The sequence below is a fragment of the Arachis stenosperma genome, chromosome 6 (assembly GCF_014773155.1).
Source record: "Arachis stenosperma cultivar V10309 chromosome 6, arast.V10309.gnm1.PFL2, whole genome shotgun sequence".
NCBI lineage: Eukaryota > Viridiplantae > Streptophyta > Magnoliopsida > Fabales > Fabaceae > Arachis > Arachis stenosperma.
The window spans coordinates 418,252-562,430 of NC_080382.1; the positions used below are offsets into that span (position 1 = coordinate 418,252).

The 144,179-nt window shown below is 29.9% G+C and overlaps 7 protein-coding genes across 17 annotated transcripts; 1 reads left to right on the forward strand and 6 right to left on the reverse strand.

Annotated features, from left to right (window-relative positions):
* Positions 1-6,741: 6,741 nt before the first annotated feature.
* LOC130936567 (two-component response regulator 24-like) lies at positions 6,742-8,040 on the reverse strand. The gene is made up of 2 exons (XM_057866658.1): positions 7,828-8,040; positions 6,742-6,918 (listed from the first exon to the last, which is right to left on the reverse strand). The coding sequence occupies exons 1-2, from the start codon at positions 8,038-8,040 to the stop codon at positions 6,742-6,744; spliced, it is 390 nt and encodes a 129-aa protein (XP_057722641.1).
* A 2,494-nt stretch (positions 8,041-10,534) lies between these two features.
* LOC130933191 (CLIP-associated protein-like) lies at positions 10,535-23,255 on the reverse strand. Of its 2 annotated transcripts, XM_057862744.1 has the most exons (23): positions 23,076-23,255; positions 22,569-22,936; positions 21,132-21,287; positions 20,981-21,043; positions 20,302-20,370; positions 19,988-20,147; positions 19,027-19,188; positions 18,403-18,500; positions 18,114-18,188; positions 17,953-18,021; positions 17,785-17,870; positions 17,590-17,707; positions 17,243-17,341; positions 16,807-17,161; positions 15,220-16,671; positions 14,870-15,129; positions 14,222-14,323; positions 13,604-13,708; positions 13,357-13,431; positions 13,208-13,276; positions 13,006-13,074; positions 11,922-12,023; positions 10,535-11,109 (listed from the first exon to the last, which is right to left on the reverse strand). In XM_057862744.1, the coding sequence occupies exons 2-23, from the start codon at positions 22,899-22,901 to the stop codon at positions 10,948-10,950; spliced, it is 4,239 nt and encodes a 1,412-aa protein (XP_057718727.1). In that variant the 5' UTR covers positions 22,902-22,936; positions 23,076-23,255; the 3' UTR covers positions 10,535-10,947. The 2 variants fall into 2 exon arrangements, with proteins under 2 accessions (XP_057718727.1, XP_057718726.1); XM_057862743.1 differs by having other exon boundaries at positions 10,536-11,109; positions 14,870-16,671; positions 23,076-23,254.
* A 13,735-nt stretch (positions 23,256-36,990) lies between these two features.
* Positions 36,991-44,365, reverse strand: LOC130935953 (uncharacterized). Of its 5 annotated transcripts, none has more exons than XM_057865896.1 (17): positions 44,145-44,365; positions 43,886-44,024; positions 42,958-43,026; positions 42,751-42,867; positions 42,571-42,644; positions 41,916-42,018; positions 41,528-41,570; positions 41,104-41,166; positions 40,383-40,612; positions 39,801-39,921; positions 39,621-39,724; positions 39,248-39,361; positions 38,999-39,169; positions 38,744-38,887; positions 38,512-38,657; positions 38,052-38,137; positions 36,991-37,962 (listed from the first exon to the last, which is right to left on the reverse strand). In XM_057865896.1, the coding sequence occupies exons 1-16, from the start codon at positions 44,206-44,208 to the stop codon at positions 38,079-38,081; spliced, it is 1,761 nt and encodes a 586-aa protein (XP_057721879.1). In that variant the 5' UTR covers positions 44,209-44,365; the 3' UTR covers positions 36,991-37,962; positions 38,052-38,078. The 5 variants fall into 5 exon arrangements, 4 of the variants coding, with proteins under 4 accessions (XP_057721879.1, XP_057721878.1, XP_057721877.1 ...); XM_057865895.1 differs by lacking the exon at positions 38,052-38,137 and having other exon boundaries at positions 37,464-37,962; positions 40,383-40,494; positions 40,579-40,612; XM_057865894.1 differs by lacking the exon at positions 38,052-38,137 and having other exon boundaries at positions 37,468-37,689; positions 37,774-37,962.
* A 2,228-nt stretch (positions 44,366-46,593) lies between these two features.
* LOC130936086 (GDSL esterase/lipase At4g28780-like) lies at positions 46,594-48,620 on the reverse strand. The gene is made up of 5 exons (XM_057866071.1): positions 48,332-48,620; positions 48,136-48,263; positions 47,788-48,030; positions 47,228-47,480; positions 46,594-47,147 (listed from the first exon to the last, which is right to left on the reverse strand). The coding sequence occupies exons 1-5, from the start codon at positions 48,579-48,581 to the stop codon at positions 46,915-46,917; spliced, it is 1,107 nt and encodes a 368-aa protein (XP_057722054.1). The 5' UTR covers positions 48,582-48,620; the 3' UTR covers positions 46,594-46,914.
* A 7,846-nt stretch (positions 48,621-56,466) lies between these two features.
* Positions 56,467-75,233, reverse strand: LOC130933399 (uncharacterized). Of its 6 annotated transcripts, none has more exons than XM_057863002.1 (7): positions 74,856-75,233; positions 74,094-74,150; positions 60,864-61,010; positions 60,266-60,345; positions 58,263-60,101; positions 57,474-57,600; positions 56,467-57,351 (listed from the first exon to the last, which is right to left on the reverse strand). In XM_057863002.1, exons 3-7 carry the CDS (start codon positions 61,000-61,002, stop codon positions 56,624-56,626), a joined length of 2,913 nt encoding a protein of 970 aa, XP_057718985.1. In that variant the 5' UTR covers positions 61,003-61,010; positions 74,094-74,150; positions 74,856-75,233; the 3' UTR covers positions 56,467-56,623. The 6 variants fall into 6 exon arrangements, with proteins under 6 accessions (XP_057718985.1, XP_057718983.1, XP_057718984.1 ...); XM_057863000.1 differs by having other exon boundaries at positions 60,864-61,059; XM_057863001.1 differs by having other exon boundaries at positions 74,094-74,240.
* A 14,502-nt stretch (positions 75,234-89,735) lies between these two features.
* LOC130932948 (photosystem I reaction center subunit IV, chloroplastic-like) lies at positions 89,736-91,361 on the forward strand. Its single transcript, XM_057862418.1, has 3 exons — positions 89,736-90,099; positions 90,959-91,024; positions 91,098-91,361. Exons 1-3 carry the CDS (start codon positions 89,845-89,847, stop codon positions 91,200-91,202), a joined length of 426 nt encoding a protein of 141 aa, XP_057718401.1. The 5' UTR covers positions 89,736-89,844; the 3' UTR covers positions 91,203-91,361.
* Positions 91,362-118,821: 27,460 nt separating this feature from the next.
* Positions 118,822-120,502, reverse strand: LOC130936361 (probable indole-3-pyruvate monooxygenase YUCCA5). Its single transcript, XM_057866425.1, has 3 exons — positions 119,825-120,502; positions 119,366-119,740; positions 118,822-119,270 (listed from the first exon to the last, which is right to left on the reverse strand). Exons 1-3 carry the CDS (start codon positions 120,470-120,472, stop codon positions 119,043-119,045), a joined length of 1,251 nt encoding a protein of 416 aa, XP_057722408.1. The 5' UTR covers positions 120,473-120,502; the 3' UTR covers positions 118,822-119,042.
* Positions 120,503-144,179: the final 23,677 nt, after the last annotated feature.

Sequence of the window (144,179 nt, forward strand, 5' to 3'; positions counted from 1 at the left end):
TTATTTCACTTTTCAATATTTTTCTACTTAAATTTTAGATTTTTATTGTTTTTAATTTTGGATATTTTTATATTCATTTCTTTCGAATTAATTAGCTGAATTAATATTAGTTCCTTAGAATTTTTTGAAAAAGAGCCCAGACAACAAAAGTTCATGCACATGGGAACATCATCCAAACATATACACACATTAGGCAGATGTTTATATTGTTGACCAAAAAGAAAAAAATGGATAGATGCTAATATTCTTTTGAACTACTACTTATTGCGACTTCAAATAAATTCCTTTGAACTTAGGATCTTCCTCTATTTCGTGACCCTCTATGTATACATTCATTCATCAATATAATAAGAGATCTCTCTTTAGTTTTTCGTTTTTTCCCCCCTTATTTTGGATAACATTAACATTAACATTAACATTAACATTAACATGTTGGCTAGCATCTACTCTTTTTTTTCCCTTATATGTATAGATAGACACTTATTCATTGTGTGTTTATAATACATTTAAGAAATACATACAAATGTTATCCTTTTTGTGTGTTAAAAAAAAAAAAGAAAAAAAAAAGAAAGAAGAAGAAGAAGTATATAGGAGACGCTAATAAGAATAGCTACTTACAAAGCTGATGTGACAATTGACGAAGAGTAAATAGATATTAAGGGACATGCATATCCATTGATAGGATAGTAGAAGTAACAAGATAAGAATAATAATATTGATCGGAAAGAAAAGAAAATATAAATTATGAAAAATTTGACGATGGTATGGCTTGATTTTTTTTGTTCTTTCAATTGCTATTGTAATATTTGTTCCAATATTCGTTTCTAATTGAGACTTACTCAATTATAAAAAAAATATATCCCATGAGAATCCAATTTTTCTACACGGAAGAGGGGACAAATTTCATTTTTGGAATCACGTCTCAAAGTTGCTTTGCTTTTGAGTTTTTTCTTTTAGGAAGGTGTCCGGGAATTACCTAAAACTGGCGATTTGAATCTGAATGTAAGGTTTAGATTTTTTAAGGTATTGGGTTAGATATCTCCTCTGGTGTAGTAAGGTCATCTAACGTCTTTGAGTGAAGATGGAAAATGATATCTGTAAGAGACTTCGATATTTAAGTTAGCAAATATTTAATGCAGGTTTATGAGCTATGGGTTGAGAAATACCTGAGTTCTGTGGGGGTATTTATATAGTTGAAATGGTGACTTAGTGACCACTCTCATAATTTTCCATCCTCTTCTGGTGGGTAGTTATCTTTCCTTTTTATTTAGGAGTTGTTAAGATCTCATATTTAAATATATGGGCACATTTGTAGGAGTATTTAAGATTCTGCACAAAGGTCGGTAGAACAAGTTGGGCATGACAATGAGATGGGTGTGGACCTTAGTAGATTTGGATTTCTGTTTTTTGGCCTGGCTGAGTTGCGGGTCAGGGTATGAACAGTGCTCTTACTCGATGTCGGATTTTGAAAACTCGGATCTCGAGCAAGAATCTTATCGTTTAAGCCAACAAGTCGTCATTTCACTGAGTCGAATAGTTGTTCGAGTATCTATCCTGAGTCATTTTGATTTATACAAGTCGGTTGGTTGAAGTTGGAGCCTTCAAGGTTGAAGTCGTATTCTCAACGTGATTTGTAGCTCCAAGAAGTTGAAAACTTTGACGTGATTGATATGTGTGTTGCTTTAGTTGTTCGTGCGCTTTTTTAGTTGCTTTGGTAATTGTGTCCATCCTTCAAATCAAAGTGAGATGAATTTTTTGCCCCTACTAGCTATTTATTTATAGCCTGTTTCTTCTCACTCTTCTTCTTCTTTGCCTTTTTGAAAAACTTTTGATATTATTTACTCCTTCATCTTCATTATCACTGCTTCGGATTTCATCAAGCATTTTTCACTTCATCCTCTATTTTCCAGGTTAGTCTCGCATCCTTTTCGTTACTACTTGTTATTTCTGTCTGATTGATGTTGATATGATGCCAATGCTTTGAAGATGAATGGACGTTGGAAAAAATAATTCCTTATAGGAAAAATGATTTCTATCCTTTTCTCTTTTAGATTTTCTCTGGTTGTGGCTAGTTGTGTTGTGGGGTTCCTACCCCGTCAGAGATGGTGGTGCCGCCTTTGGTACAGTGACGTCGTTGTTGTCATCGTCGTAAGTGTTGCTATGTCATCATCTTTGGTTGAACGAGAAGTTCGAGTACACGTTCCATCTTTATTGGAACTCTAAACTTGAGATCATTCGTTATGACTTGTAGGATTTTATTGGAGAAAAGGTGACAATGGTTGATATGTTTTAAGAATTTCGAGGTTGAGCTCCCAATTATCTTCCTACTAAAGCATTGCTTCTTAAAAAATCCAATTTTTGTCTGAATTGAACTAGGTAGACTTTTATAGATTGTGGTTTGTTTCTTTTATATATATGCATTCTGAAATGGCGAGGCCCGAGATGATAAATTCGAGACTCGAAAGAAAGTTGAATGGGAGAAAGTATGACTTTACGATGAAGACATGAATTTGAAGACTTGGAGAGGATGAGAGAGGATTATGAGCAACTTGAGTAGGCTTTGAAAAGGGATTGGATTACAATAGAAAATTTGAAGGCTCAGGTTTGAGTGTTGGTGCCTGACTTGGTCATTTCTTTGATCGACACAGACAAGGTCGTGGTGGATGGCCAAATCGTGGATCCTCATACCTCTGATGCTACTGAAGAAGGTGCTCTTGAGTCTGAAGACAGAATTCCCGAGGTTTTTTCGAATGTTGCGACTATCGACCTTTCATTCGAGGTCGTTCCTTCTGATGTTTTTGTTGCTTTTCCTTTATTTTTTCCTTTTGTGTATGTTCCCCGAGTTGTGGACTTTTGAATAAAGATTGTAATATTTTGAATATTTGTGCCCTTTATTGGGAGATTTTGACTTTAATTGTACTAAGTCACATTGCTTTTCTTAGCATGCTTTTGTTTGCACTCTTCTATGTTACATCCATTGTTGAATAGCTTTGTTAGCTTTAATTTTGCTAAGTGTTGTGCATCCTTTTGAAACCCGCACGCTTCTGACTTCTAGTGTAGTTTGTGGAGGACCTCATAACTTGTTTCTTTTTACTGCATACTTTTTAATTTGTCCTTTTTGACTTCATTATCTTTATTGATACAAGGTATTTTAATTAGAGGATTGTTTTTATGTTTCGATTTTGTTTAAATCATTTTTACAATTCTTTCTTTCCTTTCTAACTCATTTTTGTATGAGTTGTTTAGCTTGATGATTATTTTTCTTGTTGTGTTTTCTTTTACCCATTTTAGGGCTTTATCATCTTACAATACATGCTTCAACTTTTGATTTGTCATTTTTGATTTCTTCTTAACTCGTTTTTTGACAAATTGTGGATTATAGGATTGTTTTTACGATTTAGATTTCTCTTTAATTCATTTATACAATTTATCCTTGAACTCAAACCTCGTCGCTTCATAGCCTCGACTGTCAAAGTTGGTGTAGCTATTTTCGCACTTTTTCGAGCACGAATTCAAGTCATGTAAGTCAGATTCAATGAAAACTTGTAGAAATGTAGGTGACTTGATTTATTAATCTTTGAAAGTAATTACAATAGATGGTCAGTTGATACTAGGAGCTTTTTACAAGTGAAACTCCTAGTTCTTATTTTGATGCCTCGTTAAAAATCTTTTAGTAAAGCCTTGAAGTCGGGAAAAGAGTGCATCAAGGAGTACGGTTCGCTTTCTAGCTGTCGTATTTCTTTAGTTGTAGACATGGTACGATCTAGGTAGATTGTTTTCGAGCAAGTTAGATATTTTGTGGTAGTTCTTTCCCAAGTAACTTTGTTGGGATCCTTCCATTTTGTTGCTAGTTTTCCTTCGCCTGATTTTGGCCAGATGTCATTTCAAATCAAGGCGAGGTCGCCATTTTAGAAGCTTCATCGTATGACCTTATTATTGTATATCATGGACACGTTTTTCTTGGAATCTTCTTTTTAAAGTTGTATCTTAGAGACGGGGTCGGATTTTCTCTGTAAGCTTGGAGGTTTCAACGTCATTATAGAGTCTGATCCTTAGGCTTTCTTCATTTGTCCATGTTAGGGTTATTGATTCAATGTCGTGGATATGTGGAAAGATGGTTCCCCATTTGTAGGTTGGGAAATTGTCTGATGTGCCTGTGGCCTCTATTCGAGCTCTAACGTGTTGACTTTTTTCCCTGTGAGGCTGTTTCTGAAGTTAATACTTTTATCGTAACATTTATGCTCCAACTATTGATCTCCATGAATGGTAGCTATTCCCTCCTTTGTTAGAAACTTCATGCATAGAAGAGAAGGGGACATTACTACAGCTAGTCGGTTTAATATTGTCCGACCTATTGATGGATTGTAAGTAGATAGGGTGTCTACCACGATGTAGTCAACACTGACGGTATGGGCTCTAAAACTTTTACCGAAGATGGTATAAAGGCTCATGTACCCAAGCGGTTGGATTGGTGTTTCTTCTAATCTGAATAGAGTGTTCAGGTACGTCTTTAAGCCATTTTCTTCTTGTTGAAGGCAAATTTGAAGATGTCTGTAGAACTTCCTTAGTCTACCAATATCTTTTTTGGAGTTTGACATTGGTTAATAATATTATTATCACCAATGAATCATCATAGCTAATAGCGATAACTTTGATATCTTCTAATGAAAAAATTTTAGTGGGAAGATTGAGTTCATTACAGCCTTTTTCGACCTGGTAGACTTTTTTGAGATGTCTTTTCCAAAATGACTTAGTTGTTCTACCTTCAACAGGTCCTTTTATGATAATGTGAACATGTCGATTTAGGGTGCTTTATGGGATTTGATTGTGTTTCCCAATCTTCGCACTCCCATTTTCTTTTGTGGTCTTTTTATTTGTGCTTGAGTTAGTAGTTATTTTGACGATCTTGCTGAGGCTTCATAATCTGAATAGCTTCTTCCAGATTGATGTATTTTTCAACTCGTTCTTGAATATTGTATAAAGAAGTCGGGTGTCTTTTTGATATGACTATAAGAAAGGACCTTCTCTGAGGACATTAACGAGCCCTATGATAGTTGCTTCAGTGGGTAAGTTCTGAATCTCCAAACATTCTTTATTGAACCTTTTTCATGTAGGACCTAAAGGACTCTTCGACCTCTTGTTTGACACCCAAGAGGCTTGGAGCATGCTTAGATTTATCTTTTTGAATGGAGAATTGAGTGAGGAAGTTCTTGGCCAAGTTGTCAAAACAAGTGACCGACCTTGGTGGGAGGCTATCAAACCACTTTATCGTCGTTTTGGCCAATGTGGTCGGAAAGGCTTTACACAGAGTTGCGTCAAAGGCATCAGCCAGATACATGCAAGTTTTGAAATTGTTTAAGTAGTGTCGTGGGTCGGTCGTTCTATCATAGAGGTCCATGTCTGAGCTCTTAAAGTTTTTAAGGACTTTAGCCCACATGATTTTTTCTAAGAATTGATCTTCACTTTCCAAAGTTGTGGTTTTTCAATCAGCTCAAGATCTCCTACCCTTGAGATCGGATTCCAATTTCTCTAATTTTTCTTCTAACTCCCTACATTGTCATACCTCTCTTCGTAGAGCTCGTTCAGACTTGCGTTGTCGCTCCAACTCGATCTCGAACTACTCCAGTCGACCTTGTTGTCCATGTGGAACAAACCTATTAATTTTGTTGCTTCTTTGTCTCTTAACATTCCAAGTCTATGGATCTCAAATCCTAATCTCCATTCCCTGGATTGTTTCATCTCTTCCTTCATCAGTTTCTCTATCTCTTGATGGGAGAGGGATGACAATTGCTGATCATTCTTAATTTGTTCATCTTGGATTTTCGATTCTGATGTTGTGTGTCCATCTTCTAGGTAATTATCAGCCATAGTTGGGTGTTAAACTCTAGGTCCCCAGCAACGGTGCCAATGTTCTGGGGATTATCTGAAAATGACGATTTGGGGCTGAACGTGAGATCCAAACTCCTTAAGGTGTTGGGTCCGACATCTCCTCTGGTGTGGCAAGGCCATCCGATGTCTTTGAGTGAGGATGGGGGATGGTACCTGCAAGGGACTCTGATACTTAAATTAGCAAAGGTTTAATGCATATTTATGAGCTATGGGTTGAGAAATACCTGATTTCTGAAGGCGTATTTTTATAGTTGGAATGTGGCTTAGTGACCACTCTTATAACCTTCCTTCCTTTTTTGGTAGGTAGTTATCTCTTCTTTTTATCTAGAGGTTGTTAAGATTTTATATTTAAATATATGAAAACATTTGTAGAAGCAGTTAAAATTTTGCATAGAGGTCGATTTGAACAAGTCAGGTATAACAATGAGATAGGTATGAACCTTAATAGATTGGACTTTCTGTTTTTGGGCCTGACTAAGTTGCAAACCAGAGTATGAACAGAAGGTATTCTCTTCAATAGTTTATGATAGTCTTTTTTTCTTTTTTTATGTTTTGGACATTTTTTATGTAATATTGTGCTCATTGAGAGTTTTTGACGCATTTTTTTAATCTTTGAGAATTATTCAGTATTTAACTATTTAAAGAATGTCAAAAATATAAGTGATATCAAATATAATACATTGTACTGCTGTAAGAAAAGTTATCAAATAAAAGGATCATTTAAGAACTTTCCAAAAATAAAATGATCATTGTAACTATAGAAGACCAATAATGGAACGGACAAATTTTTTGCATATGACATAGGATACATATGCCTGAAATTATTCACATTTCAAGTAAAATATATATAATTTATTTGGTGTTGATGATATGATGAATAATGGAAGCAAGCTTAGCAGTTGTCAATGGTTTCTCATGGTAATCATTTAAGCCAGCTTCCATAAATTCTCTTATTTCCACTTCCATTGAACGTGATGACACACCAACAATCATGCTGCAAATGCCCATTGACCGAAGCTTTTTTGTTGCCTATAAATGTAAAAGCAACGTGACAATCTCATTACACAACATGCTAGAAAAAATTATGTTATGGTGAAAAATTAAATTAGGTAAAAAGTAAAGATTGTAATTTTTACAATAGAATAAAAAAAATAAAAATATCATATGCAATGCGTATTTAATAAAAAAAAAATAACTACAATTTTCACTCTTCATTCAATTTTATTCTTTACTTCAGAAATTTTCTTTTAGAAATTACTTCTCTAACATTATATTGAACCTTATCCTTAGTCTTTTCATAAATAGTAAACCTATCCTAGGAAACTAGCTAGTCATCTCATCAACTTGGCTTAAATAAATAAGGTTCTTGTTTCTACCAAAAAAAAAAAATTTATTTTAGTCCAATAAAGTTTAAAAAGTTTTAGTTTTAAGACTTTAGTTTTAGTTTCTGTTGCTACTGCTTTGTTAATCAATATAAAAATACATAACATACCAGTATTTAAACTATTATGTTAACACTTCACAGTAACTAAAATAATTTTTAAAAAAAAATTACTAGACCAAAACAAAAAATTAAACTGAAATTTTATAGGAACCAAAAATTTAGTAGTCTCTCAACTCTATCTCTTCTTGCGTTGAACAACCTTTGAAGGAGCATAAATTAAAGATCTTTTGAGCAAGATTTTGTTTTTCTCATTTCCATTATTTAAATTGTCCTAGACCTATAGTTAAGAGACTAATGCTACTTATGGTATGAACTTCATAATTAACCTACTGTATAAATAAATTTAAACCAATGCACTAGTTAATGCATCAAAAGCTTAAGCTTTTTTATTATTCTTTCAATAAAAACATTTTATTTTAATTTTCTAAATATTATGAACATATATACAGTCTAAATTTAAAATATGAGCTTATAATAATAGCTTAGCTTATTACCTCAATGCCATTCATGATGGGCATATCCTTGTCCATAAGAATGAGGTCAAAGCTTTGACCATAACAATGAACATCTACAGCTTCTTTTCCATTTGCTACTCCCATGCATTCCACTCCCAAACCATTCAACATCTTTTGATGAATCTTTCGGTTGATCATGTTGTCATCTACGACAAGAGCTCTTAATTGGGTCGATAAATTTCGACTTGTCATTAGATTTCTCTCCTTGTGACTTAGTCAACCACAAACCTAACTTGAAAGAATTATTTAACAAAGAGATTCATCAAATGAAATTCCATATCTACTATATCTCGTTAGATATGTCTTGATGAAAATGTCGAAGGAATCAATAGAGAAAAGGGGCTTTATTCTAAGGGTTGATTTTTGAATTACCTTTAGATTTCTTTTTGGAACAAAAAATGGTCAACAATATTATTATATACATCTAATCAAGAGTAAATTAAAACTACTACACAACTAAAAATATTTATAACATGACATTTTTTTTTAGCAAAATACAAACATATATGTAGTTTATTGGATAGAATGATTTGTTATAACGACCCATTATTTATTCATCTAACAATAATAGTCAATAATGCATGTTAATTAAATTTCACACTAACCTGGAAGAATAAATTTTCTCCTTATTCTAGAGTAATAACACTAATTTTGTAATACGTGGAGAAATGAGGAAGATGAATGAAATTGGCTTTATGCTTGGGTGCTATATATATATATACAAAGATATATCATATATTCCAATGTGGTTAATTGACTAAGCATACCACAAGAACATGCAAGATGGAAAGAAAGACGAAGAAAAAGTAGAAACTGTAAAATTAAATTAGGTGTGCACACTGAGTTTGTAGAAGTATCATTTGATTTCGTTCAAATCTCAAAAGTCTAAGGGAGAGTGATTTGTTTTCCAAAAATGGGGGTGATTCCTGATACACTGGGTAAATGTGTAGACCAATCTTTTTTCTATTTTTCACTAAACAAGAAGACAATAATATTACAATTAGATTTTTTTTGGGTACTCTTGGTTATTTGCCTCTCATTTGTTTTTTTTTTTTTTTTTTTCTCTTTGGCAAACGAGTTTGACCCACAAAACTTGCGGCACTAGTACACTATACTTCATTCATTTCTTCTTCTTGAAAGTGCAAATCTTACATTGCATGGAAAATAAATAGATAATAAATTAGAGGCAAGCAATGTGTCCACATAACATAACTTTATTTACCAGGACGAGAATAATAGATCACGTGGAACTATAGAATGTTACTAGCTACACTATTCTCTGATCTATTCTCCTCGTTAATGGATTAGATTCTATTTTATCTTCTCCATGAACTTCTTTTTAGTTTATATATAAACACAATTTGCATCTTATATATCAATATAGGTATGCTTATATATAGTAATTAGTAAAGGTAAATTCCATTAACTTTATTCACCACATATTTGACTATTTTTCCTCTAATTATTTTGTATATAGTATGTTTCTTTAAAGTGGGTTGTTTCCTTGTTTTTTGTTTCGAACATTTAAACACCTAGTTCCTCGTATATTTAGAAATTTTTGTGTTGTTTCTATTCTAACATATGAATTTCATTATTATTATTTTTTTAGATTGAGTTAGATGTTAGACAGGTATTTATTGGTATATAAAAGAGAATAACACTATTTATCTAATTATATCCAATCAGATCCCACAATTTTTCTGTATATCTTCTCTTACATTCATTGTTCTCTCTCTCGTTTTGACCATTATAACCAAGGTTAGTTATTTGCAGCATATTCACATGCGTTTGTTGTATAATTTATTTTTTATTTTTATATAAATATTTTGTTATACTAAAAAGTTGAATTCAGTCTTCTCATTTAGCCATTTAGGCACTTCTGCTTTCTGCTAATATTTGTGTAGGTGTGGCTTACTAGAGAAATAGATTTGATCGAAAATGACATTCACTTGGATTCCAGCTGTGGTTATTCTTTTACCTAAAAGGCAAGTACAGCGAGATTATCAGATTATCCATTAACTCATATATAGCTTAAGGGTAATTCCATAATTTAATTATATTTGTTTATTTGGCAAACCCTAAATCCAAATATCTCCTGGTGCGTGAAAAAAAGTGAGATCGCTCGTTTTAAGAGTGGAGCGTAAATTGTTTGTTATTGAGAGAAGTAAAAGGGTCAACATTTTTTTTTCTTATGAGGATAAAATACGTACAAGCTGCTTCATTAATAGTTTAGAAATATTGTATTGATTTCCGAAAGCCCCCGGAAATGGAAATGGAAATGTAGTGCTTGCCTTAGCATTAGTAGTTTTTGTATGTGCTGTAATTTTGGTATATAGTGATATCGACATTAACAGAATTTTTTGCGGTGTCTCATTGGGATAATGCTAGTAGCTTTATCAGTTGGAATTTATGGCTAGTGTTATGGTTAACAATTTGGATGGAATCCGTGATGCATTTGCATTTGAGAGTTGCAAGTATAGGATGGACATTTCCATTACACAAATAATTTTTCCTATATATTCTCAATACAACAATTTCATTTGATCATTTATTAGAAGCCGGGTTAACTTCGTAGAAAACACTAACCGTAAAAGAAACGCTAAATAATCTACAATAGATGAGGATCTAAATCATGAATTTTCCTCATTACGAATAAAACAAACAACATTGAAGCAAAGCGCCTTTTGCGAATACTTTGGTGTTATTCTGGCACGTTAGGGTCCCCTAAAATAATGATGATAATAGTATAAAAATGGATAGATGATTTTCTTGGGATGACAATAATTGTAGCTTGAAAATACGTTTCAAGAAACTTATACCTAAATCCAATATAAAGTAAATGAACCACTAAAAGAATGTAGTACAATCAAATCAATAATGTTTACTCAATATACATTACATGTGTCACTGCATTCCACCAGATCACCACCAGCACCTCTAAATTCGAATAAACATTGGCATAGAAAAAGTAAAGACCAAAACTATATTTTATAAAACAAGAGGAAACGGACCTCTAAAATTCATGCACGCAAATATACAAAATACACAACAAAGAATAATAACACCCAAAAATCACAAATTTACTTCTGAATGAGCATTCTAATCATGAGAGGCATCAATGGCTTTGCCTGTCCTCGCTTGTGAGATTCTATTCGCATAAATAGTGACCAACTTCAACTGTGTGCTGTTAAGCCCTTGCAAATATGGCAAGAATGCTTTCCCAAGCATGATATAGATGTCCACAAGACAGAAAACAACGGTCTGTAACCATCCACCACACAAACGGATGGAGAAAAATGAGGAAGTGTAGAAAAGGGGGAAAAAGGAACAAGCATAAAACCAGCCTACAATTTTTAGCAATAGAAACAATACACCAATCTTCTCATTCAAAGAAAATATTTTGATTCAGTCAATCAATTTCATAATCCTTTTAGTGGTGTATATTATGATATTATTGGTTAAAAGAACAAAATCATATTCAGTATCTGAACTGAAGCGTGTTTATGAAACTGATTAAAGAGGGTAATGAGTGCCAATGGTAAGGAAGGAGCAAAGCAAGTTTAAGTGACACAAACATCAAACATCAACATCACTAGACAAGGAGTTTAAACATGAAAAAGGGGCTAATTACTAGCAATTGATTCCCTTGAATGGTTTTGTTTATGCAAGTATGCTTGGAAGTAAGAACAAATTTCTTTCCCTAAGAGGAAAGAAAGAACAATTTAATTTATGAGGATACGCCAATACCATCCGTGGCATTGGTGACGGGTTTGTGGTCAAGGCCAAGAGTGGCATTGCACTGATGATGAGAGGCACATAAAGGAGTAACTAGTGAAGGTACTTCTATCACTTAAAAGTAGATACATTGTATACTGGCATCATTGCTTTTTACCCAAAAATACTTTTCTACTAATGATGGAATATAACTATTTTAAGGTGCTAATGATGGAACATAGCTGCATTCATCTGTTACACTGATCTCAGACTGATCGACAAGGAATTTTTTACAGCCTGAATTTTTTGTATATTTAGTAGAGCACAATAAATTATTTCAGGCAAAAGACCCTACATACCTTGCGAACATCTGCACTCTGGTTTCCAAAAGCTTCAAAAAGAGCAGGTAGAAATGAAGGTAACTGAGCCATCAGTTCCTCTTGAGACAGCCGGCCAACAAGCTGAAGAAAGAAATCAAATTACGTTAGAATGATCATAAAGCATATTTGAATCTTGTATAAAAAACGCTCCTAAGAATGAAGGGGTCAGAGTTTAAAATATTGGATGTCATAAACAAATCATAAGACAATAAAAAAGCATGATCCATTAGCATGTGGTTATCATTATCATTAACTGATTGTGCTCCTACTTTTTAAGAATCAATACAGAATTCAACCATGCAAAGTATGTATGATAATTCTGAATTCTCATTCAAGGGGTAAAAAAGGAATGGAGAAAAGTGTCTCTGTTAAGGGCCATTTCTGAACAACAATGAAAACTAAGGAAACAACCAAAGAACAAAGGAAATGGCATATTGGCTGAGTGATCGAGGTAACCAAGATGTAAACATGAAAGAATATAATAAATAACTAAACACGGAAATGCAAGGATAAGTTTTATAATCTAATTTAGAATATGACACAATAATATGCGGCATTTGTTAAATAGGTCAGGTGACTTGCTAGGGGTCTGTAGCCTAGCCAGTAGAAAATAAGTTCAGCCTTAGGCCTTTTAAAAGCGTTTGTTAGTTAATAGGTCAGATCCAGGCTCATTCATAATCCTATTTGGCCTGTGACTGTTTTATATATATATATATATATATATATAGTGGTACAATTAAAAAGTACAATGAGTGGGGTTTTAACTTTTGAACATCAAGAAGCATAAGGAAACAACGGCTATAATTTAAGTGATTTTTTATTGTTTTTTGGAATCTTTTTTCATTTTTAAATTTCAAGCCTCCTTCAAACAGGTTTCAAACCAGGGTAGAGTTAGACTTAACAACTGGTCAAACTTAATACTTATAAAATAGTCTATAACAGGTTACAAGCCAAGTTGATGACATTGCAGATCTGGCCCATCTCCACCCCTAAATATGCCCCCACACTTTGAAATATTGTTGACTTAATAGGGCACTTTTCCAAAACAAAAGAAAAAACAAACCTTTGTCAAGCAATTTATGCAAGTGACAAGAGTTTTCTCATCCTCTGTAACCAGAAGAGGGACTATAACCTGCAAAAATTTAAATTTAGAGCATCAGCTTAAACAAAGCAAAATCCAACAAATCCGCTTTCTCTCAAAGATAATCACAGGAAGTAAGGACAACCACAAAGCTGGGAGAGAGAAAAAATCAAGAAATACATACACTTAAACATCTGAATGGATCATACTGGGACAAAACAATGTTCAGGCAGTGCTCTGATTCACTTGAGACCTAAATGCAGGATGTAAGGCTGAGCCAAGGAAAAGAAAGGAACTATCGAAAGACAAACTAAGACAGGATAAAGTGTTTACCTTCGGAATTATATCTTTTGTGACATGAAGCAGCTTCTCAATTACAATCTCAACTGAGTTCTCCATTGCATCTTTCTGCAGAAAACAATTTTCATTTAAAAATAAAAACAAAAAAAAAATCATAATGATATAAGTGAATGTCCCAGAAACACCTATACAGGTATCTATAGTTGCAAACACTGATAATATGAGATGATAAAAGAATTATTTGAACAAGAAATTGAAGAAATGAAGTGTAGAAGAAAACCTGATTTTTAAGCATCTCAACTATCAGTGAGAGAGAAAGCTCTCTGATTGAGGAATCTGAATCATCCAGCACCTCAAGAACAACTGTCAAAATCTGATTGAAGTACTGCAAGCACAACACAATTATTATCACATAAAAGACAAATCCAAAGATAAATTCGTTGTTGATTAACAGAATTGAATAAATTACAGTTCTTTTGGACATAGAACTTATCTATTCAACAAGATAATGGTTAACTGTTAATATCACACAAGAAACCAGTAAAACTTCACCAGCCAATACGGATGCATTACAAAGCTTTTATTTATGCAATGGGTTGGGTGGGTACAAAGGCCTAAATTAACCAATATAGAAGAAGTACTTAAAAATTTTCAAACAAATCATAAGAGTTAGCTGCATTAAAAACATTTTTACAGTTTAACCCTTTTTTTTTTCCGAGAGGTTGTCTGAATTATTACAATAGGAAGATAAACACATAATATTAATACTAACTACTAAATGAAAACATCAGTATCACTGTAAAACAACTTCTATATATGGTTATTGAATTACGGAATTTAATGGACTACTACTTTTCTTTTCAAACTACTATAGAGACACTCATGAAACCAAACATACCTTAGTCCAAACAGAATGATCATTTGTTATAGAAGCGTCAACTAACTGTTGAAGTGCTGTCCGTTTACTTGAAATAGGGCTGCCATCACCCTCACTGCATATCTACACAAGAGAACAGCTATATATTTTCAATTTTCAGATAATCCAAGAACACAAGCAACAATTAAGCCTTGTCATGTGACATAACCTAAGATATAACTTCAAAAATAAACCAAGAGAAAAAATCAGTCCCAAGCCACATTAAGTTGTCTCCACTTTACTTGAAAACACTAATACCATCTGTTGACTAATTATAACTGCCACTTTCAACAGCTGTCTCAGAAGTCATTATCAAAGTTGACAGATGTATAATTAAGTATGTAATGATTTTTAATGAATATTGTGTTACTATCTCTAGAATAATGCTATAATTTTACTACATCAAGTTATTGGACTCCCAGTGGGTTAATCATCATGTCTTAAGGGTTTTCTGCATATATTTTACAAACGTATCACAGGAATCTTTTAAGTTAATTTCCTATTTCTTATGTGCATTTTGCTGCTCTTGGAGAATATCTTATAAGTCTCTCAGTCTCAATATATATATACACACATTTCAAATAGTAACATTATAAAGGATATTGATTCTCTAGTAGTTTCAAAACTCACCATATGAAGAATTTGAGGAATGCTGGGTCCTGTGTCGGTCATGGAATTAACCTTTACAGCTTCAGCTAAGTGATGGTTCAGTTCCAATTCAGAAGAATGTTCTTTGTCATGTACATATGCTTCAGCACCATTTAATTGCTCTAATGACACCAGACCATTATCATCAAGATGAGGAATTGAAAGACCCTCATAATTCAAGCTATTGTCCACATGTCCAAGTTGGCTAGTTTGAGAACCAAAGTTTTGTCCCACTGGATTAACTGCATATGCAAGATCATTAGTTTTTGCACCAACACTCCCACTAGTGGAATCTGTCTCAAGATTCTGACACAAATGTTCCTGAATTTCACCTGAAGCTGTCTGGCCAAGACTGGCTTTAATCAGGGTTGAATCTTGAGAACTCCACTTTCTGCCACTATCACCATCTAAGGAACCAGCAGAATACCTTCCAAGGTATTGAGCTTTTCTAGAGAAACCAACATATCCATCTTCTGAGGATGACCCCACAACATCAGACGGATCAAAGGAAGACTTAGAACGCCGATCTTTCTTGCTTTGCAGATAATTCATTAGGTCTACTTCAATGCGAGGAGTGTATTGTTTAAGTGCTCGTCTCAAAGAATTTTGTTCTTCAACTGACAAACTAAGTATGAAGTTAAGAACTGCAGTTGAATCAAAGTGGGAGTACACTGATATAATGCATGTAATGGCATTTTCTTTAAGTTTTGTATTTTTATCATAAACCAATGGGGCTAACTTGGCAAGCCATAATTTTAGGATGCCAATATTAGCAGCACCTTCTGGATTCATTGCATGCTTCTTAAAAGAACTGATGGCAAATTCGATAACAGCCAACTTAGCCTTGGGAGACCTTTGTTCATCTAGTGAGCGTAACAATGCAGGTAAGAGTGAATCTATACTGTAAGTTTTGCTAACAACTTCCAAGGTGGTTGAACAAGGCTGTCTAACAAGCTCTTTAGGGTCTATTAAACGTGAAAAGACATGTGGCAATATTCTTTCCATGTAACCCTCAAAAGGCTTTCGGCATGCTGCAACTATATCCGCAAGAGTAGAAAGAGCAGCCTGTGCAACCTTATGATGGGGATCATCCAAATGCTGGAAAAACAACTTCATTACCTTCTCAAAATTTTGGACAACTTCTTGAACCCCCTTTGGACCTAGCTGCAACAAAGAGTGAAGATAATTGAAGGCAGCAACCCTGGCAGACCAGTCAGACCCTGAAGTAAGTCCTTCACTCAAAGCTTCATGAAGAGATGCTGGACCATCTGAATAATTTGACACCTCTCCAAGAGAAAGCTGGTTATCATCAAAACTCCTCCTCCTGCCAGCAGACATACGCCCAGTAACATTCTTTCTCAACAGCGGCCTCTGGAAATTAGGCACATTACTATTATGTGAATCCCTTAAGTTTACATCTCTATATGGAGCATCCAAATAATGCTTATCAGTGTTGGCCTTCATAAATCTCCTAGCCTCTCGAATGTCACTATTATCATCAAAAGAACGTCTTTCCTGTAATCTTTCAGAAGTCCTTTTACTTGAATATAAAGATAATGATGATAAAGTCTCAGCACTGACATTACTATGATATGAAAACTTGGCAGAATCTTTCGAAGCTTGAATTTGAGTGATTATGTCAGATAAACCAAGACCACCATTTCGATTACTACTTTTATTGACGCCAGAAGTAGTTGATTCTGTTGTTGAAGAGCTTGTCAGATGATTAGACGCAGGAACAGCAGCTGGGAATGGTGGATCACGAGATGATGGAGGGTCAACTCCTGCACTAGGGGCAATAAGAGAAAAATTTATCCACTCATAAATAATTTATAGAACCATCATCAACCGATGAATGGCAAAAAATCCTGAAAACTAAGGTAGAAATAAAAGATTCAACAGGTAAACTTATTTGGTACCTAGATCCAAACTTGATGACCGGAGAGATGAATTATGCTTATCAGACAAATCCAAGCCTCTAAGCATGCTTTCAATAGCAGTGACCTTCTGTTTGCTAGCATGCAATACACTTTCCAAACTGCGTTCATTACCCTTACCAAGTGACTTAGCTTGTGAAAGAAGTATGCCAGAAGAAACAGATGTCCCTGATGATACACTTGAACTTCTATCCATTGCGACAATAGCAGAAGTTCCATAACCAGGTACATTAGAGGAAGCAGAGGCTTGACTTGGTAAAGTCATCAGTGCGCCTTTATCACGAATGGAAGGGGAAGCATGTCGCCTATGTATTCCTCCATCCTCTTCATTTATTAACTGTAATTTTTGTCATTTTAAAGGTTACTTAAACAACAAAATATAGGAACCAGTAACACCATCGAAATCTTAACTACATACCCTCTGGATTACAGGGTCAAAGGATGAGAATAAACGTCGAGAACGTTCTGGCCAAGTTTTTGCAAACATTCTGTAACATATCCTTGCTGTAGATCGTACCTATCAAGCCTCACCGAAATCATTCTCAAATACACATAAATTGACATGAATAAAGAGGTCACGTAACAATGTCCTGTAATGAATATGCAAGTAATCTACTGTCTAAAACCAATAAAGTTTGATAAACAAATATAAAATGGTTTAACGCATATTTGCAAGACATTTATCAAACATGCTACCGACTACCGAGCATGAACTATGACACAACTATTTACCAAAAATCAAATAACCTGGAACTATAAAGCTACCTCACTCATTGCATCTGAAACACAACACTTTATCATATCCTCATATAAATCAGCTGATCGATGTATTTCTGGTGCATCAGGCCAATGTTCTAGGACCAAAAGGGCATATTCACAACACCTGAAATACAAAATATACTGATTGGGGGGGGGAACTAAACTCTCATACACGTCTTTCAAATAGTTTATAATTCATACCTAGCACGAAGAACTGCATTTCGATCATTCTTTGCGCAATCAGCTATACGAGGAAGCACACGAGCAACTTTGCAGTTGCGCAGCATCTATCAAAGAGAAGACAAGCATGAAAATGGCATATAGCTCGGAGGTAAGAATATGCATACACAATTAGATATATAACATTACCGTTTTTATGCAATTATCTGCTGACTCTGCAATTACAAGCACAGTAATCACAACCAGCTTGAAAAGGACCTGATTATTATTAGATCAAGAATTAATAAAGATTCTGAAAGTATCAAATTGTGATAAACTACTGATAATTAAAGAAAACAGGTAGAACTTACTGGTATAAACATTTCAGCACAAGCTTCAAAATCCCCCAAGAGTTCCTTGGATAAAAAGCAAAGTAGATGACAAGCCTAGAACAAAGCAAATAGCAAAAAACTAAAATCAGGAATGTGGCAAGAACCTGACCGATATACAACGTCCTTGAATGCCAACAAACATATTAAGACAGGATATAAACTTGTCAAAGTAATGAAGGTTAAGCATAATACATAGAAAGCAGGACCACTTTATAAGAGATAGAATTCACCAATCTCTCAAGTTTTATTATAGAAAAAGTTAGTGCACCTGCTTCACAATGCTAGACCTTCTGTCGGACAACTGTGTGCTCAAAGGTCCAACAAGTTGCTTCAAGAGTCCCCGGAAACTTGGATAATCAGCAACACCTGATAAGAAATTGAGTACAAAGATATACTCAACAATCATGATATAGAAAACACAAAATAAAATTGTAGTAGGCTTCATATGTCTGCGAAAATTACAAATGAATAAAACATAAAACCACTATACTAAAATAATAGTAAAATGTAAGTGAAAAAGCCAATGAAAAACAAAGCAGAGAATTTAAATAAATAATAGCTGTCTAGTTCAATAAAAATCTTGGCTATAATCAATTTAGTTTGAAAGTGCACCCCAATCCCACCAAGAATTTTTGCCTAAGAGTCTAAGACCCTCAAGATTCGGCCTCTATAAGACTAGTACAGCAGTTGTAGTTTAACTCCCTACTAGACTCAGCAAGTTTTTGATAATGTTTACCAAATATATATTGAAGTTCCGGTAGATACTTCTCATAATCTCATAATGAATATATATGCTGCAATGGAAAATATATATGTATACACTATAACAGCAAATGTTCTTAACATTCATAATTCTGTGAATAATCCTGAAAAGGAGTTAAGAAGCACCAACCTCCTAGAACAAGACCTTCAACTCTCTGCATAGCAGCAATACGAATTGACCAATCTTTTTCTGGTACAAGAGTAGATGCAATCTTCTCAATTTCCCTGGTTAACTCCTTCTCTGAATATACCTTGATAGGGTCTAAAGGCTTCTCAGTAACATCACCTTCCCCTGGTCATAATCAAATAAAGAACGCCAATTGAAGAATAATAAAGAACGGAAATTGAAGAATTCATGTATTAAATAAAACAAATTTGGCTAACAAAAAGGAACAATAAGTTTATATAGCATGCTTGCAAGACTATACACAAATATGAACAATATACAATGTAGACCGCATGTACACTATTTCATTGACAAAATGAAGAGGAAAATATTTACTATTTAGTAAAAACCAGTCAGATCCCAAGACTAACATCTAACTAGAGGTCAAAGCTGATCATGCTAACTAAATATGTTGAATTGCCGACTGCCCAATGAGACACGCTAAACATCCAAATTTGTATTAACTGATCAATGCACAAAAGGAAAAAATAATTACCTTACCACACCACAGCTAATGCCATTTGGAATAGCACCCTTTATAACCACAAGCTGACAATTTTAACAATCCAATTACGATATGGAAGCTTGTTTTGGTATCAGGATAGAAGGAGATCAAATGACTTTTGAATATGAACTACCATGTGATACCAATAAACATGTTCATAGTAGACATATTACTTAGACATTTTAAAAAAGATTATCCAGCACTGTCACCATTATGCAGCACATCTCTAAATGAATAAACGGGAAACAAAATATAATTGAAGATAAAATTAAAAGGCAAAGTGGCCAAGTGAAATTGATAGTGCTGGTGCAAGTCTGGAAGAACAGAATTTATTATAAGCCATAATCCCATATATAAAATTTCATCAAGACTAAATTAGAATAGAAGAGTTTATGATCCAATAACTGCAAATGTTCTAACCTCCAAATAGAGAGGTCTCCCTTGATGAACTTTTAGCCTTTGGACTACTTTTCTTGGTATTTAAAGGCTTAATTTCCCCAGTGATATAACCACTCGGAACACCATCTGAAGAGCGGACTTTCGGTTGAATTCCCTCTAGCCTGGCATTAATATCTTTTACCTGAAACCACCATGATGCAATGAGTAAGAAAAAGTAAACTTTGAATGTAGTTGACACTAAATCTAAAATGGCCTTCAAACTTCAGAGGTCTAAATTCTTGAGCTTGAGTGTACGTAAAATATTAAATGACATTATGCGATTCTTTCATAATTACCAAAGATGACGGAAGATTGTGGCGTTGAAGTTCATCACGAAATTGAGGGCCAGCTTGAGCATACATCTCCTGTAAAGCAGATAATAATAATAATAATATTCATATAAATCACTATCTTCATACATGAATTTATCAACAAATTAACCTTGGTTTATTTCAAAATAATATCAATTAAATAAAACAATGAACCAACAATTGAAACAAATATAATTCATTTATTTATTCATATTCATAACTGATAAACAACAGAAAAAATAAAAATACATAAAACACTGTAAAAACTAAAAGGATTTCAAACATTGAATCAGATCAATTCTTAATATTATCCATATGAAAACCACAAGTTTCAGGCTTTGAAAAAATAGTATAACTTTCTTTCATATATATAATATCAAATTTTGATATTGCAATACAGCCAACAGTACACACAGCATAATTCCAATATCAAAAATACCGAATCACATCACTAATTAATCCCACTTCCATTCTCTCATTGTTTATGCTAAAAACAGCAGTGTTTTTGAAATACTTCTTTATTTATGGCTAAGCTAATGATTTAAATTAATCACTGATAAGCAACCTTTATCAGTACCTAAGATAAACTTAATATCCTAATGCCATAACCTAATCCTTTAGCCAATATATACAATATCGTTATTTCAAGATAAGTTATACCTACCTCAATGCACAAAATAGCTGCATCACGAACGGCAGGGTTTGGATCATTGAGCAAATGCAAAACCTGACAATTGATAGTTGTGAAAGGAGTTAGTATTTTAACGATAAAAACGTACAAGAACTGCCTATCTAAAAAAGTTCAATCAATATACAGGAGGAAGAATGGCCCGTTGAAGTGGAAGCTCAGTAGATGAAAATAGATTAATTGCTGATGTAACAGTTCGTGTGAACTCCTCTCTGACTCTCCAACTTCTGTGGGCCCACGCAGAGGATCCTGCTCGTTCAACGATTATTGTAGGAGAAGAAACCTACAGGTGATAAAACTATTTCAATTTCAAAATGCATGCAAAACATAACTACTTAGAAGTATCATTTTCAAAATGGAGTTCAGAATAGATCCAAGAACATTTTGCATATTAGTGCAGTGTAAGGAAATCACCCAAATGTCACTCCAATATAAACACTCAAGCTACAATAAATTCATATAGAAATAAAGCCTGACTCCAACAGATTTTCAATGTGAAACTCCCTCTATTTGGTGATATATCACTATCCAGATTTTGCAATTAAACAATAACAATCTGGAAAAAATAGTCACTAGTCCTCTAAAAATATCTCCAGCCTTACTTGTTAATAGGCCTACTCTTATCCATGGACCATTTTAGAAAGGAAAGACAGTTAGCCTAGAACTTTCTATGGTACACAATTATTATTGAATGCATACTCATAAGTTTCAGCAGGTATAGAAACATCCTTATCTCTCATCATGGAGAATAGCATCAGCAGGTCTTTTGAAATACAATCACAACTGCCAGAAGACTTGTCATGAATTGTGGTTTAGGGATGTAGACGCTATGATTGCAGGCTCTAAAAATTATACTTTAAAGGATATTAAGATTTAATTAGCTTGTTCACTGGCAGATGATAATTGCAGGAAGAGTGCATCATATGCTTCCTCTCCTCTAGAATAAAAGCTTGAATGGCGCAGAGAGTCAATTTGTTGGATTTAGAGGCACCACAATTTAAAATGTGAAATATTAAGACATCAGAAGAATAAAATAGAAGGGGAATTAAACCTAAAAACAGAAAGGTTTTTGACACCATGATGATGCCCATGCTCATGCTCTCATGATGACTGCATTGCTTTGCACTGACATTACAACATAATACTCTACATCCGCAATACAAATCCCGAAGAGATCTATCTTAAGGCCAAGCAGCAAAGGTCACAACCACGATAAAAAGAATAAGTAAAATAAATTGTGTTGCATAATATAGAATAAGGAAAAACCTAGACAATAAATTGAACCCTAAAGTCTTAACATTCTCCAGACAAAATTCAAAAGACGTTAAAAATCATCATCCTTAAACAACTACCTATTCTAAATTAACACCTTAACAATCCAAGCAGTTCAGCTCACACTTCACTCTCTCACCACTGGCAATCCAAATTAAATTCTACACTAATTTCTGCAACTAAAGTGGACATGCAAAAATATAAATAGAAACAGGAGAGAGAGAGTGTGTGTGTGTGTGTGTGTGTGTGTGTGTGTCTGTGAGAGAGAGAGAGAGAGAGAGAGAGAGAGAACCTCCATGAGAGTGAGCAGGAGCCTGCGGGCGGCATCACGAACAGGTTGCTTGGCGTCACCGAGACGATCGACGACGGCCGGGAGTAGGGCGTTAAAATGGAGCTTGAAGTGGTCGCCGGAGAGGACTGCGGCGGAGGCTAGGGACTGAAGAGCGCCCTGTGAGACCCTGAAGTTGTTGTCCTTAAGCAGATCCATGCACGAGTCCACAAGCGACGTAACCTCCGATGACGTCAGCGCCTTCCTTGAAGATTCTAAAACCTGGTGTAGTCTCTCCACTCCCGCCATCCGCTCCTTCGTGTCCTTCGCCCTCGCCAGTTCCAGCGCCTCCTCCATCTCTGTGCTCCGATCTGGTGCAGCACGATGCAGATCTGGTGCACCGATTCAACAAACGAATGTGGAAAAAGAGGCGCAAAGTGAAGTGAATTGCTAAGGCTTAAGTGAGAGAAAATGTAGAGAGAGGAAGATAGATAGTGCAGCGAGCGATTGAGATTGAGATGAGAATTTTACCGCTAAATGTAGCGGAGCCGTCAAATTCAGAGAGGCTTTTGGTGTTTTGTTGCTTTAGAGAGAGAAAAATGATAGCGACGGAGAGAGAGAGAGATTGACGGAGAAGAAGCAGACGACGACGATGAGTGAATTTGAAAACTCTGTTTTGTGGTTGCGGGACGTTGAAATTCTGACCACAGTTTGACTCTTATTTACCATTTATGCCACTGTTATTTTGTTTGCTTTTATACGCTGTCTCACTCTCATTTTCTTCACTGCCCTTTCCCATTTTTTATGCCATGGTGTCTCTCTCTCTCTCCGGAAGAGAGAGGAGGGAGGGGGTGGGGTAAATGGAAGGGCGTGGTGAATGAATTATTCTAAGGAAAAGTCTAGACCAATAATTTTATTAAATTTTAGCTAATATATAATTAATAAAAAAAATAAATAATTTTATATTATTAAAAATATTATTAATAATTATTTAATAATTATAAATTACAAAAATTACAAACCACTAACATTTTTCTTATTTCAAAACTATGGAGTAAATCCTAAGATATTTCATTATTTTAAGTTTTCAGTCCATGAAAACAAAAAAAAAAACTATTTCAAGTTTAATAATTATAGCCAATTCTACTGTGCCAATTATTTAGGGTCAAATTTGGTCGAAGTTATTTTTTTATAACAAATTTTAAAATTTTAAAATTTATTAGTTTTTATATTTTTAAATAAAATATTCATTATTTATTATTTTTTTAATTATACATTAAATTTTTAGGGACTATAACAAACATCAATAATTATTTATCTAGATTAGTTTGATATATAAAATAAATCATCTTTTATATTTATATTGTTCGTTAGTGAAAGTAATAGTTGTATAATAATAATAATAATAATGTCTTCATCACATAAGTAATAAGTGATGATGGTAAGTAGAGGCAAGAGTAATGTTTGGACGAGGTTAAACTTGAGATTTAAAAAAAATTAAATGATAAATTACTATTTTTATCTACGAATATTTAAAATTTTAAAAAATTTATTAGAAAAATAAAAATAACTTTGCACTCATTAATAATGAATTTTAATTGACAATAATATTTGTACTCTAAAAAATTATCTAAAATTTTTAAATTATTTTCTGTAATCTAATATATTCTATTTATAATTTCAATCCTTTCCATTATTATCACCTAAATCTTTCTTCATCCAATTCTTATTTCAATTATCACTATTGTTATTATCACTATCATTAACGTTGTCACCAAATATTTTAATTACAAATTACAATCTTTTTTGTTGACCATTTTTCTATGCACACAAATTTATAACTACAAATCATGTTTTCTCTCTTGAGAACAAAAAATCTATTAATTAAGAAGGTAAAGATGGTTACTTCTTCTTGTATTTCATTTCATCGATCATAATAATAGGAAATTACATATCATGCATCTCCATAGATTTTTTGGTGAAGAATGGTGCCAAGATAAGGAAGGTAATATTTCACAAGGTTGGAGCCATTGTCATCAGGGGGTAGTTATAGTAGGTCGATAAAGTTTGTGTTAGAGAGTTGCAGTAGCGGTGGTGATAGTGGTAGTGGTGAGAGTAGCCAGAATAAGAGTTAGACGAGGAAGAATTTGAGTGGGGATAGTGGGAAGGTTGAAGATTATTGATAGAATATGTTAGGTTAAGTGATGTAGTTTAGAAATTTTGAATAATTTTTTTTAGGATTCAGTTATTTTTGTTAATTGAAATCCATTTTTTACTAGTACAAAATTATTTTCATTTTTTTGATATATTTATAAATGTTCTGAAGATTCATAGATAAAAAAGAAAAAGTAGATAATCCAAAAATTAATGTATTATTTTTTTATTTTTTAAAAATTTAAAATTAAAATAAGACTTAGTTTCGAATGCAAATAAAAAACTAAATTTATTTTCTTTTTTTATTTTAATCCATTTAATTATTGTTCTTAATTTAGTTTTTACTATTTAAATTTAATATTAATTTGTAAAAATATATGTAATTAAAGAAAATTAAAAATGTTTATCAAGTCAAAAAAATGTGTGTAATTTTGTATAAGAATTACTAACCACATTACCACAACCACACTGCATTATTGCATGCATTATTGGTATGTATCACTTTGGAGGAAAAAATATAAAGTTCAAATATTATTGCATGATTATTATACATCAAATAATTATTTTAATAATGGAGTAAGTGGCTAAAAAAATAAAGTGGTACATGTTGTACATTAAATGAATAAGAAAGGGAAATAAATATAAAATAAAGAAATATAATTAGATAACTATAGTAATAATATTTACTACGATTATTATCTCAATATAATAGAGATGATTAATATATTTATTAATATTATATGTTATAGTATATGAAGAGAAAAGAGAAAAAAGAACTTTATGTATTGCATGTAGAGAGAAGAAATATTTTTATATTTTATTGTGTGTCAAATGCCTCAACTTATATTCCTATTTATATATGTGCAAGGTTTCATTTTTTTAAATATTGAAAAACATGCCCTGTTTATTCTTTAATGTTTGTACTTCCCAAAAGTACTTGATTAGAAGAATAGATTATGCTGAGTAGACATTGAATGGACATCCATATTGTAACACTCTTCTTTAAATGTCTATTTAGGATTATACCTCATTAAAATTTTACTAAAGAAAAATCCAATGGGAAAAAAATTTTAGTGAAAGAAAAAAATACAAAATCTTTTGTGATAGAGACTGCCTTATTAAAAACCTTGTCAAGAAAAACAATAGAAAAAAACCTGACTAAGGAAAAAAGAATACAGTCTCCCCCTCTTGTCGATATTATTTAATATATCGAAATTGGCCCATCCCAACATGATGTACCAATCTTTTAAAAGAGAATTTTTGGAGTGACTTTGTAAATAAATTTGCCAGATTATTGCTTGAGTGGATTTGTTGGACATCAATTGTCCCTTCATTTTAAAGATCATGAGTGAAGAAGAATTTGGGTGAAATATGCTTTGTTCTATGACCTTTGATGTATCCACCCTTAAGTTGAGCAATGCATGCTGTGTTATCTTCAAACAGGACAGTTGGAGCTATCTTCTGATCAATCAGTCCACATGATGACAGAATATATTGGATCAAACTCCTAAGCCAAAAACACTCGCGACTTGCTTCATGTATCGCTAGTATTTCAGCATGATTAGAGGAAGATGCTGCTATCGTCTGTTTTGTGGACCACCATGATATAGCTGTACCACCATATGTGAATAGGTATCCTATTTGAGATCTTCCTTTGTTAGGATCAGACAAATATCTTGCATCTGCATGGCCAACTAGTTGTGACTTGGATCCATAGGGATAAAATAATCTCATATCAACCATTCCATGGAGATGTCAAAAAATTTATTTGATTCTATTCCAATGTCTTCTGGTTGGAGAGGAACTATACCTTATTAGTAAATTTACAGCAAATGATATGTCGGGTCATGTATTATTAGCAAGGTACATCAATGACACTAAGATATGGTATTTCAGGACCAAAAATATCTTCATTTTCTTCTTTAAGACGAAATTGATCCTTTTCCACATTCAAAGATCTTACGATCATTGGGGTACAAGTTTTAAATTTGAATTATTAATATAAATATAATAAACAAAAGATTAAAACTTATTTAATTAATACGAATTACTACAACAGAGGCAGAGAATTGCGGCAGCCATTTAGCGTCGGTTTACATAACCACCGCCAAATTAAAAGATTGCGGCAGCTTGGTCGGCAGTTTTTTTGGGCGCAACAATTTAGTGGGTGTCCATTAATTTTCTTTCTCTACCTATTCGAACCTCTCTCAAACACCCTAATTCATGTTCTCGTCTCTCTCTCACAAATCCTTCTTTCTCACATCACAACACAACACCACACGTTTTCGGATCCGAATTTAAATTGAAATTGCAGCTCAAAGATCCTATCTTTAGGTTCCCAATTCCCCCAATTTCATTTTCAAGTAATCACTCAAATTCCATTCTATAAACCCCTGAATGCCAGTGCCGTGATCGGACCCATCTTCTGCTGACGACGATGCCAGCTCCGCGGAATATCATGGCAGGTCAATACTGGTAGGCTGCTCCTCAGGGACCTCAAAAACAATGGCGAGGATGACTCCCCTACCGCCAAGAAGCCAAAATCGGAGAAGTTCCCTCTCAACAGATGCCAATTTGTCGCCACCGTTGCCATATTCTTCTTTTTCGCCACCGGCCTTCTATATCTACCTCACCATGCCTGCCTTCGAGTTTGGCTGCATCAAGCTCCGTTGCACCCTTTCCAATCTTCGTCACCTCAAGTAAATAAAGATTTCCCTTTTCTTTATTATGTTATTATCTTCATGGATTTATTTGAATCAAATTAGCATTAGATGAATTTTATTAGATTTATCTCGACCTATATTAGTTGGAACATTATATTAGACAGGTGAAAAAAAAGCCTCTTTTTTGGGTAAAAAAAGAATTCTACGTACTTGTATATCTCTCTTTTTTCAGTAAAATTTCATGGCTATTAAAAGCCTACAACTTAGAAAACAAAATCAGCTCAAATATTATTTGTGCAAAAATTGAGTATGCCTTTAGAATTATGTTATTAGTTAAAGGTTTTACAAAGGGCTACCGGTTTACAACATGGAGGAGAGGTATGGAACTTGCCTCTGTGTGTTAGTTTTAGGATCATATTGCATAGCATATTTGAATCCTATTTCTTTTTAGATATCCATTTTTCTATTAATCTCTATTTGATTTGTTCTATTGATCAAAAGAAGTAAGTAACTATAGGATTCATCTTAAGTTTTGAAGTTGTAGCATCTTTAATATACTATTCTCATTTATTATTGTTGTTTCTGTTGCTGGTGGAATTTTCTTGTATATGCTTCAGCCAAATAATACATGATTTTCTCCTTAATATTGTTTATTTAGTGTTATTTAATATGACGGTTCAAAACTTTGTAAAGAGAATAAGTTATAGTAAAGAAAAATGGCATAAACTATTGTAATTATTCAGTTTTTTTAATAAGTCCATGTATGAAATTACGACGGTTTAAAACTATCCATTTAAAAAAAACTACATAGATTTGCGGCGATTTTAAAACCGCCGCAAATTTTTTTACAATCCATTGAGCAAATAGCGGCAGTTTGCAACCGCCGCAAAATCAATTATTTTGATTTGTTGCGGTTGTGCCGGCTGTTCACTAGAACCGCCACAAAATCAAATTTCCTCCTCTAAATTACAACATTTATAAAACTGTTGGTATATTGTTTTGTGGCGGTTAAAAACTGCCACAAATTTCTATGAAAACTACTGCTATTTCGTGTGTTTCTTGTAGTGAATTATAACACTACTTATTTAATAGAAAGCTTCAAAAAATGAGTCCGAATTAATAGATTTTAAGAGACCATTAATGTAATGCATAACATTAGTTGAAATTGACGCGCTATAATATTTGAGGTCTATAATCATGATATTATGACTAGAAATTTTTTATGATACTGATTTTTTGACCAAAAAATTTATAATCATAATTTTTAGCAATGACTATAGGTTTTTTTTTTTTTTTTTTTTGTAGAGACGTAAAATCTTATTGTCTTAGTTTTGAATTCATTACGATTTATGAAACAAAATGAATGAATATATTAACTTGGTGTGAGTTATTAGAACCCATTCAATGAAACATGGAAACTTCAATAACGTTAAATGCTTTATTACAATTTCTTTTGTCAACCTAAAAGTAAAACAATACTGTCAGTGGTAGCCATATATCATAAATATGAACTTCATGCTTATATTAAATCTCGGTTTACTCCTTTTTATTTAAATTATCTACTTTTATTATATATGAAAAAAATAGAAGAAATTTGATTTGCAAATTTTCTTGTTTGAAACACTTTTCTTATATATATTAAACAAAAATCATTAAGAGAATAAAGTATTTACCATCTTAATTATTTTCATTTTTATTATCATCGTATAATTTAATTTTAAAAAATTTAGTTTTTTTTTGTGACTTTTTTAAAAAAAGTTTAGTTTAATATACATGTTAATATTTATTAATCACTAATATTATGTAATAAGATGGATACGTAATACTAATTTTCTCATATTGTTTGAATAGGATAGCTTTAAGATTTTTTTTTTTTTTGGGTTGACTATATAGCTTTAAAGTTTAGTTTAATAAAATTTAAACTCACAGAGCTGAGATTAATTTACTCACAAAGTACTCAGCACTATCATTTATAACTATGGAAATGTAACAATAATTGACGAGCTTATAATAATATTTTTAAATGCACAATGATATTTCACCTATTAAAATTAATCATATTCAATATTTTGCGATAGTTATTTAATCATATTCATTTTATCATATCTTATATATAAATTTCTGAAAGAAAAATAGAAAAAAAAAAGAACAACAACTAAAAAAATAGAAAAATAAAGAAAAAAAAAAGACAGATGAAAGAAAAAAAATATGCAGTGAAAAAGTATAGTAGATAAAAAAAGTGACCATGATAAAGATATAATTGACAAAGAATGAGAATGAGACTGTAAAAACAGGAAAGATGATGGATAGTTAAAAAAGGAGAAAAAAAAAAAAAAGAAGAGGAGGAGATTAAAATTTAAAAGGGAGAGAGCAAAAGAAAGGAGGGCACCGTAGCCCAGATTGAAGTGGTGGCGAAAAGGTTCGTGGTTGTTTTTCTTCATGGGAGAGAGATGTTTATCCCATAGCACAGTTTAATATATCAAAGTTAGGCCACATTTGAGACTAGACAAAATTAGTTAATAACATCATACATTATTGCATTACCATTACTTATTTCCGAAAATAAGCATAAATGTATTAGTTTTGCTACGTATCCAATTATTTTTATTAAATAAATCTACTTAAGTTGGCTCAGACCCATTAAAATCACTCACAATGTGCGCGTGAATTACGTATTTCTTTTTTTGCATTCTTTTTTTTTTCTTTACACATATTTTCTTCTTGTTCTTTTATTGTTATTATTGTTGTTATATTTTTTTATTTTTCCTCATCCTTTTACAGGTGGTTATTGCAGTATTTTTTTTATTTTTCGTTCTGTTTAATTTTTCTTCTATTTTTCTTTTTTTATATATTTATGTTAAAAGGGTGAAACAAAAAAAATTATGAGAAAGTAAAATAATAAAAAAGAAAAAAAATAATGATAAAGAAAAAGAAGAGAAAGAAGAGAGTTTTAAATTTATAAAATTTATCAAAAAATATCATCGTAATTTTTTAAATATGACATAGAAAATTTCTTAATTTTGGTACTAAAATTTCTCAATCGCGACACAAGTTTTTGTAAGCGGGTGAAATAAGAGGAATTATAAAAATGTGAAACAAGAAGTAGATGATGATAAAGAAAAAGAAAAGGAGGAGGAGAAAAAAGTCTTGTTTTGTGTAGAATTTATTAGAAAAATAGTAACAACATTTTTTAACCGTGACATAGAAAGTTTCTTAATTTTCACATCAAAATTTTTTAAACGTAACATAGGTTCTTGTTAAAAAAGTGAAAACAAAAAAAAATTATGAATATAAAATAAGAAGAAGAAATTTCTTAACCTTGACACATGTTTTTATTAAGAGAGTGAAATAAGAATTATGAAAATGTAAAAGAAGAAGAGTAGGAGGAGAAAAAAAAATTTTGAATTGTGTAAAATTTATTAAAAAATAACACCAAAATTTTTTAATTATGACATAGAAAATTTTCTAATTTTAATACTAAATTTTTTAAAGATTTTTTATGTTATTTATAAAAAAATTATATATCATTTTTAATGGATTTTTTGTATTATTAACTAAAATTTTTTATGTTATTTTTGTTATTATTAATTATATGATATTAATTAAGAAAAAAATAATAGTGATAGTGATTATGATGGTGATAAAGATAAAGAAGGAAAAAAAAAATAAAAAAAGAGAAAAAATCAAATAAAAAAATAACAAAATAGAAAAAAAGGAAAAAAATAATAATAATAAAAGGTGGAGTTGAGAAAGAAAAAGAACAAAAATAAAAACAAAAACATAAAACGCATACGTAATTTGATTTGATTGGATATAGTTAAAAAAATTATTTATCTAATATTTTTATAAATTTATTTTATTTAGAAAATGTAATGTGACTAAACTCACTTTGCTTTCCCGAGGGCTTTAATTTATTTCAATATTATCACAGAACCAAAATAACAATTAAGTATGAATTGTCGTGATAAACGGATAATAATTAATATACTAATTGACATCAATTTATCAATAGTAGTGTGAAACTAAGCAACATTACCTAATTCTCGAACTGATTAGTTTGGATTAATTAAGTTATTAGTTCTTCAATTATTTTAAATAAGTATGGTTGAATTTTATTTTATTTAATTTATACAATAATTTATTAATAAATAATAAATTTTTAAATAAAATTCAAATTTATAATAAATTCATCCTTGAAATTAATTTTTCTTTGGATACATTATTATTGAACTTAATAAGGTTTTTTAAGTTAATAATGAAATTTATTCTAAAAAAATCACTCATTTTTTAAATATTTTTCCAAAAATTAAATTAGTCATATTAGTCTCTAAAAAATAACTCGTAAGTTAAATTAATTTTTCTGTCAGTTAGATAAAAATGTGTCATATTAAGTGTCACACAACATGATGATGTCCAATACTAATATCAGGTATCATAAGATAATTGGTTGTTGTGTCAGATTAGTAACACATAACATACTACATGTCATTTGACATATTATAAATTTATTTAGAGTCAAATTATTCTCTGAAAGTACACATATAAATTGTTCTTATTTTTTTCATAATGTTAAATTATTTATTTTTTAATATTACTAATTTTAATATTATTTTTTAGACCTTAATAAATAAAATTTCCTTTACATAAAATAATAAAAATAATTAAATTATTACAAAATTATATTTGTCATTTGTTTTAAAATTTTACATTTAAAAATTTTATTTTTTTAGTGAAAAAATTTATTTTGCATGATTTTATCAAACTATTATTAATTGAATACTTAAAAATTTAATTTTTTGAATTTTGCTAAATAAATATAGTTATTATTTTAAAGTTTAAAATGTTTAGATTTTTAAATTTATTTTTTATTATTGTTTAATTTATGTAGTAGAACTCAATAATTGAAAAATTGATTTATGAAAACACTCGCTGAATTTTAATATTTTAATGTAGTTTTTTTAATATTATTACTACTCAATTTTCGTTATTTATTTATGTCTTCTTAATTGTTAGATTTTTTTTAAAAGTTAATTTGTTAAAATGAATTTTGAACTAAAATAAATATAGAAAGACAAATGTAGACAATTAGTGATAGAATGGACTAAATTTTGAGTAAAATTCAAAAGATTAAAATTTTAAAATAATAATTATATTTATTTAGCGAGAATCAAAAGATTAAAATTTTTAGTATATAATTAATAATAGTTTAATAATATTATTTATATAAAGAATTTCACTAAAAAAACTAAAATTTGAAAATGTAAAATCTAAAAATACAAATAAAAAATAACTTTGTAATAATTTAATTATTTTTATTATTTTATCTGAAAAAATTTTGTTTATTAATATGTAAAAAATGAGATTAAAATTCGTAGGATTAAGTAATATTAAAAATTTAATATTATAAAAAAATAAGAAAAATTTGTATAAAGATTAATTTAATCAATTTTTAAAATTTTATGAATAAAAATGATTTATTTGTGTATTTTTAAAAACTAATTTGGCTCTAGATAAATTTATAACATGTCAAATAATACATGATATACATGTCACTACTTTAACACATCAACTAATTATTTTGTGAAATATGTCGTTAACCTATTACGTCATTATATTACCTACATTTAGTGTAATACATTATCATCTAACTAAAGAATCAATTTAATTTACGTTTTTTTTCAAAAATTAATATGACTAATTTAATTTTTTTAAAATCAATTTAAAATATATATATTTTAGTAACAAATTTAATTATTAACCCATGGGATATATATATATATATAAAGCCGTGATATGAAATTGAATTACTATAATGTTACTAAATTAATTAATTTTCATCATAAATTGAGGTATTCCCTCTTTAAAGAAACATCGATGTTCTTTTGAAGAGGGGATACCTCAATTTATGATGAAAATTATCTTAAGTTCCAAATGAGCAACAGATAACATTAAAATGGACACATATTTTGACCAACTTCGACATCTTAGAAAGCAATTCATTACAAACAACTATAATAACATAACTAAAGTCGAAATCATATATCCTAATGTATTATGCACCAGTATGATAAGGAGCAATGCAAAAAGTCAAAAACTACTATACAGAAACAGAACCTTTCAGAATAATCGATTTCAATTCCCTCGCTTCAATGATGGAATAAATAAAGCTAGGCTTGAAATTAAGGTATTGGAACAATATAATGACCCTAGTTCTCACACTTTGTTGATGTTTGAAAATTCACGTATTAATTATGGTGTCATTATTAAGTCAGTTCATATCTATCTATATCAAAGATAATGTTAAAAAAAAGTCCATAACGTTACTAAAAATGAAAAATATGAATGGTCCACTTTGGATAAGAGTTAATATTTAAAATGATTCTTAAAATTTGCTTTCGACATTAATTTGACCTTCAAAATTTTAGTTAACTCAAATTGAATTTCCAAATTTCAAAAATTTACTCACATTAGTCTTTGTGCTTATCTCTATTAACGGCATATCTAACTAAAACGTTAAGTGATATGCTGGCAGTTACTTAATGACATCGTTTTAGCCTTGACGCCTAATTCTCTTTAAAATGATGCAGTTTGAGATAACAAGGGATTAAAACACAAATTTATCTAAGTTTTGATTATCAAAACACTGAAATAGGGCTATTCTTCTTTTACTTTATTCTCCCGCATGCTCAATAATGAAGAAGATCAATATCGCTACTGTAGATCTTCAACGAAGCTCAATTTATTGTTCCCTCATAAATTACAAACGAAAAGTATAAGAGGCATGAATTATGCAAGAAAATAATTTATGAGAGAACAACTAAATCGAATTTCGTTGAAAAACTACAGTAGTAGCATTGATCTTCCTCATTACTATGTATGCGAGAGAATGAAGTAGAGTTTCCGTGTTTTGATTATTAAAATTGAGGTGAATTTGTGTTTTAATTCCTTGTTGTTTTAAAAGGCATCGTTTCAGAAAGGATTAGACGTTAACACTAAAACGATGTCATTTAGTAACTGCCAGCGTGTCACTTAATGTTTCAGCTAAGTATGTCATTAACGAAGATAAACGGAAAGACTAACGTGAGTAGACTTTTAAAATTTGGAGGTTCAATTTGAGTCAATTAAAACTTCAAGAGTCAAATTAAAGTCGAAACCAAATTTTAGGGTCATTTTAAATATTAACTTCCTTCATTCGTAATCTTATTAAAAAAATAAAATTATACTCTTACTAATATAATTCTGACTCAATAAAGAGGAAGGTTGGTTAATAGAAAAATATAGGTAGTGTTTTTTTTCCTCTCGTTCTCTTTTTTTATTTTTTTTATTTTTTGAAATGTTAGGTAACTAATTAATATCTTTTATTAATATTAATTAATATTTTAGACTAACATTTTTTATATTATAAAATTTAAAATTTATAAATTAATATAAAATATTTTTATTGACTAAATATTAATTAAAAATAATAAATTTTATTGTTCATGTATGTGGTCTTAATTTTTTTTTTTGGGGTTGGAGTAGCTGGGCGCAAAATAGACATTTAAACTGGTCCCATGATTACCTTGCATTTCCAAAATTTAATCATGTAATGAAGGCTAAAACTAATGCACATATTCAAGCAGATAAGAAGTTCCACCAGATATGATAACAACTTCAAATTAAAGCGTTTGTTCGCGCGTCTTTCTTTCAATTCTATTATTAATTTTCTATTGTATATATGCATGGTTTGTTAAATGGATTTTTGAGAAGGGATAAAGCTTAGAGATTAGATTAGTGATGTTAACAGGCACAAAGAAATTATTCTTTATAAACAAAGGATAATTTGATGACAAAGCCTAATCAACAACCCCTTTTGGACACATTTCAAGATATATATTATATATAAATAAACAAACAATAAATTAAATGGAATTCTCTATTTTCTTTTGCATGCACCTTTACAGGCTGGTGGAAACTGAAATTAGGTACACTAAGTCACTTTAGATGCCTACTATTATCATGATGTTTATTTTACATTCTAATTTTGTATTAAATTAAAACTTTATTTAATATATAAAAGACAAATTAATTATATTTATGTCCTATTAAATTTTGTAAAAGAGCATTATTACATAACCAAAAAATTTATTATTTTTGGCTAATATTTGGCCAATACTCTATATCTTAAATACTAAATTTCAAATCTTAAATATTAAACTCTAATTTCTAGTAGTATAAAAAATAAATTGTTAGCTAAAAATATTAGTTAATATTGATAAAAAAAATTTCCTTTATTTGTCTGTATCATATTTGAGTATTTGACCACCTAAATTCTTCATTCAATTGAGACAAGTGCTATATTTAAAACATATAAGATTATTTAATGTACTGTTATCCAAATTTAGGGGGTCACTAACGGAAAATAATTATTAAATTTAAAATCTCAAACCAAAATAAAATATTATTATTAATTATCATATTTTATGTGGTAAATTTTATTTTGTATAAAGTTTAACTTATATCCCTAAGCTAAGTTTGGAATTCTAACTCAATAAAAAAGAAAAAAAAAAAACAAAGAAGAATCGACACGCCATAAAATATCATAATTGATAATAAGGACTTATTTCAATTGAGATTTTAACTATAATTTGAGAAGATTAAATATTTTATAAGTCAAATAGAAGCCATGTTTATATGCTATTACGCCAAAAATAATAATTTATTCTTTATATTATTAGAAATTCCAAACAATTACTTAATAAAAATATATTAGATGAGTCAAGTTAATGTTTTATATTAGAACAGATACAATAGCAGTTATGTGTTTTTTTTTTTTCCGAAAATAAGGAGACTCGAACCCACAACCTCTTAGAGTATATATATATATATATATATATATATATATATATATATATATATATATATATACCAGCATCAGATATATTTTGTAGACTTTTATAGTCAATAAAGTTTCAAAAGAATACTCATAAATATTTACTACAAAAAGATGTTATTACAATAAAAAAAGAATTTTTAAATTCATACCAGTATCAGATATATTTTGAACTTTTACCACATGAACTGAGTCACTTTCTCATTAAAAAGTTATGAACTTTTTAGGGTGAATCCTAGTACCGTGGTTGAGTATTGCATGATAAGAAGGTGACCCAACAGACAAGGTTGTTGATGTCCTCATGGTCACCGGTGGGATGTCTTTTTCATTTTCTATTTCACCATCATTACTACCACACTTACTTTTCCTCTGCCACTGTGATCATGCAGCTCCGACAATAGTAGAACTGGAGAAGCTTAATTAGTTAATTACGACTCTATTATTATTCTTTTATTATATTTTGGTTTTGGTCACAGCATCACCACCTTGGTCTATTACTATTATTTGGCCGAAAGCTTTTTTTTTTTTTAGATGAATTAGACAATCTTTAATTACTCACACTACATATTCACACATACAACACTTAAGAGTTCTCATCCACTAAATTTTTGAACTCGAATGTAGCATACTAAGAGGCACTCTGGTTTATCACTTGAACTACGACTTCAGCTGCAATGAAGTTAAGAGCTGCAGTGAAGTTAAGGAAAATTAAGCTTGACTCGAGTCTAGCAGTATCAAAAGTAGTCCAGAAAATTAAAAAAGCCTCCAAAGTCCAAGCTTCAAAATCTTCCTGATACCACACCAGACTTCATCCTAGCATTACCAAAAGTTAAAACCCCACCAAAGTCCAAGCCCCAAGAAATATGCATTGTCCAGGGGACTTTCAAGATGCAGTTGAGACTTGTGTATATCCATTTGGAAATTTCAAATTTGACAGATAACCAAGTTAACATGAAAGAATGTGTAGGGATTTACTCATTAAATGATTCACTCAAAAAGGCAATGCAGCATGGCCACATGGGCACTTACATTCCAGTGCAACATCCTAGACCTGACATCAATGCGACTTTTTCCCATTCCAGGTTATGGATTTAATTTGCTATCCAAATGAGGATAAATAGCAACTTCAGTGGACCATAAAACAGTTACATACTTGGGAACAAAACTTTGGCAATGAGGGTAATAAGCTGAAAATCAATCAAAACAATAAAATTCCAGTGACCAAACCAGTTAAGGAAAGAGAAGTTTTCCAATTATGTGATCTGATAGAAGAAATAAAAATGCATTAAAAGGATTAATCCGAAATTCCAAACCACTATGAAAACCAAGTGTTTATTCTGTGTCTTACTACAACAGATTAATAGATTACAACATATTAAATATGTCCTGCTTCAAAGCATCTAATGAAATGTGCTACTCCCTCTGCCCCCTTCATCAATTTGGGCATGAGTAATAACTGCATTACAATCAAGGCGTTTTACATGAAACGGGTTTGACATTCACAATGGTAAAGAAAGAAACAACTACTACTAGCTTTTACCGTGCAATGTCAATTGAAATGATACTATATACATTTGCTAAGGATCATCGTCATAGGGTACAATAGAGGCTGATGGTAACGGAAGAATCAGCCTAGGTTTGCCATTATGTACAAATTCAGTGTCGATGGAAACACGATCCTGCTGGTAGTCCCATATATGTCCCGACAAGTCCAAGTGCTCAAGATTACCTAAAGCATCATAACTTTACATGGTTAAATCTGAAGGTGGCAAGAATCTTTTAGAGTGTGATCAAAATTTTCAATAGCATATTTTGTACCCTGCCTATGTTTTTCTCTATCATAATTTATGCCAAGAAACTTCCGAGCATTAGGCATGTACGATTTGCAAAGGTATGAAGATATACTGTCCACATTTCTGCAAGTTAGCATCATGGCATTTTCCTCATAACAGTTTTATTATGTTGCAGCATGTATCAACAGAAAACGCACAAAGTAACAACATTATAATCAAATATAAGTCGACAATGGTATACAAAATAGTAGCTGTCCTAGTTTCAAACAAAAATTATTCAGTTTCAAACTTCAAGGCATATATATGTTATCTATATAAAATATGGTTCTAGATCTCCCATTCTGGAAGAAATACATGTCAGGTATTCTCATTTAGTAGAAAGCAGAAATTCAGGCTGTAAAAGGGGTATTCTTATAGCTAAAGTTAGTTATATATTGTGAGTTACTCAACTGGAAGCATCTAAGAGGCATTAGAAGAGATAATACCTTTATAAGATTTTAATGTAGAAAAGATGATGGCCAATGATTCTATCGGCAAAAGATTGCTTGCTGCATTCACATAAACTAGTCGCGGAGCATGTGACAGCAATTTTGACAAAAACTTCAAAGTCTCCATGCCACCACGGTTTTTGCTGTGCAAATTTAAAAGCATGTCAAGTGATTGTATGTGAAACATCAAATAAGAGTGACAGAAGAACTCTTAAGTATTAATCAGAACCTTATATTAATTTTCACCAGCTTAACCTCCTCCTTTATTAGATCTTGAAGCTCCGAAAAACCAGATGAACCCAATCCAATGCCTGCAACATCAAGCACTTCGATAGGGGTGCTCATAAATTTTCCCAAAGCTCCAGCCACTTGACTGTATAGATTATAGCAAAATGCATTCAAAGCAAAATCAACAGATAAATAGTATGGGTGTGTGTGTGTGAGAGACAGAGAGAGAGTGATATTTGATAGTCTATACTCAGACCTCCCAAGGTAATTGTCAGCAATAGACAGAGATTTCAATGGTCCTTTGAAGGTAGAAAGGGCATCTAGAAGATTATTCACCCCATCATGGGACAGCTCACAATTCTCAAATTTCAAATGTGACAAGTGAGAGCAAGTCTCAGCTGCTCCAACAAAATAGGGAACTAAACTCCTGTAAGTTTGATGATGGGCAATCAGAAACTAATTTTACATCTTCAAAATATACCTAGAAAATGGAAACAAAATTGACCTGATCCCATCATCCTCAATGGAATTGTCACTTATATCCAGTTCCTCCAAGTTAGGCATGTGACCAAGAGCATATCTAAGATTTTCCACGTCATCTTTCTGTAAATTGTTCCCCCTGTAAGACAAAAACCAGATTAGAATATCTTTTTCATCAAACACCAGTCACAATTTATATTTAAATACAACAAGGTCAACCCTTTGTCTTACTGCAGCTCACATTATGTGACCAAAACAAAAAGCAATCAAACATAGAGCACTCTAGTATTAATTTTCCATACACATGTAATTATATTCATCACAGCCAAAAAGAAGTCAATTATACAAGAATCTCATATCACACAGAAAGTACTCAATCATACTTATTATCATGCTACCTCAGGTTGAGTACACGCAACATTTGCAAGGACTTTCCATTTCCTGGACACAGATTCGAACGGCTTGCAAAAATCCTGTTAACGTCATAAAGCCATCCTCCTATCTTGAAGAGTGCCGGGAACTATATGTTAGCCATCAAATAACACTAATAAAACAAAATATGCAGATTAAAATCTCACCCTATTATCAGAAAGGTCAAGGACAGATATTCTAGGCAAATGGTTCAGAATAGTCACAAGAAGAGATTTTGCAAAACTCCGTCCAAGGTGGCTGTCAGAAAATTTTAATGAGCACAGGGACCTAGCAACAGCACAAAATAAGGTTAAAAGAGAGAGAATCTTTTACCTATATATTTATCCAAGTAAAAGACAGTTATGCAAACAGCAAACTGAGCAAAAGATTAAATTAGTTGATGATACAATTGTCATGTGAAACATAGTAGGAGATCTCATTAAAACACATTGAATGTAGTCTACCATAAGATCAATGCTTCTTAACAATTTGGTTAATTCTTCCCTGTCTATCAAATCAATTCCAAATCAAAACTAGCATTGTACAATACTACACGTTGATGGAAAAAGAAAAAACTAGAGAAACAACTCATTGCTCCTTAAGAAATTTAGAACTTCAAGTCTTATTAAGTCTTTCAAGTGGTCCTGATTACTTGGACCACATTCCAAACTCAATGAAATCACAAGGTATAAACAGAGGTGCTAAAAATATAATAAGGAAAATACAGAACTAAACTTATGCTCATATACCTTCCTGAAGACAAAAATGACACAAGTCCACTAGGTAAAGATACTGCACATGGTTCCAGAAAATTTGAGGCAATAATTGAGAAGTTTTGTATCCCATGTCTTTGTACACTCTCTGTGACCATAGAACCACATAATCCATTAATAAAATCGGCTGAAATTGTGCAGTGAACAAATTCCAGGGACGTTAATGTTTTACTATGTTGAGCGAGAAGTTTGCATAATCCATCAATCTGTGAAACATTGCAAGTGAAACCATCAACACCAAGGTCATAATTTTGAGCAAATAAAGAAATACTTCAAGTTATTATCACGATTGTTGGTCATCCAGAGATGATTAGACTTGACCGGCTCTGACTGGACCAACCAGACTACAGTTAAATCTTGGTGTGATTTCTCATTTTATGGTTGTAGTTGTCATGACATGAATAAGCAGCTTCAACTAAATTGAATCAGACAGAACATCAGACTAACAAACTATAAGATTGGAGTAGAGCATAGCAGACCAGCTTAATTTTAGGGTTAAAAAAGAGAGTTTTATTAGCTATGTATTGTGTCTATTCTATCCACAGCTAGTTTTAGTTCAGTTTGGCACAATTACTGGACAAGCAAATCCAGGAAATAAAGCTAACCAAAGATATGGAACAGATACATCATATTCATGCAAACTCAAGTACAGATACGTTACAGATCACTCAAATCTATTGGATGAATGAAAGCTTACTTGTTCCTTGGATCTAATACATCTTAGCACCAGAATCTGCAGCTTGCATTCCCTTAATAAATCCTGCAAGTCAGAGCATATAAGATGACATACTGTATCACCTGTTTTAAAGGGATAAAGGAGTTGAAACCTAGGAAGAACAACAGCTACATGAATTTTACTGTAAATTTGTAAATTTAATATTTTGTAGATACTAATTATAGTTTGTGAGTGAAATAAGAAATTTCTTTTCATAACTATTTTTTAGAAAAAAAAATGCTATTACATAATACATACAATTGACAATGTATGCACAAATCGAAATTAGATATCGCCATTTGATAAGATGAAAATATAATGATTGTCATTCCAAAAGGATAAATATCAAATAGTCTCTGGATTTAATAAAGGATTTCTTCAGGATATTCTAGAAAGCACAACTTACACTAGTTTCTGCAGTACACAGAACATTTTGCAGCCTCAGACGACTGCATGAACACAAAACATAAATGAATAAAAGAACTAGTCAAGACAACATGAGGTGATATACAGTATTACTAATTCATCAGCATGATTATCATTGTAAACAAAGGCCGTAAAGTCGTAAACCACAGAAAACCAATTTTAACTAGTCAACTGGATCCACTAGACCACTACTGATGAACAAAGCAAGGTTAATCAACAAGCAAGCTTCATCAACAGAAAAAAGGAAGTATTTTATCCAAGAATATAAATTAAAAATCCAGCGGACCCTCCCTCGTTCGATATCTAAAGTCAATCTTAACTGATCGTTTCCATATAAATTATGACACAACAATACTATAATGTCTTACCTCGCATGACTGCCAAATCGAAGGCAATGGTAAGATAATTTACAATGGTCACAAGTTGAATGATTTGTTCGTTCCCCAAAACCAATATGTTTCAATATTGTATCTGAAATGAAGATAGTGAAACCAGAATAATTTATGTTTATAAATTAAAGGGATAGAAACAGTGGATGAGGGGGGTTGTGCATCCACAAAAAGATTATTTGTGCACAAAATCAAGATGGAGGGGACCTTAAATATACAGATAGTACAAATGGCATTGATGCAAACACAAACTTTTAAAAACTTTACTTCATCAGAAGGTATAGGGAGGTGGGATTGAGAATACTAAAAGCATCAATTGGCGCTTCAAAGGGTTTCGCAAAAAGGATAGTCAAACAGTTCTAGAAACTTTCAATCACCAATAGCTCATTCATTCTTTATCTTTGGTCAAACCAAGATGGCCTTTGTCTGTTTAAAAAACTTATATGCTTAGAAGTAGAAGTGATATTAACATTGAAACTCAAATATCTTCATGGACACAAAGCAATATTAAGAGCAAAATTAAATGTTTCCATAAACGCTTTAAAAATCAGACGTGAGCAGATTTTTTCCTAAGCTAGAACTAGAAGAAAACTTCACACACAAATTTTCCAGAGGGAGAGAATTATCATTATACCTGGAATCTGTATGTTGCCAAGATACCCATTAAAAGACGGGACTAGTGCTATTTCTGCTGCTTCATCTAAACAGCTGTTATGTCACAAGGTTTTATAAAAGATTAAACTATGAGCAAAGACAATAGTAAATATTAAATAATAAAAATATATTATGAAACTGATAGTATGTGTTAGCATACTTCTGTAAATGGTTTTCCCAATAAGCTTGCAGCCAGTCTGCTGGTTGCATCTGGTCAATGAGATGAGGCCACCGTAGTTTAAAAAAATTCCGCCAAATTGTATTTAGATTCCAATCCCTGTATCAGCAAGAAAACACAAGTCACAACAAATAAGAATTTACTTGCACAAAAAGGTAAACTATCTACAAGTACAATGTTCTTTGCAACCTTCCACGTTTCCTCTTGTTGGTTAATTCATCATGAGAAAATCCTTCCTCAATCTGGTCTTGAAATGGCCTGTTACATTAACAACAAGAAGTGTGTCCAACCAATGTAAGATAGAAATCCAGAGGTAAAAATAAAAAGAAAGAGATGTAAAAAAAAGGCAGCTTGTAAGAGCCAAATAAAGCATTGATGCATTACTCACCCTACTACAAAATCATGCTGTTATCAGTAATAAAAACCATATGCTCACATGCAACATCAAGATTATAACATTTTAAGCATATTTAGACGACTGTTGCTTAAAATTTACAAAACCTTCCACCAATCAATCAATAATTCATAATTACTTGTTTAGACAATTCTTAGTTATACTATTACTAGCTACTTGCCAGGAACACATTTTAATGTATTTTTAAATGTACCAGCTATATGTTTTTTATATGATAGAAGAATTGAAAATCAATTATAGTTTAATGGTTAAGAATCATGTGCAAGGTTCATAACTTGGCAGAATCTTTATAAATTTATATTATATATCTAGAATTTAATTTTGATGCACTATCCGTATAAAACTGTTTTATAAGTGCATCCAATTACATCACGTGGTGTCAACAAAAACAATTATCTTTTACTTTGATCACGTGAATAGTCATCTAAAAAAACGAATGTGATTGAACAAAATTGTAAAATGTTTTACAATGTAAGAGCATCAAAATTAAATTCATATATCTAGATATGTATATGTATGTATAAATCTATAGTATAGAAAAGTAAATTAAAAAGGGAAATGGCGGTTACAAGAGTGTATACCCATTATATATCAAATTATCTATAGAGATCGGATATAGATAGATTATGCGAAAATGAAAGCAACAAACATTGGAGCAAAATGTGATAATAGTAATAGCTGGTAAAAAAGAAAGAAAAATACATGTGAAGGTGGAACTTTAGCAATGCGAATGGAGGCAAACGAGTGATTAAGGTGTTGACCAAATCGAAAGGAAGGTCGTATATAACAGAAATAACAGCACCATCGTCGTCGTCGTCGTCGTCGTCATGGTCGTTATCCCCTGCAACCATTGCACATTCAACACTCATCTATAAGCACTCTAGAATCTCCAATCCTATGCAAATTAATTAATTCCAGAACAATAAACGATTAATTGAAAAGAAAAAGGGGGAAATTTTACGGAGGAAGAGTTGGCGAGCGAGTGTGTCGATGCAGAGAGAAACTAAAGAAGGGACCTCCGGCATTTGGGACCGAACTGTGCCACCGATTGGGATGGCGGCGCCGGGAGGGAGAGGAAGACGAAGGCCGAGTTACAACGACGCCGTTTCGTACCAGTGTCTTACGGTCTCACCACTTACTTCCCAGCTTAGTAGATTCTAGATAGAGTTGAGTAACGCCAGCTCTTGTGTTAGCGACTTGGATTTTTTAAATTTCGAATTTTATTTTAGGGGATAAAGTGTGATTTTATATTATTTATTTTAAAAATAAAATTAAAAATAAATATAAAAAAATATTTAATAATAAAAAATTATATTTTTTTTTAAATAAAAATTTTAAATTTAGAAGATCAAATTGTTTGGTTACAGACTTATAGTTAGTAACGTTTGTAAAAATTTAAAATATAATTTAAATACATGTGATTTATTTAATGACCCAATTAATGCATGTCACTATTCTATTCTGAACTCCTAAGACCCACCGCGACAGCTCGTTATATGACTCATCCCAATCACCGTAAATATGGGCGACGGCCTTCTGCTTCGCCAACCAGACCCTCCTATAAGTCGGCCTAAACCCAAAGTGTGCCTCCGTCGCATTCGGCGGTAACTTGATGCAGACGGATGCATCAGCTCTAACCATTGGCATGATGAAGGCCGAGATCACATGATAATCGAGACTTCTGTGGTCGCTCGAGATCGACGTCGCGAGACATGTATGATGTCCGTTGTACCGTTTTACCTCTCAAATACCCTTGCGCTGCCGGACACTTAGCCTAATCAACCATGTGCACCCGTTCCCAAACTCAGAACACTTCCCTACATACCGGCGATAGTCGAACTCTACCACTTTGTACTGTATCCCGCGTCGGATGCTATACGTCTTCACCCTTAACACAGCCTCTTCTTTATCCTGAAACTCTGTAAGACCCCAGTCCCCTGGGCATCTCTAGCACCAAATCCAGTGGGTTCCCTATGAACCCCCTCCTGTCTCATGGCATTCAAGTCCAAAGATAAAAAGTGTGGAGGGTACTACGGTGTCCTAGAGCTAGAACCACCGCCAGCCCCAGCTAGATTACTCGCTACAATGTCATCGCCACTGTCATCAGCAATGATGAGGTCCGGCTCCACATCATCATCGACATCATCATCCAGCAATGCATCACCCATACGCCGGTGCCTTACACTGTAAAGAAGTCGGCACCCTATCCATGATACCAACCTCTCTGCCTCCACTATAGTTGAGATCAACAGCGAACGATAGGGAGGCAACAGTCTCGTTCCGAGGTGCATTCACAGGCACGGACGAAGATGCACCAACAGGTCTCGAGTTAGAATTGGCTACCGTGCCTACAGTGTGGGTAATCCGGTTCGAATCCCCGAGCTAGATACCACATTAACCATTGGCTACCGTGCCTACAGTGTGGGTAATCCGGTTCGAATCCCCGAGCTAGATACCACATTAACCAATTTTGTCAACTACTCAGATGTCCTGACCTCGGAAAACTGCCGACGACAATGGAAGAGGACCTGCAAATCCTCATCACTCCCTATGGTGAAACAATCGTACTTCACGTCTTCTCGCAGCACTGAGATTGGAATGCGATAAAATAACTTCTGAACTCGTTTCATGCCTTGCAGCCCTAGTTTCTGTAGTATAGAATTCATGAAGTCATCGAATCTGGTCGAATGTCTCAAAAATACTGAGAGGATCCTTATAAGTGAACTTCACACCAGATCATGTTTGTCTCTTAATTGATCCTTTGTAATGCACCAACACTATAAAACTCTCCTCACTAGCCATTTTGTCACTCTAATAAGAGGAATTCACGTTCACACCATATTTATACACGTCTGCTCCTTCATAATTCGAAACAGCATATTTCAAATTATTCTCATAGTAATTCGAACCAGCATGATTCGAATTAGTGTGAATTTGTGTGTGTAATTCTAATCACCTTGATTCGAATTAGTGTGTAATTCGAATCAGGTTGATTCAAATTAATGCTTGAGTGCGTACATGCCTAATTTAAATTAGTGTGATTCGAATTACTATGAATATTTAATTCGAATTGTACCAATTTAAACTACACAGAAATATCTTTTTGATGAAACTTTATAATGTTTTTTTCTTTGGTGGAATCATGTAAATTTTTTCAAACCATGGTTTATATATATATATATATATATATATATATATATATATATATAAAAGATCATGCAACGCAGCTTACACCTCTACGAGGATTTACCTCTTTGAATATCCTTAGTCCTATACACAATTACGAATGAATATTTATTAATCTATCTATGTATTTGAAATGATGAGGACAATTAATTAGTAATTATCATTGTAGCAACTACAATTTGGAAAAGTCTAGGAAGACAGCAATTTTATTGCATTTTGCCCAGCATGTAACCAGCAGAGAAATGTGAGCCATTGGATGAAATCTCACACCAATCTCACACCATCAAATCATCATTGATAGCTAGTTGATGGCTACCAATCACAAATGTTGCTGGCCCTAGCATTGCTTCTAAAATTTTATTAAAAAATATAAAAAATTTGATTAAAAATTAAAAAAAAATAATATTAAAAATCGCTTAAGATAATGTATCATCCCTAATAAATATAGAAGCACAAAAAATTTACAATTACAATCAATAAAATTGAAGCCTTTATTTGCATGTTTGGCCCCCTAAACCAATATAAATAAACTAGATTATTGTAGATTAAATGTTGGAGTCCAAGGCCATGACGGTGGTAAGGTTCATGGGGCTCATAACGTCGTTAGTTCCACTAAAGATTGCATCGACGATGAAACCAAGAGCACGTTGTGTTGGGTGGAAAGCATCCCAAAAAGCATAGATATCACGGTTTGGACAAAGGTTCGACAATGAAGTGCACGTTCCAATCCCATTGTATCGACCTTGTCCACAACATGCTACCTTTGATGTAACAAAACCTGCATAATAATGATAATAATAATAATAAGCTATGTATTTGCTACCATGTATAAGAATAACAATATTCGGTTATATATACCAAATGTTTGAGGTTTGGTGATGAAATCCATGTTCATAATGAAGGCATTGACAGCGACAAAAACGTCAGAACCAACTTGGGAGTTGAGATCTCTAGTCATCTGAACAAGGAGAGGGTTGTAAATCTGGGCAGCTTCTTGTAACTCGGGCACACAGTCACCATTGGTGCTCTTTGAGGCAAGCTGTGACGGAACACACCCCAATGGACCTGTTCCTGACACCAACACCCTCCGAGCCCCCAACTCATACAACCTCTGCATTTATTAATTCTTAATTTTATATTCATACACCACACCGGTACATGTAATGTAATGATATGAAATGAGGAACTATATGGAGCCAATGGAATATCTATAAAATGTGTACAATGAGAGTATAGAGATGTTCAATTCAATAAGATCTGGTACCGGATGGTTAGTCTGGATAGTATGGATGTATTGTGTTTGAAAAATTAGTAGTATTTTACGTTGAATGTTTATTTTTTAACTCATATTAGGCTAAATAATCTATTGTACACATTATACAAATACCTCTATAGCCGGATCCGATAAAAATGATTACCTGGAGAATTTTAGTGTACTCAGAGATAAGGTAGCGAGAGAATTGGGAAATGGTGAATTGGCGAGACCTAGGGGAAAATGGAGTGACAAAATAGTTGTTAACGAAGTCGTTACCACCAAGTGTTATCAGCACCAATGCTCCATTCACAATTTTCTTTGCCCTTTCTGACCCCACTTCTGCACTTAAACGTTCTTGGTATTCTTCAAACAACTCAAACTGCTCATACATTCTTAAGATCCTCACCTGCTTATTCACAAATTCGTCATAAAGTAAAAATAAATTAAATTGATTTTTGTCTGTGCATGTATTAAGTAACACAATTTTGACTTGGAGAGAGTATATGATTACAAATTGGACGCCAGTGTCATTGAGGATTCCAATCCCAGCAGAAGCAAAGTTGGCCCCAACTAAGAGCTTTGGCCCATTTAACTCTGGGCTCAGATACGGTAATGTGGGCTCAGACCCAATTCTCTGGCCTACATAACAAAATATCAACCACCATGAATTGAAATTTTATAATTAGATCTTTATAACCCTTACGTACTTATAATGTCAGGTAGGTTGAAGCCATTGGAGAAGCGACCGGTAGGACGATGAGTGGGATAATCGATGCCATAGGGCCGAGAATCGGCGCGTGCCGTGGTTGGCAAGTAATTGTTATTGCCACTATCAACGAGAGAGTCTCCAAACACAAAGAAAGCTCTGGGAGCAGCTCCCTCACCTCTCTTTGGACCAAAAACAACAATACTCACCACCATTGTGGCCATCACCACCTGCTCCACTCTCATAATCATCTTTTAACAATGTCAATTGTCAAATCTGTAAGACTTCCCTGCAATGCAATGGCCTTATATAATCCCTTATTTCCTGTTCAAAGAAAACGACACTAAAGACTCATGAGATACGTTTTCAGCAAGTTTTGAGTTGTAATGTACTTACAATTTTGGAATTTACTAATAACAAATTTTTAATTATATATACAAAACATTTAACTATATTGTGTCTTAATAACACAATTTGAGATTATAATAATAATTTTTTATCTATTTAATACATTATAAATGTAATCATTTTTAATAAGATATTTCTTTGATAGTAAGATAAAGAATTATTTTAGTCTTTAATGTTAGGCTAAATTTTAATTTGGTTCTTAACGTTTTAAACATTCTATTTTAGTCTTAGATAATTTTAAACAGATTCAATGTTATTTCACTATTAAATTTGACACGAACAACTAATATATTGAAGAAGTAATAAGGTTCAATTTCAGTATGTATGTTAAACTAATTTTCTAACTATCAACAATATAAATGACTTACCTTTAATTTTAATTTGAAATGATTATTAGAATTTGAAGTTTTATACAAAAAGAAGAATAAAAACATGGAATGTATAAGAAGGTTTTGGTTATGTATAAAAAGATATGACTTAACTAAAAATGTTGTTAACCTTTACATCACTCACTCTATTAATTATTTATATAAAATTTAAAGATGAGACAATATTAAATTTGTTTACAATTTTTTAGAATTAAAATAAAACCTTTAAAACGTTGCTAATCAAATTAGAATTTAGTATATATATATTGGAGATTAAAATAATATTGTATCCTTGATAGTATTATTAAAATGTGCCTTTAAGATATATATATTCAAATTTTATTACCCTAAAATATATGGTAATAAAGTATCTAAAAAGATTAATGGTTGGAAAAAAATAGATATTTATTTTTGTAATTGTTGAAGAGGCAAAGAGACATCAATTTCGTGTGGGTAGGCATCCAATGTGTTAGAGTCCTTTTTGCAATATTAATGGAAAAATGTGGTGATTGTCACGTATGTTGCATTGATACCTTTTAACCTTTTTTGTTGTAGTGTATGACCAATTACACGCTCTAATTTATTAGGTTGGTAAATGAAGTTGAGCACTCATGTGAATTCAATAAATATACATAGTCATCGGCTAAGTTAAATTTAGATCATTCTTAACCTCTTCTTTTTTCTTCCACGGATGGTTTCTTATTACAAAATACATAATAAAAAAAAAATGCATCCAACATCATGGAAACTCTAACTCTCACTTAAATAGGGTCCTTCCACTCTGTAAATTTCCAAAATTTGATATCAACCAGAAAATATATATATATATTAAAAGAAAATTCTAAAATAACTTAGTTTAGCAAAAGTGAGTTATTTTATGAACGAATTTTATTTATAAGGTCCATAATGGCATAATTTTAACTTTTTAAAATTCTTTTTAAAAAATGTTATTATCATTTATCATTTTAGATTTTGATGATTTAAAATTTTTTACTTATGATTAACAAAAAATTTAATATTATCATGGATGAAAGTATTTTTTTTTTAAACAAAGAAGATCAACACAATAAAATTTAAAACATAAAATCTGTTATAAATTCTTACGTCATTTTTGGCATTATTATTAACAACTGTTGAAATTGATATTCTTTCATTTTTTGTAGTTCTTATCTGATGTAGCAACCACTTCTGCAACATTTGATACTTTTTTTTTTAAAACACCCTTTAATGGAAATGTCTTGGTTATCCATTAATGGTGGCTCAAAGAAAGAGTTAGTTTTCTTATTAATGTTATTGTTACGAAAAAAACCTCCAAAATAGAGAATAGGGCCTAAACACATTTATCATTGGCATCTATCTACCTTCTGCAATGCCAAATGTTTCGATTGAGACCTCTAATAATCGAATATAGTTGTTCTTCATCAAATTCAGAGCTTGTAATTAATAATGAAGTAAATAGTGAAAGATTCGAGCGCTATAAAATTGATTACGAAAGAATTAAATGAATTTTATATTCATGAAAGATGAATGATATTTGACAGAAATATTTAATTATTAAATTTTTTTAATTCTATTTAAAAAATACGTTAAATTCTAAAATTAATTCTACGACAATTCATCTCCAACCTTTAATCTCCTACTATGCTTCCTTCCTCATTTCATCTTTCTCTTCTTCTATTACATAAATAAAATGGGAAACAAAAGAATCCTAAGTCCAAATTTGTATCCTTTCCAAATGTGTCCATAATTATCACACTTGCGCCTCCGCCGCGAGCTGTGCGGCACGTGCCTCCAGTTCGGCGTTCCGCCATGTGAGCTTTTCAACTGTGGGTTCTTTTTCGAGAATTAGTATCTAAAAATTAAATGATAATGTTATGTGATGAGTTAGAAAAAGTGGGAGGTGGACAAATTTAGAAAGGAGATAAATTTAAATTTAGGGTTTTTTTTGTTTCTGTCATGAAAGAAGAGAAAAAAAAAAGAAATGAAGACGACTAATTTGTTGCGGTATTGAATTCTATTTAAGGTTTTGTTATTGGCTAGTAGATTATTGCATTCACACGATAGAATTCAAACATCTAACACTTATATAAATAAACTAGTAATTAACTATTAGACTAACTAAACTTGATTTGGTCAAAAATAACTATTTACTCTTAACTAGAAGATGAAGTTTGGTTTATTTTGTCCAATTAAAAAATAGCAATTGTGAATAACATTTTTTCTTTTGGTATTAAAAAATAGGTGGAGAATAAGGCCCAAATGTCTGCAAACCACAGATATGCAATATGTTGGAGCCCATATAGGCCCAGAAAATAGAAAGATATAAAGATTTGTTATTTTTGGTTAACCAAAAATAATTTATAATAAGAAATAGAATAATAAAACACAATAAAATGTATCTCTTTTGTTTTATCATATGAATTAGACAGTCTCTAATATTAGATATTAGAATATTACAAACTCACACACACTACACACTCATATATGTAACATTTAAAGATTTACATTCATTATTTAGTTTCAACTAAGTTTTGAATTTGGGTACAGTACCGTAAGAAGTACCAAGATTTACGACTAAGTAAAAATCTCAGCTGCAAATATATCTCTTTATCAACCTTATTTCATTGACTAGACTAGTTCATACATAAGTTCAATTATGTCATAATCATTACTTAGTTTAGCTGCTTCTAATTTCAGCTTGATCGGCAGCTATGAAAAGCTTATATAAATAACATTAAAACCCAACAATTCTGTGAGAAATGTTGGTCAAGGTAATGGCAAGTGACGGGGAAAAGCAGGGGCGGAGCTAGATGAAATATTAGAGAATGGTCAAAAAATATTTACACAATAAAATAAGACTAAAATAAAAATTTTAAAGAGGATTAAACTGAAATTTACATATAATTTATATATAAAAAATTAAAATTAGGAGACCATTACCCCCTTTCCTCGTATCTGATTCTGCCCCTAAGAAAAAGGAAAAAAGTAAAAAGTATAATATTTCTTACAAAAAAATGATGACCAGATTGGAGATACTAAACAAATTAATAAGTTTTAATTTTTATTTTTTTTATAAACTTACAAAAAATTAATTAACTTGATTAGTATGCTATTTTTAACTGTTAATATATGTTTGCACTTTGGAATACGGATGAAAGCAACAGTGATATTGATATCTAATATCTTGGTACATATGTGGATATTTTGTTCTTATGTTGCTTCTATTTTTAACATCACAATTGGAATTGATATAAAATGTGGAATACTAGGGCCAACACTTTTAAATGTGAAAAAAAGGAGATAGTTGATTATTGATGATTCATATAAGTTCAACATTTTTTTAATCTACTAAACTCAAAATTAGGCTTATACTTAAAGGAACTAAAATATATCATTTTCACTATTTTGTGTTGGTATGCAAGTTTAGTTTTTGTTTTGAGTATATTATTAAATTTGAGTGTTCCAATTGAATAAATGACCATTTATACCCATGAGAGATGAAAACGCTGACATTTGTACCCATGAAAGCTCGAAACTAATCTTGTACCCATAATAGATGCTGTCCGTGTGACAAAAGTGTCCTGACTTGGATCTGAGCTTGGTTCGTGGGTTTCTGAACCTACGTGGCACTCCCAACCTCCCCCCCTCCCAAAATCTGAGCTAACCGTTCACCATCTTCATCTTCATCTTCTTCACCATCACCATCACCATAACCTCCATTACCATCACCTCAGCACCGCCACAGCCACCTCCCTTCACCACAACCTTCGGCGACAAAAACACATGACATACACACTAACAGAGGAAATAAGAGAGCAAGGAGGTTATCGCGCCGTCACCAGCCACCATCGCGCACCACCACCGTCGCGAGCCAGAGACGCCGCAAGGGGGAAGAGGAGCCGTCGTGCTCCGCCACTGTCCAGCCACCATCGAGCTAGGGCCGCCATCGCGCCTCACTATGCGTCACTGTCGAGCTTCGAAAAGGGAGAGAAAATGCGCGAAGATGAGAGAGAGGGAAAGCCGATCCTGTCACCACCGCCACACCCAGTCGCCGTCATCATCACGGGAGCTCGTTGCCGTCACTAGCGGAAGTCGCCGCCGCTGTTGCCGAAACCACTGTCTCCGTTTGTTGCTCAGCATTGTCTCTGTTTCTGATTCCTCTCTTGTGTGCTGAAATCACTGCTGCCGTGGTGGTGGCTGTGGGGTTGTTTGTGCTTAAACGAAGCTAATACTGCTACCGCTCCATTCCTCTGTTCTTTTCAAGTTTTAGTAAGTTGTCCTTGTTCCAAAACCCTCATTGTTACCGTTCTATTTTCATGGTTGATTGACAATTTTGAGACATTATTGCATTAGGGTTATGTCAATACCTTTGCAAGTTGTTCGATGGCATTGCTGTTGCGGGAAGCTGTTGGTGCGGCTAATGCCGCTACTGCTGCTGACTCGATATAAAGTCGTTGTCGCCGGAGGTTGTGGTGAAGGGAGGTGGCTGTGGCGGTGCTGAGGTGATGGTGATGGAGGTTATGGAGGTTATGGTGATGGTGATGGTGAAGAAGATGAAGATGAAGATGATGATGGTGAATGGTTGGTTCAGATTTGGGGGGGGGGAGGTTGGGAGTGCCACGTAGGTTTGGAAACCCACGAACCAAGCTCAGATCCAAGTCAGGGCACTTTTGTCACACGGACAGCATCTATCATGGGTACAAGATTAGTTTCGAGCTTTCATGGGTGCAAATGTCAGCGTTTTTATCTCTCATGGGTACAAATGGTCATTTATTCGTTACAATTTGTAGAGTCTGTTTAAGCGCTATTTTTTTAAAAAAAAAATTTTGAATGATATTTTTTTAGAAGATCTTTTATAGAAGAAAGAATGATTTTATGTTTGGATATCTCATGTAAAAAAGATTTTTTTATCTATCAATTATGTTTGGATAAAATAAGATAAAAATATTTTTTTGTTTATTTATTATGTGAAAAACATCTTTTTTTTAATCTTTAAAAAAAGATGTAAATTGTAACTTTTTAAAAAAGATATTTTTTTTAATTTTTCTAATGTTTTTACTTTTATTATTAGAAAATTGCTAGACATACAAAAAATAAAAAAAATTATTAATTTAATGGCACCCAAACAAATTCATAAAGTGATTTGATATTCATAAAAATTTAGATTAGTTTGACAAAATAATTTAAAATAAGTAATTCGTTGGATAATTCATAATTTTGTTAAATTGACTAAATATTTAATGGGTATTAAATTAGTTTATATGTTTTATGGTTAAAATGATTGACGTTATATTTAGAAATTCAAACAAGACAATTTTCCACTACGATCCATTGTTTAGATTGCTGTAACAAATTATAAAGGCATGCAAGGAAATATAACATGCAAAAGCAAAAGCAGAAAGCTTCTTGTATTCTATCCAAATCACTCTGTCTCTTTTTTGACAGAGAAGTGACAAGTGATGAAAGAAAATAGCAGTCCCTTTCAAGAATCATTCATGCTTAGCCTGTGGTTTAGGATCTCAAGGATGCTCTCAACTTAATTATTCTCCATGCATAAACTAAACCACCTTATCATCTTATTATTCAAAGTCTTAGCAGCAGCTGTCACGGGATTTTTGGGCTATGCTTTCAGTTATTATTATTATTGAGTGATTTTGGATTCTAGCATAGTTAGAAATTGCCATTTGCTATTAACAAATAACAACTGCCACCACTCAGGAATATTCTCCAACTTTTTTTTTTTCTCATTTTGACAAATGCTTTTTTGTCATTACCCTTTCAAATTTTGGGGAAAAAAAGGTTTGTCTCCTTTGATTCAGGTTTTCAGACTTTTATTATTGGCAGCCTCGTAAGTCATATATGATGTAAGAATCTTTATTCTCTAATTTTTTTTGTTAATAATATTTGATTATGTTCCAGGAGTTGGTGTGCTATGTGGATATAACTATGACAAGTGAACCAACTCTATAACCTGATTGATTATTAATCAGACTTTGATTAATTAATTGTTTTATTGTAATTATTTTTCATGGAGTGTTTTATGCAGTATTAGCTAGCTTGCCAACCAGAACTCTGCACATGTTGAGTCATGAGTGTGTCATGCATATAGTATTCAATTCAGTTGTTGAGCTTGCATATGCATATTTTATAGGATTTGATTTCTATCTATTGTTAGTATAAGAAGAAAAAATGTTATTCAATGTTACGCATTGCCATATACTTATATGATTATATCCACAAAAACGTGGGTTTTGTTTTTTTGAGAAGGCTTTCGTTCTGGCTCATGTAAAACTGAACAATCCCTTTATTGAAAAATAAAAGTATTTAGTTTTGAACTTTAGCATAGTTGTTGGACCACAGCTTTTTTCTTAGTATACGTGACACTCCATGTGTGTAGTAGGAGAATATTATTACATTGAATGTACAATAATACAGTTGAGTAAAAGTATAGTTACCATATGTTGAATTGCGCAATCATTAGTCTTATTTTATAAGAAATGCTTCTACTAAGATTTGGAACAACAAAGTTTCTTGTGATATTTGTTAGGAAGAAAATACAAAATTTAGAGAACAAGTATATGCTATGGCTTTTTTTTATCTAAAAAACTACATTGAAACTTTGTTGTGTAGTTCAAGTTAGAATGAAGAACATGAAACCGTTATTGTTGATGGCTATTAGCAATCCATTGCTAAAGGGAAGAGACAAAAGGAAACAAGGAAAAGGGATTTGAACTGTGATTCTCTTTTGGGGGATGTGGTGGGGGGTCCATTTTCCATGCAGAGTAGTAATGTTGATGCAGCCTAAAAGCTACACAACTATGGCTACATTTGGACCTGCTGTGACAGGTTGATCATTCATGATGATTGAATTGAGTGCTCAAATACAAGCATGTATTGTTGCCATCTTTAACTGTCACAAACTTTAATTAGAAAATTCACACTTATTGCAATGTATGTGTAGCTTTGTATCAATACATACTTACAGAAGCTCTATTGAGTTTGATTCTTTACTAGGGTTGCCATTTCCAAAACCTGGATTTCCTTTTCTGGGTGGAGCTTTAAGTGTTGATGGAATTTCTCCATTGTCACAATCACAATAACAAACTTCTGACCTATTGAAATTTTAGCTACTCACTTTTAGAAATTCATGTAGTAGATGTTATTCTCACTTTCCCAAAAAAAGAAGAGGGAGGACATAAATGTTCAACAGTCACATAAAAACAAGCACCTAACACTTCAAAGAGAAAATCACTCTACACTGGAAAGTAATAAGTTTGTTATAAACCATTAATCACTGTTATACCTTGTATTCTCTATCTGGCAAACGCATAGGTAAAGCTATTTATTAGAGTCACTGATATAACATAACTACAAATTGAAACAATTTTAGGTAGCATTTAATAGATTAGGTAAGTAGGGTCATTGGTTGATAATCAAATACAGCAATAATAGTGTTACAATATTTGAAGGAAAAAAAGAAGAAAAAAAAAGAGAGAACAAGCCAACCAAGAAGCCATTCAAGCCCTGCCTGTCAAATCAAGCACAGCATCCTCCACAAGTTCTTCCAGCAACTTCCCCTCTACCACCTTAACCAAAATATCCATCTCCAGACCCATAAGCTCAACCCACTCATTCCCCACAACCTCTTTTCTGACAACACTCTCCACAACCAGGCTGTTACTGTCCCCACAGTCACCCCAAAGAGACCTCATCCCACCAGATATTAAATCCTTCATCTGGGCCACAATGAGGTCCACCAATGGAGGAGTTGCACCCTCCAGGACTGGGAACATGCAGTGACTATTCCCACCCCACAACCTTACGTACTTCTCCGATCCATAACCGGTAATCTCCATTAGGGCTACATTAACACAATCAAATACTAGCTTCTGGTTGGATCTCCTCTGCCTTCGCCGGGCTTCAGGGAGAGGCTGAGGCTCCTTGTCATCCGGATTGGCGTAGTTATCCCTCAATGATGGATCCAAAGCACTGTCAAGGGAATGCCATCTTGGGTAAAATGAGTCGGACTGCACTTGATTGTCAAGTCCAGCTGCCAATAGTAGTTTATCAACGAGAACAAACCAATCTTGTTCCTCCACCTTGGTGTCTAGGGAGACCAATGATGGTTTTAACGGATAGGGACTTGCTACCTCTGCACAAGAGTCATCCCATGACAGGGTCCGAGCTATTGATTCTATGGGTGGTGATTTATCAATTAAATTAGACTTCATAAGCAGCCGTGATCCTATACAAGTAATACAAGAAATGACAGTCAGTAAATGAACCAATAACGATGACAAAGATTATCAAATAAGAACTTCCTGAAACAGCAAGATAGCAGCAGCCAGAGAAAGGTCTAAGCCTTACCCAGCTGACCACCCTTCATACAGTCTAAGGATCCATGAGCTGCATTCTCATCTTCAAAAGGAGGTTCTAAAACTGAGATTGGACTAGGCTGATCCTGGTTTTCTGTTGATGTCCCAGCCACTGTGGACTTTGATACAAACAAAACAGTATTCAGAATCTTGCACTATATTGCATTACCAATTTCCAGTACAGATAAAAAGGGATTTCACTGATATGAACCCAAAACATTTGGCATTCAGTTTAATATTTAATAAACTGGATATCAAAAAACCAAAGTGATTGTGCTTTGCTGTACTAGTTCTAGGCTCATTTATATAATCAAGTATCCAATAATGTTCACACCAACTATAATTCCTAATTCAATTCTTTCATTATTCAAAGTATTACAGAAAATCCCAAACTGTAGTCAAGTACAATGGGTTGGCTTAATACTTGCCAGGCTGCTTATCATATCATCTAACTTTCTTAACTGTATAGCATGCAACCTACAACTTTGTAAATGCAAGCATATCTACAGTAGCAGAACTTTTCAGGGTTTCCATTACAAATTAATCATTAAGGAACACACATAAGAAACCAAACTTTAAGGACTTGTTGTGGTCTTGCAAACCAAGAACCTCGTACTGGTTTTTATATAATTAAAAAGATAAAACACATTTTTTTTTAAAATCTAGCATTAAAATCCAACATCCTTGAGTTTAGATTGAGCAATATGTAAACTTAAGCAGAAATTGCATAATGTGTCACAAGAGATGTAGATTTCAAATGCAGAATAACAGTATTTATTACCTCGAGAGATATTACGCCTTGTCCATCAGAGTCTGAATGTGATTTTCCAGATGATTCATATACAGCTGGAAGAGAACACTCGGCAAAGGCACCGCTGTTGAAGCTTTGAGACTCACCATCTCTAACTCCACGTGAATTTACTGGAGATACTGACGTATCAGTTAGAGTTGACTGAGATTCCTCTTTGGATTGAGATAGAAAAGACTTCTCCTTGGTTGATCTCTTATTTCTTGACAAAAAGAAATTTGTAACTTTCCCTTTAAATGATGATTTCATACTCTTTGACTTTGTCAACTCCTTGGAGACATGTGCTTTTCTAGTATCATGATCACAAACTTCAGTGCTGGGCCCAGTTTCATAGACAGTGGAAGATACAGGGACAGATTTTGACCTAGGAAGATTCTTAGGAGATCCATCCATGCATATTTCTTCACTAATATTACGACTGCAAGAAACGGAGTTGCTAGGTCCTTGGTCTCTGTTAATATCCTCAACCTCAGATATTATAACTTTCTTCATATCTGAAAGTGCGAGCATCTCACCTAATGTAGAGCTTCTCCGAAGATGTCTCTGCTCTTGTGTACCTTTAGTTGATGCCATCATGGCCCATCTTTCAGAAAGTCGTTTCTTGGCCTCTCGGCAAACAGATGACTCAGGAGAACAGGAAGCACGACTGAAGGATGATGAAGAAAAAGGGCTGCCACAGCGATTGATGTAATCCCAAGAATGCCTTGGAGATGGTGACATAAGTTCCAAATCACTCAAATTTCCTGCAGCATACTCATTATCTGATTTGTAAAATGAACTTTCATCTCCGATATATCCATTGGAAAATACTGAAGAATGCAATGTTTCATCTCTTTGATGGCTCCTCAGGCTTTCAGGTATTTGCTGTGCGATTTCGCTTGCATTTGTTGTTTGCTCTAGTGCATCACAATCTTCAAGACCGTGATATAAACTTCCAGTGTGCAGATTCCGAGGAGATGAAGTTGTCGGAGAAAGCACAGCCTTAATCTCATGAGTCTTCCCAGAGCTAGGTTTCAATACCACTATTCGAGTAGGTTGAACCGGGAAATCATCAACTTTCTGGCTGGCTGGAGAATACACAGGACTAGTTTTCTCCCAAGCAGCTGCTTGGCCAATATTTGTTGGTTTCTTAACATATTTATCATTCTTGCCCTTGGCACAGGGTTTTTCACGGTCAACCATCTTCGACGGTTTAAGAACAGTAATACGCTTAGTCTCAGCAATCGGAGTAGACTGAAGCTCATAAAGATTTTGGGAATCCAATAACCGGATTAGTAGGTCATTATTGGAGCTTAAAACTTCCAAGGCTTCATCAAACTCCTTAGACTGGCGCAGTCTCTCATCTGTAGAGAGACGTTTTGCTTCTATAAATTTCTGACGTATGAACGCCATTTTTTTTGCACTAACATCTTCAGTCCACTTTTCTCCATTTGGCATCGTGTCTCTTACATTGTTCATTCTCTGTGATTGAAGCCATATTTCATAAATATCTCTGTAAGCAATCTGTTCTGTGCTCGGATGACCTTCATGAAGCATTTCCTTGTCCATAAATCTATCTTCCAGCTGCCAGTGTCTGAATGGTGTTCCTGAATGACCATGCATATGTTGAGAATAATCTCCTCTGTAGCTTCTCTCCATGGCCAAATTAGGCTCTCCCCGTGGGAGGGCTTCAAGCCCCATTAATTTGGCAACTACATTAGGTGGATTATGCTTGGAAACAATTTCTTTGGACATCTCTTGGTCTATGAGCATCTTGATGGGTGTTCCATTGATTCTCTTCTGTGAAGATCCTCTCATCGAGTCTGAAACCATCTGTAAAGTTCATGATAAGACTTAAAAAACAATAAAATGATTAAAAACAAAGTGTCTAGTGAACCAATAGAACAAACAAAAATTCTTGGCATAATCATCTTGTTAATCTTTCCTTTGTCCAAATAACATTGAATGATAATGAAGGACTAGAGTCTCAAAATTACCAGCTTATCCTCTAATTGATCACCAAAAGAAGGATTGGTGATCCTTGCCACATCTGATTGACTTCTCAAAAGTGAAGAAGCTGCAAGTCAGGTATAATTTAGTGAGAAGGGATAAAATACCAACTCAGCAACATTTCGAGAGCACAATTTATAAGTACAATGACTTATTTATTCTTAGCTAGCTTCAAGATAGATAATAAACAGTTGACAATTCAAACTAATTACATGTAGAAACAGACAAATCACCAAGAGAGAGGTGTTCGTCGAGACAAAGTCAACAAAAAACCCAAAATAAATTAGCTCCAAATAGAAATTAAGTGGGAAAACAGGGATCAAACGACAAATTATAAATCATCAACTTAAACTAACCAATCCACCAAACGCCAAAACTAAGATCAACAAGAGGAGGAACTAAGTTTAAAATAACCACCATCCGCTAGAATCAGAGAGTTTCAATCATTGTCTAGGCAAGAAGATCATATAAATAAACAAATAATCCAGCAATCAGCAATAATTAAAGCATTGACTTTGGGCTGTTAAAAAAAGGGGGTAATATGAAGATTTAAAGGGGTAAAACAAAGAGGGTCAAGGAAATCACCATCATGATGTGGCTTATCAGTGAGTAACCTATTTCCAGAAACCCCAGCAGTCAAATCAAAGAGGTTGACCATTCTTCCCAGGCAGCCAGGGAAAGGTTTCTCAACATTGTGAACTCTTCTGTTCTGAACCCCATTCATTTCAACAGCTGCACAAACGCAATTACATGAACATCTGAGTTGATTTTTTGGGAGGATCTGTAACAAAAATGCACATTAAAAAAAATAAAATAAAAAAAGGCAAGATCTAAGAAAGTAAACAAAACACAATTGCAATTAACACATGGAAGAAATCAAGGTTTAAGTTATACTCAGAAAAGGCAGCTGAAAACAAACGTTTGAGAATGAAACTCCAATGTGGAACCTCAGTTGTTACATTTACTCACGAGAGAGAGAGAGAGAGAACGCAAGAACCAAGATATTTGAGCGAATTCAGAGGGAATAATGAAAGGATAAGAAATCAAATCAAGTAAAGTCATGCGTCAGCATAACACAAGACAGAAGAGAAAAACATTGGTCCAAGTTCAGATTCGGAAGAGGAAAAGAAGAGAAGAGAAGAGGAACAACACAGAAGAAAATGCTCCAAAAATAAAAACTCGTTCTCTCTTTCTCTTTCTCTCTGTATTGCCAGTGGTTAGGGTCCCGAAAAAGCGAAACGACAGTCGTTTGGAATTCCAAACACAACTGCAGCACAAGGACGAAAGCGGAATCTCAATTGAAATAAAAAGCAGTTGCAGAGAGAAAAAAAGAAAAAGAAGAAAGAGGGATGACCGAATGGCGAGATCGAGGGATTGGCAACAAAAAACGAAGAAAGCGAAAGGCGCGTGAGTGTGGTGGTGGCAACAGACCTGGCGGTGAGTATCGAAGCTACGGCAACGGTGACATCGAGCGGCGGCAGCGGTGGGATCTGACGTGGCAGTGGGGGAGCGGGGCGGAAGAAGAGAAGTGATGAAGACAACGGCGAGTGCGTGATTGCGTTTCTCTCTCTCTCTCTCTCTTGGGTGTGTGGGTTTGAGTTATTGGGCTGGCTGCTGTTTGCACCGACTCTCTTTGTCGAATTCCAAAGTGTCTATTCTCATTATTTCATTCTCTTGTTCCTCTTCCTCTTCTTCTTCTTCTTCTAAACTTCCATTCATATATCAGGTTTTTGGATTAACGGCCATAAACTATTCATACACACACTTAATCACTTATTACTAATTTACTCTCCAAATTACACCCTCTACAAACTTTATATAAATTATAGGTAGATAAATAGGTTCATCAAAAAAGAAAAGATAAATAGCTAAACCTATTTATGCGTTTTTTAACCTTTTGTGGCGTCAAAGTAATCACTCGATTAAATTTCAAGATTTACTAACACTAGAAATTTTTCAACTACTCAGTCAAGTGGTTTGTGATGTAAGAAGATATATATATTTTTTAAACCAATATACACAAACATTTTTTTATTTATTCAATTTTATCATATGATATATAAACAAAATTAATTTTGTAAAACATTTTATAAAATTACATTTTTTCTATTAATACTAGCGGCTCAACAGGCACTAACGTGCCTGTTCAGCCGCTTTTCTATTATTTTTAAGAAATTAATTTTATTTTTTTGTTAATATATTATTTACTTTTCAAATTTATTAGATTTTTTAATTTAATATTGACATGATCTTATTTATATCATATTTTGTTGAAACTAAAATTACTATAAGATACTTTAAAATGTTAAATTATAAAACCACACAACAGAGAGGTAATATAAAATGGTCATAGTTTAAAATTATAGGTAATATATGAGGTGAAATATTCGATAGAGTAAATTTTTATTCTCAACTATTCTAAAATATACAAAAAGTATTTTCAGAATGATAATGCTTCTATTGTATTTCTTTAAAAGTTTTGAATGTCGTCTATTAATTTATAATATTTTTAACTTAATTTTTTAAATTTATTATAACAAAATAACGATATGATGAGGATTTTGTCTGCTAAAATTGCGAAAATATTTTTAAAAAATAGTTTATTCATCGTACTTTATTTTGTTTTTTTTTTGGTGTTTATGTTATATTCCATACATTATTAAATTTCAATTTGATAAATTTTTTTATAATCAAGGGCTTATTATTTAGTTACTGTAATTTAATTAAGATTTATTTTTTATCACTAAATGATGTTATGTGTATTACAGTTATTGCCATTAAATAATATTTGTAGTAGCATTTTTTTTAGTTTGTACTTAAATTAGTTATTTAATAAATATTTGTCCGGTAACTCATAAAAATACATACAATGTTATCTATATTTTTAATTTGAGAATTTTTAATTTGAGAATTTTTAATTTAGTTACCTATTGACTTGTAATATTTAATATAGTATTTTGATATTTTTTAAAAAATTAGAACACATTTTGTCATGACCAAATTTTGCTATCTATTAAATTTTTAGTTGGATAAAAATTCTATAATAAAAAGGATCCATATAATTTGTACAATACATTAATAAATACATGAGATAAAATAAGACATATTTTTGTACTATTTTTTAATAGTTGTTGTTTTGTGTTTAAGATAGATCTTTTCTAATTTTACTATTTAATTTTAAAAGATATATGTTGTTACCAAAATTTTATTACAAAGTTACTGTTATTATTAGTCTTATGAATATATTGCCTATTTAAAATTTATAGTATTTGTTAATTATTTGTTTTAATTTTTTTATTATAGAATTCATAATTTTGTTTGACATTAGGCATTTTATATAGTAGTGTACAATATCAAACCTCTTAATTTATTCAATACAAAAAATATTTTAAATGAATATTATGCAATAAAGATAAAATATTAAAAATATAAGTAAAGTAAGTGAGTACTAACTATTCATATTTGCATGACTTTTAGCATTGTTTGTAAATGGTTCATTATAAGAAATTGATTGAGACATTGAATTAGTATATTAAGATTATCTTGACCTACACTGATACAAAAAAAATACAAACTTAATATGTTGTAGATTATCTTAAAAGTTTGTTAATCTTTTATATTAAGATTTAATGTGTTTATATGTTAACATTTCACATTAGAAAATTATTATATATTTAATATTATTAAATTAATATATTTTTTAATAATAAATAATGTTACGTGTCTCATGATTATTATTATTGGTTGATATAATAGCATTTTTTTATAATTGATATTTAAAATAGTTATTCAATAAAAATTGATTCAGTAACTCATATAAATATGTAAAGTATTATCTATATTTTTAATTTTAGAATTTGAAAATTATTTATCCAATCACTGTTTGTAATATTTAATATAGTATTTAGATTTTTTATAAAATTATGACCCATTTTACCGTGATCAAATTTTGGCATTTGTTAAATTTTTAAATGGACAATAATTTTATAGTAAGAAGGATTAATTTTTATTTATGCGATGCATTTAAATACATGAGATGAAATATCAATATTGTTGTATTCTTCTTCTATTATTATGTTTGTATTTAGGTCAGATTTTTCCTGGCTTTATTTTAAAATTATAAAAATATATATTATTACCAAATTTTTAAAATATGAAAATATAAATTAAAATAAAAACTAAAAAAATTAAATTAAAGTATATTAAAAATCATTATGTTACATTAATTTAACACAAAATATAAATACTATTTTGATAATAAAATTATTATGTTTGACAACTTTTTGTAATTATCTTATAACGTAGTATTTTTATATATAAAATGACTTCATTTTTTTAATATAAGAATGCAAATGCATATTTTTTATTTTTAATATTTTATCTCAAGCATCTACATTAATTTGAAACATAAATATATTTTTTTAATAAATTTTTATAATAAAAGTTTTAGTTAAAGAGTACTCAATACTTCCTTTTATAACTTAGAACAGTAAAAAAAATTTCATTTCAGAGTTATTACTTTGTAAAATATATTTAATCACTCAAATTTAAAAATATACATGGTAAAAAATAAGCAATATGCTAATTTTTTTTCTCTTTATTCTATTTGTTATTATTAGTTTTATGAATATATTGTTTATTTTAATTTTTTAACTATTTATATATTATATGACAAAGATGAAATATTAAAAAAATTATTATTTTGTCCACTAAATTTATGTTATGAAATAGATTATGTAAGGATATACGAAATCTAAAAAAAAGTGGACATCAAATTCTAGTAACTTTTTGTATTTTTTTTATTAAAGAGTGCTTTGTAATATGTAATTTTTTAAGTTAAATAATAAGCATAAGAGTGTATATTAATTTAATTAATTTTGTTATAGAATACCAATTAATTATGTTACTATGACGTCTGTTATTTTGTTATTGAAAATGAATTGATATTTAAATTGAGTACGTATTAATAGTTTTTTTATTGAAAGTGAATAAAATAAAAAAAATTGAGTACGTAGTAACGGTTTTTTTTTTTATTAAAATTAGTTTTTAAGTTCTGTCGTGTCGTGGGATAAAGCCGGTGAGAACAGGGGTAAAATAGGAAGAAAGAATTGGATACTAAAATTTCGTATCCCCATTATATATTGGTATAGATGAGATGAAATATCAATATTCTTGTATTCTTCTTCTATCATTATGTTTGTATTTAAGTCAGAATTCTCCTGATTTTTTTTTTAAATTATAAAAAATATATACTATTACCAAAATTTTAAAATATGAAAATATATAAATTAAAATAGAAACTAAAAAAATTAAATTAAAGTATATTAAAAATCATTATGTTACATTAATTTAACACAATATATAAATATTATTTTGATAATAAAATTATTATGTTTGACAACTTTTTATAATTATCTTATAACGTAGGATTTTTTTTGTTTAAAATGACTTCATTTATTTTTTTAATATGAGAATGCAAATGCATATTTTTTTATTTTTAATATTTTATCCCAAGCATCTACATTAATTTGAAATATAAATATTTTTTTGTAATAAATTTATAATAAAAATTTTAGTTAAAGAGTACTCAATACTTCTTTTAATAATTTAGAGCAATAAATTTATTTTTATTTTATAATTATTACTTTGTAAAATATATTTAATCACTCAAATTAAAAAATACACATGACAAAAAATAAACGATATGATAATATTTTTTCTCTTTATTCTATTTGTTATTATTAGTTTTATGAATACATTGTTTATTTTAATTTTTTAATTATTTATATACTATATGATAAAAATAAAATATTAAAAAATTATTATTTTGTCTACTAAATTTATTTTATGAAATAAATTATGTAAGGATATACGAAGTCTAAAAAAAATTGGACACCAAATTCTAATGACTTTTTGTATTTTTTATTAAAGAGTGTTCTGTTCTATATGTAATTTTTTTAAGTTAAATAATAAGCATCAGAAATATATAAATAGTGTATATTAATTTAATTAATTTTGTTATAGAATACCAACCAATTATGTTACTATAACGTCTGTTATTTGGACCAACTCCATTATCACGCGCTTTCAATTCTAGATTTTTTAAAGAGTAGAATTAAGATATTAAGCAAAAATTGAATTTATAGCCGAAAAAATTAAATTATCATTATACATGTTAAGTTTTATGTTACCTGAAACAAAATGATGATGATGATGATGATGATGGGTGGCTCTTACCATTTGTCTAATTGTAGTTAATTCTGTACTTGACAATGAATTTGGAATAGAAATTATATTAGTTGATATAATATGATTGCTGATTGGTTGAATTTTCTAATTATATTTGTCAGAACATAAGGTAGCAAGACACAAACAAGAAAAATGATTGCAAGAGCACGATTGAAAGTGAAACAGATATTTAACTCTCTTGAGTAAAGTACGATTGAAGACGCAGAAATTTTTGTTACTGAAAGTGAATCGTATTTAAATTGAGTACGTATTAATAGTTTTTTCTATTGAAAGTGAATCAACTTTAAATTCTGTCGTGGGTTGAAAGTGAATCAGTTTTAAATTTGTCGTGGGTTAAAGCCAGTTTTCGAAAAAATAAAATAATATAAAAAGAATTGAGTACGTAGTAGCAGTTTTTTTTATTGAAATCTATTTTTAAGTCCTGTCATAGGATAAAGCCAATTTTTAATAAAAAGAAAACAGGGGTAAAATAAGAAGAAAAAATTGGATACCACAATTCCATATCCCATTATATATTGGTATAGATAATATTTTTTTTAGTAATTATTCATTAATAAATGTTGCATTAATGATTCTGTTTATTATATTTCAATGTGTTTATTTCAATTAGACTCAATAAATTACCAAAATTCAAACTTATTATCTTAAACTTCTTCCTTGATCATATGGTTAGAATCGTTTAACAGAAGTTCTTCAGACCATAAAATTTTTAAAGTAAAAGAAAAATACAATAAAATATATTAGAAAACCTAAAAAAATAAAATAATTTTTAAAATAGAATATATATAAGAAAAATAATAAATTAAAACTTACTTGACCTATGACAGAAAAATAAAGAGAACGAAATAATCATGAAAGTTGAAATAACGAAAAATATATAACACAATTCTTATCTTAACACATTTAAATGTTATATGTCAATCTAATAATTAATAAAAAATAATATTATCCAATGTAAAATAGATTAAAAATAAGAAAGAGATTAACAAAATCAATTAACAAAGTTCTTATCTTAAGTTGCCAGATTATTTAAAAAATCAATTAACAAAGTTCGTATTTTACTATATTTATTATATTTATTGTGTTATATGTCAATCTAATAATTAATAAAAAATAATATTTTTTAATATAGAACATATTAAAAATAAAGAAAAAATTAACAAAATATACTTAGAGATTTTTCATTCTACCATTGGTAAGTATAAATTTTTTTACATCTTTTATATGCCAATCGTATGACAGATGAATAATATTAAATTAATTAATCTTTTTGCAATAATTTAAAAAATTGGTAAATGTCAATTTTAGTACTCTTTATAAATAAATGTCAAATTCAATACTTTACATAATTAATAGTTTAGATAGTTTAGGAAATTATAAACATAGACTTTAATAATACGTATCAATTAATAAACATAGACTTTGATAATACGTATCAAACAATACAAAAAAAATATTGATAAATTTTAATAAATATAGAATATATTTATAAATAAATTTTAGTACTATAGAATATATTTGAATAGTAGTGCTCGATCTATAATTATACAAAAAAAAATATAAACTTTAGATGAAAAAATGAAATAAGATAAAGAGTACTTGTCCTTTGAATTTTTTTTTTAAAATTAAAAATTAGTACTCAAAAATAAAATAAACCGTAAATATAAAATACCAACCACTTGTATTATCATGACGTCTATTATTATTTTTCAAAAGGCACCTGTATTTGGTAATGGAATTGGCATAGAAATTGTATCAACTTCCTTGTCAAATCCTCTCACAATGATTTGCAGGTGTCCCTTTCTTAGTAAATGCATGTCAGAACCAAAAGATAGCAAGATGCAGAAAAAAGGATCGACAACAGTGAGGAATATTTATAAGTGGAGCAGTTATTTAATTTCCTCACGATTGCAGCAGTTATTTAATGGGTTAATGACTTTTTTGTTACTTATAAACAAAAATGTATTATTACTATTTTGTCCATAAATTTGATTTGTAAAATAAATTATTTGAGGGTAAATGGTGTCTTTAAAAATTGGACACCAAACTCTGATATTGGCTTTATATATTGGTATAGATAAAAGATAATTATTTTTATTGAGATGTTATTAAGTAATATACATATATAAAATTATTTTACAAAATACAACTATTTATGTCCTAGTCTAAAATTTCTAAACAGTCCCAAAATAAATAAAGTCCAGTTAAGAGATCCATCTCAATCAACTCATACTCGACCTCCTAAAAGTCGGACACGGCGACAAGAGTCTGGCCATACTTATTCAAATAAGTAACCGATTCCTAAGATATCTTACACTCATCTAGAAAGGATATTTCAACAACTTTCCTAAAAAAAAGAGAACGGTTATTTATCATCAAAAGTAAAACTACTAATTTAAGAGCCAATTTACTAAAACCTGCTTTAAACTCTTGCTAACTTAAACATCGGAATCATTTGTTAGTATCACTCTCCACCTCCTCATAAAGATCTCAGACGACGACACCTCAATATTAGTAGAAGTCGAATGATGCCCTCAAAAAAGAGTCTAGACACCTCAATATTAATAGAAATCGGAGGCTGCCCCCAAAAAAGAGTCTGAACTTCATATTCAAGTCAAAACCAACTCAATTTCAGATAACCCCAAACAACATCAAAAATAAATTTTATATGCAAATCTATTTTTATTTTTATTTTTATTTTTTTCCTTTCCTACGGTAAATGAAACGAAGGAATATTTGAATTCGCAAATAAAACTTATATATAAAACAAAAAATAGCTATTAAACTAACTATTACATACTTTTATAGAAATTATATATACATACATTATTTTATAAATTTTTAATTTATATTTTATATTTTAATATTTATTTATATCAGCAGTTATTTTTTTTATACATGTGAGATAGATGTACACAAAATTCTACAGTAAAAGTAAAAGGATTTTTTAGAGGCTAAAAGTAAGTGAATCAATTTAGGTAATTAATAATAGACTGAAATTAATTTAATAATTTTTTTTGTTTCTCTAATATTATCGTATCTAAAATAATATAAGAACAAAGAACATACATGATAAAAAAATAATATAGAGTAAATAGTTATTTTTAACTATAAAAGATTGAGATACTGACAAAACTGACCATAAAAAATTGAAACTAAAGTTATACCCATATAAGATAAATTTTGTTTGACAAAAATAATCAATAATTAAATTTTTATTAATAATTCCGTAAATATCCCCCCTATCCTAAATCGATTCATCCCCTTTCTCATTTTTCCCTTACCGCAGCCAGTACCTCATAGAGGTTGACTTGGAGAAACAGGTGTTCATTTTATAGTTTGGGGTTGTATTATATATATAAGCATACCCTGGCCAGTCTTAACTTTGCAGGTCGAGTCGGAGCTTGTTATCTGTATTTTGGAATTCTGATCCATATATATTTGTATATATATATTTTAAACCTTCCTTTTGAAACTTGCTGAATAGAGACATTGGCAGAGACATTTAAGTACACTCATACTTTAAAAGAAAACAAAGAGATATTTGCTGAACAGCTGTCTCAGGATCATTATGCGAGTAAACATCTGATCTTGTGATATAAAATTAGAGATTAATTATATAGCTGTCGCACTAATCATAATAACATGTATTACACATGAGTCTTACACGTAGAGGTTAGAGGTCGCGACTCAACAATCTCAGCAAAGCGGGGAGGACGCCGATGGCTCTGCTACTTCAACCGTCAATCCTGATGCAGTTTGGCACGAGCGTGACCACCTCAGCGTCGTACAAGAATCGCATATACAAGTTGGGGTGATTTTTCGCCAGCAGCCTCCGCACCTCCACGTTGAGGCCATCGTCTGCCTCTGCCACCAATCAAACCATCGACCCCGAGGAAGGCACTGATTTGAGGTTGCAGGTGCAGGAGTTCACCCATAGCCTTCACGAGCAGGCTCAGTAGCTGACCAATTATCAGAAGAGGTATCAAGAGATCCTCACACGCGTAACAAACACGGATGACCTTAGCTTAGAGTGGAGCGAGCAGTTGGAGTGGCTTCAGCGGATAGAGGCTCAGATGGAGGTGTACTAGGCTCAGATACACGCCACTGGCATTATCCCTGCTGGTGGCAGTGGTACTGCTGGTGGTAACAGTGCTGTTGGTGGCACATAGACATCACCAACTTCTGCACCGTTTCAGCAGGACCACGGAAACGACGACGACAACTACCTGAATCTTTAATGATTAAGGTTTTGTTTTATTATTTCATTGTATTTATTTTACTTTAAATTTATTTGAACATTTGATATTTAATATTACATAATTAGTTTCTGTTACTTATAAATTGACCATTATAATTGTGTGAAAAATAAATTTAAATAAAAAATTAAAATAAAAAAATTGTTATTAGGGTCGAATTTATTGAGGGAATAATTCAATGGTAATAATAGTGCAAAAAATAATATATTGTGGCATCAAAATTACTGTTTAAAAAAGGCAACGATAACTAAATAGTTATTTATTAAACATTGATAGATTAATTTATTAAACAATATAATTGTGGCACCAAGATTACTGTCCAAGATTACTATCTAATATACAACATGATTTTATTAAACATTGATAGATTAATTTAGATAAAAAAATATAATATGATATAATATTTTTGAGTAGTATTACGTTACTTAAACCAAGCTATATGTTTTTAATCGATTTTACTATTTTTTTTAAAGAAGAAAAACAAAAAACACGGTATCATATTTTTTTTTCAAAAATATTATATATATACAAAAAATTATTAATCACATATTACTTAACTCATTTTTAATATATATTTTATACTTAAATATATATATTTTATATAAGTGACTTATTTTTTATATACATGTAGTATAATTTTAATTTCTTTTAGGTCTAATAAGTTATATCTTTTAATTCTTCATTTCAACAATATATTCTTAATGGTGTGCTAATATTAGAGGTCCAAAAGTCTAAAATCCTAAATAAATTCTTAATTTAATTGTATTTACCTTCATATTTAACCTTAACTAGCTTCCATAAAATTTCTCAATGGAGTATTCTCTGGCTCACATTTTTTTAATAATATTAAAGAATTAATTTTTTTCGGTTAACATTAATTAACTCTATTAAAATTATTTTACTTGTTTTAAATTTTCGACTTTCAATCATAAATTTTAGTTATATATCTTAAATTATAAATCCTAAATTCTAAAGGTGGTTAGTATTAAATAATTAAAAATTAGTTTTTTATATTTTCTTTTTTTTATTAAACATCTAAATTTATTTTCAAAGAATTTATTTTTTAGAAATGCTTGAGAATTATTATCATGGGTGGCAAACGGGCCTAAATCCGTCGAGTCAATCTGTGTAATCCGCTAAAAAAGATGAGTCGGGCTAAAAAATTAGGACCGCTAAATAACAAAAGCCCGCCTAATCCGTACCACTTAAATCGCAAATTTTGGCGGGACGGGACGGGCTTATCCGTTGGGCTTAGCTTTTTTTTTGTAAGGGGATATTTTTGTAATTTTTTGTCGAAATTTAACTTCCGCCAATCCAACTTACAAGAGTAAGAAGATGAAAATTGAGTGTTTTGGATTATATTTATATTGTTTTGAAGACAATATTTATAAAGGATAAGTATTTTTTCGTTCCCAATGTCTGGGGTCGAAATCAAAATCGTCCCCAATCTTTTTTTTTTTTATTAAAATCATTCTCAACGTTTAAAAACGCTTTAAAATCATCATTTCCCGAATTTTTGGACCAAAATACCCTCATCATCATCATTCTCCTACCACCACCACCACCACCACCATCCTCCCTCACCGTAACCCCCCTCCCACCCCTCACCCCACTCCCTCTCCACTGTAACCCCTCCTCCCACTCCTCACCGGTCTACCCTTCCCCCCTCCTCCTCCACTTCCCGCCCTCCCCTCTCCTCGCCCACCCACCCCCTCCCCCAACCCCGGTCTCCCCTCCCCTCCTCCTCCCCCTCCCCCCTCCCTTCCCTCCTCCCGCCCTCCCCTCCCCCAACCCCTGCCCCCGGTCTCCCCTCCCTGTCTCCCCTTCCCTCTTCCCCTTCTCCGTCTCCTCTTCCCTCCTACCGTAACCCCCTCCCACCCCCTCATCCCTCACGCCACTCCCTCTCACCGTAACCCCCCCTCCCACCCATCACCCCACTCCCTCACCGTAACCCCCAACCCCTTCCTCATGCCCTCTCTTCATGGTCATCATCATCATCATCAGATTTCATCAGCAACAACAACAAATTTTATCAAAAATTCAAAAATTTAAATTTCAGCAACAACAAATTTCATCAACAACAACAAATTTCATCAAAAATTCAGTTCATAGAAGAAGAAGAAAAAGAATAAGAAGAAGCAGAAGGCAGAAAGCAAAAGCAGGGGCGGCGGCGAGTTGGGAGTGATGGAGAGAGAGACGAAGAAATTGGGGGGGGGGGGAGAGACGAAGAAATTGGGGGGTGGTTTTTTTAATATTATTTTTAATTTTTATTAATAGTTACGGGTATTTTGGTCAAAAAATTCGGGAAATGATGATTTTAAATCGTTTTTAAATGTTGAAAATGATTTTAATAACAAAAAAAGGTCGGGGACGATTTTGATTTTGACCCCAGACCTTGGGGACGAAAAAAGTACTTATCCCTATTTATAATTATGTTTTGGATTATGTTTATTTTGTTTTGGAGATAATATTTATAATTATGTTTATTAGATATTTACAATTACAAAGACTTTAATGTTTGTGAATATTTCATATAAAATTTTTTTGACCAAATAATTTTTGAAGGCTTTTAATGAAAAAAAAATTATTAAAGACAAAAATATTTCATATAAAATTATTTTGAGAATTTATTTTTAAATTTTGTTTTCCCATAAAGTCTTACCCCGCATTGTCGATTGCTCGGTATATGAGAAACAATCGGTGCTTTAGTTATTTGTTAATATTGTTTGTCAAACAAATTGGACTTTGTTGGTTTAGTCATGTGTTGGGTGTTCCTGAAGGTGGCAACCTACCAACAAGGCAACAACTATGAAGACCTTTACATAACCATGATGTGAGTTATGTTGTGGCCTTTAATATTCTTGCTCCAACAAACACGTTTTCCATCAAATTACAATAACAATGCCAGTCCTTGACAATCAAAAAATCAAATAAAACCCTTTCAACTTTGTTTAATTTGCGCAAACTAACGTCTATACTTTCCACAATTTTCTCTAGATGTAGTTTTTCATGTACTTTTAGTAGATACTGAAATTAATTTATTGAAATTAAAAAGAAATGATTTATATGTAATAAACTATTGTTAGAAGAATAAATTGAAATGATTAAAAAATCGTACCAACAAATTAAAATAGAATATTGCAAAAAAAAAAAAGTAAAGAAAATATATTAGCATACTCTAGATTTCCGGCTCTTTTATTTAAATAAATATTTAAAAATTATTAATTCTCAAAATATACACTATTGAAAAGGAAAACAAAAATACACATGACCATTTTAATGGTACTGGCTGTGAAATGAAATTTACCTTCAACTCAGTCTAGACATCCGCGAAATGGAGGTGAAAGTGTCAAGACCAACTCAGCTGCGTCATACACGAAATGAAAGTCCAATTCAACTGTATCGTCCGAAAAATAGAGAACGTATAGGTCTATATGAATACTGTTTTTGGCGGCTGCGAAATGAATATATTTTTCAACTTATGCTTTGAATTTTTCTCTTGAAATTGATATTAGTTGGATATGAAAAAATAATTTTTTTTATTTTTAGTTCAAGAAATATTTTTGTTTTTCAACTTTTTTCTACTGAATTTGTGTTTAACTATATATTTTACAGGTAATAAAAAAAAAAAAGAGTCCATGCTTATAGTGAAAATTAAGAAACTCAAATCAGAGTTTTATATAAACAGTAAGTGCACTGTTAGAAGATTACATTTGAAACTATCGCTGTGTTGTGAATACTGAATGGATAATTAAATAAGAATGTCCTGATTTTGTTAATTTTCTAATCTTATTTTGCACATTTTGATAAATAAAAATAATTATTTTTTATTTGCTTATGAGATTTGGACTTTTTTATTGTTGCAGATTTAAAGATCACAGAAGATGTAGTTCATGATTTTGCTCATGCTTATATCAGATATCTAGTTTTAGCTGTTCATTCTTTTAGGACATGTCTCTATGTGTTCTGACTTGAAAATAAAGATTTGCCAGAAATCAAATGTTAAGTTTTACGAAAATATCAGTAAAGATACATTGTCAAGAGACGATCTGGATAATGAAATGCTCACCGATGGTTTATTTCGCGGACGCCACCCGGAGGTGCTCCATTTCGCAGCACAACCTATGAATTGTCCCAATTCGCAAGCGCCTCATCTATGATTGGACATACTGGCTTCAACTCGCAGGCGCCAGCTTCCATTAGGCAGATGCCTGGGCTGAGTTAAAGGGAAAATCTATTTTACAATCGATACCAGTGAGATGGCCATGCGTATTTCTGTTTTCCTTTTCAACTGTGTGCATTTTGGAAATTAATAATTTTTAGATATTTATTTAAATAAAAAAGCCCTAGATTACCATTTCAAATGTTGAAAAGAGTATTTTTTTTTACAAATATAAAAATAGTCATACAACACTCATAGTTAATAAGAAAAATTAGATCTAAATTTAGAGAAGAAAATTAGATAATTTTTATGTTGAACTAAAACTTGAGAGTGAGTCCAATATTCGATTACAATAAATTTTAATAAATAAAAATAGAGACGATAGAATATTTTTAGTTTCTTGATTTACGCAAAAAGTACTACAACATTATGAGATTTCTTTTTCTCTTCTTCAAGTAAATTTAAATTCTTTCCTAATCTAAAAATATTTCGATGGACAAAAGACAATCCTCAATATTTCATTCTCCCGAATATGCACCACCATATCAAAATTATCCATAAAGAAAATATAAAACACCACAAAAGGAAAGAATCGCCCATAAAAGAGAGGACACGGCAAAAGAAAAGTTATTGAGTATTGAGAACCAGAAGGAAAAAAAAACCAAACCAACAAAGCAAATAGAAACACAAAAAAAAGAAGGAATGAGAGAAAAGATATGACGAAAAAAGAGACATAAGAAGAAGAAAGAATGAGAGAAGAAGAGGGTCGAGATGGTATTGGATATTAAGAAGTAGATAAAGAAAAATAAAGTAGAAACTAGTAAAACAAAGAGGAAAGGGAGGGTGAGACGAGAGAATATAAAGAGGAAAGAAGAAAGGGGTGTATTGGGTAGATCGAGTTCCATAAAAAAGGTACAAAAGAGGAAAGTTCTGTGTATTGGGTAGACCGAGTTCTATCTAAGCTATTTAAATATACCCGAATGAGCCTCCAAGAACCGTTCAAAGCAGGATTAGTTATCTTGACAGTTATGAAAAACTCTTTTTCAACAAAAATCTCAACAACTATACCTTTCTTTTATGCTAAAGCCAATTCACTAGCTGTACTTGTCAGATTAACAATCTTTCAATCCGTAAAATGATAAGATCTCAACTTACTTTCTATGGTTTTTTGTTTCACATATAAACACAATATCGGAAGAGTGAGATTGACACTTTGATTTAAGTCTCCTCAAATTCTGACAGTTCCATAAAAAAATTCTCATGACGAATTAAAAAAATAAAAAAATAATAAAATAAAATAAAGAAAGAATGGACAAAAGTCAAATATTGACTTAGACAAGATAAAAAATTTGTTTTAGAAAAAATTCTAGCAGATCAATTTGAAAGAATACCAACTCAATATCTTATTAATCATTGTGTAAGGAGTATTTTTATTTAAATCTTAAAGGGTAATTGGAAATTTTTACTAATAATGGTGTTAATGTATTATAAAGTGCCATTAATATTTTCATTTAATATATGTAGTAAATTTCCTTGCTTGTTTCATATTTTATTGGCTTATTGCGTGGATAACGAAATTTTTCAAAAGCGTTAAGCAACCACTTCAATTAGAAAATAAATATTAGTCGAGGACAATTAACATAATAGATTCATTTCTATCTCTTATAATTTTCACAATATAATAAATTAACACAAATGATGTTTGAGACATTTTTTAATTATCATAACAAGACAAAAAATGAAAAATAAGAGTAGAAATAGAGAAGGGACATATTTCGCATGGGATGAATCACCAAATAAGAAAAAAGGATAAAATATTTTATGATTATAAGAATTAGGAAAATGTTCTCTATTGATAGCATAATCGAGTGAGATATCCTTAATTTTCATAATAAATTAAGTGAGATATATATTAATCCATTTATGGTTAATTTTTCTGGATATTATAAACGGAAGAGTGTAATACATTAATATTATATATTATATTAATTTAGTATAATGCACTGACGGAAGAGTTATTAACCTCACAAAAGATTGTAATTAACGATATCAAAAAAATATAAAATAAATAAAAATGAGACTAATAATTTAAAATAGGATAAAAAATTAATTAAAATGAGATTAATAATTTAAAATAAAAAATTTTTTAAAATTAATGAAATCGGTAGTCTCAACTTCTTAAACTGATCTTAACTACTATTAATTAATAATTCAACGATTTTTTATAATTTTTTCACCTTCTCTTTCTTCACTTAAATCGTTAATAACTATTTTTTTAATTATTTTGTTAGTCCCTATAGTTTTGTAAAATTTTTAATTAGATCTCTATACTTTTTTTCCTTTTAATTAGGTCTCTATATGTTAATTTTTTTTTCAATTTAGTCTTTGCCGTGACAAAATCGTTTGAGATAACAGAATATTCTGTTCAAAAATAGAATATTCTCCTAATTAGATTAGAATTACTAATTAAATCCACCCCATCTTTTTAAAATACCAAAACTAACCCTTAGTATTTTTTCCCAAAAATGAAGAACCCTAGTGTCTGCTCTGCCTTGCTTCGTGTTGGTGGTGTGTCGCTTCTGTCGCGTTTTCTCACTGTGGATCGCGTCGCCGTACCGCGCCTCGCCTGACCGCATTTCACCTTGCTGCTTTGCTCTTCGGGTGTCGATGCTAATGGTAGAATCTTCAAGAAACATCCTATTCTAATCTCAGGTTCAGTGGGGAGCTATAGAGCTTATTTGGCTGATGGGTCAGAGAACAGGTGAGATCTTCAAAGGACTAATATCAAGTATTTAAGAATTAGCTGTGATTGCTCTTTACTTGTGGTGTTTGTTATATTTTCTTATCTTTTGTGAAGCCAGTTAATTGATCAACATAGTTAATGATATTCTAGATATGATGATATTCCAACCTTTCTTCTTCATCTTGGTGTCCCATTTTAATCTCTTGGTTTTTGAAGAAGAATTGATTGACTGAGATTGGAAATAAGGAGAAGCTGAATATTTTAGCGGTGTTCTATTCGTATTGTGTTGTTTTCAGTTCCTGTCTCTCAAGTTATGAATTCTTAAGTTGTGTGAATTTGTAGTTAAGTTTCAGTTTTGCTTAATTGTTTGTAACTTCTGTTTGTTTCTCAAATTATATTCTAAATTTTGTTGATGGCTATGATCCATGGATTCTTCAAAATTAAGGATGTATTGTATTGCACTCGTATCTTTTAAAGAGTATTTGAGCAAAAAAAAATTGGAGTTCTTAGATTTGACCGATAGTGAGCAGAATGCCATGAATGGGTAAGTTTTCTTTTCTCTTTTACCTGATTATGAATAAAAGCTTTGTAGCTCTAATTGCATGTAACATAGCTGCTTAGAAGGGCTAATAATTGGATTAATTTATGCTTTGTAGAGGTCTAAAGTTAATTTGCTTATCACATACTATTGTATGCCAGACAAGTTATGAGCTACTTAAGAAAATCAAGATACTTAGTGTTGTTTCTTTGGTACATACTTAGGCCTTTTAATCTCACTAACACGTATGCATTTTTTAAAAATGTGATATGACATCATCATCATTATTACTAGCATCTTGCTGTCATATATAATAAGAGAGGAGGAAGGAGTATAGAACTACCTAGAAGAAAAAGAGAAGAGAAAAATGTCACATATCTTTATCTACTGCTGTAACAACTTCAGTTTGGCTGATCCCCAAGCATTTATAGCCACTAGAAGATGCATCACAACACCCTTTGCTGCTAAATCTAGAGGAAAAAAAGAAAAATTTTATGTTCTTGTAGAGTTTGTAATATAATTAGATTATAGATGTGGATTGAGAGCTTAGTTGGCTTTGAAAATCTAAGGTTACATATTGGTTTATTGTGTGTACAAGAAGATGTAGTAGATCAGCCAACAATGTCCACAGTGGATGTGAGACAATGACACTTTCTATTCCTAATCATCCTGCATTTTCAATTGAAAGAAAGATCAAAGAAGAGCCAACATCAAATGCTTTTGATAAGGATCTTTTGGTCAATTAAGTATTAATTTTAAATATTCTACCTACATCATTAGTATAAGTGTTCTGTTTTGAAATTGTATAAATAAATCAGGTCTGCCTTTTTAAATCATTGTTGTTTAAATTTGTTATAGTGTACTAAATTCTACTCATCATTCAAATATATAGTGATAATTTCTTCTTTTTTAGTTGATTGAGTATGTTATATTATCTATTTGTTTAACAAAAATTTGAGTTATTTCTGGGTGAAAATCGATTCATTAATTAAATGTTGTAGTTATTGAACTATGTTGAGATTTGAAAAGTGATCCTATAAATTTCTAATATGGCTAATAACAGGGACGGACATAAGGGGGGCGAGTGGTGGCCTCGGCCCCCCAACTTTTTTTAAGAGTAATAAGTTATTATGTTTAATTTATTTTTTTTTAAAAAAATATTTAGTATTTAGTCTAGTATAAATAAAAATTTAGTTTAATTTAAATATTAATAATTTTTAATATCTAAAAAATAAATAACAATATTAAAGAAATCTGAAAAAGATATTATTACTAATATTTTTTAATTAAATAAAAAATTTCAAATATCATAAAGTGAATTCTTTTTCTTCTTGTAGCCGTCTTTTTTTATTCATTTGGTATTAATTTTCTCTATTTCAACTGCTACAATTAAGAGATCTTTTTCAACTATGAATATTGTGAAAAATAACTTAGAAACAAAATAAAAGATGAATTTCTTGATAATTTTCTTTTAATTATATTGAAAAGAAAATTACTGAAAAATTTTACACAAATTCCATTATCGGTGAATTTTATGATATGAAGAATCGACCATTTCGTTAGTAAAAAGTATACACATATTTCTTTTTACTTTAAAATATATTCTCTGTCAATATATTTTTGTAATACATCTTATATTATATAATTTTTTTACATAATTTTTAATATTATATGTGTTATTGGCCCCCCCATAATATCATTTCTGGATCCGTCCCTGGCTAATAAGACCATGCCGCTATGTTCTATATTGAGATTAAGATTTTGGTTGCTGCTGTAGTATGATATAAAAAGAAGCTGCAAATAGATAAAAGAGATTTTTGGTACAATTTGTATATAAATAAGCAAAAAGAATAATATTGACAAAATAAAAGGAATTATATGAATATCTTTCATTGATTATTTATAGTTTCACCGAATTTTCAATTAGGTTCCTATACTTTTTTCTTTTCAATTGAGTTCCTAAAGGTATATAAGTAATTTCACAATTTACTAATATTTTTTTGACGTTTAACGTTAACAGGAACTAAATTGAAATAAAAAATAATGTATAGAGACCCAATTAATATATATATATATATATATATATATATATAAACTTAATTAAAAATTCAATAAAACTATAGAAATTGACAGAATAATTAAATATTTTTTTTAAATAAATGTGATCAACAATTTCTGTAAACATCGTTACAAAATATATATATGTGGATTATACATCTAAAATCTCATTTCGAGATATTACACAAATCTAATTATAATATCAAAAATAATTAGCGTCAATTTGTTCCTAAATTGAGTGAGATTTTACCGATGTAGTCCCTTCTCAAAGGAAAAAATAATTGATATATAATAATGTTAGTTTTAGTTTTAGAAATTAATTTTTTTTACTTCGAAAAAAATTCCTATACAAGATATTAAGGTTTTATTTTTTTCATATTCTTTTGTAAAAGATAAATAAATTTTTATTAGGTGTCATTTTATTTGATAATAATGAAAGATTTTATTAGAATTTTGATATAATATTTGTGATTCTAGTGAGCCATTTTTCATGGAAGATGAAGATAGGCGTTAAAGGGAGAAAATCTTGGATGGGCCACAATCTATGAATGGGTGACGTACAAGCTGCACATGCAAATGATAATGACCCTTTAAATACAAATATTCAATTAATTAATTATCATGACCATAAATAATATTCCTTAATACAAGCAATTAATGCGAAAATAATTCCACCTCTCGGATTCTATAAGCATCATCATAATCTACGTGCAGTACAATTTAGGTATCTTCTTTTTAACTTGCCTTATATTTATCAGAAATATTTATTAAATTTATCAATTAAAAAATAATTATTAAAAGATAAATAAATTTTATTTTCTTATTATATATTTATTAAAATAAAAATTTAAATTTTATAATAATAATCTTAACATGTATTTTTTTAAATAAATTTATAATTATTTTACTCGTAAATAATTGAGAGCGACCCTCGTTATTTATTACTAACAACGACTTATGTATTACAATAATTAATGAGCTTTTTTTTTATTATTCTGGAAGAAGTTGGAATTTCTGATACGTATATATGATTTGGTGAGTATTATTTAATATCATTTCTTTTTTGACCACGCGCAACATAAAGAACATATATAAATTCGTTGGGCCATAATAAGGAAAATTTTAAGTACCATATAATATGCTATGATGACTTATGCAATTTTCTCCTTTAAAGTATTGATTATTTATTTTAACCACAGATAAAGTATATTTTTTATTCTTAAAGTTTGGTAAAAATTTTAAAAATATTCTTAAATTTTATTTTGTTTTAATTTTGTCGCAATAATTTTCGATTTGCATTAAATATACTCTCGACGACTAAATTTTTTAAAAATTTAAGACTAATCTAACAATAATACATGAAAATTGTGCTTGATTTACTTGTATTGAGGGTTATTCTTATGAAATTGTTGTTGAACTAGTCTTAAATTTTTTTTAAAAATTAGTCGTTAGAAGTATAATATTTGATACAAATCGAAAACTTTTGAGACAAAATTAAAACAAAGTAAAATTTAAAAATATTTTTAAAATTTTTATCAAATTTAAAGAAAAAAAATATAGTTTGCCCTAACCAAATTTAGTAATTAAGTGAAGGGATAAGAGTTGAAAAATAAATCCCGAACGAAATATGCAAAAGATAATTAATAATGAAATTGAGTATGGGTCAACCACTTATATTAATTAGTTATTTAAAAATGTACATTTAAGGAAACGAATTTAATTTTAATATTGTAAACAGAACACATTTTAATCTTAACGTACGTAGAGAAGAGAAGATGTTTGATCCTAAAGTTTGGTATATATTTGCGTGCTTTCCTTCATCGAAAAATAATAAGAAACAAAATGATGTGATAGCTTGCATTGGGAATTAATCTGATATATATATGGAAGATATGTATACATACATAAATTGTGCAATTGGTTAATGGAAATGAATCCTACCTAACTCTTTGAGAATTTTGTTACCCTTTTCAAGGTTGTGACGCAATTTAATTTCTTCCTCCTTCATATAGGCAATGCCTTCAAAGCTTCAACTATCTTTCTTCTACTCCATTACAAATCATCATAACAAAATAGAACAAGGAAATAAATAATAAATGGTAACACTAACACTAGCTATGAGTAATTCCATGAGTTACTCTTCATTATTAAGTTTTTGAACCAATTAATATAAGGTAATTTACCCAAATAAATAAAATAGGTGAAAGCTTTACTCAAATACACAAAACAGATATTTCTTATTTGATTGTGCATTTTCACACTTCTATGTAAACCGTGACAAGTTACCACGGTTTCCAATTTTAATATAAACCGTAGCAGCTAGCAACGGATTATGTGTTGCGTGGTTTGTGTGTAAACCGTGGCAAGCTCCAACGGTTTACGAAGGGAGAATGCGAGGCATAAACCATGGCAGGCTCTCACGGTTTATGAAGGAGAAATTTTGATCATAAACCGTTGTAGGTTACAACGGTTTATGAACACCGAAATTCTATATATATGTGAATAGAGAAATTCTACTTGCATAAGAGATCATTCTCACAATGGCAAGTGAGGAGGAGAGTGTTCTTGCTTTAGTGCATTGCTCTGGGAAAATTAAAAAAGGCAAAAGCTATGGTGTGAAGTTCACTGACAAAGAACCACTGAGTGTGTTCATCAGTTCGTCAAGCACTTTGTCAGATCTAAAGAACAGCATCTTGCAGAAGCTTGGCGTCTTTGGTACGAAGTGGGTGAAGAAGCTATTCTACAAGATTCCCATCGCAGTTGTCTCGACTGGTGTTCAGTATGATACCTTTGTGCTAGCGGCTGATGAAGATATTAGGGTTCTGTTTCATTGTGTTAGGAGTTTTCCAGAGATCCGAATTCATGAGTTGTTTGCGAAGTTGGAGGTTGGTGTCGATAGTTCTGGGGCATCAGCTCCATTTCATAGCTCGACTACCGCGGGAGGTGCGTCTAGTTCGATACCTGCGGTCAGACCGTATCTTCCGCCGGTGGGTCCCCTACGTTTGCGGCTGATTTAGAGCGAACGGTTGTTGTTGGTTCTGTACAGTTGGAGAATGCAGGAACCTTTGAGCCGCCTGATGTCGTGGGCACCGGTGGTTGCCAGTTACCTTATATGGAAGGCTTTGGTGAACCTGATAGAGTAGAGAATGCAATGTGTGATGATGACTCTAACTAGGAGCCTGTCGATATCATCGGGGACAGCGACGACGACACAGGTGCCAATCCACATGCGCAACATGGGCCTTCAAGTTCTGCTTCTCAACAGTACCCTCCACACTTCTCCACACTAAACTTGGAGGTTCTGGGTCAACAGGAGGACGGTGGTAACACGGTCGGGGGCTCTTCTACAGAATTTCAGATTGGGCAATCTTTCCAGAATAAAGATGAGGCTGTGCTGAGTGTGAAGGACTATAGCATCCGGTGAGGTGTTGAGTACAGAGTCATCGAATCAGATCATCTGAAGTATCATAGAAAATGCAAGCAATTTGGCAAGGGTTGTACTTGGTTGATTCGCGTTGCGGTGCGTGCACGAAAGGGCACTTGGGAGGTTAGGAGGTACAACGGGCCACACACATGCTTGGCAACCTCTATTTCCAGTGATCACCGTCAGCTGGATTACCACGTCATCTGTGCAAGGATTCTTTCGTTGGTTAGGGCAGATGCTGCAGTTACGGTAAAGGTACTGCAACAAGCTACAGAAGCCGATTATGGTTTCAGGCCTAGTTACAGGAAGGTTTGGATGGCGAAGCAGAAGGCAGTGGCACAAATATATGGAGATTGGGAAGAGTCGTACACGGAGTTGCCACGTTGGATGCTAGGAGTACAGTCAACAATGGCCAGAACAATAACCGTGTTGAAGACCTCTCCTGTTCGGCTTCGTGGTGAGGTTGATGAGTCGACGGTGTACTTTCACCGATTATTCTGGACATTCCCACCCTGTATCGAGGCATTCCGTCATTGCAAGTCCCTCGTCAGTATTGACGGTACCCACTTGTGTGGCAAGTATGGAGGGACACTGCTGTTGGCGATAGCGCAGGATGGGAACTCCAACATCCTCCCCATTGCATTCGCCCTTGTGGAAGGAGAAAATACAGAGTCGTGGTCATTCTTCTTGTCCAACCTATGAGAGCATGTGACTCCTCAGGAGGGTATCCTTGTAATCTCTGACAGGCATAACGGGATCAAGGCAGCGCTTGAGGCACCTGAGACTGGGTGGCTGCCTCCACGTGCTTTCCGAGCGTACTGTATTTGGCATGTGGCAGCGAATTTTGCCCTAACTTTCAAAGGTAAAGATTCAAGGAGGATGTTAGTGAATACTGCCTACGCCAAGACTAAAGCAGAGTTTTATTACTGGTTTGACATCATGCGGACTGATAATCCAGCAATGTGTGAATGGGCCAATCGGATGGAGTACGACAAATGGACCCAACATGAGGATAGTGGTAGACAGTTCGGGCACATGACAACCAACATCAGTGAATGTGTGAACTCTGTGCTAAAGGGAACTCGAAACCTCCCGGTCACATCGTTGGTTCAGTCAACTTACGGGAGGCTTGCTCAGCTTTTTGTGGTACGGGGACAAACAGCAGAGGCACAACTCGGATCTGGTAATGAATTTTGCCAGGCATTGGCCAAGGCAATTGATCGGAATCTAAGAGACTCAAGGTGCTTCACTGTCACGTTATACGACAGGCATCAATCGGAGTACACCGTGGCCGAGTCAACACCAACCGGGCGCTTCTCGATGGGTAGCTATAGAGTTTCCCTTAAAGATCACAGATGCGACTGCGGCCACTTTCAGGCACTGCATTATCCTTGTTGCCACGCCATTGCATGTTGCGCCTACTCCCGCCTTAATTGGACATCTTATATTCACGAGGTGTATCGTATGAGTGAAGTTTTCAACGTTTACAAGCAGGGTTTTGTGCCGCCTATCCCGGAAGGCCTATGGCCTCCATATGCTGGGCCAACCATCATTCCTGATCCTAATATGAGGCGTGCAAAGGAAGGTCGTCCAAGGGCAACCTGGATCCGTGGTAGTATGGATCAGTCTCTGGAGAACCAGCCGAAGCGCTGTGGGCTATGCCGTCAGGCTGGGCATACGCGGAGGAACTGTGACCAGCGAAGACATACTATCGGGGGGGGATGCGTAGATGTCATTACCTTGTTGTTTTACTTGTTTTATGAACTGTTCAGTTGAGTTATGTATGGTTGGTTAAGTCTATGAATATCACCATGTTGATTTTCTGCATTAATTTCATATGAATAAAATCCGTTTATTTTAGATGTTTGATTGCATCAATATGGTATCATTTAGACTGCGCATGATAACTGTGACGGAAATAATGTATATCATAGAATCTCAAACCGCTTAAACTATGAAATACATAACAGATAACATATCACTTAGACTGCACACTGTGAGCAAAATTTCTCCTTCATAAACCGTGGGAGCCTACCACGGTTTATGCCTCGCATTCTCCCTTCGTAAACCGTTGGAGCTTGCCACGGTTTACACACAAACCACACAACACATAATCCGTTGTTAGCTGCCACGGTTTATGTTAAAATTGGAAACCGTGGTAGCTTGCCACAGTTTACATAGAAGTGTGAAAATGCACAATCAGATAAAAAATATCTATTTTGTGTATTTGAGTAAAACTTTCACCTATTTTATTTATTTGGGTAAATTGCTCATTAATATAAGTGCAAAATAACATGTTCTTTAAGGAGAAAAGGTTAAAATAAAAATATGGATATATCTTTTAATCATGTATTAAATACATAACCAAACTTTGCAACAAAATTATATTAATGTATCTTTTTAAAAGAATTGAGTTTTTAAAATAATTAAATATCACAAGTCTTTTTCTTTTGTTAAAATAAATGAATTTATAATTTGTTCAGTTTTTTGCGCCCGATTATAAGTACTAACTCTATTATTGTCTCGGTTTTTCAATAAAAAAAGTATAGAGTGATAAATTTTAGTGAGTATATCTAAACTAAGTACAATAATTTTATACGTATTGAATGTGATATTTTTTATAAACAATTAGGTTTTATTAAATAAAAAAGACTGTTAATAAAAAAGAGTATTGATAAATTTTAATAAATAAAAAATATATTAATACATAAATAAGCAAATATCTTTTACTATATAATATTTTTATTGACAAATAAATGTAAATTTTTTTAAATAAATAAATATAAAACATATAAATACACAAAAATATATATTTTTTCATTAAGATCAATTATTATACAATAAAATTTTATAATATTTAAAAATTTATATTAAAATAATATTTTAAACTGTAATATAAAAATATAATAAATAGTTAAATATTATTTTATATTACTTAACAAATAAGTAGATTGTTTTATTAAAATGTATTAATTAATTATTTTTGTTAAAAATAATATTATATAATATAATCTTTTATCAAAATATTTGTAAAAATATAATTTATTTAAAATATTATATATAATACATAAAAATATTGAGTTTTTTTTCGATTCTTTTTTATAAAAACTGTAATTTTTTATAACTTGCTATACATGATATGAATAATTATATTTTTAAAATAATTATATTATCTTTTAATGATAAAAGGTTATATTATTTAATAATATTTTTAACAAAAACAGTTAGATAATAAGTTTTTATATTGTAATTTAAAATATACTATTTTAATATTATAAAACTTCTACTATATAATAGTTAATCATAATGAATAAAAAATTTATATTTTTGTGTATTTATATATTTTATATATTATATATTTTTGCATCTATTGAAGGAGATGATTGATCCTAGGTTTTAATATATAGGATTGGATCCTCATAGAGAAGGGGCATAAAGAAACCATATTCAATTATTCACAATAATGCCCTGAACCCTCTACCATGTCTTCCATCATTTCACCATCAATACACACCTCACTTTGGTGCCTCAATTATATATCTCTTCCTCAAACAATCTTCCAAACTCAATCATCAACTCATAATTCATCTCTCCAATCTTTCGCACCATGTTCCATCAAATTTATACCCAAGAACATAGAGAAAGCAGGGGCCAAGCTAGGTTAAATTTTAAGGATGAACCAAAAATTAATTTTATAATAAAAAAGAAGTAAAATAAAATTTATAAGGAGACTAATTTTATATAGCCTTTGTATTTGAGATTTTTTTTTAAGTATATGTTTAAATAGATTTTTAAAAAAATTTTTATCAAATATTTTTGTCCCAAATTTTTTTTATTACGTTACGATATCTGAACTTTATAAAAGTAAGATATATAAAGTTCTACCTTAATTAAATCTGTTATTTTTATTTAGATAAATAGATCATAAAAAATATGACGTAATTATTTATACGTCTTATCTTTGTAAAATTCAAAAATTTTAACATAATAAATTTTTCTTAAGAACAAAAATGTAAGATGCAAAACTTTTCAGGAATTTATTTAAATATATACTCTATTTTTTTATATCTGCTTTATGTTTAATAACTTATAAGCTCATCTTTTTTGCATGTGTATTTTTTTTAACGAGAGGTTTGATTATAAAGAGGTTAATAAGACATTTGTTTATGAACTTAACATCCTACTTGACTTGATAATTTTTCAGGTACTTTGAAGGTACGGGTGTTATACGTACTTTCTTATTTATGTATTAATATATTTCATATTTATTAAAATCTATTACTGCTCTTTTTAAATAGTAACTTTTGATTTTTATTTAATAAAATCTAATAATTTATAAAAAGTAGGGCATTCAATATGTATAAAATTACTAGGTTTATTTTACACACACCTACTTTTCGTTAATTAATATTGGTTTTTTTTAATTATAAAAGTTTTATTTTTTAAAAATTTAAGATTTAAATTTTAGAATTTATAATTTATAGTTTAAAATTGAGAAATTATAATTTAGAATCTAAAATTTAAGAAAAATAAAATAATTTCAAAAAATAGACTAATATAAAAAAGTGGCCCCTAACGTTACTCTTTCCAATAACAATCACTCTTATTTTTCATTTTTAGAAATATTCGAAAAGTAATAATGGAAATAATTGAAATAAGTGAAGAGTAATTTTTTTTAGAAAAGCATATGATGTGTGTTAGATTAATGAATAGTGATTTACTGCATTCAAAAAAGAAAAACAACGGTGGCTAAAGTTGAAATAACGACAAGTTAATTATGATAGATAAACGGAAATAATCACTGTTTTGTTTTTCAAAAAAAAAAAAAAGGAAGAAGAAGAAAAGAAAAGAAGTTTTTCTTTCTACACTTTGGTTTAAACTAAATTTTGATGATGTGATGACTGATGAGGACTAACCCTATTCCATGTCCTATAAAGATAAGGATCTATTTTAATCAAATAAAAAAGAAAACATAAATAAAAAGATCAACCCATTTTGGGTACACAAAAAAGAACAACTTTTAATTTATATTCACCATCATTGTCGTTTAAATAACTAATCATTGCTTTATATGAAATTTGGGGGGAATGGTTGTCGTTTAGTTAAATTATGAAATTTAAGATTTATTGAATTTTCTTGACAAAAATACTCAGGAAAAAATACCAAGTTAGTAAAATCAATCGGTAATCAAACTTAAATCTCAATACATAAAATTTTAATATTCTTTTTTGGAACACAAGACCTAAATTTTTAAGTATCCGTCTCCACTCTCCATAGTCCATAGATAGAGTGCTAACCATGAACCTGCTGCATATATGTGTCTCTAAATATCAAACTCAACAGATAACACTTTTTTTGTTCGTAGTTAAAAGTGAGATTCGAATTTGAGATTTGTATGTGAGGATGAAAAAATTATGTCATTTGAACTATAGTTTATTGACAACTCAATAGATAACACTTAAAAATCTAACAACTATCATTTGTATTAAATTCAAACATAATAGAATTCCAATTCTTTTATGATATTTTAGAACTTGACATACTACAAAACTTATCTATTAAAAATTTGAATTTCATTTAAGAATTTATTGTTCACTAGTAAACATTCACCGGACGGGATTGCAATGTTTAGTTTTTTGTTTTTTTTTTGGTCAGTGATTGCAGTGTTTAGTTGTTTACACTTATTTTTGGTGCAAAAGATATACTAGCTTATAGTGTTGAGCCCTTGGGCCTTTGAATGTGAACATTGATTCTTCAAAACAAATAGGATAAAGTAAATGGGCCATCTAATGTTTTGGGTTGGGCCAATTTTCAAAATTACCCTATTTAAATATGCTATAAGTTGTAACAGCATTTCCTGTCCAAAAACAATACAATTTTGTAACAACGTTATCCAAAGGAATATGATTTGGTTGCACAGGTGGCATCATTGTAATGGAGGAAACGATTCATGGTTCGGGAGATTAGATAATTCTCATGAATTAAAACAAACTGAAATTTTAGTTTCACTGAAAGCCTCTCAATCTTTGTTCGCTCTTGTCTCTATCTTAGATATTTAATACTTACTTTGTTGCCACTCTATTAGTATTAGTACCTAAGAGAGAGAGAGGAACTGAATTGTAGCAATTATATTATGGCTAGTTGTAACATGGCTTCAGCTGCATCTAGATTGGTGCTGTCACCTAATAAAGTTGCTTGCAAAACAAACATAAACACGGTTATGTGGTTCCCTACAAAAAAGAACATTCTTAATACTTCTAGGCTTATTGTGAGAGCGGAAGAAGAGGCTGCCGCTGCCACATCTGAAACCGCCGAACCCCCTCCACCGGAAGACGAAACAGCTCCAAAACCCAAGCCACCACCAATTGGTCCCAAGAGAGGTGCTAAGGTAATAACTAATAAATGACCAAATACTTGATTTTTTCATCATGTGTTTCACCATATTATATATGACCTATTTACCTTATCTTAGCAGTAATAATATATATTATTTAAGTTATTTTTAATATATATTTTATATTTTAATATATATTTTACATAAATAAATTATTTGATACTATGATGCATGGAGACCGAGTACGCAGACCCACACTGAATATATTAACACGCGAATTTAAAATTTTTATAAGACACCGAGATAAAGTATATATATAAAATATAAAGTATTTTTTAGTTAAATTAAAATGATATTTTAGTATTTTATTAATATTAAAATATAAATTAATTTTTAATTATTTTTAATATATTTTTTAATTATATAAAATATTTAAAATATATTTTATTTTAATAATTAATAAAATATACTATTTATAAACTCATTTCAAGAATACATCTTAAAAATAAGACTGAATATGCTGATACATGATGGTATTTAAGTGTGTCTAAATGTATTAAAAAATTTATTTTTTATTTTTTATTAAGACAAATACAAAAAATACGCATATCAGATCAATATCAATCGTATTTAAAATGTGTTTGATATGAAGACATAATAAAGTAAAAAAAGTATCCGTCCTTCATAATTTTGATAACCGAGTTTTTGTGTATGCATAGAACAGTTATAAGCTATTATGGCTACGAAGATGACTGGATTGAAAAAAGATTTGGTGAATAATACTTATCGTCTTAGTTAATCTCATATTTATTATTTTTATACACGCCAGTGTATGATATATAACTATATATAATCTCTTGAATTCGGTTATTGATTGAAAATTGAAAATTGCATTGGATTGGACATATGGCAGGTTAAGATTGTTAGGAAGGAATCATACTGGTACAACGGCATTGGTTCAGTTGTGGCTGTAGATCAGGTTAGTGCTTTAATTAATTAAATAAGGACCTAACAATGCCCTCAATTTATAATAATTGGTAAAATATATATAGGACCCGAAGACAAGGTACCCAGTGGTGGTTCGATTCAACAAAGTTAACTATGCCAATGTATCAACCAACAACTATGCTTTGGATGAGATTCAGGAAGTTAATTGATGATTTCATCCATGCAACTTATTATATATCTTCCATAACTAGCTACTCTTACAATGAATGTGTATAATATAATGGCTTATTTTTCTGTTCAAGTAAATGCATATATATATGTGCGTGGAAGCAGTTAGTTTTGTGAATAGTAAACTGAAGGGTTAACTACTTTTTTTTTTTTTTTATCTCTAAGCTCTTTGTGAAAATCAAATTCGTTATTGATTTTTTTTATTATTAAAATCATCTTTAACGTTATAAAATGTTATAAAATATTTAAAATTTTTTATATTAATAAATAATAATATATATTATTTTTAAAGTCATTTGAAAATTTAGACTAAGATTAAAGTTAGGTATGCCAACATATAATGATAATTAAATATGTTTAAACATGTCAACTTTTTTTAATTAAGATATAATTGATTATAAAGGACAATAAGTTAGGATTGTCAAACGAATTAGTCTAGTCCATTTAAGAATAACCTATATAAGTCTTATTTATTTATGGTTAATAATTTTTCAGTCAAAACTATTTGTAACTAATTTGATGAGTTAAATAGACTCATCTATTTATTTTTTATTTTATTTTTTAAAATAAAAATTTTGATAAAAATATCATTTTTAAATAAAAAATTTAAACAAATAATTTTTTAAATGGATGGATTAGGATTTTAGGCCTAATAAAAAATATTGACAAAAAATACTAATTTTTTATAAAAGGTAAAAAATAAATAGACTGCTCATTTAGTCTACAGATTAATCTTTTTAATTTACTATTTTTTTTAGTTAATTAGATTCAACCTATTTAACTGAAAATTTAAATGAGTCAAATTTTAAAGATAAAATCCCTCTTATTTAAATAGGTAAATGAGTTAACCTAACAAATTCAAAGAGAAAAAATAAGTGTTATCTTTAAAATATATTATACATATAAATACGACAACTCTATTACTATTTCATAGAAGCTAACATATAGCTAAAGAATCATTGCGCCTGATAAGATAAATCTCACGAATTTGCTAATTTTTTTTCAATCGCCATTGCAGATTTGCAGGCAAAATCAAAGTGATAATGTCAATAAGTAATTAATAACAATGCTAACTTTTTATTTTTCTTCTCATAACGTTAACTTGATATCATAATTTTAAAGAGTATTTTATTTCTATTTTCAATATTATTTTTTCTAAAAATATAAATATGAATAAAATTATACTTTATATTTTCTCAATAACGACTAAAAATGTGAGAAAGAATAGAATATAAATAATAAAAAATTACAATATTTTTTTTTTGTTTAGGGAAAAATTTTCAATCTTATCTTGTGGCCCAAATAGTTTGAAGTTATTTTTCAAATGTTGAAGCCCATTTAAACGTAAAACATTACAATTTTTCTTTGAAAATAAACTACTTAAGCCATGTAGCCGAAACGGGTATCTAGTCCATTAAACTCTCCAAACATTTTTAGTTGTTTGATTCTATACAAAAAGAAATCAATCCAATTATCAAAGTCCACGCGTTCGGGAAAAAACTATCAAAGTCCACATCTAAATTTTTGTTTTTTGTTTTTTTTTGTTTTTTATCAAAATCAAACTTGAATTATGGTACAGTTGTTAAGGTTCTTGAACCACACTCTGTTACTCCAAGTGTTATCTATCTATGATGTTACAAAATTTCTAATTTCACTCTGACAAAAAAAAAACCTTGAATTATGGTGTTCATGTTTCCATGGTTTGTGTTTTTGGATAAGACACAGGGACATAAACATTAAATGTCTAGAAAGTGTTTAGAGATATAGACACTAGACATAGATTTTATTTTTTTTTGCAATGTGAACACAAATTTTTAACAAACTGAAGAAAAAGAATTGGATTTTTCTTTTATTAATATGCTTTATGAAGGATTGTGTTTGTATTTAAAGTTGCTATTTGATTGTAAACAAAAAAAAAAAAAGTTGCTATTTGATCTTTAGTCTTACTATATACATTATTTCAAAACATCCAAAGAACGTCCACATACATTCATCATTTTGGTCAAATTCATTTTACCTTTTAAAATATGATTTTTTTGGTAACCGAAATAAATTAAACCAAAAATAAAATAAAATAAATAAAATAAAGAAATTACTTAAATAGAGAGACAATCCCATTTAAAATTATTATTAAACTTCTTCTAAGGTGAAGAAAGTTTTACATGAGAAAATTGTAACTTTCTCGTCATCTTTGCTATAGTGTCTGCCACTGTGTTTGCATCTCTCATAATCAAACGAAAATTAACACGCCAATTCCAATGCATGATATCTCTTATTTTGAGTACCAATTGATCAATAAACCCAAAACCATCTTGGTGATTAGTAACAAGATTAAACGCTTCCACACAATCTATCTCACAAATAACATCTCATTAACCCACATCCCAGACTAAAAGATATCATCTGCAAATAACAAACAATTCCTCTTAAAGAATACTATTACTCTCAATCATTTCCAAACACCCCATTTACCAACTTATATTACAATTTCTAATAACACAAGCAAAATCAAGATAACTAGCATCACAATTAATCTTGAAAGTACTAATGGATGAGGGATTCTAAAAATCATTTACGTTATGTTTGGTTGGAATGAAAGAAATAGAGATGAAGAAAATAGAAAGGTGTTCCGGGGCTTACCTAGAACCGGACGGTGGTTGGACTTGTTTGAGGCCCAAGCGCTGGAGGAGTGTGGTCTCCGACTTGGTTTACGTCTGGGAGCCGCCTCCGAGTTGTGTGTTCCAAGAGATGGGGGGTGGTACCTGCAAAGACACTCCGATGCCTAAGTCAGCATGGGGTAAAGCAGGTTTAGAATGTATTGGAACTTAGAGATACCTGAGGGGTGTCAGGGTATTTATAGTGGTGATCCAATAACCACCGTTGGAGTAGTGCCACCTTTTTAGGTGGATAACCGTCCCTTTATCTAGGGATTGTTGGGATATGGCTTCTAGAAGTGGTTAGAGAGATTTTAGGGGCAGTTACTTATTTGAATAAGCGTTATCTGCCAACTATCTCTTGAACCCGACTTCTTTGGAAAGAAGTCTGTGCTGAGTCCGACCTCTTTTGAGGAGGTCGGTGAATAACAAAGGCCAATCTTTGGATTGGGCCTTTTGGTGTATTTGGACCTGGGCCTTAGTGTTGGGCCAGTGTATGAACAGTGCCCCTACTCGAGTTCAATCTCTTTTTCTTAAGAGTTGGATTCGAGTATTTAAACTCGGGCTTGTAGGCTCTGTATAATTGGTTTTAGCACATCTTACTTAACCAAAGAATATTTCTTGTCCTAGTTTCATACAACTCGTTCAATTCGAGTTGTTTTGAGGATCCATGACTTGTTTTAATACAAATCACCTTTCTGAAACTTATTCTGATTTCTTACGACTTGTTTTGATACAAATCGTTTATTTCAAAACTCGTATTTTTTAGTATAACCTCATCTAGCTCGTTTGATGCGAGTAGTTTTAAGGTCTTACGATTTGTTTCATTTCAAATCGTTTAATTAAAATGTGGCTATTTCTCGATCTAATTTCATACAACTCATTTGAATTCGAGCTGTTTTTTTTAGGACTTCACAACTTGTTTCAAGTACAAATTGTTTATTTTGAGTCCCTTTAAACTATCAGATCATCTTTATAACCATCGGACTTAGGATAATGGCTAGGAGGATTTGAAAAGCATTATGGCATTAAGATTTCCAAGGTTTAGCCAAGGTTTAGCTCAGGACCCCACTACTCGTCGTATTTGGTTTGGTGTTGCTTTATCCATTATGCCCCTACTCGAGGTCGAGCTTTATGAAGTCGGACTCGAGCAATCAAGCAGAAAGGATTTTCGAATGAAGCCTTTTTTTGTTGAACTCATTCATTCTGAGTTTTCTAGATGACTTGTTTTTTATACAAGTCACTTTTTTGAAGCACAACTCGTTATATATCAAGCTGTTTTGCGCAATTTAAATTACTTAGATCATATGGTTATTTTCTTACTCGATTTTGTTCAACTCATGGGCTTGAGTTGTTTTAAATCATCAAGCCGTATTATAACCATTGGACACCAATTTATACCTCGTCGCTTTATCCGAGCGACCATTGAAAAGGCCAACTCGTGATTTTTGCGTTTTGTCGAGCATAAATTGGCGCCTTAGGTGAAGGGATTATATGCTTATTCCCTCCCCTTTCTAGTTTTTACAAGGTTGTCGTCCTTGTGTATGATACAACTTGTTTTATCCAAGTTGTTTTGGAGGATAGTTTTTACGTTTCGATTTTGCTCAAAAACGTTTACAATCCTTCCTTTTTAACTCGTTTCTATACGAGTCGTTTGAAGTGATTCATTTTGATACAAATCACTTTTAAAGCTTTGCTTTTAGATAGACACGACTTGTGCTTGACACAATTTCGTTGAAAATATGGTTGACTGGCATAACTCGTTTTATCCAAGTTATCCTTATGTTGTTGTGAATGCTAGAACGAGTTTTCTTGGAACAACTTGTTTTTGTGAAAGTGTTCCATTTTATACGACTAGGTCGTTTATTTTTAGAACTTGTAGAGATGAGATTCTGGGCTTGAGATTTTGTACGATCCATTTGTTATCCGTGTGGATCGAGTTGTTAGATCGTATTTATGCCTCAAGGGGCATATTAAGTTACTTTTGCGACTTGTTCTAAACACAACTTTTTCAACCCGTTTGGCCCGAGCTGTTTCGAGGTGTTTTCTTTCCAATTCGCATATGTAACTTCTTTCCACCAATTGGTTCTTCGTCGCTTCATCCAGGCGATTTCTATATGATCGGCCCGTGACTTTCGCGGTTTATCGAGCTTCAATTGGTGTGTGTTAATTGTAGAAAATCAATTTTCATAAGGAATTGTTTTATCTCCTTATGTTGGAGGTGTGTTGCGACCTGGATAGTTTTTCACCTTCGAAGTTAGACACTTTGTAGTAGCCCTTTTCTAAGATTTCAGTAATCTTAGAAAAAACCTTTTTGATCTTTGTTTTTGGAAAACCTTTTACTTGGCTGACTGTCCCTTTCTTTAAGTTTTCTTTAACAACTCGGGACAGCCTTTTGCCTTAGTGCTTTCAATAGGTTTCCTAATCTCTTTTTGGTATTCCTTACACTCAATTTTTGATTTATTGAGCTCTTATGATTTAGGTTATTTTTGCGATGCGTTTCCTTTTTTCTCGGTTTTTCTGACTTGTAAGTCAGATAATTTCCGAGTTTATTACGATCGACTTTTATAACCTCTTTACACCGACTTGTACCTCGTCGTTTTATCCTGACGACCATCTAGGTCGGTTCATGGGATTTTCACGCTTTGTCGAGCTTAAGTCGGTGCGTTTCGTAGAAAGAAAGAAAAACGAGAAGGAATTTATAAGAGATAAAAGATATTTATTTATTTGCGAAGGTACTTTTATTGCTACTAAGGGTTTCTCACTATCTATGATCCCTTAGTCTCTACTACGATGCCTCGTTAAAAACCCTTCTTCAGAAAAAATCCTTTAATTTTTGGGAAAAAATCATGAAGTTGGAAAAAGAGTACATCAGGGAGTAGAGTTTGTTTTTAGTACCTTTTCATGCCACGACCTTGGTAGCTCGGTGCTGTTTAAGTCAGTCACCTTGTAATAACCTTTTCCTAAGATCTCAGTAATCTTGTAGGGTCCTATCCTTTTTGTTGTCAGCTTTCATTCGCCCGAACTCAGTAGCCTGATATTTTTCTTATCAAGATGAGGTCTTTTGCGGCGAATCTCGTAGCCATCCTTTGTCTCAAGAGCTCTTTCCTTATCTGAGTTTGCTCTCAGGTTTCTGGAAGGGGGCCACGTTCTTCTTTCGTGCTCTAGCATCATTGTAGAATGTTGTCTTTAGTTTTTAATAATTTTGGACTTAGCTTTCATGATAAGCCAGTGCCCCTACTCGAGGTCGAGCTTCATAAAGTCGGACTCGAGTATTCAGTCATGCCATTCTTTGAATCTTACTATTTGTTGCTATGTGACTTTTACAAGTTATTTTGGACTCTCTTTTTGGGAGGTCGGATAACTTGTTTTATACTTGTTGTGTCAACTTAGCAAGGTTGGATACTTATCTCTTGGCTTGAGGAGGCATCCTTATAAATCGCCATCCTTTCTCAATTTGTTTTAAACAAATTGTTGTGACGTCGGGTTTACATCCTCTTCGTGTTGATGTTTGATTATGATCACGTTGCCCTTAAGTTATTTGTGCAATTCGTTTTAGGCTTTGCCCCTTGCCAGTTTGATTTAGTACAAGTGGCTTAATGGGGTCGGACCACGATTTGCATTTATAACTTCTTATGCCACTTTGGATCTCATCACTTCAAGTCAGAAAAAGTGTGCATTAAGGAGTAAGGTGCACTTTCTAGCTGTAGTATCCCTTTTGTTGTAAACATGGCACAATCTAGGTAGATTGTTTTCGAATAAGTTGAGTATGTTGTAGTAGTTCTTTTTCAAGTCTTAAGTGACTTTGTTGGATCTTTTCCTTTTGGTGTTGGCTTTTCTTCGTCCGCTCAAGAAAGAAGTCGGACTTTTCTTTGTAAGCTCTTAAAGGAAGTCGGATTTTTATTTGTAGACTTGAATCCTCAGAGGAGGTCAAATTATCTTCATAAGCTTGGATATTTAGAAGAGGTCGGATTCTTCTTTCTAAGCTTGGAAAGAGGTCGGGCTTTCTTTCTAAGCTTGGGGTTTTTTGACCTCATTGTAGACTCTGATCTTTAAAAGAAGTCGGAACCTCTTTCTGATATTCTTCGAGGTTTTTGACCTCATTGTAGAGTTGATCGTAAAAGAGGTCGGATTTTTTACAGACTCCAAAATGAGGTCGGATTTTTTCTTTGTCGGATACTAAAGAGGTCGGACTTTTCTTCATGAGCTCTCTAAAAGAGGTCGGATTTTCTTTGGTGAGCTCCCAACTCATCCGACTTTATTGTAAAGTCTGACCTTTAAAAGAGGTCGGACTTTTATTTGTGAGCTCTCTAAAAGAGGTCAGATTTTCTTTGGTGAGCTCCCAACTCATCCGACTTTATTGTAAAGTCTGACCTTTAAAAGAGGTCGGACTTTTATTTGTGAGCTCTCTAAAAGAGGTCGGATTTTAAAGTCTGACCTTTAAAAGAGGTCGGACTTTTCTTCATGAGCTCTCTAAAAGAGGTCGGATTTTCTTTGGTGAGCTCCCAACTCATCCGACTTTATTGTAAAGTCTGACCTTTAAAAGAGGTCGGACTTTTATTTGTGAGCTCTCTAAAAGAGGTCGGATTTTCTTTGGTGAGCTCCCAACTCATCCGACCTTTAAAGAAAAGTCTGACCATTATTCCCTCCAATGAAGACTGGGCCTTTGTCGCTCCGACTTTCTTTTTTCTTTGGATCAGATTCCAGTTTTCTTCCTGGAAGACATCCATCTTTATTGGTGTGCAAACAACATCAAATTCTACCGCAGGAATATTTCTTTCCATATTCATTGGCAGTGATGTAATTTGTGAGCAACCAACGAAAGATGTACCATGTGAATTTTTCGTGTTATTCACTACTCTGTTGTAATTGATATGTGAATCCAACGAAGAAAAAACTGGATTCATCACTTCATTGTCGGATTGGGTTGCATTCAAATGGATTGATGCTGCACTTTTTGGCATAAGTTGAAAAGAAAGGTTTCATTGTTTTTATCAACAACGTTTTCCCTTCTTTCTTCAATTACTGACTAATATGGGATATTTTATTTATTTATAAAACCTGTGAATTTGGAACATGCAACTGCTCCATTCCATGAGTGGGTATCATGGACTTTTCCGAGATTGTAAGTCGGCACAGATGTCATTGTCCATCCTATTTCACGAAGAGGTTGGGATTAGTCACGTTCCCTTTTCCTCTTTTTTTTTTTCACGTAACTTCTTTTGCCAGTTGAATTTTTTGAGTTGAAAATTCTTTTATTCAATTGGCTTTCGAGTTCATTTTTTTTTTCAAGTAACTTCTTTTGCCAATTGAATTTTCTGAATTGAAAATTCTTTTATTCAATTGGCTTTCAAGTTCGTCTTTTTTTTTTTTCACGTAACTTCTTTTGCCAATTGAATTTTCTGAATTGAAAATTCTTTTATTCAATTGGCTTTCGAGTTCGTCTTTGGTTTGCCTTCTACAATGGCCTTGGTACGGTGTTTTCTTCTCTTTTAATCCAATTTAACTGTAGAAGTAGAATCGTCATCCCTATTTGATATCCTCTGCCCATTGGGAGAAGTTTTTACGGGATTTCTGGTATCCATAGAAGCTGTACTCCAGCTTCTTTTTAACATGCTTTCATCTTATTCATGTCGAGAGGTTGTCCGACCATCTTGTTGATCATCCGCCATTATCAAGGTTTGAGCTCCGGGTCCCCGGCAACGGCGCCAATGTTCCGGGGCTTACCTAGAACCGGACGGTGGTTGGACTTGTTTGAGGCCCAAGCGCTGGAGGAGTGTGGTCTCCGACTTGGTTTACGTCTGGGAGCCGCCTCCGAGTTGTGTGTTCCAAGAGATGGGGGGTGGTACCTGCAAAGACACTCCGATGCCTAAGTCAGCATGGGGTAAAGCAGGTTTAGAATGTATTGGAACTTAGAGATACCTGAGGGGTGTCAGGGTATTTATAGTGGTGATCCAATAACCACCGTTGGAGTAATGCCACCTTTTTAGGTGGATAACCGTCCCTTTATCTAGGGATTGTTGGGATATGGCTTCTAGAAGTGGTTAGAGAGATTTTAGGGGCAGTTACTTATTTGAATAAGCGTTATCTGCCAGCTATCTCTTGAACCCGACTTCTTTGGAAAGAAGTCTGTGTTGAGTCCGACCTCTTTTGAGGAGGTCGGTGAATAACAAAGGCCAATCTTTGGATTGGGCCTTTTGGTGTATTTGGACCTGGGCCTTAGTGTTGGGCCAGTGTATGAACAAAAGGAAAGAAAGGAAAAGAAAGAAATTGAGTGGATTTTTATTTTCCTTAGATGTATTTGGATGGAAGAAAAATAAGAATGAAAGAAATGTTATAAAAAGACAATTTTACCCCTATATTATAATATATATTAAAAAAAGTGAAGGGATAGTATTGGAAGTAGAAAGAGAAATGTTAGTTTTCTCTCCATTTTCTTTCCAATGTTGGAGAGAAAAAAAATTGGTAGGCCCCACCAGTTTTTTTCCATCCATTTTTTCCCTCTAATTTTCCTCCTCAACCAAACAATAAAAAATAATCATTTTTCTTCTCATTTTCTTTCCTCCCTTTTCTTTCCTTCCATTTTTCTTTCAAACAAACATAGCATTAGAGTAGAGGGAATGAACATACGTTGTAATTCAAAAATATTCCTAAACTCCTTTTCTGAAATTAATGCCAGACAAATCTTTTTTTTTTTCGGAGGCCAAGTTTCATGAGAATTAAAGATGTCATTATTCCTTACTCGCTATATCCACCAAAGTTCCGAAAAGAACTTGAACGGATGCTCTCTGCTATGATACAAGAACCAGTTCTTCAAATCCAAAGGATGACTAGCAATATCCAACATATGCCATACAAGCTGAACTTTTGGACAATCCCGAATGCAATGTAAACCGATTCCTGCCTAGAAAGATATATTGGGCACCTATCTGATGACGATATCCCTCTTCTGAAACGAAAACTTACAGTAGGAAGAGTCTCTTTAAGACACAACCAAACCAAAAACTTGTGCTTTTTTGGAGCAAGTTGGCGCCAAAGCCAAAGCCAATTCTCCCGCTCTTTCCAACCAAACAGTTGCTTACACAATCACAAGTAACCATTACGTGAGTCATCGACTTTGACAGCAAACTCAAACCAATACCAACCCACTTCTGAACTTGCTTGCACATCTGGATTGTAAGAGAGAATATTATTTTTAAGATTTTGAGATAAAAGACAATAAAAAGTATCTAAATGCCACTTACCAACCGACCAAATATTCTGTATACGAAAATTCGAATAAGAAATGTAAATATAATCTATTTCATTAGATAACAGTCTTTTTCTCCTCCAGCTAAAAAATAAAAAAATCCTTCTATATATAAGGAAAGAAAAAGAGAACTAGAAGAGAAGAATTTGAGAGGTAATAAAAAGAAGAGTGAGGATAGTTATTGGTTATTAATAAAAATGAATCTACACTATTAGTTAGTTACAAAATCCTACTATATATAACAATCTAATGACAGGTGGCACACTCTTAGTGTATAGAGAGTCTAACTAACTTCCAGGTCATATAACTAACTCTCAGCACACTTAACGACTCTATACTCTATCACAAACATAACACTATCCTCGAAACTTTAATCTAAGAGTTGTAAACGATAGAATTTCGTTACTGACACCCATGACTTTTTTTTATCAACATTATCTTATATTCTGAAATTACACAACATATAAAGCCGTCATTTCAAAAAAGTGCTGCATCTATACACATGTTGGTACTATTTGTGAGATCCCACCATTGGTGTCATTGTCTTATATATACAGTGGTAGTAAATTAATAAACATGGTGGAATGGGCTAGCTGCTCATAATAACCAAGTCATTTATCACACTGCCATTGTCTACCCAACATCTTCATTATCATCATCACTTATCTTGCTACCTATGTCTTATTTCTAATACATTTATTATATACTTGCCTATTACTCCTAATTAACTATTTCATTTAACTCTCAAAATATTGTTACAAACATTTCCGTTATTATTTAAATAGAAAAGAAATAAGATTTTTGTGTCATTTAATTTAGATATGGATCCCGCTAGGGAGATAATGGATTATTTGTAGAATGTATACAATGGTTATTAAGTTATGAAATGAACATCCCCTATACTATTTAGAATAACCATCCGAGTACAAGGGATAATAAACATCTTCTCGAGAAATTAATTTAATTTTTGGATTCACCAAGAATCGAACTCTTGACCTTTCAGATCTAGCACTTTAATACCATGTCATGATACCACTCATCCCAAAAGCTTCAGCTGATAGGAAAATGTAACACTAATAATTATATCTCTAATACTCTATAAACCTCCATTGTACACATTGTATAAATATTTCATTGGCTCCTCATACTTTCCCTTTAGATATATATTGAGCATCATTATATTAATTAGTAGTAGTAGTAGTGGTACTTTTTGGTTAGGAGTACTTATTGAATGGTACTAATACTACTAACTATAGCACAACACTTTTATGATGAGTGACGTCTCCTCATCATGTTACTCAAAACCTTGGGACATAATCTGAAAATCATGTATTAGATTTAGATTTTGCTGAATATAAATACATGTTAGCTAGATTATTGCTATATATGCCTATATATGGCGCAGCATTCTTGTAATGCATATGGATGCACATTTTTCATTTTATTTTATTTTTTACCACTTACTCGTTGAAGAAGCGCAGGACCACCTTGTTCAAGTCTGTTGTAGACATTCCCATGTGAAGAGATACAAGAGAAGCTGCAAGTACATAGTTTGAGGAAGCTAAGCAAAACAATGGGACAAATACTTGTATATATTTAATCCATAAATTACGTCACTACCTATATATTTTTACTGTTTAAGTTTTAATTTAGATATTTTTAGGGTTAAGTATGATTTTGGTCCTTAACACAGGGGTCGAAAATTTTTTTCGTCCCCAATTTTTTTTGCATATAAAATCGTCTCTAAGATTTAACTTAGTTTTAAAATCGTCTTTTTCACCAAAATTTTAGTTTTTATTACTAAACTACCCCTAATTAAAAAAATTATAAAATAAAAAAAAAACAAGAAAAAGAACACGGGAAAAGGGGAAGGACAGAAAGGAAGAAAAAGAAAGGGGAAGGTCGGAGGGGAAGACGAAGAAGGGGGGAGAGTGAGGGACGAACGGACGTTGAAGCCAGCAGATCCCCGTAGGTGGACGTCGCGCCCTGCTCGCCATTTCTGCTCCTCCTTCTTGCTCGGTCGCCGGTCGTCCCTGATTGTTGCCAGTCGCCGCTGCTCTTCGTCACTTGCCATTGTGCTTCGCGTCTTTGCCGGTCGTCGCTGTGCTTCCGTCCTCGCTGCTGGTCCTTCCTAGGGTTCCAATTCTGCTTTTGATTTGTTGATTTTGTTAATTACATTGTTGATTCTTTTGTTAATTATACTGTTGATTTTTTTTATTTGTGGATTTGTTAATTTTGTTAATTACATTATTTCTGATTATGATTCTATTATTTTTGTTGATTCTAATTTCATTCTGCTTTCATAGTTTTTTTGCTTCTGATTCTGATTCTATTATCCATTATTGTTATTGATGCTTCTGGTTGCTTCTGTTTCTGTTTCTTTCATTATCCATTGCTTTTGTTGTTGTTGTTCTTTGGAGTTGAGAGAGATAGTGATGGAGATTTGTTTTTGAATGCAAATTTTTAAACCAAGTTAAATCTTAGAGACGAATTCAAATGCAAAAAAAAGTTGGAGGAAGAAAAAATTTTTAACCCCTAACTTAAGGATCAAAATCGTACTTAATCCATATTTTTTTTAAAGTTTCAGATAATTTTTTTATATTAAATATTGACTATAATATTAATTGTATAATATTAACTCTCAAGACTTTTTTTTTTTTATTTACCATTTTATCTTAAAAAAATAGATATATTGAATATATGTAGAAAACATGTAAGGACTATTTGTGAGTTGTGAGAGAATGATGGGCCTTTGCGGTGGAGGGAGAGAACAATAGCCACCCCATGTGTTAAACTTGAATGCTTTTTTATTCATTAGTGAATGTTGTCACATGAGTAATAAGAAGAAGTAGGAAACATCTATTGAAATTCCAATAGAAACAAGACAACACATTACTGTGCCTCTTCAATGCATTAGTGTTTGTATGTAGTAGTCAAGTTTGAAGTTTGAAGAGAGAAACTGAATCAATGTCTCTGATCTCTAGGGTTGTTGTGCTATGAAGAAGAATTTATATGGGACCAATAATAATATGATTTCAGTAGTTTTAAATTTTCTTTAATTTTCTCTAGAATCATAAAGGCATGGGCACTCATATGGCATGTTTCTAGTTGCTATGTTCGGTTAAAGAAGTTGAACAAATGATATAAATGTATCAATACTATAATGAATGTCGAAGATTTTTGTTTTTGTTTTCAAAACACAACATAAATATAAAAATATAAATTTTAAGTCTTCCTTTTTATAAAGGTTTAAATAAATAAAAAAAATACACAACATTCACTAATAAAATGAGTATTCTTAAACATATATAATTCCGTGTTTTTCAAATTTAACACGTACATTTCCAAAAACGTGTGTATTGTGGGGGACAAATTAAATAGTTGTTTTTTGACTTTGAAACTTTGAATTCCTATAATAGAGTATGTAACATAGACATCGACATAATTAAACTCTCATTTTTTAACACATAAATTATATCTCAGCAAAGGGAACGTTGAGCGTTTTGGTGATCAATTTAGTGCATACTTTGAATAGAAATCATGTTAGAAAAATCTGTTGGAGGGGTTTTCATTAAGTGAAGAGATTATCTGAATAAAAAGATTTCATATTTTTCAAAATGAAAAGACATGTCCCCAGAAACCTTGGGCCACAGCTGCCCCTAACCCACCTGCGAAGCTGGGCCATATCACGAGTCAACCATTCATAGTCTATAAGATGTTAACTATTTAATCGGGATTCGTATCCCACATTATAAATGCAATAATCTATTATCAGAAATCAATTTTTAAATGAAAATTTCGATCAGGTACGAATTAGTCTTTAATTTATTGGACTAAAAAATACTATAAAAAAATATTAACTACTTAATTAACTTGAGTTAATCGAATAATTAGTTTGTTTATCTATTTAAATTAAGCAAATAATGAAAAGTTTAAATATTATCTTTTATATATATATATATATATATATATATATATATAATATTTTATTAAATTCTTGACTTGTTGAATTAAAAATTACTATAAACAAATATTAACTACTTAATCTCCCATGATATTAGTCATTTATCATGATGCTCATTTTTTTCCATAGTAATTTTTAACACACGCACACATATATCTCAAAAGTAATTCTACTTAATTGAGGTAGAATCAACTATTATTATTGTTGAGTTTAAAAAAAATAATTAATTAATAATGAATAAATATTATTATTGAAATTAAAAATCAAATTATGTGTGTAATCAGGTTTATTTATTGTGCAATAATTCATAGAAAGCAAATTGGCCTACTAACAAGCCTAAGGCCCATAAGCTTTCTCTTTCATTATTCAAAAAAATGGTTGTTAATCACAAATCATACTAACACTACTCATTAGAATCAAAAACAAGTTTAAGGTCAAGTAATGATACAAGCCCAAATTCACATCATTTGTTCATAGTCTATGGGATTGGTAACTAACTAAGATTGGTTGCTTCACTTTCATCTGAACTAAATTCAAATCAATCGAACCAATTTTCTCTCTTCTCTCTTTTCTCTCTTCTTTCTCACCCACGTAATTACTCCCAAGAGTAAGCAAGAAAAGGTAGCTCTGATTAGAGCTCAAATCAAAAAGAAAAAGAGTTTACCAAAATCAAGAAACAAATGAAAAGAAGAAAAAAGTCAGAAGTTAGGGTACCAAAAAGCAACGATCAAATCCAAGGTTATTCATAAGATTATTTCCATCTTTATACTTCATAAATTGCTTGTTAAAAATGCTTTCTTCCCTCAAGTATCAAACTGAAAAGTTGAAGAAAGTCAAGATTATGAAGCTCTGCTGTGTATCAAGGGTCAAGAATTAAATTTGGAGCCAAAGTTTTGATATACGGCTTAGATCCTTGAAGAAGATTGAAAAAATATGAAAGAGAAGAAGCAAGGTTTGGTTGCATGTTTGTTTTAATCAATACTATTGATTTTGGAAAGAAGAAGTCAACATACTGAAGTCAAGGTTCAAGTTTTGAAAGCTTTACTCATCTATTAAAGGGATAAAAGTCCAGAGATTGATTCAAGGAGTGAGAGTACAAAATTTAGATTTCTGTAGCTTACAAAATTATACCTTCTTCTCCTTCATGGTTTTCTATTGAATATTCTGCTTTCTCAGTTTTACCTTTCTTTGTTTCAATGGAAAAAAGCATTAATGTGAGGAATTAAGAAAAAGCCATTGAGAGAAAGGCAAAAAGAGCTAGACTTGAAGAAAAGCTAAATATTTATTTAAGATATCCTTTGAATGTTTTTCTTATTTTGTAATCATGATCCTGACGGGATTTTTTTTATTAAGTTGGGTGAGCACTTAATAGTTGAAAATTTAGGAAGTCAACATAGTCAAATCTAGCTTGGGTAGAAACTGGGTTTGTCCCAGATAAGATTGGGTTAAATCATAGAAAAATTGGTGTTTGTAATCTCTGAAAGATAGTAAAAATTCCACCACAAGTTATGAAGGAGACTGGATGTAGGTCACATTGTATATGGTGCCTGAACCAGGATATATGGCTGTGTCACTCTTCCTTTTTTGTTCTAATTCTGGTTCTATTCTCCAAGAGACAAATTAAAATTATCTCCTATTTATTCCATTCACCAAGACGTCACAACAACTCTGCTCCCATACAATTCTGTTTTGACTCCTCTATCAACCACAGACAAAATAAAAGTGTCTCCTGCGTTTTTCACAAAAGTAGACTTTACAGATTGTCTAAGTTCCATCTGCTTTGAAATAAAAGTAATTAAAATAAAAAGAGGCATAGATTTAACCCCCCTCCTTCTCTAAGCCATTAATAACCATCAATTGGTATCAGAGATTAGTCTCAAGACATCAAGCTTCACAATGACAGTTCGGCACAAAGATCAGATGGCCAACAACATGAGATTCAATATTGTGGCTTACACTCTGACAGAAGAAAAATTCAACAACAGACCCCATTTTTCAACGGCAAGAACTACAACTACTAAAAAGAAAGAATAAAGATCTTTGTTCAGTCTGTAAATTACAACATCTGAAAGATCATCGTGAACGGACCACAAATTCCAACCAAAATAAGTGTTGAAGGAGTTATGACTTCTAAAGAAGAAGCAGAATGGAATGACGAGGACAAGAAAAATGTGAAACTCAATGCCAAAACTATTAACATGCTAAATTGCGCCATCAATTTCAAGAAATACTGGAAGATTTTTAGATGCAAAATAGCAAAAAAAAAGGGATAAATTTCAAGTTACTCATGAGGATACTGAACAATTAAAGGAGACAAGGATTGACATGTTGAGTAAAGAATATGAAATGTTTGCTATGAAAAAAGGAGAAGTAATAGATGAAATATTCGAGAGATTTTCTATCATCACAAATAACTTGGATGCTATGTGAATAACTCATTTCGAACAGGTGCTTATGAGAAAAATTCTGATAAGTCTAACCAAAGAGTGAGAAATCAAAGCTACTATCATCTCTGAAAGCGGTAACATGAACAAAATAACTTATGATGAACTGAGAAAAATGTTACTGTCTTATGAAACCACACACATGAAAATGACACAAAAAAGAAAGGAGTAGTGCTGAAATCTTGTGTTGAGTCATTTGAAGATGATTCAAGCAACAATTTATCAGATGACGAACTTGTATTTTTTGTTAGAAAATTAAGGAAGTTATTGAGACAAAAAGAAAGGAGCAGAAAAAGTAGCTCGAAAGATTCAAAAAGAGACATAAGCAAAGTCATCTGCCATCATTGCAAGGAGGCTGGACATTACAAGTATAACTGCTCCAAATTTAAGAAGTAAGACAAGACAAGGAAGGACAAGAAGAAAGTGCTTATGGCTTTATGGAAAGATCTGAAAAATGACTCAGAAGAAGATGAAGAATCTGATCACAACTCCTAAGCTTGTCCAATGGCTGATCACAATAAAGAGGATGAGGTAACCTATTTTGAACCCAATAATGATGAACTTCATCAAATGATTAATGATCTAACTGAAAAAATTAGAAAATTTTTGAATCAATCTTATAAACTTAAATCTGAAAATGATATTTTGAAAGCTGAAAATGCTTACCTTAAAAAAAAATTGAAAGAAGCTGAAAACTCTGTTGATCTCATGAAAAATAAACAAACGGCTTAAAACTAAAATTAAAAATCTTAAAGAAAAGTATTCTGTCACTGTCTTTTTAGATTGCATTAAATAAAATGAACGCTTTCACAAAGTGATTAAAGGTTTAAATCAAGATATAGCTAAATTTACTCAAAGCTATAAAACTTTAGACAAATTATTAGCTAGTCAAAGATCTCTTTTTGAAAAGACTAACTTGAAGTATCATGACAAATCTAAAATTATTTTTAAAAAACCATGTCTTGAAAACATAGCCTCAACCTCCAAAAACAAAAACTTTCAAACCTCAAATCACTTTGAGAAATCATCAAACAAAAATTTTTGTCATACATGCAATAAACTTAGTCATTCATCAATTCAGTGTTTCATCTTTAAAAAAAAGATTAGAAATAAAATTTACAAAGTAATTAACAAATATAATGTTCTTGGACAACAAAAAAAGTTTAACATTAAAGGATTTAAAATGATTTGGATACCTAAAGTCATTTAAAAATACTATGCAGATTTGCCTTGCATCCAAAAAAAAGAAGGACTTGTGGTACTTAGATAGTCGATACTCAAGGCACATGACCGAAAAGTTCACTTTCTTTATCAAGCTCAACAAGTACGATGGAGGCTTTGTAAAATTCAGTGATAATGGAAAAGGAAAGATAGTGGTCGTAGGTAAGGTTGGTAAGAGTTTTTCTACCTTTATTGATAATGTATTCTTGATTGATGAAATGAAACATAATCTTCTAAGCATTAGTCAACTATGTAATTTAGAATATTGGGTTATTTTAAAAAAGTTCGAATGCTTGGTTGTTTTTGAACAATCAAATGAAACATTGCTCATTGCTAAAAGATGTAATAATGTGTATGTCTCATCTTGGAGTAACTTAAAGAACAAAATGTAGCTTATTTTACTTTTATGGAATTCGAAAAATGGTTATGGCACAAGAAATTGGGACATGCTAGCATGTTTCAAATTTCTAAACATGTGAAAAAGAATTTGGTTAGACGTCTTCCTAAGATTCAATTTGAAAAAGATATCATTTGTGGAATTGCTACATATTGATCTTTTTGGTCCTACTAGAATTCAAAGTCTAAGTGGTAAATACTATAACTTGGTAGTGATTGACGATTATACAAGATTCGGATGGGTTTGTTTCTTGGCTCACAAAAATAATGTCTTTTCATCTTTCATTATTTTATGCAAAAAGATTGAGAATAAAAAAGATTTAAAAATTGCTTCTATTAGAAGTGATCATGAAAAAGAATTTAAAAACTAAGATCTTAAAAATTTTTGTAATGAGTTTGGTATATCACATAATTTCTCTTATTCTAGAATACCACAACAAAATAGTATTGTAGAAATGAAAAATAGAAGTTTTCAAGAAATGGTAAGAGTCATACTATGTGAATGTGATGTTCCAAATTTTTTGTGGGCTAAAACTGTAAACACAGCATGCTATATTCTAAATAGAATCATCATTCAAAATTTTTTAAAGAAAACTCCATATAAATTATAAATAGGAACCCTCCTAATCTTAAATACTTTTATATATTTGGATTTAAATGATTTGTTTTAAACACAAGAGACAATCATGATAAATTTGATCCAAAGTCTTATGAAGGTATCTTTGTAGGATACTTAACCACTAGTAAAGTCTATAGAATTTTTCTCAAGAAACATAGAATCATTGAAGAGACTATACTTGTTACTTTTTGTGAATCCAACACAATTTTAAGTATTGTAGAAGAAATTAATATAGAAAATCAAATTGAATATAACCATTTTAACACTCAAAATCAAGCCAAATCAGATCCTTTGTCATCAAGGAGAAGATTGTTGAGTTTGAAGAAATAACAATGATGAACAAATATTATTATTAAATTTAAAAGCCAAATTATGTGTGTAATCAAGTTTGCTTATTGTGCAGTAATTCATAGAAAGCAAATTAGCCCACTAACAAGCCTAAGGCTTATAAGCTTTCTCTCATGGTTCAAAAAAAAAAATAGTTGCTAGTCACAAATCATACTAACACTTCTTATTAGAATAAAAAACAAGCTTAAGGTCAAGTGACGATACAAGCCCAAATTCACATCATTTATTCATGGCCCATGAGATTAGTAGCTAACTAAAATTAGTTGCTTCACGCAGCCGAGGCCTGGGTTAGATGGCCACTTTGTGTGCCTCCTATAGAGCTGCACCGGGTTCAAGTCCTCATGGAGGAATATAGAACCATTTATGTGTACTCCCATGTAGTGTGTGTGAGTGAGTTGTGTGGGTGTGTAATACATGGGTGTATGAATGTAATGCCTAGAATGGGGTTGTCCAATCCACTTGACAAAAAAAAAAAAAATTAGTTGCTTCACTTCCATATGAATTAAACTCAAATCAACCGAACTAGTTTTCTCTTTTTTCTCTCTTCTCTCTTCTCTCTTATTCATGTGATTATTTCCAAAAGTAAGCAAGAAAAGATAGCTCTGATTAGGCCTCAAATAAAAAAAAAAAAGTGTTTATTAAAATCAAGAAACAAAGAAAAAGAAGAAGAAAATCAGAAGTTATGGCACCAAAAAGTAACAATCAAATCCAAAATTATTCAGAAGATTATTTCTATCTGTGTGCTTCCTAAATTACTTGTTAAAAATGCTTTCCTCCCTCAAACACCGAACAAGTTGAAGAAAGTGGAGGTTATGAAGCTCTACTGTATATCAAAGGTCAAGAATCAAACTTAGAGCCAAAATTTGGATATACGGCTTAGATCTTTGAAGAAGATTGAAAAAAAATGAAAGAAAAGAAGAAATGTTTGTTTGCATGTTTGCTTTAATCAATAGTGATGTCTTTTGTGCCACTGCTACTACTAATTTTGGAAAGAAGAAGTCAACGTGCTGAAACTAAGCTTTTGGAAAGAAGAAGTCAACGTGCTGAAACCAAGGTTCAAGCTTTGGAAGTTTTACTCTTCTGTTAAAGAGATAAACGGTTAGAGATTAATTTAAGGAGTAAGAGCATAAAATTTGGGTTTTTATAGCTTACAAAGTTATATCTCCTTCTCTTTCATGGTTCTTTATTGAATATTATACTTTCTCAATTTTATCTTTCTTTGTTTCAATGGAAAAAGGTATTAATGTAAAGAATTAAGAAAAAATCATTGAGAGAAAAGACAAAGAGAGTTAAACTTGGAGGAAAGCTAAATGTTTATTTAAGATATTCTTTGTACGTTTTTCTGTTTTGTAATCATGATCTTGAGGGGATTCCCTTGCTAAGTTAAGTGAGCACTTAATGGTTGAAAATTTTGGAAGTGAACCTAGTTAAATCTAGTTTGGGTAGAAGCTGGGTTCATCTTAGATAACATTGGGTTGAATTCTAAAAAAATTGGTATTTATAATTTTTGAAAGATAGTGAAAATTTCACCATAAGTTGTGGGAGAGACTGGATGTAGGTCATATTGCACATGATAGCTGAACCAAGATATATAATTGTGTTACTCTTCCTTCCTTGTTCTGATTCTAATTTTATTCTCTAAGAGACAAAATAAAATTATCTCTTGCTTATTCTATCCAACAAGACATCACATCAACTCTGTTCCATACAATTTTGTTTTGGCATGTATCCTGTGTTTTCAACAAAAGTATACTTAATAGGTTTTTTAAGTTCCATCTAGTTTAAAATAAAAGCAAACAAAGTAAAAAGGAATCTAGATTCAATCTCTTTCTCTAAACGACTGATAGCCATCAATTATTAATACAATTTTACTATATATATATCTTTTATAATAAATATTGTTACAATATTAGTATTTTCTTAATAATTATATACAATTTTTTTATTTTGTTAATTATTTAAAATATTTTAAATACATAATTAATAAAAATAACAATCATATTTTTATATTAATGCTAAGAGTATTTTGTGTATAAATAGTATTTTTTTTAATTAATATTAGACATTCTTAATTTTCAGTAAATTAAAGGTTCGAAACGTAGATATTTTCATCACTTTACAGGAGGTTAGGCTATTCAATATATTAGGCGAGTATTAATGTATGCTGGTTCTAATGTCATGATTAATTTAGTCCAACTCATAACATGCTTAAATTTCTATTAGATGTCTAAATTATCTTACACAAGATAGATATATATGTTGCCACATGTAGTAGTTAGATACCTCAAATGTGACAATATCGTTATTTTGTGGAAATATATATGGTAATAACTAATAAGCTTGAAAGCTCATCGGCTTGAATGTTATAGGTTTTTGTTGAACTTTATATAGTATAGGCACATGTATAAGATTAATGTACATGTATGTGGATTATATATACTTGGTTAGTTAGTTATTATTATCCTCTCTTAATAACTAGTAGATTATATAATAATAGTAATAGTAATATAATATCTAAGATTGAGATATGTATACCACATTAAGATATATCTACTATATGAACTTACGCGTTCAGCTTTATTTTGCACTCTTCATATATGTGTATATTATCCATCAAATTAAAATCCTTAATTAAATTAAGAAAAAATCTTTGCATGTTTTAATTTGGCTTTTTTATCAGCATATATACATCCTAGAAACGTGTAAGTTTCTTGTAAATTCTTTAGGGATTTGATCATGCAAGCAGCGACGGAGTTAAGGTTAAATTTCAAAGAAGGGTAAAAAATTAATTTTGTAAAAAAAAAAAGAATAAAATAAAATTTAAAAAAAAATTAAACTAAAATTTATACATAATTTATAAAAAAAAATTAAAATTTGAAAGGAGCCTTTCTCCCCCTTTTTATTGCATGAGACTCCACCCCTGCATGCAAGGTATTTGGCTTAAAAAAAACATTTGTGTAACTAATTTTATTTAAATTGTATTTACTATATCATTGTTATAATTTTTTTACGATATTTTTTAGTTTGATAAGTTAATAATTAATTTATTATATTTTTAAATTCTATTATAAATTTATTACTAACAAATAAATTATTATATGTAAAAATAAAATTTGAACACCTAAAATTTATTTAAATAAAAGAATGAATTGATTATTCAATAAATTTAACTTAGTTATGCCATTATTATATATAGAATAGAAATTGTAAGTATCTCAATATAATAAAGTAAGTGAATATTATAAAATTAATATACAATAAATGGGTCATCAAATCAATGTTTCTGTCTCAAATATATTGTATAATGTGTTAGAATCATAAATGTTAGAAAATAAATTAAAATTACTTTTCACAGGAAATCTTTACTATTTTTATCCTCTCTTATACACTATTTGCTGAAAACTTTTTAGAAAATAATTATTTACTTGAAAACGAAAGAAATGCTCCATAAGTTAAGACTTATTTATCTTCTTCATTCTTTAACTTGGCAGGTAGATCATTTTGTTAGATGAGGGTAGTTCGTTTACCATAAGTTGATGTGCATCACTTAGTTCAAACAATTAACGGAGTTGACTCATTATTGTCTGGTTAATTTTCCACTCATATATTATTGTTATGATTTCCGTTCATTTTTCAGATTTCCTCGTTACATCACTGCACTGGTATATATTATATTTCTATTTAATATAAAATATTTTCATTGAAAAAGTATAGGTAAATAATGAGAATATTAAATAATGTGAATAATAAATACGCTGGATGTTCACAATAGGTATATAGATGATTATGTTTATTATTTTTAATTAGATAGTTATTTTTTTTATTCAATTTATTCATTAACAGTTAACAATGACTGAATATTCAATTCATTAAATGTGCAGATAGTTATCCTAATGTTAAAATTTAGGAAATAATTTGAAAATAAAGTGTTTTTTTATTTTAATAGGTCAATTCTATAACCCATTGTTTATATTGTTTATAAGAGTTATTGTCTACCTAGCAAAATCGAGAGGAGTGCTAAGAAACCAGCACGTTTGTGATATGTAACTATTAATTAGTCATTATTAATATTTTTAATGATATGAGATTACATTTAATAGTATGGAATCACTTTTTTCTTTTACTGATTAAATACTGACTAAATTTTAATAAAAATATTGAGTCTTAGACTTTTTCTAATATTAATATTTCATACACCTTTAATTAAAAAAAAAGAAAAAAGAAAAATAATCATTATGTGGTAGGGCTAAATAATTAGTTTCATGGTGATCATGTGATGAACTGTACCATATAGTTTGGGGCCATGCTTTACAGAACGATTTGACTGTAACTATTTACATCAAGATCTCTTTGTCACTCCATCCTTTACAAGCATGTGCAGTGCAACTATCGTTGGAATCCTCCTGCACTTTCTTTTTTTTTTTTGTTGAATCTATTATTAAATAGAGTGTAAAAAATTTACACTCTATATTTAGGGTCCGTTTAGAAAACTTTAGAAGTACCTTTTTTAATTTTTGATTTATAAAAAGTAGTAATATTATTATCTGGTATAATTTTTAAAATCAAATTGCAATTTTTTAAGAAGTTATTTAGGAGTTTATAGATAAGTTTAAAAAAATGACTTCTCTTATAATACTTCTACTTTTCATCACATTTCTATAAAATAAGCACTTTTAGAGTTAAAAATCCAAACACAAAATAACTTATTTATAAGTTACTTTTAACAGGGTTATTTATTGTTTAAGTTATTTTATCAAAAAGAGATTAATTAAGTTGGTTACCCAAACTGAGTCTTACTCTTATTATAGATAATTAATATTTTAAAATTTTAATTATTTTGTTAACTCTTATAGTTTTATTAAATTTATAATTAAATTTTTATATTTTTTATTTTTACTTTCAATTGGGTCTCTATACTATTTTTAATTTGGTAATTAAATTATTTTTGTGTCAAAAATATTAAAATTAATAGAATATTCTTTTCAAAAATTTAATTAGGTTCTTAATTGTAGATATCTTTAATTTATAAAAAAATATTTCATTAATTCTAATATTTTTTACACTGATAAAAATTTAAATACAAAATTAAAATTAATATAAAAAATTCAATTAAAAAATTATATAAAAATTTAATTATAAATTTAGTAAAATTATAAGAAATAACAAAACAATTAAACCTATTTTTAATGAAAATAAGATTATAACTATATTCAATAGCACATGTAACTAACATATGTATCTGGTCACTCACTCACTCTTACAGTGTTTTTTTTTTTTTTTTTTTTTTTTGTCTCGGGTCACTCTTACAGTTGAATGAGGTGGTGGTGGTGGTCTTTGGGGTGATGGGCCCTACTCATCAAATGTTTGAAGTAGTTTGTGGGCAAGTTGTGTTTTGTCAATCACAAATAGCACTGAAATTTGTGGGCCATTTAGCCATTTCAGGATACTACTTCTACAAATGATTACCTAATTTTGGAGATTAATTAGTTAGATACCTTGATTTGTAAAATGTATATTACTAAATAATAATGTAACATGCTGCAATTAAAATCATATTAGTTATTGTTCATAGAAAAATAGAAACAAAAATAGTTAATTTGTGTTGGATAGAGATAAAACCATACACATGTCTTCTTTTATTAATTTAAAATTTTAAAAAAATAATATCATAATATGATATCAGAATTTTTTGTTAAACTAAAAAAAATTATTAAAAAAAACAAATAAAAAAATTATAAAAAAATTTAAACAAATCTAAAAGAGATTCTTATTTGATGAGATATATTAAAAATATAATTATTTATGTATTTTTATTATTAATTTCAATTTTTAGATCAGTAATATCATGATAATTTATTATTTTTGTACTTAATTATTTTAGAATTTATTTCCTTACCATCATAATAGAATAAATTATGATTTTCACTTAAAATGGGAATAATATTCTATTTTATTATTATAATAATAAGATATAAACATTACTATATTTACTCATCATCTTATCTTATTAGTTACTATTTTATATATTATTTATATATGAATTTCACTTCTTCTTCCTTAGCTTCAAGTAGTATCTTATTATAAGATCTGCATTTATTGCTTCTAACCAATAAGACTTTCAACTTATCTAACTACTAATTTGAGAAAAGACAACATAAGTTATAACATCTTAATTACAAATTTGTCAGGTGAACAGTTCTAATGGACCTTACATCACATGAGAGATTCAGTGCAAGATACTCAACCCACATACAAAGCAATTTATTATTATATATAATTAATAATCCAATTAGTTTTGTTAGCTAGCTGTGTTAAATTAAAAATCTGACCAAATAAGATTTATTTTCAGTACAATCCTAAATTCAGTACATCTATCATGATCAATAATGAAGAAAAGGACTTTGAAAATGATGAAACAGAAGATGGAATCCTCAAAATGGAAAGCAGTTAGTGAACTTTTGCACCTTTCTATTAATCAAGAGCTGGGGTTTCCAAATGTAACCAAAAACTATTGGCCATATAAAAATGTATCATACTTGATTCCTCATGCAACCAACCGGTATATTCCATTATTATTCGTCTTTAATTTGCTCCACGATATATTATATATGAGAATGAGAGTAAATAACTTTCATTCTGAACCAACAACACAAGCTTCTTTGCCAAAACAAGCAAAAATCTACCGACACAGATTGCCTATATAGTTCCTAAAGAAAATTGTGTGTTTAAACATATACTTTGATCTTTAAAAGACTGAACTATTGCACTTTACTTTTGTAAAATATATAACCATTCCACATTCATTTCTATTATTCTATCGGCTTAAATTTTTAAACAAGTGGTTCAATAACATGGTATTAAAATTTTTATAATTTAAAAATTTTAAATTTGCTATATTTATTGATAAAAAAATTTAACATAAAACAAAATAAAAAAAATCTATCCAAGAATTTATGCAAACTCAAATATAATCTTGCATAAGAATGGTATAAAATATATAATTATTTATGTATCTTTTCTTATAAATTTAAATTTAGAGTAAAGTATTATTTTTGTTTCTAATGTTTGGATAATAAATCTTATTTATATTCTTAACATTTAAATCATCTTATTTGTATCATATACATTTATAAAAGTAATTTAATATTATTCTGTCATCAATTACACATCATGAGTTTTAGTTAAAGTTTTGAAAATCTCTTCTTAAAGTTATAATACAAATATCTGAGACAAAATCGATGATTCACTTTGAATAATAACTCATCAAAAGTTAAAACTAATCTCCATAATATTACATAATTCACTTTTTTAGGGACATAATTGAAAATAGTAGGTACAATATTGAAATCGAATACATCCAAATGAGACCTAATTGAGAATGAATACATCCAAGTGAGAATAATTGACGACAGGATAACATTGAATCATTTTTATAAACATTAGGAATACAATTTAAACGTTAGAGATACAAATAGACCTTACCTAAACATTAGAGACAAATTAAAAACAATACTTTACTCTTTACAAGTAGTTTTATGACAATTTTTTACGCCAGGATGTTGCTTGGGACCTTGAATCACCAATCTTGGCGATGTTAACAATTCCACTACGGTGTCATAGTTTAGATTCACCAATTTTACCAAGGTTAGCAACTCTACTATGGTGAAAATAGCCATGAACCCAGCTTAGTTGATTAAGTCAATAATGCACCTCTTACTCTCAAAGAACCTATTTCATATTCAAATCAAATTCAACTTTATTTTATAAATAAATGGTACATGAGTTATTTATACTAGTAAAAAAAAAAATCTTCATGATTTAAATAATGTGGGACTAATAGATAACATAAAGTTCACTATCTAAATAATATGAAACTTGTATTCTCTAATTACAAGTAACTAATATAATTAACCTACTAACTCTACTTGATCCCATGTCAATTTTATTAGAAAAATAAAATTTGAATACTCAAATCCTCTAAATATTTTAAAAATTCTAACAATTTAAGCCATCATTAAAGGATTATTCATGTTAGAATAACTAAATCGGCCTCAATTTTTTATGGTTTGTACTAAAACTGCTTTAAGCTGATTTGTTAACATTTTTATCTTTTAAAAATTGATTGGTTTATCTAAAATACAATGAGATATATAATTATTTATTTAGATTTAATAATTTAATTTTTTTAAGATAAATAATTTTATGACATAATATCATAATTTTTATGATCAAAATGTTTAGAATTTTTTATATTTATTAAGTAAAAGAATAAATTAAATAAAAATTTTTTATTAGGATTCAAATCCAAAAAGAGGTGTTTGTACCAGACAATTTGTTAAATATACTAAAGACTGATCTAAAGCTTTTAAAATAAGTAATATAAAGACAGATTTAAAACTAGTACAGAATGTTAGGATCTAAGATAAACATCAAAAATTAAGAGTTAGATTTTTTGAAAGTGAAGAAACTAATAGAATCGTTAATAACCATTGAATTTGTAGTTGTCATCGTAGATGAAGTCCACCATCTTAGTATAAAAATAATTAACTACTATCTTAATCCAAAAAGTAAATTGTACTTCTAATTTCAAGTAAATAAACAATAACAATAAGAAGAGATAAGAAATGAAGCTGAAATTGTGTCATTAACATGGTCACTGAAGTATGTATAGTAGTTATTACAACATATAATAACTCATCAGCTACATATTACAAAAAAAAAAAAGATTTTAAAGGAATGAAAGCCTCATCATCCTTAAAATTGACCAACTGGGATAAAACTCGGGTCTTAGGAGAGGGCTCTGACCTGTGCTATTGTGTGGGGTGTGTGTAAATTTGTACAAGATACTGTGTGTTATTCTGTTTTTGCTCTATACAAAAAAGAAAAAGTGGTGATGAAAGTAGAGAAAGAAAGAAAGCAGCAGCATTTAGAACTGAGAAATGCAACGCCTATGGCAAGCGGTGGTTCGCTGCTGCTTCTGCTTGGTCTCTTCTTTCCACACTTTTCCAATATCTTGACCAATTTTCACAGCATCAGATGAAGCACCAGAGAGCCCTCTCTTTGTGAAACCTACAGCATACACTCCTCCATTCCCTTTCCATCCATGTGGAAACGGCATCTTTGGGTACCCGTTCTTCGAGAAGAATTCCCCTTCCTGAAGAAACAAAACAAAAATTCCAAGTTTAGTTGGCTCACAAAAATAATCTGGAATCCAAAGAGTAACGAAAAGAAACATCAGTTGCTACTCACTTGAAGCCAAGAGGGGACATTGCTTCTGTATCCGGTTGCCAGCACAACGGCGTCCACGTGGAGCTTCTGGCCGTCGACGAGCTCGACTTGGCCGCCGCCGTTGAACCTTTTGATTCCCGGCACAACTTTGATGTCACCGGATCTGATTTTGTCCAAGGTTCCAATGTCCAAAACAGGGGTTTTCCCCTTTGTGTTCTTCATCTCCAGTGGCCCCATTGAAGGCCTCTTCAGACCGTACTTCTCCACGTTTCCAAGAACAAGCCATGCCAATACCAACATGATCTTGTCCACCAGCCATAGCGGCAGCCACCTCAGCATCATAACCGCCAATTCGAACGTCGATTTCCCAAGAACCTCTCTTGGAAGAACATGAACCTGTGTCAAGAACAAAGCAAACACATCAGAATGAATACCCTTCACAAATAATAGTAATAAAATTGAAGTTAAAATTAAACTAACCGAGCTGCGAACAACCATGGACGGCGAAGCCTGGTGGTTAACAAGATCAAGAGACAGTTCCATGCCGGAATTTCCGCATCCGACAACAAGAACATTCTTTCCCCTAAAACTTTCCCCAGACTTGTAATCACAAGCGTGGATAACTTCTCCTTGGAAGCTGGAAAGGCCGTCGATCTCCGGCACGACGCACTCTGCATTTTCGCCGGTAGCAACGACGAGCCACCTGCAGATATACTCAACCTCGGCGGTCTTAACCCTCCAGAAACCGCTGGTGTCGTCGTACCTGGCTGAGTGAACGCACTGGTTGAAGTGAGGGTTGATGTCGAAGTGGTTTGCGTAGGACTCAAGGTATTGGATGAATTGCTTCTTTGAAGGGTATTCTGGGAAATCTTCAGGGAAAGGAAGTTTAGGAAGCTGGCAGAACTGTTTAGGAAGGTGAAGCTTCAATCTGTCATAGGTTCTTTTCTGCCATAACGAAGCTATGCAGTCTTGTCTTTCAAGAACAACGAAGGGTACCCCTTGTTCTCTCAGGCATGCTGCAGTTGCAAGGCCAGAGGGTCCTGCCCCAACAATCACTGGTCCGTTCACCCATATACACCTCTTTGACACAAACTCCTCGTGATCTACTAGACGAAACAAGTTCTCCATTTCTCTTGCTTTCTTAATAATGTTTGTGAGTCTTCTTGGATTGGATGATGGAGAATGAAGGGCCTTCCAGCCTCTTTATATAGAGGATTTTGGACCCTATTGTGATAGATACTAATCACATAGGTCTCTGCATGTGATTGAAAGTGGCGAGTTAATGCTCTTTCAAATCATATGCCTTTCTTATTCATTATTTTTATTATTATTTCTGCTTTCTCTCATGTCAATATTTTATTTCATCATATTCTGTGTCTTTTTTTTATTTCAAACTATACCATGTTATGTTGTATTTCTTATTTGCGCAAACATTGCCATATCATTTTGAAAGGGGAGCACTCAAATAAAACTGATTAAAATATTGCTTAAAATTTTTTTTATAAAATTTTTTTTATTAATTAAAATTTAATATATATAATCGATTAAATTGTGTTATTTTTGTTGAAATGAGATCAGATAAATTAATTTAGCCAAAAATATAATGAATTAAATCTTAAATTAATCTAAAATTAATATTTTTTATAAAAAAATAACTATAATATCTTTATTATAAAAAAAATAATTAAAATATTACATTATTTTTTTTATTAAAAAAATCAATAGCATAACAATTAATTATTTCAGGCTAACACTTTAACACTGCTGTCAAATTAATCAAGTTTTTATTTAGTTTGAATTTTAGATTTTTTAATTAAATTTTAGATGTTTTTATTTTTAAAAATTTTAGATAATCTTTTTTTGTTAAATATTAACTATAACGTTGAATATATAATTTTATTTTTTATTATATTTTTTGTTGATTAAAATAAAAAAATATAAATTATTTTTAATTTTGATGTACTAGTAATATCAAATGTCATGTAATTACATTTGTTTTTTTTATAATTATTTATGTAATTAATATAAAAAATAATTATTTTTACTAATGTGATGATATTACTGCTTATTTAAATTAAACAAAAATTACTGATATTTATCTTTAAGCATAGAAAATCTCAAATGAAATAAATGAGAGTATATATTTAAGTACCGAAAAATCACAAATAAAATTAATGTGAGTACAGTATTGGGACAAACGGAATTGAAAATTAGGTAATGATAGTTTGGTTCAATTTTGCACAAAGCATAAGGCACAGAGTAGAAGAAAGAAATCAGAAAGAGAAAAAAATCACAGAATTGCTATCAGTGATCTTTCGAATCTAAAACTCTAGTATCATGTCATGATACCACTCATTCCAAAAATTTCACCTGATAGAAAAAAGTAATACTAATAGTTATATCTCTAATACTTTATAAACCTTAAGATTCATTATTTTTTATTAATAATTAATTATTAATATTTAAAAATTAAATGAAAATATATTATTTAATTATTAAATTAAAAAAATAAATTAATAATTAAAAATAATAATAAAAAATAATAAATTTTAATAATTTTTTAATAATAATTTTTAATAAATTTTAATATTTATGTAATTAATATAAAAGATAATTATTTTTGTTAATGTTGATATATGACTGCTTATTTAAATTAAACAAAAATTACTGGTATTTATCTTTAAGCATTGGAAATCTCAAATGAACTAAATGGGAGTACATATGTAAGTACCGAAAAATCACAGATAAAATTAACGCGATTACAGTATTGGAACAGGCGGAATTGAAAATTAGATAATGATAGCAAACAAAAATTACAGGTATTTATCTTTAAACATAGGAAATCTCAAATGAAATAAATGGGGGTACATATGTAAGTACCGAAAAATCACAGATAAAATTAACGTGAATACAGTATTGGGATAGACGAAATTGAAAATTAGAGAATGATAGCTTGGTTCAACTCTGCACAAGGCACAGAGTAGAAGAAAGAAATCAGAAACCGAAAAAAATCACAGAAAAAAAATTCAGAGAGATTAGGAGAGAAAGACTCACAATTCACACACGTCTCTCTTGTCAATATCACGTTCCCCTTAATAGACACCAATCTTATTAGTTATGTTTATTCTAACTTGAGTGCGTCACATGGTGATTTTTGTTACGACTCTCATCGTGTTCTGCGTGCTTGCTTCTTATAAGTGCAACATATTACTACTATTGTTATCGGTTTTCGAGTTAGATGACGGTGGACAGTGATAAATCTAAAGGAATTTTCATACTCGAGTAAGACATATTTTTATAATTATTATTAATATTAAAAAAAATTATTAAGATTCATTATTTTTTATTAATAATTAATTATTAATATTTAAATATTAAATAAAAATATATTATTTAATTATTAAATTAAAAAAATAAATTAATAATTAAAAATAATAATAATAAATAATAAAATTTTAATAATTTTTTAATAATAATTTTTAATAAATTTTAATATTTATGTAATTAATATAAAAGATAATTATTTTTGCTAATGTTGATATACGACTGCTTATTTAAATTAAACAAAAATTACTGGTATTTATCTTTAAGCATAGAAAGTCTCAAATGAAATAAATGGGAATACATATGTAAGTATCGAAAAATCACAGATAAAATTAATGTGAGTACAGTATTGAGACAGACGGAATTGAAAATTAGATAATGATAGCTTGGTTCAACTCTGCACAAGGCACAGAGTAGAAGAAAGAAATCAGAAACAAAAAAATCACAAAAAGAAAATTCAGAGAGATTAAGAGAGAAAGACTCACAATTCACACACGTCTCTCTTGTCAATATCACGTTCCCCTTTAATAGACACCAATCTTATTAGTTACGTTTATTTTAACTTGAGTGCGTCACATGGTGATTTTTGTTACGACTCTCATCGTGTTCTGCGTGCTTGCTTCTTTTAAGTGCAACATATTACTACATATTACTACTATTGTTATCGGTTTTCGAGTTAGATGACGGTGGACAGTGATAAATCTAAAGAAATTTTCATGCTTGAGTAAGACATATCTTTACAATTATTATTAACATTTAAAAATTAAATTAAAATATATTATTTAATTATTAAATTCAAAAAATAAATTAAAAATTAAAAAATAATAATTAAAAATAATAATTTTTAATAATTTTTTAATATTTTTTACACTTTTATCCGTTGAATATAGCAAGGTCAACAATGTTACCAAGCGAAGAAAGTAGAGGTCGGTTTGCAATCAAGGGTGTACCATACTTTAGAAAAGATTTATCAGATTAATTTTGAGAGGTAACATTAAGCATGGTCAAAAGAAGATAATAAGAAGGAGAATTAGGGTGCAATGATGGTGACATGTCATCCCTTCTCTGATTCTATTGGGTCCACTCCACACAATGCTCAAAGAAAACAGAGAATTTTAGCACAAATAATAACAAAATGTTAGCAATATCGTTTTAAGCTTTTAATTACGCGTGAGAAATGAGAAGTAAACTATTTCATGCATAAGGATTAGACCTAAATTCCTTTTCCATCAATAAATAAATAGTAGCGTATTGAGAGTGACCATTCTTTCCCTAAAAGAAAAATTAAAATGGTAGTCCACATCCGTGGAAAAATCTATGAGCTAGTAGGATCATATATACTATAGATGCTGAGATGGCACTAAAATGCTGAGTAGGACAGGTTCAAAGGGAGCCAGACCCACGTGGAGTGGATGAAGGAAGGAGCAATGAGAGCCTTAGGTGAATGGACCCCAACGTGGGCATTGGGCTGTTTAGGCCCACAAAGCCCATTCTGCCAACACCATTTTCACATTCCACCTCTGCCACCTGTGGGTCCCACATTTTCCAACTCCAACTCTGTTATCTTAATCTCTTAACTCCCACATACACTCATTTTCTTTCTTTATTCTAAGCTTTTTCTAACAAAATATCCTGCTTTTTCTAAGAAAACCCTAATCTTGTATTCATGGCTATCGTTTTCTTGGTTTTCCGTTTTCATATGCATGCACGAATCATATGTGACGTGTTTTATTTACTTAGATTGGATAATTCTTTTATTATTATTTTTTTATTTTCTCTCGTTCGATACTTTTTATTATGATTTTGTATTTTCACTCTTATCCTCCGGGTCCTTTTAAATATTATTTTTACAAACTACAATCTGACACAATGCAAATAATTCTCGTAGTGTTGTGACTTTCTTTTCTCTGGCAATGCAACATGCTAACTGATTCATTAACGTGACAAACATTTTATATGTTCATCTTATTTTTGTATATCAAACTAATGCTTTTTTTTGTTATATAAAATAATTCTCACACTATTACTATTGACAAAATAATGTATGTTACTCGAATATATAATACATGATAAAAATGAAAACAAATATTATAATCCATATACATAATATGGTGCATGTATGGTGGCCGTCGCTTGCGGTTAAAATTGAAGTAATATTTTTTTAATTTAATAAATTATCATAATATCTTTTTTTTTAAGTTTAAGATAAAAAAAGTATATGAATAATTATATTTTTAATATATTTTTTTATGTAAGATTTTTTTTTTAAATTTACTTGAATTGATACCATGTCATTATATCATTTTTTAAAATTTAAATTAATAAAAAAATCACACTAATGATTATATTTTTATAATAAAAAAAACCACTTTAATTCTAACAGCACTTGTATAGTCGCCATAACTATAGACATCACGAACTCTACCACATAATATATATCACATAATCATATTATAAAAAATACGATCATACTATATGTATATTAAAATTAACCATCGTACTAAAATTAAAATTAGTTATTAGTATAAAATACATATTGAAATATAAAATATATATTAAAAATAAGTTAAATAATATATGTATTTATATATAAATATATGGTGGCTGATTTTAGTGTACAAATAATATTTTTATAAAAAATATTTTGTGCACACCAAAATTAATCACCATATATTCATATATAAATATATTTATATATAAATACATATATAATTTAACTAATTTTTAATTTATATTTTATATTTTGATATGTATTTTGTACAGTGATTAGTTTTTGATTAATTTTTGTAATGGATAATAATATACATAGGATGGTTATAGCGTTATTATATTGAACTCTACATGGAAGCGAAGGAAGAATGAAAGTTCTCATTTGCATTTAATAGTTTAATCTGCATTGTAGTTAGTTAACTAAATAATAAATATTAATTAATTCTTGGCTTTTACAACATGCATAATCAAGTTATTCTAATTGCAAGTTGCATGGCATGAACTTTAATTGGAATTTGACATATAAATATGAATCAGTGATGAGTTAATCTTCGTTGATACAATTCATATTGGTACGTGGAAGCCAAGAAATGATTGATGTCACTTTCGGTGTACTAATTTTTGTTTGAAAAAAAAAAAAACTTATTTCAATGATGAAAGTACACTAGCTTATTATTAATTAAAGTTGGTATTAGCAAGAAGCCTCTTTCACGAGTTGATAATGAAGTATTATTAAAATTGAGTATAGAATTAATTAAATTTGGAATCCTTGATTATTAGCAATAGATATATAGATGGAAGTACAATTGTGGCGGCATATGAAGAGCTTTTTGGTTGGACAATCATGGTGTACCCCACTCCACCTCCACTTAGAAGAGAAGTGGTTAAAATTTCATGGGAAATGAAGGAGGAGAGGGAAGCATGTGCAAAGAGGCCTTGAACTTCATAGGAGTCTCTCCTTTTCATAAAAAGGATTGTAAGCTACAAGCTTGGCGTTTCCCTAAAGTTCTATCTACCACAAATTATTATTAATATTGCTTTGGAATTAATGAATGAATGAATGATATCATTGAGCTAGCAAGCATATAGATATGTTTGATTTTATCGGTTTAGCATCATCGGTCATTTAATTTTATTCATAAAAACTAGAGCGTGATTTTTAATTCTGCCGAGTATATATAAAATATCAGCTATAATTAATAAATATTTAACATTTAAAAAAATCCAAATTTTTTAAAAACAAAAAATTAAAATTTAATTAAAAAAATCTAAATTTTAAATTTAACAAAAGTTTATATTTAGTGTGTTTAATATTAGTCTTGTTTGAAACTATTTTGGATTAATCAAGTGATCAACTCACTATTCGCTTAAATAAGTGTTGAAAAATTAATTGAAACTATAATATTAATTGAAATAAGCTATTATAGTATTAATTTTTTAGCGTTATTCTATAAAGAAATTAATTATTTTACTATAAAACGTTTGATTATTTGAGTGTTAGAATATTTTTAGAAATCTATTAACCCAACCTAATATGAATTTTATATCAACAATATTAATGGCAATCAAATTTAAGTTCGTTTTGAATTTTGAGTTAGATCTTAATTACAAATTGGCCCCAAATCTTTGACAGCAACTATATATGAATATGATATATGATATTGTGTATTATTCCAATCTTGCATATTATTAATATTAGTCGTACTAGCATAGTAGCTCTATTATGAATTATTATGATGATACTTAGAAATGAAATGCTCCAAAAAACAATGCTCCAAAATGCTACACCCCAAAGAGATATACATAGATATAATAAGTTCCTTTCAGAATGACCACTTCCCCATATGCATTGATATGATGATATGATGATATGATAGGGATATGCGTTTTCAAACCAGCCTTGCATTGCTCCACAGCCAGCTTGGGACTTGGGAGCCCCCCAATGCAATTTGCACAATCTAGGCCCTTTTCTTCTCTTAGTATATCTTCATTCAAATACCACTTTTCCCTCGATTTTTTTCTAAAATAAAATATAAAAAAGAGAAATTCTAAAAGTAAGTAAATTTTGTGATTTTTAGCCATCAATTAGTTATTAATAATATTTTTAATAATGTGAGATTATATTTAATAGTATAAAATTATTCAATTTTCTTTAAATGGTTAAGTATTGGCCAAAATTTAATAAAAATACTGCCCCCTAACACTCTTCTATAAAAAAATAATTATTTTCCTAAAACCGTTATTCTAATTTTAATTTCTTTTTAGAATGCGATTTTTTTTGTTTAGGATGACTTCACCTAACTTCGACAAATTTTTGTAATTTTATAGAATTCGTCCAATCCTAACGAATTTCATTCGAATTCTTTTTAAAAATTTAGCTGAGAACAACTAAAATTTAAATTTCTAAGTCATTATTATCGTCTCCAACAGTATATAAAATTTTTTTTATTATAAATTAAAAAAATCAGTACTTCCCCATAAAAATATAACTTATTCCTATATACTCTTGTATATTCCTATGTACTCTGGTCTTTGAAAATAATAATAATGGTTGTCATTGTTAACTTTTTAATTTTCTTTTTTACCCGATCTGATATTTATGAAAATATATAACGAATTTATCCTAAATGTAAAAAAAAATCATATTTAAAAAATTAAAGTTTAAAATCAAATTTCAAAAAATAATTATTTTTTATTTTATTACAAAAAAATGCTTTTCCCTTGTCAAATTATTCATATTTTCTCCTATTCTTTTAGTTTAATTTATATACTAATTAATAATAATAATAAAATAATTAATATATATAGATGATAAATTATACTAAATAAATAATCATTTTTTAATGATAATAATATAATCATTATTATATATTTTTTATTTTAATTTATATTTTTATAATAATTATATATTTATCATTAGTATTATATTTTATAATAATAGTTATATATTTTTGTGGTCACTAGAAAACTAAATAAATATATTACAAATAAATATATTAATAATTATTTTTATTTTATTAAAAATAAAATAAATAACCACTAAAAATATTTTTTTAATAATAGTGTATTTAAAATAATATAAGAATTCTTTCAGTGAATTATTATCTATATATATTTTTTAATAATTAAGTGTTCGTAATAAGATTTAAAAAAAAATTACTCTGAACGCAGAACGTTAATTGATGTGTTGTAATCGACTTAGATGTTTTACTTAGTATATTTTACAAAAAACAAAATGATCAATACTGTATTAATTAATGTGTTATAACCAACTCAAATATCTTACTTAGTATATTTTACAAAAAACGAAATGATCAAATAAATATATTTATGGAAGGATATATTATACATGGTTAATGTATTGTAATGTATGCATAAACTATGTGTTGTAGTACTATCATGATAGCTAGCAGGCGCTGTAGATCATAAATTAATATTAAAGTATAGTTGCATGTAAAGTATATATATATATATATATATATATATATATATATATATAGAGTTGCCTTATTGTATATGAATGAATGATATATTCATGATTTATAAAATTTACTGGTTGATTTTTCCAATTTTAGTATTTTGATTTAGTTTATATTTTTTCTTAACTTCTCTCCATTTTAAGTTGATTGAATAAAATATACAAATTTTTATTATTTAAAATTGTAATACAATATATATTTTGATGTTCATTAGCTTTTAAAATTATGGATATTTTAGAATAAAATTCTTTTTTCATCTTTAATTATGTATTTTGATAATGCTAAAAAAAATTTTAATTAGTGTACTAATCTCTAATTATGTTATTTTAAAATTTTTCAATCGGTGCACTGATTCAGCTTTCAGCCTCCTCTTATGTTGCACTGATTTTTAACTATGTTATTTTAAAATTTTTTAATGGTGCACTGATTCAGCCTCCAACCTCCTCTCATGTCGCACTGATCTCTAACTATGTTATTTTAAAATTTCTCAATCGGTCCATTGATTCAGCTTCCTCTCACATTGCAGACGCTTTTAGATGAATGACTTTTTTTTTATGATAGATTCGGATGAATGAAACTAACGAGACGAAGATAGATGGGAGTGTATTTTGTCTTCTTTGTTACAAAACATACAAAAAAAGATATTAATTCTTGATTAATCACGGTAACAGGACTCTTTATTTATTGATTTTAAAAAATATCAGGAACTCTAAATTTATTATTTTTTATTATTATTTAGCTATTAATTTAATTTTATTAGTCTAAATTTTTTAATTTAGTAATTCAACAATATATTTTATTTTATATTTTTAAATATTAATAGTTAATTAATTATTAAAAATGATAAATTTTAATATTTTTTTAATATTTCTCTTAAAATTTAATTAGGAAACTATGTTTTTTAATTAATATCGATTAATTATTTGAAATTATTTTGTATTTTAAAATTTTTCTATTTTAAAATGTAATTGTGCATAAAATTTTAATTAAGCTAAACTACTTTTTTTTAGAGTGAGTATAAAAAATTATTCTAAATTTTTTTTATTATACATCTGATATTTTGTTATAAACTTAATTTTTTTAATTTATTAAATACTATCAAAATAATTTACCATGCCAATTTTAATTTATCGAATAACATTATTTTCTGGATGGTATGTATAACAAAATTATTATTAGTATATTAAATTAATTATCATACATGAAGTCAGAAAATTCAATTAGAAAATATTTATTTATTTATTATTTTTGACTCTCTAATGTAAGTTTTTATTTTACTTTTATTTAAATTTTTTTATTTTTGCTTTTTGGAGAGTACTATTTTTTTTGGTATTATGGGAATCTTTTACTTTTTTTTATGTCTTGAAATTCTATATATTTTTAATAAAATAAAATATTTTTTATTTTTAAAAAAATAAAATTATTATATATTTATGTATAAATATATTTATTATTTAATTTAATTTTAATATATATTTTATATTTTAATATATATTTTATATTAATAATTAATTTTAATAATTATTTTTAATATACATCTAATATAATTGATATATAGTAGTGTGTACTCATAAATTTTATTCATTTAGTTTCAAAGTATTTTTTATTTAAAATTTTAATACAATATATATATATTCCGAACGTGCTAATTTATTTTTAAAGTTATGAATATCTTGGAACAAAATTTTTCATTCATCTTTAATTATGTTGTTTTGACCATGTTAAATTTTTTTTGTCAGAATGCTTTTCCCTTGTCAAATTATTCATATTTTCTCCTATTCTTTTAGTTTAATTTATATACTAATTAATAATAATAATAAAATAATTAATATATATAGATGATAAATTATACTAAATAAATAATCATTTTTTAAGGATAATAATATAAACATTATTATATATTTTTTTATTTTAATTTATATTTTTATAATAATTATATATTTATCGTTAGTATTATATTTTATAATAATAGTTATATATTTTTGTGGTCACTAGAAAACTAAATAAATATATTATTAATAAATATATTAATAATTATTTTTGTTTTATTAAAAATAAAATAAATAACCACTAAAAATATTTTTTTTAATAATAGTGTATTTAAAACAATATAAGAATTAGCGTTAACTGATGTGTTGTAACCGACTCAGATATTTTACTTAGTATATTTTACAAAAAACGAAATGATCAATACTGCATTAATTAATGTGTTATAACCGACTCAAATATCTTACTTAGTATATTTTACGAAAAAACGAAATGATCAAATAAACATATTTGTGGAAGGATATATTATACATGGTCAATGTATTGTAATGTATGCATAAACTATGTGTTTTAGTACTATCATGATAGCTAGCAGGCGCTGGGTAAATTAATATTAAAGTATAGTTCTATGTAAAATAGATCATAAATTAATATTAAAGTATAGTTGCATGTAAAGTATATATATATATATATATATATATATATATATAGAGAGAGAGAGAGAGAGTTGCCTTATTGCATATGAATAAATGATATATTCATGATTTATAAAACTTACTGGTTGATTCTTTCAATTTTAGTATTTTGATTTAGTTTATATTTTTTCTTAACTTTTCTCCATTTTAAGTTGATTGAATAAAATATACAAATTTTATTATTTAAAATTTTAATACAATATATATTTTGATGTTCATTAGCTTTTAAAATTATGGATATTTTAGAATAAAATTCTTTTTTCATCTTTAATTATGTATTTTGATAATGCTAAGAAAATTTTCAATTGGTACACTAATCTCTAATTATATTATTTTAAAATTTCTCAATCGGTGCACTGATTCAACTTTCAGCCTCCTCTTATGTTGCACTGATTTCTAACTATGTTATTTTAAAATTTTTTAATGGTGCATTGATTCAGCCTCCAACCTCCTCTCATGTCGCACTGATCTCTAACTATGTTATTTTAAAATTTTTCAATCGGTCCACTGATTCAGCTTCCTCTCACATTGCAGACGCTTTTAGATGAATGACTTTTTTTATGATAGATTCGGATGAATGAAACTAATGAGACGAAGATAAATGTGAGTGTACTTTGTCTCCTTTGTTACAAAACATACAAAAAAAGATATTAGTTCTTAATTAATCACGATAACAGGACTCTTTATTTATTAATTTTAAAAAATATCAGAAACTCTAAATTTATTATTTTTTATTATTATTTAGCTATTAATTTAATTTTATTAGTCTAAATTTTTTAATTTAGTAATTTAACAATATATTTTATTTTATATTTTTAAATATTAATAGTTAATTAATTATTAAAAATGATAAATTTTAATATTTTTCTAATATTTCTCTTAAAATTTAATTAGGAAGCTATGTTTTTTAATTAATATTGATTAATTATTTGAAATTATTTTATATTTTAAAATTTTTCTATTTTAAAATGTAATTGTGCATAAAATTTTAATTAAGCTAAACTACTTTTTTTTAGAGTGAGTATAAAAAATTATTCTAAATTTTTTTTATTGTACGTCTGAAATTTTGTTATAAACTTAATTTTTTTAATTTATTAAATACTATCAAAATAATTTACCATACCAATTTTAATTTATCGAATAATATTATTTTCTGGATGGTATGTATAACAAAATTATTATTAATATATTAAATTAATTATCATACATGAAGTCAGAAAATTCAATTAGAAAATATTTATTTATTTATTATTTTTGACTCTCTAATGTAAGTTTTTATTTTACTTTTATTTAAATTTTTTTATTTTCGCTTTTTGGAGAGTACTATTTTTTTTTGGTATTATGAGAATCTTTTACTTTTTTTATGTCTTGAAATTCTATATATTTTTAATAAAATAAAATATTTTTTATTTTTAAAAAAATAAAATTATTATATATTTATGTATAAATATATTTATTATTTAATTTAATTTTAATATATATTTTATATTTTAATATATATTTTATATTAATAATTAATTTTAATAATTATTTTTAATATAATCTAATATAATTGATATATAGTAGTGTGTACTCATAAATTTTATTCATTTAGTTTCAAAGTATTTTTTATTTAAAATTTTAATATAATATATATATATATATATATTCCGAACGTGCTAATTTGTTTTTAAAGTTATGAATATCTCAGAACAAAATTTTTCATTCATCTTTAATTATGTTGTTTTGACCATGTTAAATTTTTTTTTGTCAGAATGCTTTTCTCTTGTCAAATTATTCATATTTTCTCCTATTCTTTTAGTTTAATTTATATACTAATTAATAATAATAATAAAATAATTAATATATATAGATGATAAATTATACTAAATAAATAATCATTTTTTAATGATAATAATATAATTATTATTATATATTTTTTATTTTAATTTATATTTTTATAAAAATTATATATTTATCGTTAGTATTATATTTTATAATAATAGTTATATATTTTTGTGGTCACTAGAAAACTAAATAAATATATTATTAATAAATATATTAATAATTATTTTTATTTTATTAAAAATAAAATAAATAACCACTAAAAATATTTTTTTAATAATAGTGTATTTAAAACAATATAAGAATTCTTTCAATGAATTATTATCTATATATATTTTTTAATAATTAAGTTTTTTCAATAATATTTAAAAAAAATACTCTAACGCAGAGCTTTAACTGATGTGTTGTAACCGACTCAAATATTTTACTTAGTATATTTTACAAAAAACGAAATGATCAATACTGCATTAATTAATGTGTTATAACCGACTCAAATATCTTACTTAGTATATTTTACGAAAAACGAAATGATCAAATAAACATATTTGTGGAAGGATATATTATACATGGTTAATGTATTGTAATGTATGCATAAACTATGTGTTGTAATACTATCATGATAGCTAGCAGGCGCTGGATAAATTAATATTAAAGTATAGACTTCTAGATTGGGTTGGTGGTTAGTAAGGAAAGCCGGGTGTGGTGATCCGATCAACGAAAATCCATCCAGAAATGACATAGTAAGAATCGCACTAATCCGCGACCAGCAAGTTTTCCGAAACCAAACTGAATAGAATTGTGACTTTCAAAAAATGCTTGCTGAAAATCAAAGAAAGAAGGTCCATTTTCCCACGTAGTTCGTCGGTCAAACCTACGATTCTCTTCTTAATAGAGAGATCTTTTTCAATATATATATATATAGTAGCCACCACCAATACATACACATGGATATTAATTACTAGTTAGTGTTGGAAATTGGATAGTGATGATGGGAATTGTTTCTTTGTTTCTTTCTCTTTGAACGGTGTGTCCCATTAGAATAGTGATAATTTCATCGTTACTACAAAAATAAGGACAACTATTTGTATCTATTTTTTTGATAGCTTATTTTATTTATTTTATTATATAAAAATTAATTTTTTTATATTTAATAATAAAATTGATGTAACATACTTTTAAAAATATTTTTAATTTATATATATAAAGTTGCCTTATTGCATATGAATAAATAATATATTCATGATTTATAAAATTTTCTGGTTGATTCTTCCAATTTTAATATTTTGATTTACTTTATATTTTTTCTTAACTTCTCTCCATTTTAAGTTGATTGAATAAAATATACAAATTTTATTATTTAAAATTTTAATACAATATATATTTTGATGTTCATTAGCTTTTAAAATTATGGATATTTTAGAATAAAATTCTTTTTTCATCTTTAATTATGTATTTTGATAATGCTAAGAAAATTTTCAATTGGTATACTAATCTCTAGTTATATTATTTTAAAATTTTTCAATCGGTGCACTGATTCAGTTTTCAGCCTCCTCTTATGTTGTACTGATTTCTAACTATGTTATTTTAAAATTTTTTAATGGTGCACTGATTCAGCCTCCAACCTCCTCTCATGTCGCACTGATCTCTAACTATGTTATTTTAAAATTTCTCAATCGGTCCACTGATTCAGCTTCCTCTCACATTGCAGACGCTTTTAGATGAATGACTTTTTTTATGATAGATTCAGATGAATGAAACTAATGAGACGAAGATAAATGGGAGTGTACTTTGTCTCCTTTGTTACAAAACATACAAAAAAAGATATTAGTTCTTGATTAATCACGGTAACAGGACTCTTTATTTATTGATTTTAAAAAATATCAGGAACTCTAAATTTATTATTTTTTATTATTATTTAGCTATTAATTTAATTTTATTAGTCTAAATTTTTTAATTTAGTAATTCAACAATATATTTTATTTTATATTTTTAAATATTAATAGTTAATTAATTATTAAAAATGATAAATTTTAATATTTTTTTAATATTTCTCTTAAAATTTAATTAGGAAGCTATGTTTTTTAATTAATATCGATTAATTATTTGAAATGTATTTTAAAATTTTTCTATTTTAAAATGTAATTGTGCATAAAATTTTAATTAAGTTAAACTACTTTTTTTAGAGTGAGTATAAAAAATTATTCTAAATTTTTTTATTAGTTTGATATTTTGTTATAAACTTAATTTTTTTAATTTATTAAATACTATCAAAGTAATTTACCATGCCAATTTTAATTTATCGAATAACATTAATTTCTGGATGGTATGTATAACAAAATTATTATTAGTATATTAAACTAATTATCATACATGAAGTTAGAAAATTCAATTAGGAAATACTTATTTATTTATTATTTTTGACTCTCTAATGTAAGCTTTTATTTTACTTTTATTTAAATTTTTTTTATTTTCGCTTTTTGGAGAGTACTATTTTTTTTGGTATTATGGGAATCTTTTACTTTTTTTTTCATGTCTTAAAATTTTATATCTTTTTAATAAAATAAAATATTTTTTATTTTTAAAAAAATAAAATTATTATATATTTATGTATAAATATATTTATTATTTAATTTAATTTTAATATTTATTTTATATTTTAATATATATTTTATATTAATAATTAATTTTAATAATTATTTTTAATATACATCTAATATAATTGATATATAATAGTGTGTACTCATAAATTTTATTCATTTAGTTTCAAAGTATTTATTATTTAAAATTTTAATACAATATATATATATATATATATATATATATATATATATATATATCCTGAACGTGTTAATTTTTTTTTTAAAGTTATGAATATTTCAGAATAAAATTTTTCATTTATCTTTAATTATGTTGTTTTGACCATGTTAATTTTTTTTTGTCAGAATATTGATACTAAGACTCAATAGAAACGAATATTATTATGTACTTTGTCTCTTCTATTGCAAAATATATAAGAGAAATTTTAGTTTTTAATTAATCACGATTAGAGGATTTTTTAAATTATGATATCTCAAAACAAAATCATTATTCCAAATTTTAGTGTATCTCTATTTATGTTGTTTTAATAATAGTAATGGTGGTGCATTGATCCTAAGATTTAACAGAAAAGAATGATATTACTATATACTTTGTCTTCTCTATTGCAAAACACATGAGGGAGACATTAGTTCTTAATTAATCAAAATAAGAGGACTCTTTATTTATTGATTTTAAAAAAAATATCAAGGACTCAAAATTTATTACTTTTGACTATTATTTAATTATTATTTTAATTTTATTAATTTATTATTTTAGTTCAATAATTTAATAATATATTTTATTTTATATTTTTAAATATTAATAATTAATTAATTATAAAAAATAATAAATTTTAATAATTTTTTAGTATTTCTCTTGAGTTTAATTAAGGAGCTATGTTTGTTAGTTAGTATAGATTATTTTTTGAAATTATTTGTATTTTAAAATTTCTTTTTGGTTTCAAAATGTAATTATCATAAAATTTTAATTATGCTAAATTACTCTTTTTTGTTAAGTGAATAACAAAATTTATTCTAAATTTTTTATTAAATATATTTAATATTGTGTCATAAAATTATTTTTTAATATATTAAATACAATCAATGTAATTTATGATGCACACTTTAATTTATTGAAAAGGTAACAACACTTGTTATTAAGATACCTATCGCAAAAATATTATTAGTATATTAAATTAGTTATCATATTTTTTTAATATATTATATACTGTCAATATAATTTACTATGCCAACTTGAATTTATGGGAAAAATAATTATTAGATAATAATAATTTAATTAAATATATTAAATTATTTATTAATTTTTAATTATTTTTATACAATAATAATAATAAAGTTTTATCTCATTAAATGGAGTTGGTTATGGATCAAATAACATTATTGAGCTCTATTATGTATCATATTTACACAGAGATCGTTTATATATAGATCTTATTTAACTACTTAATGGATGATCTTTCTAAGTCTTTCTAGGTTTTTTTCTACTTTTCACCTCTTGTATGTCCATCTTATATCTCATTTACCCTCGTGACTGGATGCTTTATCGGTCTTCTTCTCACATGTCCAAACTACCTGAGATGCGATTCTACCATCTTATCCACAATAGATGCTACTCCAACTCTCTCTTTTATATCTTCGTTTCTTATTCTATCTAAACGCGTATGAACACTCATCCATATCAACATCTTCATCTCCATCACACTTAACTTATGTTCGTGCTCTCATTTGACCGCCCAATATTCTGTACCATAAAGCATAGCTTGTCTGATAGCAGTATCATAAAATTTGCCTTTAAGTTTTAAAGGCACTTTTTTTGTCACATATAAAATCAGACGCACTCTACTATTTTGATCAACCTATTTGGATCCTATGATTTATATTTGGTTTAATCTCTCCATTATCCTGTATGATGCACCCAAGATACTTGATAGTTTTAACTTTTCGATGTGTTCTCCAATCTTCACTTCTATATTAGAATTTTTTCTTTTCGACTGCCGGATTTACATTCCATATATTCTATCTTGCTACAGCTAATGCACAGACCATACATTTCTAGAGCTTCTCTCCATAAATCCAATTTTTTATTTAGGTCTTCTCGTAACTCTCTCATAAGTACAATATCATCAGCAAAAAGCATGTACCATGATACATGCTCTTGGATATGGTCTATGATTACTTCCAAACTAATGTGAAAAGATATCGATTTAAGGATGATCCATGGTATAACCCAATAGAAAATTCCTCTATCACACCACCTTGAGTCTTCACGCTAGTTGTAGCCCTATCATACATGTCTTTAATTGTACAAATATATGCAATCCATACTCTCTTCCTTTCTAAAACCTTTTATAAGACATTCCTTGATACCCTATCGTATGCTTTTTCCAAATTAATAAATACTATATGTAGATCATTTTTATTACTATGATAGCTCTCCATCATCTTTCTTAACAGTTATGTAGCTGCGGTAGTAGATCTGTCTGGCATAAACTCAAATTAGTTCTCTATTACTTGTGTCTTTTTTCTTAACCTCCGTTCTATCACCCTTTCGCATAACTTTATGGTATGACTCATGAGTTTGATCCATCTATTGTTTTCGCAACTCTATATATTCCCCTTATTCTTGTAGATAGGTACCAATATGCTCTTTCTCCACTCATTTGGCATCTTATTTGACCTTAAAATCTCATTAAAATGTTTGGTTAACCAACTGATGCCTTCTATCCAAAACCCTTTCAAACTTCAATCGGAATATTATAGGCTCCTACTGCCCTGCCATTTTCATCTGCTTTAGAATATATTTTACCTCAAAGTCTCAAATCCTTCGATAATAATCGAAGTTATGATCTTATTCTCTCGTGCATAACCGACCAAGGTTTGGAAGAGTTTTCTGTCATTCATTAAATAACTCGTAAGTAGCTCTTCCACTTTTCATTGATCTTCTCATCTTGAGCCAAAACATCTCCGTCTTTATCCTTTGTGTACTTTACCTGATCCAAGTCTCTTGTTCTTTTTTCGCGGCTCTTTGCGATTTTATATAGTACCCTTTTCTCCTTCATTCGTGCCTAAAGACTGGTAGAGACCCTTATATGTTCTTATTCTTGCTTCATTTACAACCACTTTTGTCTCTTTCTTAGCCGCCTTATATTTTTTTCCAATTATCTACATTGTGGCACAAAGACCACTCGTTTTAAATCACTCTCTTTTTGTCTTTATCTTTTCTTGTACACTCGTATTCCACCACCATAACTCTTTGTCTCTTAATCCTATCCCTTTAAATTCACCAAAATTTTCTTTTGTTGTTCTTTTAATAGCTTTTGTTATCTCCCTCCACATCTCTTCTACACTTCCATCTCCTTCCCACTTTACTTCTTTTTTTACCCGTCATAAAAAAAAATTTATTCTTCAACTTTTATCTCTCACCACCTCATTTTTTTGTTCTTTGTATAATGTCTTTTTCTCAACTTTTTACTTAACTAAAAAATGAATTATTAATAACATGCTTTTATGACAATAATAATTTATTGATTTATGAAATGTTACTTGCGTTTTACTTCAAGTTATTAATTATGCGATCAATTTTTATGATAATTATATTAAGTGTATATAAAAAATTAGTTATTAAATTAATTATTTATATAAATATATATTAAAATAAAAATATATTAAAAATAAATTAAATAATATACGGCTACTTTTTGGCATGCGCGTCATTTTTTTTACCACAAACAGAAAAGGTAAGAAAATTAGTGTTAGCTAATGACTATCTTTTCCCTCTAAAGAACAAACAATGGGGCATTAAGTCCGGTGTTGTAAGCTGATAACCTGGGCCAGTTTTTTGGTTTATCCTAGCTAGCTTGACTATGATAGTTCTCACATACTTTGTGGTTCTAGACTAATAATGTACCTTCCTTTTGCTTGGCTTGCTCATTTGTCTTTGAGCATCTCCAATTTTAAGAGAAAAGAGAAAAAATAAAATAAAAACCTAAAAGTTTTAAACTTGCAACAATATATATTTTATATTAAAATATTTTTATTTTTTATATTATATTGTGTTATTTTATAATTTTAATTTAGATGTTAAATTTTAATTAATTTATTATTTTTGAATTTAAACAGGATGTGTTTATATATTGTTTCAGTATATTATATATTTTTTTAATTTTTTAAAAATTGTTTATTAATTTTTTTTATAAAAATATGGATTCATGGGAAATGGAGACTATATAGAAAAATGAAGAATAGAAAATGGGACTCAATTATCCCTCATGGTAAGAATCGGGATAAGATGTAAAAAATTTTATTGACATTTCTATGCTACATGATTAAGTTATTTTAGTAGCCAAATTTAATTGGCACAATAAAAATTAACTAAATAAGAAAAAAGAAATACATAAAACTTAATTATAAAAATAACTTTTTTATATACATGTGTGTATATATATTATTTTAATATAATTGGTAGGTAAAATTATCACATATATACATTATGTTTCGAAGAAACAAATTGGATTAGGTTGAGTTGATGATTAACAAAAGGGGCTCAAATAAATTCAACCCACATAATTGTTATGTAAACAGTTGGCGAATACTGATGGCACCCACAATTATTATAGTGCTTTACCGTTAATTGATCATTATTATTTTAGTTAGGGTTTCTAAATTTCCAAACCACCATTTGCATTGTTTCTTCCTCTGAATTATAATAATTATGCTACATATAAATTAAAAATCAACTATTCCTATAAAATATATCTTAAAATATAAAATATATCTTCCAAATACACATAATGACGGATTTTTAGTATTTATATAATATTTTTGAAATTATAAATCATAAATTTTAAATTTTAAGTCTTAATTTTTTAATTTTAAATCATAAATTTTAAACTCTTCAAGAAAAATAAAGATTAAAAAATAATTTTATAATAAAAAATTGATTAATTAAAAATTATTTTGTTATGCTTACTTTTTTATTTAAGAGATCAACTAAAATCAACCTTGAATCTTTATATTCATACATATGGTCTTTTGTTATTAAATCTAATTCTAATTGAAAATCATATTAACAAAAGATAAAACATTATTAAACGTGTTGAGCAATGACTAATATTGATATCAAGATATGATTATATTAAGTAGAAATTAAAATTAAAATTATTAAAAATATAATTATTTATGTTGTCTTCTTTTATTAATTTAAAATAAAAAAATAATATCATAACAAAAGACACAAAAAAAGGAATGCAACAATCCGCGATCATAATAGTTTAGGATATAGAAATTAAATAATGCAATTGAGTAGCGTCACATGGTATAATACAATTATTGTTTTGCAAAAAGAAAATCATAAAAAAAAGAAAGAAAAGGAAAAGAAAAAAAGGGAAATAAATCTATAAATAAATTAAAATATTAAGAACCTTAAGAAGATTTTAGAAGATCTTCAGTTTTCCTAAAATAAGGTTTGTTGTTCTTTTATTTCATGTGACGAACTAAGAACCCAATTTGATGCCGCAGATAGAAAAATTATTCGTACTTTTTTTTAATGGATCGGAATATTTTCTGCCATGTTTTCGGATCTGCAACGATAAGAGAACCGATCGAATCTTAGTAAATATGATTGAGTACTAAAATATCTGCCATTTATTATTGGTAGGATTTTTGTCATGGAAGAAAACCATTCATATTCATGAAACATGTTAATTATTACACACTAATTAATTACTAGATTAAATTATATAATTATTTTTCATATACAAATTATTTATATATACAAGTCTATTTAAGTCTCTTTAATCTAATTTATCTCATGCGTTACTGTTTAACCAATTTTTCAATCAAACCGCAAATATATAACTCCTTTTTCGAAAAAATTTTGTATCCGAATCTAGTTAATATTTTTGTTAGTAATTTATGATTCTTTAGGTGAATAATGTTGTTTTTAATTTGTATGTGAAAATTGCTATTCATCCTTGATAATTTAAATTGAATGTAACGAAGGAGTTTTGTATTAAAAAAATATTTTTATGTATTTGCATTAAATTTTAGTGTAAAACTAAGATATTTATATGTATTGTTAAAGAATTTTCGGTGTTTTGATATTGATAAATTTTGCATAATTCAAAATTCTTCTTTTTTCTCCTCATCTTCTGCTGCTTCTTCTTTTTCTTTTTCATTATCGTCATCTTCTTCTATTTTTCTTATTCATTATTTTCTTCTTATTTTACCTTTTTAAGTTTCTTTTTATTTTACTCTTTTAACAAGAATAAAAACAAAAAAAATCAAACAACAAAGAAGAAAAAATACATAATGCTATTAAATTACTTGAAAAATGATGAACTTACATTCATTCAACTAAAAGAAAGAAAGAAATAAGAAAAAGAAGAAGAAGAAGAAGAAGAAGAAGAAGAAGAAAATATAGCATTAAATGAAACATTTTTGTGTATTTGCAACAAATTTCGATGTAAAACTAAGATATTTATGTATATTGTTTAAGAATTGTCGGTGATTTTGTACTAATAAGTTTTGCATAATTCAAAATTCTTTATTTTTCTCCTCCTCATCTTCTGCTGTTGTTTCTTTTTTTTCATCATTATCACCATCTTTTTTTCTTTTTTTTTTCTTATTTATCTTTTCTCCTTGTTTTACCTTCTCAAACTTTTTTTTTTTACTCTCTTAACAAGAATAAAAACAAAAGAAATCAAACAAAAAAAAAGAAAAAACACATAATGCTATAAAATTACTTAGAAAAAGATGAATTTACATTCATTGAACTAAAAGAAAGAAAGAAGTAAAAAAAATAAGAAGAAGAAAAAAATGCATTATTAAAGAAAACATTTCTGTGTATTTGTAACAAATTTCTGTATAAAACAAAGATATTTATGTATATTTTTTAAGAATTATCGATTTTTTCTTCAACTTCTATTGTAGCTTTTTCTTCTTCTTCATCTTCTTATTTCATTTTCTCATAATTCTTTTCGAATTCAGTTTTAAAACTTTATTTACTTTTCGCAATAATTTTGAGAGATTTTGATCCTTATTTAAATTTTGAGCGTTGCGATTTTGATTGAAGGAGAAGAATCGTTTATTATCATAGTTTTCAGGCTATTCTTAGAGAAACGCATATTTACATACAATTTAAACTAAGAATTATTTTTATTAGATTTGGATCAACTTATATAAATTTGTATGCCAAAAAAATTTATATGTATAACAAACGTATAAATTATATAAGTCTCCTCCATTCATTAATTACTTATCTATTTATTTCACTTTATTTTTTTTAAAAAAATATAAATATAGACACCAACTTTTATATAAAAATATTTTTATTTTTACCCTCTGCATAATATTAAGTATTATATATTGATAATGTTAGAAAGACAAAAAATAACTAAAATATACTTTATTTAATATTTATTAATTATTATAACAATTAATGAATATTAAATAAGATAAATTCTGATTATTTTTGTTTAATTATTTTTTGTTATTAAATATTTTCGTATATATATGCACACATTGGTTTAACTAATATACATTTAATGACACATGTTAATGTGACAATCAATAAAAATATTAATTAAAATTTTAATTCTAATAAATAAATAATAAATTTATTGAAATTTTAAATTTTAAATTTTTATACAAATATTAATTTTAAAACACATATTAATTAAATTTTATATATTTCTTTTAAATAATAATTAAAAATTTTAATTCATCTCTCTAATTATTCTCCTAATATTCAAAGGAGTAAAAATTTAAATATATATTAATTTTTAAAATTATCAAAAAAAAATTCAAAACTTTAAAAATTAAGAAAAATAAATTAGAATTCTTGATCATTATATTTTAATTTTCATTCCTTTTTATATCAACTAATAAGGACGGATACATGTATCTTTGAAAATAAAGCAGTTTGACTTTGACCACATTCATTTGTCTAATTTACATCCTCTTAATGGAGATCAAATAAAGAACTATGTACGTGGTTAAACCACAGCCTTGCACGTGGCAACTCTTACCCAAATTTTAAGCTTTCTCACCATCTTATCTAATCTAACTAACTTACTATAATTGTGATATACTTTATTTATTTATTTATTTATAATCTAATTCCCCTCACTTATTATCTCTTACTCCTAGGTGCCGCCCTTCCATGGTCATAGCAAAAATGCCACGTTCCACACACACATTTAGATGAGGTTTTGTTTTTCCTTTTTAATTTTTGGGATTAATTCTTAGATTAAGAATGAACATGGTGGTCCGCAAAATTTAATTTCAACTAAAATTTCCGTATCTCTCTATAATAAGTCGCCCTTGTCCTCTGCTAACCAAAGTGATCACATGACTCTGATATTTCTAGTAGTATTAATTATTAATTAAATCAGTGATTACTTACGTTAACTTCCAAATTAATTATCGATTAATCGGGCCAACAAGTGTAGGCCGTAGATTGATTAAAGATTAATTAACCTTAGCCTCCCATATATTGGGAGCAGTAATCAGGGAATATAATCAAGCTTAGCATATAATCTTCTTGTGTGTTACATGCTTTGAATTATGTATATGATGAATATGTGCCTTGATTAAAAAAATATATTAGTGTAGTGTTATACTTACACTACCTTGCACTGATTTCAAACTGAAGGCCGCA

What these genes read in the sequence shown, in the direction of transcription:
- LOC130935953 (XM_057865894.1), bottom strand. Translation starts at nt 44,208, where the DNA reads ATGCCGGAGGTCCCTTCTTTAGTTTCTCTCTGCATCGACACACTCGCT. An exon ending in AACAAGAGGAAACGTGGAAG is followed by an intron (nt 42,868 to 42,957) that starts GTTGCAAAGAAC and finishes TTGCTGATACAG; the next exon opens with GGATTGGAATCTAAATACAA. An exon ending in TGGGAAAACCATTTACAGAA is followed by an intron (nt 42,645 to 42,750) that starts GTATGCTAACAC and finishes GTGACATAACAG; the next exon opens with CTGTTTAGATGAAGCAGCAG.
- LOC130936567 (XM_057866658.1), bottom strand. Translation starts at nt 8,040, where the DNA reads ATGACAAGTCGAAATTTATCGACCCAATTAAGAGCTCTTGTCGTAGAT. An exon ending in CCATCATGAATGGCATTGAG is followed by an intron (nt 6,919 to 7,827) that starts GTAATAAGCTAA and finishes TTACATTTATAG; the next exon opens with GCAACAAAAAAGCTTCGGTC.
- LOC130936361 (XM_057866425.1), bottom strand. Translation starts at nt 120,472, where the DNA reads ATGGAGAACTTGTTTCGTCTAGTAGATCACGAGGAGTTTGTGTCAAAG. An exon ending in CCATGGTTGTTCGCAGCTCG is followed by an intron (nt 119,741 to 119,824) that starts GTTAGTTTAATT and finishes TTCTTGACACAG; the next exon opens with GTTCATGTTCTTCCAAGAGA. An exon ending in ATGTCCCCTCTTGGCTTCAA is followed by an intron (nt 119,271 to 119,365) that starts GTGAGTAGCAAC and finishes TTGTTTCTTCAG; the next exon opens with GAAGGGGAATTCTTCTCGAA.
- LOC130936086 (XM_057866071.1), bottom strand. Translation starts at nt 48,581, where the DNA reads ATGATTATGAGAGTGGAGCAGGTGGTGATGGCCACAATGGTGGTGAGT. An exon ending in ATGACACTGGCGTCCAATTT is followed by an intron (nt 48,031 to 48,135) that starts GTAATCATATAC and finishes GTGAATAAGCAG; the next exon opens with GTGAGGATCTTAAGAATGTA. An exon ending in AGTACACTAAAATTCTCCAG is followed by an intron (nt 47,481 to 47,787) that starts GTAATCATTTTT and finishes TAATAAATGCAG; the next exon opens with AGGTTGTATGAGTTGGGGGC.
- LOC130933399 (XM_057863002.1), bottom strand. Translation starts at nt 61,002, where the DNA reads ATGAATGGGGTTCAGAACAGAAGAGTTCACAATGTTGAGAAACCTTTC. An exon ending in AAGGCGTAATATCTCTCGAG is followed by an intron (nt 57,601 to 58,262) that starts GTAATAAATACT and finishes TTTGTATCAAAG; the next exon opens with TCCACAGTGGCTGGGACATC. An exon ending in TATGAAGGGTGGTCAGCTGG is followed by an intron (nt 57,352 to 57,473) that starts GTAAGGCTTAGA and finishes TTACTTGTATAG; the next exon opens with GATCACGGCTGCTTATGAAG.
- LOC130932948 (XM_057862418.1), top strand. Translation starts at nt 89,845, where the DNA reads ATGGCTAGTTGTAACATGGCTTCAGCTGCATCTAGATTGGTGCTGTCA. An exon ending in GTCCCAAGAGAGGTGCTAAG is followed by an intron (nt 90,100 to 90,958) that starts GTAATAACTAAT and finishes GACATATGGCAG; the next exon opens with GTTAAGATTGTTAGGAAGGA. An exon ending in CAGTTGTGGCTGTAGATCAG is followed by an intron (nt 91,025 to 91,097) that starts GTTAGTGCTTTA and finishes AAATATATATAG; the next exon opens with GACCCGAAGACAAGGTACCC.
- LOC130933191 (XM_057862743.1), bottom strand. Translation starts at nt 22,901, where the DNA reads ATGGAGGAGGCGCTGGAACTGGCGAGGGCGAAGGACACGAAGGAGCGG. An exon ending in TGAAGGTCTTGTTCTAGGAG is followed by an intron (nt 18,501 to 19,026) that starts GTTGGTGCTTCT and finishes ATTTCTTATCAG; the next exon opens with GTGTTGCTGATTATCCAAGT. An exon ending in TTTCAGATGCAATGAGTGAG is followed by an intron (nt 17,342 to 17,589) that starts GTAGCTTTATAG and finishes GAGGCTTGATAG; the next exon opens with GTACGATCTACAGCAAGGAT.